We start from the raw sequence: 144,179 nt of genomic DNA, 5'->3' as shown, positions 1-144,179 counted from the left end.
ATATACACATATACATGTATATACTAAGGAAATATTGATTATATTATCTCCTAATATAAATTTAGTAGAAGTATCTAAAAAGAGTGAACCCATATGTAGGAAGTTTAATTCCGAAAATTGTGTTTTAAAGTAACTTGAATGTAAATAAGTGTTTTAAAGTAACTTGAATGTAAATAAGTGTTTTAAAGTAACTTGAATGTAAATAAGTGTTTTAAAGTAACTTGAATATAATCAATATTTCTTTAGCAAATAAATTATTATTATCTTACTTTGCAGCTATTGCGCAAGTATTAGAAAAACTTGTTTTCGACCTAAGTGAATTTAAGATCATATACATGAATGTACACTGGTGTGCAAAAATTAAGGACGAGACGGTTTTTTCAATATAACTTTGTACAAAAGCTTTCCAAATCAACACATTTAATACCGTAGGATCCCCAATACGTAAGGACATGAGTAATGTAAGCAACACTTACTAAAAGAGAAATCAGAGGGATAAAAAGAAGCTTTATTGAAAAAGGAGCATGGAGCGCAATGCGACTGAAGGCCGAAACATCCCTGTGATGGGTGTCCAGCAAGAAACATCCGGTCTTCAATAGGGGATATGATCTCCCCTGACTGCTAGGCAGGTTTCACAGCGTCTGCCCATGCTGTGAATGAGGGTGTCAATGAGTTGTTGAGGCATTGCTGCCCATTCGTCTTGCAGCGCCAATCGAAGCTCCGGAATCGTTACTGGTGGTAAGGTACAAGCTGCCAAGCGTCTGCCTAGAAAATCCCATACATGCTCGATGGGATTGAGATCCGGAGATCGTGCCGACCAATCCATACGTTCAATATCCTCACTCTCTAAGAGCTGTTCGGCAGCTACTGTGCGATGACATGGTGCATTGTCGTCCATGAAAAGGAACTGCGGACCTATAGCGCCTCTAAAAGGACGCACATATGGAAGAAGAATCTCGTTACAATAACGGGTCCCGTTGACTGAACCTGTGTCGAAGATGTGAAGGTCTGTACGACTACCAAGCATGATGCCTCCCCAAACGAGAACACCGCCACCTCCATACCTGTCCCTTTCAATGATGTTCGAGGGATGATTGCGGCTTCCCCGCTCTCTCCAGATGAGTATGCGATGAGAATCGCTACTCAGACTGAATCTGCTCTCATCTGTAAAGAGTACTCGTCCCCATTCATTGTCTCTCCAATTCCGGTGTTCCCGGCACCACAGAGAACGCCTTCTCCGATGGGCAGGCGTTAGAGGTACACACCGTACAGGGTGTCGTGCAAACAGACCACCACCGTGCAGTCTTCTGGCCACCGTAAAACGCGATATCGGTCGTCCAGTCGCCTGTGTCGTGTGTCTAGCGATTTCTCCCGCTGTCTGCCGCCTGTTTCTTCTAGCCTGTAAGGCAATATACCGGTCATCTGCGGGTGTGGTTCCTCGTGGACGACCACTACTAAAGCTCCGGATAGCTGTTCCTGTAGTTTGAAATTGTCTCCAAAGTCGTGAAACGATGCTGTGAGCAACACGTCTGCAGCCACACTTGTCACACTGCGGCCTTCCTCCAACTTCCCAATGATTCGACCTCGGCTAAAAGCATCCAGATCTCGTCTAACAGATTGATTATTCGCCATTTCTCGCTGAGGCAGCAACTCGGTGTGATTTTAACTGCTATATGGCGTGCAATCTCTTTGCCAGAAATACTGATCTTACACCGACAACATGCTTTATACTACTCAGACACTCCCCCATTACGTCTACCTGCGCATATGCTACCGTACATCACCTTACTTAATCTCCTGATTGGTCTTTCTGTCCGCTCTGACTCTTCGTTTAGCTGATATGCTAATTTTTCGACTTCGTACTTAATTTTTGCACACCAGTGTATATATAAAAATGAAGCACCATGAAGGAAGTGGTTGTTTATGATGAAATTGAATATGTGTATAGCTATATGTTATATACACAGATAATAAAATGATTAAAAAATCAAGGTCATAGTACCTGTTCACGACTCACAATCACCCATTGAGTGTTCAAATTAGTAGTAGGTCGAAACGCCCCTGGCGGCAATGTATGCTTGAATTCGTCGAGACAAGGAGTGGTAGAGGTTCCTAATGTCATTCTGCGACCCATTCCACCAGGCAATCATCAGTTGTCGCTCCAGATCTGCGATATTTTGTGGTGCCCAATCTGGCGACCTACCATGCCCCAGACATGCTCGATTGGTGAAAGGTCTGGTGACCTTGCTGGCCAAGGAAGAGTATCAACCGCACAGAGAAAGTCCAGAGATATGTGAGCTGTATGTGGCCTGGCATCCTGTTGGAAAATGGCCCTGGGATGACGTGCTATGAAGGGTAATGCAACCGGCCGTAGGATGGTATCAAAATATCGCTGAGCTGTTAAAGATGCACGGGAGATGACTAAAGATGATCTGCTGTCACAAGAAATAGCGCCCCACACCATCACACCAGGGATTATGGTTGTATGCCTTTGTAAGACAAAGGCTGATTGGGATCGCTGGCCCCGTCCTCTCCAGACACGAACACGGTGGTCATCTGCTTCAAGAGTGAAGCGTGATTCATCGCTGAACACTATATGATGCCAGTCTGATGGCAGCCATGATAATCGGCAGCGACACCATGCTAGACAACTCTGCCGATGTTGTGGGGTTAAAGGCAAATGCCTCTGTGAGCGTAACCCCGCCTCAGACAAGCGCCGTGAGATGGTGGACGGTACCACGGGAGGTATAGACGTGGCTGTAGTGCGTTGAATAGTCGACGATAATACAGTTGGGGCGTTCGGGTCTGGCGAAAAATCATCCTATCTTGCCTCGCATTTGTGCTCCTTGGCCTTCCAGAGCCTTCATTTCGTCGGTAATTTCCTTGTAGCAACCATTGCTGCCAACATCTTTGCACAGCAGTGTCTGTACGTTGCAGGTGGTGGCATATTGCTCGGTATGACCACCAAGCTTCACGCAACCCTACAATGCGACCACGTTGGAAGTCGTTTAGTTGTCTGTAAGGTCTTCGATATCGTCGTAATGGCATCTTTAGTTGCTTCTGTACGGAATTACAATGGCAGCAACAAAAAAAGATAAATATTCCGCCTCTGTTGCTGGTTTTATACTTTGTGAATTGTACACTAGAAATGCACGCTATGATCGCAATTCCTGTTCATTTGCATGTTCGATCAAGATGTTTTTGCATACCAACTTTCGTCACGATCGCAAAAGTTCTTGGTGCTTCGATTTTTTTTTTTTGCAAAAGAGTTTATTATGACTAATATAGACATTCATTGCTGAATCGTGCGCCATGCTTGCAGAACTCATGAATTAAATCTTTGAAACTAAATTTACAACTAACGCTTAATAAATCTGTTTCGGCCGTCCAGCCAGTACAGTGGTTAGCGTAGCTGACTCCCGAGCCGAACGGCTCGGGTTCAAATCCCGGAGAAGGCATGGATGTTTGTAAATGTATAGCGTCGGTGCTGCATGGCGGCGCTCTAAATTTGCGGCGAACCGAAAGTCCTCTCGTGAGGTTTGGTGGAAGGGGAGAGGTTCGGGAAACCGTCGGAGCCGTCCTCCTGGGGGTTGCTCTCCATCAAAATTGGGGGCGGAACTGAGCTAAATCACACTGTCACCTGAATGGTGCTCAAGGATGATGGGCGTATTCTAGCGCTCCCTTGCCACGAGGAATTTCGTAGGCTTGGGCTGACTACGTCAAGCAAGTGAGTCGTAAGCAACAACATGAATGATTTCTATTAACGAATTTTGGATATTTCGATGAATGCACGTAGGGCAAGTCCATTCAATCGAGATTCAGATGTTATATTTCTCAATTATGACTATGACAGTCTCTCTCCCCTTTCAAATACAGTACTGGCTTCATTCGTGAAAAGATCTGAAATGGTAAATATTTTTCGATTAATTCTTTTTTTTAAATTAAAAAATTGTTCGCTTCCTTACATTTCGAAAGAGGCCAAGACCCAGTCGGCCCCCACTATGTAACCCCTTTGGGAAGGCCACTAGTGAAGATTGATTGAACACCGCGAAATAGGAAGACACCAATCAAAAGTAATCTATAAGCAATTTGCAAACTAAAAGTTAACTAAATTTTCGAGTAAGAAACTTGAATAATCACTGGGTAAATCGACAGCTTTGTCCGAATTATATATATGTGTGTGTGTGTGTGATATTTTAGCAGTCGTGGACATGAATGACGAAGCTTGGCATCAAAGTCCGGGCATTGCTGTGGCTGAGTGTAAAGGCAGCAGAATGATGACGCAGAAGGATTTTGCTTTTAACTGCATTCAATTCCAATGGCAGATAAGCTTTCTTTTGGATGAAATTCTCCTAATTACATAGCTAATAGTGTTTCAAACGAAATACCATGAAATCTAGGCTTTTGACGTCATAACTATTCTAACAAAGGGAAGAAAGATGAGAAGCGCCGCACAGATCTTAGCAGCAGAGGGAGAAAAGAGCTTCTGACGCAAAATGGCCCGAATTCTCTATTTATAGAATTCTATTTACGTAATAAGCTCGAATGTTCTGGAAAGAACTGGTCTAGGGGGAAGATCCTTAATTGCAGAAAGTTAATTAAAAGTTGCTGATTCGCATAGAGCAAAGCCGTCCTATTTTTTATTATATTTTACATATATACATAGATATATATATAATGTTAAGGATAGTCAAAAGAACAAGAATTTTCATTGGGAATATTAAAGAGCAGTGTACAGAACTGCTAAAAAACTTTACAAATCGAAGGGAAAAAAATGAAATTAAAATTATGAGGAAACGATTTAATTCAGAATAAAACTATTAGAAATAAATTTAAATAAGATTTTGAAATAAAAGTTTCCGAATTGGTGAATAAAAATGGAAGGGCTTATTTTATTTATGTATCTTTCTAATTATATAAATTTAAAAGTTTGAGTAGCAAAGTAAAATGCAAGAATTTTACAGCTTTTACTTAACCAGTTTTCTATATAGGGTATTTTCTCCCTTCTTTCTGAATGCCTTCGTGGTGTAACAATAGCACACTCGACGCGTATTCGAGAGGTCCAGGTTCGTGTTCCGGCGAGGGCGTTGCTCATTTTTCAAATTTCTAGCATAAAAAAATCCTAATAACTCTACAGTAGCGCCAGAACTAAAAAAGAAGTGGTGGATAATGATTCTTCAGCACGAGGATTGGGTCCTCTAATTCCCCAGTCTCCCTTTAAAAGGAGGAGTATATAAGGTAGTTTCTCCTTCCTTTCTGCATGCCTTCGTGGTGTAACGGTAGCCCACTCGGCAGGTATTCGAGAGGTCCAGAGTCGAGTCCCGATGAGGACATTACTCATTTTTCATGTTTCCCCACTTGAAAAAAAAAAAAAAAAAAAAAAAAAAACTAATGACTCTACACTTATGTTATCGCATGCTTGATCAAGGGATCTTTAAAGAAATTTCGTTCAGTTTTTCCATAAATACAAATAAAAATAAAATTATACAGAAGTAAAAAAATGCATACTCCTTAAGTATATTAGTACTCCGAAACATTCAGGATATATTTGGGAATAAAGAATAATTGGATACTTAAACTCTTAATAACTTTTACAAATGAAGCATAGTTACTAAAATACATTATAATATTGAATAAAACGAATATATCTCTAATATGCAAATAAATCGCCATATCAACAACAATTCTTGTAATCGTCTGTGTTGGTTATCCACACTATCTAGCTTGAATCAGAAGTCTTCATCAAATGTTAAATGCCTCTGAAGTCCCATTTCTCACTCATGTGTCTGCATCTGAGGTCAGACAAAGGTCGTGGGCTCGAACGGAAGTGAATGCGTCAGAAAATCGGGAGGAGATTATTTCTCGCTTCTTTGAATGAGGATTTAAGGCGGGCTGAAACATAAGAATCTCGGTGGTTTTCTAGATTCTGTATCACATGGAGCTCCACCTTTGTTTCAATTGAATGTAATAAATAAATAAATAAATAAATGGTTAGTCAAAGAAAGAAAAGAAATGAAAAGAGAAAGAAAAGACGAGGGAAACTGAACAGGAAAAGCCACTTTGTAATACAAAGGAATACACGTTTGTAACTTAATGGAGAAAGAAAAGCACAACCTGGCCAGGCCTTTGGATTCACTCATGATAAGTTATATTGAAGAAAATTTATTGCTTAATTTTGTATAATTTCACATTTTACGCTTTGTTTTTATAATTTTCAGTGCATTAGGATGACATTTAAATCACTAAAGCAAATAAGAGAGCAAAATACATTGAATAACAATGTAATATGTACAAAGCGGCAGCAAATGTAATGACTAGATACGAGTAAGAGCTGTTAAGCGGTTGCGAAAGCCAAGCAAAGTATGAAAAAAGGCGCTTATTCTTATCATAAGTTATAGAGTATTAGTCACTATATAAGGTATTTCTCCCACCTTCTTGGCGTGCCTTCGTGGTGTAGTGGTCAGCACACTGAACCGGTATTTCAGAGGTCAGTGGTTCAATTCCCGGCGAAGGTGTTGCTAATTTTTCAATCTCTCTTGCTTCCAAAAAAATCCTAATGTCTCTACAGTGGCGCCCGAACTAAAAGGGTGTTGGATGATGATTCTCCTCACCCAGGATTTGGCGATTGGGTCCCCTAAAAACCTCAGTCGCCCTTTAAAAAGGGGGAGTATATAACATATTTCTTCCACCTTCAGAGGTCCGCGGTTCGATTCCCGGCGAAGGGGTTGCTAATTTTTCAATCTCTCTTGCTTCCAAAAAAAAAAAAAAAAAAAAAAAAAATCCTAATGTCTCTACAGCTAAAGGACTAACGATACGGCAAGGCAAAGAGATTCTTAGAATAATTCTTTCATTCAGCTGTATGTGTAGCTTCATTCTGCCCTAATGGATAAATAAGAAAGGGAGGAAAAAAATCGGCCCACCAGCGATTGATCGCTAAATTCGCTGAATACTGGTAATTTTGGTCGCTGTTGGAATACCCGACGAATGGGCTGGCTGCAGAGGTATTTTCGCGGTTTTTCCCTTGTGTAATGCCCGTTTCTCTTAGAAAATCCTCCACGAAGACATCGCTCCCATTAGGCAGATAGCCCTCGGTTGATTTGCCATAATCAAATAAACCAAACCAAGAAGGGGGAAATTAATAGCTTTAGAAAAGCTAAGCAAAATCCTTGCGTTTGCTTTATAAACCAGCACACAGTTGTAGTGTCTTAATCCTTAAAACTCAGTAAGTTTAAAACGCTAGTACGGTCTGCTTTTGGCGGCAAATCATCATTCATGCAAAACTTAACTAACTTTTAATATAGAAATATAAAATAATATCTAATTAGAACAACTGAAATATGTATTAGCATCTATAATCGTAGACATTTGCAGAAATTAAGCAAAAGCTAAAGGTATCCTTAAGATATCATCCGAAGTTTTGTCTTTTCCTAGAGAGAAACTGTTGGTAAAAAACTTCCAAAGGACTTCCGATTTCATGATGCATGTAACTCCGATGGGACCTGGAAATGTTTCAGGGTAAAAAATCATTACTGTAGAAAGCAAAGGCGCATGCTCGGATGAAATCAAATATTTTTTAGAAATGTCTGTATAAGGTATTTCTCTCGCCTTCTTAGCGTGCCTTCGTGGTGTAGTAGTCTGCACGCTGGGCGAGTATTCCAGTGGTCCGTGGTTCGATTCCCGGCGAAGGCATTGCTCATTTTTCAAGCCTCCTAATCCTTTAAGTCGAAGAAAATAAAAAGGAAAGCTGCGTTGTTAGATCATAAAGTTATCCTGAAACGCAAAAATTTAACTCTTCACTGCAAAAATCGCATTGATTGTAGAACCCACTTGCCAAGGAAATATTTTGCTTTTGAAACGGAATTAGATAAAAGAAAAATAGCTCTTCTTATGGATTTTAATAAAGCTGCATCTGATATCACTACATCTAATGACATTATTAAAGCAATTCACTTGATACCGCAGTTCTCTTGATGAACAAATCATGAACGTAGTTCAAGGAAAGCATAAGAGGGTGTTTCTTAGTATTTCTGCGTGTGCTCTCACTAACGAAGAAGTGAAACTATTTCCTCTAGATCACGTTCCTGAAAATGATTCTTTCAGGTGATTTGTCTGGTTTCGTAAGTTTTAACAATCAGTTAGAAGCGTTTGGAGTTATAACGTACAGTGAAATTCTAAGAAACGAAAATACGAAACCAGATGGAAGTAATAGGCGTGATGATACCCCCTAGGGTATTTAAGTATTTTCACCTACATAAATGACTAATGAATATGTCATTTTAAAACGTCTTTTAGAATATAAAAATATTGTGGACTTCACTGTGTACTATAGGCTGGAAACTGAGGAAATAAATTTACTAAACTCTGAAAAAAATATCTAAAATAACTGATTATTATGCCGAGCTATAAATATTAAACCCCTTTATATCACTGTGTGTACAAAATTGTAAATTATCAATTAAATAATTAAATTTTTATTATAAAGCTTCATTTAACAAGGTTGTAAGGTATATTTTAATTTTCTAATAGATATTTTTAATTTCAAAGTGCTTTCCTATCGATTCTTGTTTCCACTAACAACTCCCTACTAGAACAAGTTTTTAGAATCGTGTTGAATGCAAATGAGTTAGAAGAAATACTTAAGGAAGGTTCAACTTACTTCGTTGAGAGAGAGCCGGGAATCCTGAGTAACGCGTAATTAATTATCTTCAGGCTAAGTCTTTCTTGAAGCTGTTACGCACTGCCAATTTAAATTAAATGACAACTACGTTAGATAATTCCGTTTAGCTTCGACTAAGTCTCGTTTAGTTCTTATTCTGAGTTAAAGCCCGAATAGGCGCTTTCCTGTCTCTTATTGTTTCTTTCTTTGGTTCCCTCTGTTAAATATATGTATATTAGTAATGATTTAAATTTAAACAAATTTAAATTTAAATTTTAACAAACATGTATAAAAGTAAAAAAGCAAATTTAAAGCCAAAATAATTTTAAAAAAAAATTTTTTTTTTTAATGTGTAAACATATAAAAGATTTAATTCTTGAACTAATCTACAATATCATTTAAATTCAGAAGCATAAGCAAATCAAGTGCAAAATCAATCCATGAAAATAAATTCACTAATTTTGCAAATTAAAATTAAAATTAAACTAAATAATTTTTTAAAATGCATAAGTGAATGACTGTTGAGTAGGCAGGAGACAGATTTATCAAGGGGAAGTTGCTTCCAAACCTACTCTCCAATCATTCAATTCGTGTTTCGTCATTCGTGCAGGCAAGGGTAAAAGTCAAAACCAAAAGTAAAAAGAAATACCAATAAAGTGGTACCCTTAGAAATTAACATTTAAGAATTAAAGTTCTAAAAGGAAAATACTAATGAAGTCTTTTGAGAAACAAGCAAGTAAAGTCAAGTATTAAATTAAACTTTTTTTAATTAAATTTTTTAAAAAATTAATTTTTTATAAAAAATAAAAAACAATCTAGAAACCAATGTATTTTAGAAACCTTTGTCTACAGAAACCTCCCCGAAACGAATATGCATATCAATAACAAGAAAGTAAAAAAAAACTAGACATAATCCATATAAACCAATAAGAAACAAAAAGAACTAATTCACAATTTTTAAAAAACAAATATATATTTAAAAATATAATTTCATATTTAGAAAATACTTAAATACTAAATAAAAAATTTTAAAAAATACTTAAAGCAAGTAACTAGTAAGTTTTAATTCTAACTTACCTACTATATGAGTGTTGGGGTCTGCAAAAGTGTTGTTAAAGAGAAGTAAGTGTGTTCTTCAAATTATATAGATGGCGCTAATGTAGGTAAAGTTGAGTGTCAAGCTGCTATCTTTGTTATGTTAAAAATTTTTTGTAAACATTAATATTAAAATTAAATTAAATTAAAAATTAAAAATCCTAAAGGTAGTAATTATCAATTATTTAGGGAGTTAAGCCAATCAAGAGATGTAAGTTTGCTTGAAGGAAAATAAAGTTAAGTAGAATTGTGAATTAAAACATGTAAACTGTATGTAATGTGAAATGTGTGTTCTGTTGAAAAATTGTGTATTTGTGTAAAGGTATGGCAGTGTTTCATAATATTTCGTTCATGAGAAAATAAATTAATGAAAACTTACATTCATGAAAGAAAATCCTAATATAAGAAATTAAGAAATAGACTATACAGGGTGATTCTAAATTACTTTTACAGATTAAGAGGGGTGATAGTACTCATCCAGATGAGCAATTATTACCATAGAACATAGGGTTGCATTCCAATCTGAGAGGCAGAAAAGAAGAATAATAGAATTCAAATCTGAACTTACAACCGTGTTGGAAGAGCGAATGAACGAGATTAAATGTTGCACAATCAGTTTAGTGACAAACTCACAGAGTGCACAAAACGGATAAAACCGAAAACTTCGCGTTCGAGTGTTAATTCGAGCTCAGACTTTGATGGCAAACACTCAAATGCACATTTTTGGTTGGCAAGGTCTCAACCTCGCAAACATGGTAACAAGTTAATTATGTAATCAAGGGATGAATATTATCAACTAACTCCAACGTCCGCTGCTTGCCGAGATTATCATGAAAAGCTCATGCTGCTTTCCGGCTGTCCGAACTTCGTGTCCCATAGAAGGGAGCTTCAAGTAGATTAAGAGCAGCAGAGTAAGTCCAGGAAGACAGGATAGAAGATGGCTACCTTGATACTTGATATCAAGGTAGTTTCCCCCCCCTAATAGATAATTTCCCTTTAATAATTTAGATAATTAGCTTGTTGCAATCATTTGAGAGGTTGAGACCTTGCCAACCAAAGATGTGCATTTGAGTGTTAGCCATTAGTCAGCTCTAATTAACACTCGAACACCAAGTTTTCGGTTTTATCTGTTTTGTGTATTCTCTGTGAGTTTGTCACTAAATTGATTGTGCAACATTTGGTTTCGTTCATTCGCTCTCCCAATACTGTAGTAAGTTCAGATTAGAATTCTAATATTCTTCTTTTCTGCCTCTCAGTGTGTAATGCGACCCTATGTTCTATGGTAATTATTGCTCATCTGGATGAGTACTATCACCTCACTTAATTTGTAAAAGTAATTTAGAATCACCCTGTATATGAAACTGAATGGTGAATTAAGTTGGAACTGAACTAAGTTCGAAAAGTGTTTTAACATTATGCGCTAGAAATAAAAGCATATTGATAAAACAAAGTTTCAGGAAAAGAAATGGTAACTAATAGGTAAAATCATTGAACGCAGGGTAATTCACTTCACCCCTCTGCTTCAATACCGGAAATTTTTATTTTAGGAATTTCTTTTATACATGTAGCGTAAATAATCGTTAATTTCGCATGAAAGCTGTTCATGAAGGCAGATATATCCGCAGTCCAAGGAAAAGATAATAAAGTAAAAATTTACCTAGTCCGGAAGTTTAAAGTTTAAAATTAATGGTATGGAATATAGTCAATTAGCAAAAGATACCGAATTAAAAGGTATTAAGCGTTCATCATAATAAGAAAGATTTCAGTATGAGTACATGAAACAGTGAATATGGTTCTAAGATTATAGATGAAAATTGAGATTTCATTCTAAAAATTCGGAATCTATCAAGGTAGCTTAATGAGAATCGAGGTTCAAAACTGAATATTGGTAACACTGAAGAGCTTAAATGCATGCATTCAGATATAAATGATGTAAAAGCTTTAAGGAAATACCAGAATATGCAAGAAATGTTAAAGTTTGAAAATTTGAATGAAGTTAATAATGAAGTAAAATAGTAGAATTATTCATGGTAAAACTACTACAGAATGATAAATTGTAGAATTGGCAAATTAAAATAGTAATATTAAATACACTCATGTCCATAAATTAAGGAAAATTCGGAGTCACGCGGAAATCGAACTCTAAAATAAATATATCACCTGTGAAATCACTACACACATCTCCAAGAATCATATGCAAATTTCAGGAAGTAACCAGATGACACCTATGGTACGTCAGAATGACGAGAGTGTAAGAGAGTGATATACAAGGAATACAGGCAAAGAAGTAAAATTGTTCGCAGGCGCTTTATAAGCGTTTCAGTGCAATAACCGAATAATTATGACACAAAGGACGCATTTGGATGATTTTTTACGTGGTAGAATTATCGGCCGTCTGGAATGTGGGCGTACCCAACTGGAAGTATCAGACGAACTTGGAATTGCCCAGAGTGTCATCTCCTGGCTTTGGCAACGATTCCAAGATGACGGTAATGTGAGTAGACGTTACAGCACAGGTCGCCCCAGAGTTACAACGCCGAATGAGGACCGGTATTTGGCAGTTACTGCCAAAAGAAACAGGCGGAGCACAGCCTCAGACCTGTCTCGTCAGCTCTCTTCAGCCACTGGTACGACAATTTCAAGGCAGACCGTGTACAGACGCTTAGGGTAAATTGGTCTATATGCTCGTAGACCTGTCAGATGCGTTCCACTTACTGCAACTCACTGTCGCCTGAGGTTAGGCTGGAGTAGTGAGCATGCATTGTGGACACCGCAAAAGTGGGCTTGTGTGATGTTTTTCGACGAGTCCAGGTTTAGCTTGCAGTTTGATTCTCGCCAGACTTTTCATATGGAGAGCTCCAGGTACCCGTTACCACCAAGAAAATATCATTGAACGACACCGTTACGGTGGTGCAGGAGTGCTCGTTTGGGGTGGAATTATTCTGCATTCCAGAACTGACCTGCATGTTCAAATTGGAACCATGACAAGCCAAATCTATCGCGACGTCATTCTGGAACAACATGTACGTTTGTTTCGGGGCGCCATGGGCGCACAATTTGTGTTTATGGATGACAGCGCCCGTCCTCACCGTGCAAACATCGTAAGCAAATGCCTTCAATCGGAGGATATCACCCGTATGGACTGGCCAGCATTCTCACCGGACTTGAATCCAGTAGAGCACGTGTGGGACATACTTGGCCGACGAGTTGCAGCCCGTCAACCTCCTCCTGCATGTCTACCGGAACTTCGGAGAGCATTGCTTTTTGAGTGGTGTAATATCCCCCAAGATCAGATCGATAATTTGATACTCAGCATGCCTAGGCATTGTACGGATTGTATTGCATCGTATGGAAGACATACAATGTATTAACAATCATACCAACCATGTAATATTGGTTTTTTTGTAAATAGTGTTTTTTTTTTTTTTTTTTTTTTTTTTTTTTTGTAATTTGCTCCAGGGAGAAAAAATCGCTAATTTTTTTAATAATATCAAACATATAGCATCTTTTTTTTTTGCTCTTTACCTTTTGTTTAATAAATAAGCTTTACAAATAAGTCAAATTTGTTTTGCTTCTAACTCTTCCTTTGCCTGATTTTGCATTATCCTTAATTTATGGACATGGGTGTATAATCGCTGAATAATAATACTATTATTCAGCGAATTGGATATGAATAGTAGTTAAAGGTTATAAAATAAAATGTTTAATTAAAAAGTATCTACATATTTAGGAAATTTAGACATGTAAATTTAGTTGAAATAGTAAAATCAAAAGCGTGATTGCATTCGAAAATTATATACACTCATGTCCATAAATTAAGGATAATGCAAAATCAGGCTAAGGAAGAGTTAGAAGCAAAACAAATGTGACTTATTTGTAAAGCTTATTTATTAAACAAAAGGCAAAGAGCAAAAAAAGATACTATATGTTTGATATTATTAAAAAAAAAATAGGGATTTATTCTCCCTGGAGCAAGTTACAAAAAAAAACCTATTTACAAAAAACCAATATTACATGGTTGGTATGATTGTTAATACATTGTATGTCTCCCAGATGATGCAATACAGTCCGTACAACGCCTAGGCATGCTGAGTATCAAATTATCGATCTGATCTTGGGTGATATTATACCACTCAAATAGCAATGCTCTCCGAAGTTCCGGTAGACATGTAGGAGGAGGTTGACGGGCTGCAACTCGTCGGCCAAGCATGTCCCACACGTGCTCTACTGGATTAAAGTCCGGTGAGAATGCTGGCCAGTCCATACGGGTGATATCCTCCGATTGAAGGCATTCGCTTACGATGTTTGCACGGTGAGGAAGGGCGTTGTCATCCATAAACACAAATTGTGCGCCCATGACGGCCCGAAACAAACGTACATGTTGTTCCAGAATGACGTCCCGATAGATATGGCTTGTAATGGTTCCAATTTGAACATGCAGGTCAGTTCTGGAACCCAGAATAATTCCACCCCAAACCAGCACTCCTGCACCACCGTAACGGTGTCGTTCAATGATGTTTTCTTGGTGGTAACGGGTACCTGGAGCTCTCCATATGAAAGTCCGGCGAGAATCAGACTGCAAGCTAAACCTGGACTCGTCGGAAAACATCACAGAAGCCCACTGTTGCGGTGTCCACAATGCATGTTCTCTACTCCAGGGTAACCGCAGGCGACAGTGAGTTGCAGTAAGTGGAATGCATCTGACAGGTCTACGAGCATATAGACCAATCTGCCTTAAGCGTCTGTACACAGTCTGCCTTGAAATTGTCGTACCAGTGGCTAAAGAGAGCTGACGAGATAGGTGTGAGGCTGTGCTCCGCCTGTTTCTTTTGGCAGTAACTGCCGAATACCGGTCCTCATTCGGCGTTATAACTCTGGGGCGACATGTGCTGTAACGTCTACTCGCATTACCATCATCTTGGAATCGTTGCCAAAGCCAGGAGATGACACTCTGGGCAATTCCAAGTTCGTCTGATACTTCCAGTTGGGTACGCCCACATTCCAGACGGCCGATAATTCTACCACATAAAAAATCATCCAAATGCGTCCTTTGTGTCATAATTATTCGGTTATTGCACTGAAACGCTTATAAAGCGCCTGCGAACAATTTTACTTCTTTGCCGGTATTCCTTGTATATCACTCTCTTACACTCTCGTCATTGTGACGTACCATCAGTGTCATCTGGTTACTTCCTGAAATTTGCATATGATTCTTGAAGATGTGTGTAGTGATTTTACAGGTGATATATTTATTTCAGAGTTCGATTTCCGCGTGACTCCGAATTATCCTTAATTTATGAACATGAGTGTATATATATATATATATATATATATATAAAGAGTTAAAATTTAGAGTATGTCGGAAACTAGAAAGAAAAAAGTGTAAAAATTACATCTAAAAATTAATTGGATTGGATTATTTAATTATGGCAAAGCACACTAGGGCTATCTGCCTAACGGAGGGATGCCTTCATGAAGGACATTCTAAGGGAAACTGGCTTGTATACATGCTACACATGGGGGAAACCACCCATGCAGCCAGCCCGTTCGCGGGATTCGAACCTCGGACCGAACTACAAATGTTCAGCGTCCTTACCGCTCGGCCGCTGCTGGGCCTAAGTTCGTGTATATGGTAGGAGAATTTAATAAACAAGTTCAAAATTAGAGTACAAGTAACCCTCGTATAACACGGTAGATAAAATCCTAGAAAATACCGTGTTGTGTGAGACCCAGAGCCAGTATAAAAGGGGGTTCACCTTTCGAAAACTTATCAAAAACAAATATTTTGTTTTAACTCTACATAAAACACTTAATTTTTATTAAACATATATATTTATGTACAACACAAAACGAAAAACTTTACATAATTTAATTTAATGCAACTTTTGTTTAATAAATTTCTTCGTAGTTACTGCTCAGTATGATTAACCGAGAATGTTTTTTCGGTAGAATGAAATCGCTTTCACTTTCAGAATTTCTTTCTTCATTTTAAGTTCTGACATTTTCTTCTCCTCTTTAAAAAATCTGTGATATTACTTTGCTTACTAGTTCTGACCGGGTCAATGTAAATTTCTCGATATGGAGCTAGACAGTTTTGCAACTCCCTTTTGAATTTTCGGTTTGTTTCAGCGAAAGGGTCTGTAGTCAAGAAAAATGATTCGAGATTTTCAATTAAGCTTAGGCCTTCTTTTAATTTTATTTTAATGTTAAATTATTAACTGCGCAATCTTCATTAGTACTAGTGTCCTCAGAATCGATTTGATTTATGGCTTCGGATATCATATCCATCAAATCCGCTTTGTCAATTTCTTCTTCCGCTAATAAATCTTGAACGCCCTCAATAAACATGTCGACAAAACCTTCGTCTCCGATTGATTTAGCAAGTTCTAATAAGCCACCAATTCCATTTTCTGACGATTAACACACGTTTTCTTTTTCAAATGAAGAGGGCCATACCTTCTTCTAACATGCATTTAACGTTGATGCTTTTGGCTCTTTCAGAGACAAAGGTACGATGTCGATACAGTGCTCTTCTGTATGTCTTCCAAGCTTCCATTAGATTAATTGATTTTGAATCGGTTACGTCTAAAATCCACTGTAATGCTCTTCTTATGTAATATGTTTTAAATGTATAAATATCTTGATCGAATGGTTGGAGTAACGAAGTAGTGTTAGGTGGTAGGAACAGTATTTTGACACTGGAATGATTCAAATCTTGTGGGTAACATGAAGCATTATATAATAGTAATAGCGCTTTGAAGCTGAAATTTGTCTGCCTTAAATAACCGCTAAGCGTCTGGCACAAAACAATTTAAAAGCCAATCTTTAGCTTCATAATCAACGCCCTAGCAGTTTCATAATCAGCCGATGCAGATTCTCCTTGAATTTCTTATGCTATAAATTGCAGGAAGCTTTTTGAAATTTTTGAACAACCTTTACTTGCCACAAAATCTGGGTTGACAGAGGATTCTCCGTGTTCTTTAAAGTGTTTGAAAATTTTGAGTGCTTTTTGTTTAATGATGTTAACATCCAACGGAATTCGTTTTAGGCAGTTATCATCAATCCAAATGCTGAATGCCTTTTCCATCCAGGGGCGTAGCTAGACGGGGGCAAGGAGGGCATCTGTCCCCGGTCGCAGAATACAAGGGGCGCCCAACTGATGTTAGGACATTTTAGAATTAAATGTTTTCCATCCTTGGCAAGCAGTAGGGGGCGCGAAATCTTCAGTTGACCCTGGGCGCTGAAAACCCTAGCTACGACTCTGTTTCCATCTTCTCAATTATTGGCGCCCGGAGGCGAACTGCATGTTTTGCGGATGTCGAAGATCCTGCAGCAACTGCACTGCTTATTTCTTTTTCATTTTTCTCAATAGTCCGGTCTGTTGCTTCATTCAAATTAAAAGTTTTCCAACGTGAGACGCCTTTTCTCCTTAAAAGACGGTCCAAAATGTGCATCTTTACTTCTAAAGAAATGAAATTCCTCTTAAACTTTGTTGTTTTATCTTTATTGGACATGTTCTGGGACTGAAACTTAATGTCTTAAAGACGAAAACGTTATTCTTTGTCACACCGTGGCTAGACGCAGACCGCCGACCTGACTGACTGACTGACTAATAACTTATAGCCAGAATACCACTGAGATCAGTAGTTTATCTGGCTCAATCAAATTTATGCCAGATGGGCACAATAACATAGAACTATCTTTACATAATGTCCGCCGTAAGGAGGAGCAAAGACGGATAAAGAATAGGAAGACCAGCAACGCAAGAGCTCACTAGCAAGTAACCGGCCCAGTAAAGGCGTGACTAAGTGGGAGTCATAAAATGAGTGTAGAATGTGAATAAAACTAGTGAATTTAAGAAATACACAGTACAATAAATGAGTAAGCTACAAAATTAAAAATGCTAATAAACACATTAGGTATACATTATTTACAGGTGGGCACTAGGTGGGAAAGTTCGGGTCCTTGATAAGGTGGGCCGCAAGTGGGCGCAGTTTGGCGTCCTCATTCAATATTTCGTAGATAAAGATATCAAAATTTCTCATATGGTCACAGTTCAGAGCTTTCGTGAAGAATTTCCTGTTGATCTTATTCAGGTGCTCTTCTAGAGTGTCCAGCTTTAACTCACAGTGCAGTGTAGCATTGCTCACAAAAAAAGTGAGCATGGGTGATAATCCTTAAGACTTTGTTTTGCATGATTTGAAGTCTTTTTATATCCTCCTTGGTAGCCGTGCACCAGGCCTCATCAATGGCCTAATTCCCGTGATATATACTAGCCTCTTTTTCCTGAGGTCTAAGCTAGAATAATTACCCAATATAGGGATGAGACTATTTACGACAGTGAAAATATTTCTTCTGACCTCTGTTATATGATCTCCACATTTTAATCTTTCATTTAGCATTTACTCCTAAATATTTCGCCTTACTAACTCTAGGATTCTCTTCAGAGAAGAGTTTGCTATTAATAATCAACTGTGTATTTTCCCTCCTTATCATTAATAATTGCGACTTGCTGGCATTAATAGCAATCCTCCAAGTCTTACACCACTTTTCTACCACTGGTAGAAGCTCCTGTAACTTCTTGATTGCATGGTGTGCGTTTGCGGACTTTACGGCTAATACCGTATCGTCCGCATAGCACCCAAGAAAGTGATTTCTGCCAATGTGAGCCCTAGGGAAGTCATGAACATAAAATAAATACAGGACGGGTCCTAAAATGGACTCCTGTGGGACGCCTGCATTCATGGTGCGTAAACTGGAGATGTCCTTTCCAATAGCCACAGTGAATTTCCTATTAGTGATGAAAGACATAATTAGCTGAATCAGTTCTCTATCCATAGGGAGATTTATAAGTTTATAAATAAGCACCTCATGCCAGACGCGGTCGAATGCCTTCGCCACGTCTAGCATGAGTAATGCGAGATTTTGTAGACTGCCGACCAGCACAACTTGAGACACTTTTGTTTTCAGGCCGCAGAGATGAGGATTCAAATTTTGGAAACAGAACGTGCAGATTGTGCGTTTTAGAGCACTTAATTGTGACCTCATGTTGTTTAACTTCTGCTCTGCGATAGTGAGGTTTCTTCTTTGTTATCTGGTGATTGTGCTTTCTTGAGACTGAGTATTGTTTCTGTTATGCTATTGGGCTCTAAATGTCATGGAAAGAAACGATTTTCCTCCGTTACCAATTAAGAATTCAACCGTCGCTCTCCACCACGTGGTTCATCTCCCTGAGGATATTTGTTCTTACGGGTACCGGAATCTTAGAAGACAACTGGCAGAACTTACGAAACAAGGATTCTTATGTGTTAAATTACTATATGGGTGCTTTGCTCAAAAATATGGAAAATCTTCGTGCGGAGTTCGTTAAATTTCTTCGGATTACTTGGGCAATTTTCTTATCGTGTTAGAGAGAAACCGTGTTAGAAGAAAACCGTGCTGTAGGAGGGTTCTCGCAATTTATGAATCGTGTTATAGCGAAACCGTGTTGTAGGAGGGTTGCCTGTACTTTAAAAATTATGAAGGTTTGAAATGTATGAAACAGGTTAAAAATCTACATCTAAAATTAAAGTCAGGTATATGATCTGAAAATATAGGAATTATGTTAAAATTATGACTATAATGGAAATTATGACGGTTAAAATGCATGAAAGAAATCAAATAAAAGTCAGGTATATACACTTATCAGGTTCAATATTCCGCCTTACTTGCTTTGGGAGCATTCAAGAACCTGACTCGGAACAGGGAGCTTACTAAAGCTATGTTCAATAAATGTGGGAAGTAGACAAGATACACAGGAAGGGTATACGAAACCCTTTATTTTTCACTCTTTACAATGGTTTCCGGACTTCGGAATACAGAGACCAACCACTTGTGGTCTGAACGTAAGAATATAAAAATATTAACTAAACTCTAACTTAACTTTGGAATAATAAACAAGGGCCTACGTGGAAGATTGGCCGTATATTAACAGGAAGCCGTATGTAGTACAGAGAACTGTTAACACTACAATACGTTTAAAATTATTAAGAGGATTACACCTCTGGCCTGGAAGGCAACCAGCAACCGAGTAATAACTGCTAAGGCAAGCGTCCTGCTTCTACTAACTCCTTCCTCTCTCTTGCTTGGCAAAAAGCCACAACTTAAGTACTTGGCGTTCGCCAGATAAATTTGCATAAATAAGTTAAAGCTTTTAATTCTGGCCGGAAGTATAAAATAAGAAGTGATAGTAAAGATTTAAAATAAAATAAACGTTAATAAAACTTAAGATCCTTACATACTTCCCGCCAGAGTTAATTAGTTTGAAACTGAGGTCTAAAACGACCTTGTTGAAAACTTTTAGCTCTAGAATCTAACGCGAGGCCAATCTTTTACAAACATTCCTCACTAGAAACTAGAAATTTTAAAAAAAAATTGCTTTTACATTATCAGCTCCACGGACAATTACTTTTCATCTGTACTGCATCTAAACAGGAGCTTTTAGTTGAAATCTGGTTCCTTCGAGAGATCTGGAAGGAAAACTAGTTTAATGAAATGTTACACAGTTAAATGGCAAGTAACATGAATATTTATATTTCTCTTAACATTCTTATTTCATTCATGACTTTATTTTAATTATCTCTCCCCGTGCTCTCTGACGATGTGTTGTAAAAGAAAACACCGAACACGAATGTGTTTATGTACCAGTGTTCAACACTACCGTCTACAATCAAAACACTAACGTGTTAAAATTCAACATAACAAGACCTTGTAACACACCTTATCTTCATCTCTAAACCCTGAGGTACTATTCTGAAAGTGGCTAACTCTGAAGTGTAGCGTCAGAGAGCCTAACTACATTCATTCAACCTTTAACACATATTCACAATAATTTGGTCTTTTTACAGTCACACGAATAAGTTTAAAATTTTTGGCATTACTTTCACTTTTACCATATCACAGTATTTCTTAACATTTAAAATAACAGTTCACATTGCATATAAGGACATATTAACATGCCGTTAATTTTACGCAATTTAAAACATACATTAGTAGTACATTGTTAACTTCTATTCTTTTCCAAGCAAGTGCCAATTCTTCTACATTGAAATACTACATTTCAAAAGTCTTTCAGACTAAAACTTCTTTCTTGCCAGAATCTTTTAAATAAAATTTTATACAATAACTTTTACAATATTCAAGTATTTACACATTCCTATTATACATTAATTTTTAGTTTTACTCGCGAATAATTGAAAAACATAATACCAAAATAGGTAACAACTCATTTCTCGCCTTTTGGCGATAAAGGTAGACCTCACATGAGGTAAAACGTCTTGAAATCTGCCACTTGCAGTAAGAATGAAAGATTAACTTAAGTTTGCAAAGTAACATATAGTTTTACTTATCTTTGTGATATTCGGACATTCTTTTCTCTGCCCAGTCCTGGAAGGTAGCGAAGATTCGTGTTTGATTTATCCTCCTTCTTGTGCGGGCTCGCCCTTCAGTTCCTTCCTCTAGGAGTTTTCTTTTCCCTCCAGTTCGGTCACCTTTGAATACCTTCTTTTTCGCCTCTGCCTGTGGTCTTGGCCGTTTGATGGCAGCTGGTCTTGGCGGAACCGGGACACTTCTCTCTCGTTCCTGCTTGGATCTCGTTGCTGGCCGTTCAAATTTTCCTTGTATCTTCTCCTCCGCCGCTGGTGTACCTTCCGCAATTCGGCGACATTTGCTGCGTAGAGGCCTGTCCGATGAGTAGATCTTCCGTTTGGGAGCCGGGTTATAGTTGCCGTTATTTCTCCTGGCTCTCTTTGCATTCGTCGTACTTCTCCCTTGTTCATTCTGGGGGTGGTCGTGCGCTCTCTTTTCTGGTCGATGGAACGGCTTCTTTTTCTTGTTACCTTCAATTTTCCAATGGGGAAACTTTCTTTTCAATTGCTCCTGCCTCCTATTGGCTTGCCCTTGTACTTGTCGTAGTTCCACCTCTGGAGCTTGTGCCTGCAGTCCTGCAAAAGATCTTTAAATATTTGCATTTTATTACGGTCATAGTATGGTTTTATTTGGTCAATGTTTGCGCAGCATGTTTCACCATTCCTGGTTTTTAACACCACTACAGCGTGAGTTATTTTTTCTATGACATATGGTCCTTCAAATCGTGGAAAAAATTTGGCGGTTTTATCTTGTGGTGAATGCTTAATTTTTAATACTTCATCTCCTACTTTATAAGTTACTCCCCGTCGTTTCATATCATAATAGAGCTTCTGTTTTCTTTGTGCTACTTCAGTGTTCTTTTTTGCTTCTTTAATTAATTTTTCTATATCACCCATTTTAAATTCTGGGGCTCTTTGTTGAACATAAAATAATTTATCTAACGGCGTTATAATCTTTCTGCATAAAAATAACACAGCAGGAGTTTTGCCCGTTGTATCATGTTTTGGGGTCCTAAGGGCGAAAGCAAATTCATTGACATAGTTATCCCAGCTTTTATGAAAATTTTTAACATAACTACGGATAATTTTCACTATATTTCTATTGACCCGTTCCGCTATATTTGATTGCGGCCGATACGGGACCATTTTTAAATGACGTATGCCCAGTTTTTGGCACATGTCTTCAAATATATTACTTACAAATTGAGGACCATTATCCGATATAACTTTTAGGGGCGCCCGTATTTTAAAATATATTTATTTAAAATAGAATCAGTAACTAATTTCGCGGAAGCTCGTTTTAAGGGAACAATTTCGGTCCACTTACTAAAATGATCAACCATAACAAGGAGATGGCGACTTTTATTTAACTGACTTTTTGGGAAAGGGCCCAATAAATCGATGCCAATTATTTCATTTGGAAAATCGAATTTAATACTATTTAGAAACCCGGCCGGGCGGAAATTAATATAATTAACTGCTTGACATGTTGGGCAGGACTGGACATACGCCCTTGTTAACTTTTGCAGTTCAGGAAAATAGACTGCCTCGCGTACGCGTTGGATAGTTTTCCGAATACCAGCATGAGAAGCTAAAGGGCTGTCATGTAACTCCTGCAGGATATTTAATCTAAGACTAGCTGGGATAACAGGTCGAAATTCGTTGTTGGAATTTGTAGTTTTTGTATAAAATAATAGAGCATCTATTAGTTCGTAATGGGCCGCCCTATTTTTTATCGCCACAATATCTTGGTGGCTAAAATTTTCAGGATCCTTTAAATACTCATAAATGTTTCCAAACTCAGGATCCTTACCCAGTTCGGTTATTACAGTTTCTCGGGAATTTATTGTACATGCTGTGAGCATTGCCACCTTTACAGTATTACCTTCTTCATCTATTTTTATTCTGGATAGGGCATCTGCTACGATATTTTCCTTTCCGGGGGTATGGTTGATTACCAGATTATATTCTTGTAGCTTGAGTGCCCATCTTATTAACCTTGGGGATAAGTTTTTCCCTGAGTACAATCTAGTTACCGCCGCATGATCAGAATACACTGTTATTGGCGCCCTTCCAAAATAGACTCGGAACTTTTGCACTGCTAACAGAACTGCAAGTGCCTCTCTCTCGGTCGCGGAATAATTTCTTTGTGTTTGATTTAAAGTTCGACTAAAAAATGCCACGGGCTGCTGATTTTGCGAAAGTACCGCTTCTACCGCATAATCCGAAGCATCCGCTGAAATTTCTAAATTCTCATCCTTTTCAGGAAATTTCAACACAGGGGCTTGCGTGAATGCTTGCTTTAATTTTTCGAAAGCACTATTGGCTTCGGCTGTCCACGAGAATCTTGCCTTTTTCCTTTTTAATTTTAACAATGGTTCAGCAATAGCTGCAAAATCTTTGATAAAGGACCTATAATATGAACAAAGTCCTAGAAAAGAAGAGAGCTTCTTCGCCGTATTTGGCGGCGGATACTTTTGCACAGCGATTATTTTTGATTCGTCTGTCTCGATTCCTTTCTGAGATATTTTGTAACCTAAGTATTTTAATTCAGGGGCTGCAAATTTGAACTTTTCGACATTAACTTTTACACCGGCCTCATTTAATAATGAAAACACCTGTCTTAAATCCTGTACATGTTGGTCCAGATTATCACTAGTAATAATGATATCGTCTAAATAGATAAATGTGGACTTTCCAAGAACAGGCCTTAGCACAATGTCCATACATCGCTGAAATGTTGCCGGTGCCCCTGAAAGGCCAAACGGCATACGCAGGAATGCATAAGTGCCAGACTTGGTTATAAAATCAGTCTTAGGCACGTCCTCCGGTCTAACCCCTATTTGAAAATAACCAGTCGTTAAGTCTAAAGTCGTCATGTATTTGGTAGACGTTATGTTCCTTAGAATTTCTTCAATAATAGGTAACGGATATACCGGATATTTAGTCATGGAGATTAATTTACGATAGTCGATCGTAAAACGCCACCTTTTTGGATGTGTTAATGGATAGTCATTGTTTTTCTTACATAAAACCACCGGGCTAGCATAACTACTTGAGATGGGCGTTATGATCTTTTTCCGTAACATATCTCTAATGTGCCATTCTATAATTTTTTCTTTATTCTTATCATACCGGTATGCTTTGTGGCGAACTGGCAGTGAATCTCCGGTGTCGATACTATGGTTAGTAACTTGAGTAAATCCTGGAATATCACTAAATAACGAAGCAAATTCACTTACCACTTGTTGGATTCTTTGTTGCTGTTCCTTAGGCAGGTGGTCAAGGTTTAACATTGGCGGTTCCGTCTTTTCTTCTCGAACTGGTTTCATCGTCAGCTTAAGGGACGCTTCGTTAAAATCCAGCGTTGCTTCTGCCTCTGAAAGAAAATCTATCCCTAAGATGATATACGCTTGCAAATTCTTTACTATAAAAAACATATTCTTTACTTGTTCGTCCTTGATACGAACGTATAGCGGTAATTTACCTATACACTTGCATCTTTCTCCCTGCGCAGCTAACACTGTCGTATTATCCGAATTATATATGCGGTATTTCCGAAAATACTTCCTAAAAAAATCTTCTGCCACACAGGAACACTGCGCGCCTGTATCCAGGAGTGCGGTGGCTGGGATATTATTCACCAACACTTCAATCTTTGGAAGAGTCAAATTTTTCACCATCACTGTATTTAACTTGAAGGAAGAGGGGTTTTCTTGGCCTTCGGATTTTTTTCCTGGATTACTATTGAACTGTCGACGTTCGCCGGTTGTTTTTTGATACTCGGGTTTCCTTGCCCACTGATTCGCTTTGCTTCCGTAGAGGTGTGCTTGACTTTGCTGTGGTCTTGGCTCACCAAATTGGTTTGTTGATATTGGCGTCTTCTTTCAATGTCCGCCGTTCTTCTACTTTCAAACTGGATTGCTAGCTCAAATAACTTTTCCAGTGTAGTCGGATTCCTTAATTCAATAAAGTCTTGTACTTGGGGAAGTAACCTCGGCAAAATCACTTCAATTATCTCAGGATCCGGACGGTTTCCATACAAGAGTTTGAAGACGTGAATTTTTCTTAAAATAAAGGTGGAAAGATTTTCGATTGGTTTCTGGTATATGCTGAAAAGTTCCGCTTCTAATTTCGCACGATCCCTTACGACAGGGAAGGCTTTTACTAAGGCAGTCTTGAAATTTTCGTAAGTATAGGTGGGACTTCCCGCTTGACCCAAGAGACTTCTGCCTATGCATTTGAATCAATTAAGCGCTGGTAGGTAAGGTGACTTTTTGGAACTCATGCACGGGATACATCATGAAGTGGTCATCTAGATTTTCGAAAAAACTGGTTACCGGTGAGTTTCCATTAAATGTTGCTTCTGGTTTCATCGCTGCACGCACGGTCTGGACGATGTAACCAAATCCTTCCAGGGCGGCAGGTGACAGGTGACGGAGGACGGGGACGCCTGGCGTCTAACAGAGGTAAACAGGCATATGTCCCACACCCTCCCCTATCCAGACGCAACAACTCCCTGTGGCCACATAAGGACGCACCGGGAGTTTATCGATACTTCAACATAAATTACTACTTACTCATAAATTACTTCCTAGTGATAACATATAAATTCTGCTTTTTCGTAAATTATCGCATACACATAAGTTACTGCTTGTGCTTGTACCTGAATTACTGCTTACACATGAAATACTGCTTACATTAATATGACTACATTAATATGATGCTCAGTTACATATACATGCTACATTACACGTTTATTTGATACATAATTACACATTATTATGATACAAATACTGAAAAATACTGCTTACACATTAATATGATACACAATTGCATAATACATTGTACATATGGCAACATTCAGATCGCAGTTCACTCATATTGGGTTATTCAGTGCGGAGTATGAAACAAAATGCTGTTTCAGTTAAAGAATATACTACATAGTTGCAATGCACCGTTGCGTTACACACATATACTGTTGCACTATACATAACTGCTACTTTACACATAAGTTACTGCCTGCTGATGACACATTATTACTTATATAAGTTACTGCTTACACTTAAAATTCTGGTTACACATTAATATGATACATTATTACATATAGCATTGTACATATGGCAACATTCGGATCACAGTTTACACGTATTTGGTTATTCAGTGCGGAGTATGAAACAGCATGCTGTTTCAGTCAGGGATTATATTACATAGCTGCATTGTGCATAGTTGCGTTATACCATTGCATTACATACATATTCTGTTGCATTGTACATAAATTACTACGTACTCATGAATTGCGGCCTACTGATGATACATAAGTTCCTGCTTACACATAAGTTACTGTTTAGAGACTAGTATGATACATAAATACTCATAAATTACTCCTTACACATAGGCATTTCTGGATTCTGAGCCGCTTCTGCAGGCAGCACAGGTTCTTCTCGAAACACGGCCATGGTTATTCTTCTTCGTTGGGCGCCACTATCAGGTTCAATATTCCGCCTTACTTGCTTTGGGAGCATTCAAGAACCTGACTCGGAACAGGGAGCTTACTAAAGCTATTTTCAATAAATGTGGGAAGTAGACAAGATACACAGGAAGGGTATACGAAACCCTTTATTTTTCACTCTTTACAATGGTTTCCGGACTTCGGAATACAGAGACCAACCACTTGTGGTCTGAACGTAAGAATATAAAAATATTAACTAAACTCTAACTTAACTTTGGAATAATAAACAAGGGCCTACGTGGAAGATTGGCCGTATATTAACAGGAAGCCGTATGTAGTACAGAGAACTGTTAACACTACAATACGTTTAAAATTATTAAGAGGATTAAACCTCTGGCCTGGAAGGCAACCAGCAACCGAGTAATAACTGCTAAGGCAAGCGGCCTGCTTCTACTATCTCCTTCGTCTCTCTTGCTTGGCAAAAAGCCACAACTTAAGTACTTGGCGTTCGCCAGACAAATTTGCATAAATAAGTTAAAGCTTTTAATTCTGGCCGGAAGTATAAAATAAGAAGTGATAGTAAAGATTTAAAATAAAATAAACGTTAGTAAAACTTAAGATCCTTACGCACTCATGTCCATAAATTAAGGATAATACGGAGTCACGCGGAAATCGAACTCTAAAATAAATATATCAGCTGTAAAATCACTACACACATCTTCAAGAATGATATGCAAATTTCAGAAAGTAACCAGACAACACCGATGGTACGTCACAATGATGAGAGTGTAAGATAGTGATATATAAGGAATACAGGCAAAGAAGTAAAATTGTTCGCAGGCACTTTATAAGCATTTCAGTGCAATAACTGAATAGTTATGACACAAAGGACGCATTTGGATGATTTTTTACGTGATAGAATTATCAGCCGTCTGGAATGTGGGTGTACCCAACTGGAAGTATCAGACGAACTTGGAATTGCCCAAAGTGTCATCTCCTGGCTTTGGCAACGATTCCAAGATGACGGTAATGTGAGTAGACGTTACAGCACAGGTCGCCCCAGAGTTACAACGCTTAATGAGGACCGGTATTGGGCAGTTACTGCCAAAAGAAACAGGCGGAGCACAGCCTCAGACCTGTCTCGTCAGCTCACTTCAGCCACTGGTACGACAATTTCAAGGCAGACCGTGTACAGACGCTTAGGGCAAATTGGTCTATATGCTCGGAGACCTGTCAGATGCGTTCCACTTACTGCAACTCACTGTCGCCTAAGGTTAGGCTGGAGTAGAAAATACGCATTGTGGACACCGCAAAAGTGGGCTTGTGTGATGTTTTTCGACGAGTCCAGGTTTAGCTTGCAGTTTGATTCTCGCCAGACTTTTCATATGGAGAGCTCCAGGTACCCGTTACCACCAAGAAAACAACATTGAACGACACCGTTACGGTGGTGCAGGAGTGTTCGTTTGGGGTGGAATTATTCTGGATTCCAGAACTGACCTGCATGTTCAAATTGGAACCATGACAAGCCAAATCTATCGGGACATCATTCTGGAACATGTACGTTTGTTTCGGGGCGCCATGGGCGCACAATTTGTGTTTATGGATGACAGCGCACGTCCTCACCGTGCAAGCATCGTAAGCGAATGCCTTCAATCGGAGGATATCACCCGTATGGACTGGCCAGCATTCTCACCGGACTTGAATCCAGTAGAGCACGTGTGGGACATATTTGGCCGATGAGTTGCAGCCCGTCAACCTCCTCCTACATGTCTACCGGAACTTCGGAGAGCATTGCGTTTTGAGTGGTGTAATATCCCCCAAGATCAGATCGATAATTTGATACTCAGCATGCCTAGGCGTTGTACGGACTGTGTTGCATCATCTGAGAGACATACAATGCATTAACAATCATACCAACCATGTAATATTGGTTTTTTGTAAATAGTTTTTTTTTTTTTTTTGTAATTTGCTCCAGGGAGAAAAAAATTGCTAATTTTTTTAATAATATCAAACATATAGCATCTTTATTTGCTCTTTACCTTTTGTTTAATAAATAAGCTTTACAAATAAGTCAAATTTGTTTTGCTTCTAACTCTTCCTTTGCCAGATTTTGCATTATCCTTAATTTATGGATATGAGTGTAGTATAAAAATATAGTACATTAAATATTTATAATAGTAAATATTATGAAGGTTAAAATGCACAAAACAAGCTAAACATTTTACATCTAAACTTAAGTAAAGGTTAGCTACATGATTAGAAAACATAAGAAATAAGTTAAAATACAAAATATGTTGAAGAACACAAACGTTAACAAGTACGAAAAAAGTTAAAAATTACATCTAAGCTTAAATAATATAATAAACAAAAACGCTTATTTTAGTAACTGCACCCGTAAAATATAGCAAGTAAGTTAAAATATTTGCTAGCAAGTACGAAAAAAATTTTGGGTAAAATGAATTTAGTAATAAAAATGAGTAATGTAATTAAGATCATGAAAAGTAAATGTGGTATTATGAACAGAAGATTTAAGAAATAAGGTAAAATTCTCTGAGTAAATAATAAGGCTCAAAATATTCGGAAACATAAAAAATTTACATCTAAAATTAAAGCCTCCTGAATTAATCGTTAAATTCGAAAATAAGCGCAGTTAAGGGTTACCTAGGAAATAACCATCATATATGTAGTAAAATAGTTGGAATACGAAGAAAAAATACTAAGGTTAAAAACTGATTAACAAAAACCTCCGGTAAGTGAATAAAAGATAATCTCTTATCAAATTGTGACGTCATCTTATCAATTAAATGAAGAATCATAAAAAAAAATATTTCCATATTTCAATTCCACTACTCAAATTATGCCAAACTACTAAGTTTTGTAAAAATCGCACAAGTAGGTTTTAAAAATCTAGCTCTCAAAATTTTAGCTCCTCAATGTTAATTGAGTTTGTATATATTTATTAATCTCTTTTTTTTATTAAACTGATTTGATTCTTCCTTTCACATTTCGAAATTCATGTTCATTCCAAATAAAATTCACCCATTTTTAATAATTTATTTTAAAAATTTGTATTTTTAAATAAGTTTTATAAATTTTTCAAAACCATTTTGAGTTACAATCTATAATATTTTTACCATCATCTTAAAGTAGACGTATTTCTAAGCATACCTGCAAAAAATTACAATTTTTTATTCAAAATATCCGAAGATATACATGAATTTATATATTGGCGAGTTTTGAAATTTGGCATATTTGTTGAAAGCGATAAAACTTCAAATGTGTTTTAGACACTTTGCTAAAATTACTTGAAAGTAGGAACGATGGGACTTTTTTCCCCGTTTATGTACAATGTAAAAAGGTAGGAAAGAAGTGCCTTTTTTCTCGCTGCGGAATAATGGAAGGAAAAGAAAAATTGGTTGCCATATATATATTAAGAAGTTTGCCAAGTGAATTATTCTTGGCGCGAACTGAAAAAAATTGCACAAAGATAAATTTTTGAATTTTTCCGTAAATTTCACACCAAATTTGACAAAATTTAATATCTAGGCATAATTTGCCCCCCCTTTTTTTGCGCAGTGTACAGTGTGATGTGTCTCGTAAAGTGTCATATGGATAAATACAGTGTTGTGTGTAATAAATACTGACAGATGGATAAAAGGTGGCGACGAATATGAGATATTTTTTAGAAGAATAAAAGTGTTTTCGCGCAATCCGGATACATGTGGATTAGGGGATTCTCCGAAGACGGCCCAAGGTAACACTTTTATAATTATTTTATTCGGAGGAATTAACCATGAAGCAGCTAGTAACTGAGCTCATAAAACAGAATAAAGCTCTAATGGAGAGACTTACTTCAGTTCTAACTTCACCAACAGATAATTGTAAACTTTCTGTTCAGTTTGAAAAATATAATGAACACGAAGAACAGTTTGATACATTCTTAGAAAGATTCAAAAGTTATTTAGTTATACAAACTGTTTCACAGGACAAGCGTGGGAAAATTGTCATTTCCAGTTTGTCCAGAAAAAACGTATAGTCTCTTAAAAAACTTGCTGGCTCCTGATAATCCTTCCGATAAAGATTATGATGTGTTAAAAACAACATTGAAAAATTATTTAAATCCTAAGCCACTTATAATTCCTAGCAGGCATATATTTTTAAATCAAAAGCAGCACGAGGGGCAAACAATCAGTATGTACATGGCAGAGTTAAGGTCACTTGCCATACCTTATGCTTACGATCAGAACACGTTAAATGCGATGTTGCGAGACGTATTTGTGAGTGGTCTAAGACATACGGCTATTCTGGATGGAATTTTTGAGCAGGATAATATCAGTTTAGATGAGACGTTAAAAATGGCTTTGGCAATGGAAAAAGCTTTAAAAGGTGCAAACGAAATAATTGGTAAACCAGTAGAAATTAAGGAATTTAATGCCGAGTATAAATGTCAATCTAAGTCAATCGCTCTAAAACAAAAGATTGAAAAACTAAACTTCTCAGCTAAGACTGCTAGAGGTCTGTGTTCGCGATGTACGGGGACTGACCATAATAGAAATCCTTATAAATTTAAGACAAGTATCTGCAGATTTTGTAAGAAAATCGGGCACATTTGAAAGAGCATCCTTTAGCGCTAAAAATGTTGAAAGAAAGAAAGCCAAGCAAAAGCAACTAGATGTGGAAAATGAAAATACAGTTCCTTTTAAACAGCATAAAAAATTTAACAGAAGTGAAAATAAGAAACCGCCCATAATAGTCCCAAGTGAACATAGAAGGAAAACCGGTTGCTATGGAATTGGATACAGGAGGCGCAGTATCGGTAATGAATTTAAAAATTTTCTGGCAAATTTTGAAAAAGAAAATTAAAAATACAAGTCTGGTATTTAAAACATATACCGGTGAAAACCTTTAGGATTTACTGCAGTTAATGTATAATATAAAGGTCAAAATAAAAACTTAAATTTCTACATTGTTAAAGAAAACCTTGATACAATATTTGGTCGAGAATGGCTTCCAGAGATAAATTTAGATTGGACCTCAAAAGTCAATTTCTGTCTCTCAAAAATGTAGTTTGAATAAATTATTGGAACAATATAAGGAGATTTTTTACGGAAAATTAGGGGAGATAAAAAATTATGAGGTTTAGCTTGAATTAAAGCCAAATGTTTCACAAAAGTTTTGTAGAGCTAGACGGGTACCATTTGCGTTAAAAGGTCGGATAGATGAAGAAATTCGTCGCTTGGAAAAGGAGGGCATAATTGAAGAGTTTGAAACATCAGAATGCGCAGCCTAACCTAACCTGAAAATAAAAGGCCTAACTGGCACAACCGGCAAATTAAAACAAACCAAATAATGAAAGACTGGAACAAAAACTACAGATGAGGACTACTCGTTCTTCCACTTGCCCTCCGAGGAAGATGTGTCGGATCGCCAACAGGGTCGTCTCGACCTTTATTCAGAATAATACATACATATAAAAGAAATGCAATTAAAACTACAATGTAAACAATTATATTCAATTACAGATAGCAACCCTGCTAAAAATGCCCCATAGAAACCAGTAAAACATTTTATGGGTACCCATAAGATCTTATGGGTTTCTATTGACTTTACTGGTTTCTGTTGGGTCTCTGTGAGTTTTTCTTACTGGTTTCAAAATAACCCATAGAAACCAGTAAAACTCTCTACTGGTACCTATAGAATTTTTGATGGTCTCTACTGACTTTTACTGGTTTCTATTGATCTCTCTGGGTTTTTCTTACTGGTATCAATTGACACCCACACAACCAACTTTTTTTTTTCAATGGCAGAACTTTGTACTGGTTTGTATAGGTTTATATTGACTTTTACTGGTTTTCTTACTGGTATATACACAGTCCAGTCACATTAATGTGACCATCTGTCAAAAGCCAGAATAACCACCTTTCGCAGAGCGGACTGCTGCGAGACGTGCAGGAAGAGAGTCACATAGGTCCCTGAAGGTGTTCTCTGGGATGTTGAGCCATGCCGACTCTAATGCCGTGGCCAGCTGCGCTAGATTACGCGGTTGAGGATCCATGGCACGAACAACTCGATCGAGATGGTCCCACAGATGCTCGATTGGGTTTAAGTCAGGTGAGTTTGCTGGCCAGGGGAGGACGGTAAACTCATCCTGGTGCTCTTCGAACCACGCACGTACACTGGCAACTGTATGGCACCTCGCATTGTCCTGCTGGAAGATGCCATCATCCTGAGGAAAAACAATGCGCATGTAGGGGTGAACATGGTCCGCAAGGACAGATGCGTACTTGTATTGATCCATTGTGCCTTCCACAAAGATCAGTGACCCTAGAGAATGCCAGGAAAACATTCCCCAGACCATAATGCTCCCGCCTCCAGCTTGGACCGTTCCGGAAATGGTTGCAGGGTGGTTCCTTTCAGAGGTTTCACGCCTTATACGCCAACGTCCATCTGTCCGATGGAGCATAAAACGCGATTCATCCGAAAACGCAACCTGTCGCCACTCAGTGGACGTCCAGCTGCTGTACTGGCGTGCAAATTCTAGCCTTCGCCGTTGATGAACAGCAGGCAGCATAGGTGCACGAACCAGGCGTCTGCTTCGGAGGCCCAGACGCAGCAATGTTCGCTGAATAGTACTTTGGGAGACACTTTTGGTAACCCCTTGGTTCATTTTGGTGGTCAGTTGCTCAACGGTAGCCCGTCTATCTGCCCGAACGCATCTCCGCAACCGTCGTTCGCCTCTGTCATCTATGGCCCGTGGTGCACCACATTTGCCATGTCGCTGATTTTGGACAGTCCCATTTTGCCATGCACGGTACACTTTTACCACGGCGGCACGCGAACAGTTCACAAACTCACCCGTTTCGGAAATGCTTCCACCCTTGGCCCGAAAGCCAATGATCATGCCCTTTTGGAAGTCGGATAAATCGCTTCGTTTCTGCATTACGCCAACGATTGAAATGTTTTCCGAAGCCCTCACACACCCTTTATATACGCTCAACTGCACTGTGCTGCCACCTGCCTTCTGTGATTGGTTATTTAACTCTGACATGGAAAGTACGTGGTGGTCACATTAATGTGACTGGACTGTGTATATAATAATAAATCTTCTGTTGGTTTATATGGGTTTATGCTATTTTTTTATCTGACGTTATAAAATTAACAGAATGAAAATATGATCTCTTTAAGTGTGTGTGTGTGATTATGGCAAAGCCTCGAGGGCTATCTGCCTAAGAGAAGGAATGCCTTCGTGGAGGACTTTCTAAGGGAAACTTGCTCGTATACACGTTACACATGATCTCTTTAAGACCATCAGATTAACCTGGAAACGCAGGTCGTCGTTTTAGAGAGGGTTTTTACTAAATGTGCTTATTTATTTGGTTTAATTTTTTTTTCGGAAACAATAACAGCAATCATATACACCACCCACAACGAGGTCTCTCTAAGGCGACCAGCCGCAAATAAAAATTCATCTTTGCAACTGGTCGCCTTAGAGAGGTGATCGTCTTAGGGAGATTGCATCTACAGAATGAATCTAAGGCGACCAGACACACTTGCAGAATTTTCTTTGTTAATGGTCGCCTTACAGAGGGAATATTCAATACCAAAGTATACTTATGTTTTCAGAAATACTGGTCTTTTTCAGAGGCGGTCGTCTTAGGGAGGTGGTTTTTGCTACGAGTTGGTTCTCTGAATACACATACATGAGCACTTACATTTCTGATATTACAAATAAACACCGGTATCAACCAACATCTCTTTAACGCGAACAAGTTCATTCACAATCGCAAAACTTTTCTCCCTGTTAGCGCTGACGTGAGGACAAAAATTCCCCTCCCTCCCCCACTCTCAGAAGTTTCCCAAACAAGCAATATGGCGCCGCTCTTGTTATTGTTCTGCGATGGTGGTGCTATTTTCTTCGTGGTTGTAGTAATGCAATATATTATTTACTAGGATTTACTGTTTAGAAATTAGTAATAAATAATAAAGTACCAGCACTGACTATGAATATACAATAAAGCCAAGCACGTGTAATCGTGTCTAATGTTTGAGAGAACGTTGCTGATAACTGACTAGCTGTGAAATGGAGTTTCTGAGCGTGAAATTGATTTTCCGTCTTTACTATTAACCTCAAAAACAATGTGCTTAAAGACTGAAAAGTGATAATTTGGTTCAGTGTGCAGATGCAGAAATATAGTTTTTGCATTCTACTGAAACTGTATTTTGGAACATTTATTTTTTTGAATACAGTTTAGAAATACTTTTTTAAAGCTTGTTCATGTAGATGCTTTATCATTTGAATATTATGTACTAATAAATTTGAGCATACCTTACTTAAAAATGATCTTGCATGATTCAATTTTCAATTTTTCGACTAATGTGATGTGGCCGAGCAAAAAGAATGTTTTTTTATGTTTTAAAAAATGTACTAATTATATTTCGTGAGCAAAAACGGTAAGTTTTATTAATGAAATAAACACTGAAATATTTAATGTGTTTATTACTTATTGAATGGGGTAGACAAGACATACAAGCTTAAGGAATCTTTTTTCCACTACAAAAATTATGTGAAAATTTAGATGATCATAGTAGCTTACATTGTTTTTTCTTTTTGGTCTATTTTTCTTTACAAGTATGAGACTAGAACCACATTTTTACATTAAATATTTTGTGCTATTTTGTTAAAACACATATAATAATTTTTATGCATACTTTAATTTTCATTATTATTAGTTTGAGGAAGAAAATTTCAAATGTGTTTTTTATAAATTGCTTTTGAAATAGAAATAGATTTGTGAATAAGATTTATGTAATATTAAATGTACTAGTCTTGGGAGTATAAAAAGTGAATTATTTATTTGAAAAAAATTACATTAAGTTGAAACCTCATATAGTGGTTATTTTCTTAAATGACCACCTCTGATAATGGCGCATTTGTCAGGACAATAATTAAATAACAGGACTTAAAAAAATCACTCGTAGTTTTGTCAGGCTACAGGAAACTGGAAGTATCTTGAATTGTGGAGTTGATTGTTTTAGGAACATTTTTTGCTGTATAATCAATTGACTTCGGTGTAGTAATTTTTACGTGGGTATGAATTTTGCAGAAGTAATTGAAAGTTTTTACGACACAATTAAAACCAAAGCTTTTCGGATCTTGAGTCTTATAAGGGCACTGTTATAGCATTGCTTTCAAATATAGTTAGAGTAATATTTAAACATTATTTTCGGAAGCACTTCCACAGAGAATCCGGTTGTTCTCTGCGGATGAAAACCCATATAAATAAATCTTCTGTACAGCCTTATACAAATGCAGTTAAAATTACTGTCATTACAATTAAGTGAATATAGCTACATTTGTTTACAAAAAGTTATTGCTAAATACTGCACTATATAAATTTCATTTGGCATTGTAATTTCAGAAAATGCTCAGCATGAGGTATTTTTATATTATATAATCTACTGTCAAAAGCAATAGCTACCTTTTCAGTACTTTAAATTTTACTATTTAGAATTTTTAGGGTTCAAAATAATATTTCTATACATTTTCTAAAGTATTCTTTCTACAATAGAAATCTAAATAACTTACACCTAAAACACTGACTCAAATTTATTCCAATAATGCATCGTTTTAATTAAATTTATGTTCCTTTGAGATGATATATGAAAAACCTTGTGTAATAATAAATTATTAATATATATAGGTAAATGGTATTTTTATATATTTTTTCGGGTAAAGTGCAGATTCGCCCACTTATTTATTTGGCACTTTTTACAAAAGTAAAAGGAATTGGATTTTTGTCAATTTTCTTTTGACTTTTTAAGTGAAAATAGGTCGATGTGTACACGAATAAAGGAGTGCACAATGGCATTTTTGTGCAATTCTGGGATTTTTTTTTTAAGTGAAAATAGGTCGATGTGTACATGGATACCGATTATGTGCAATTCTTGAAAACACGCCAAGCAGTGGACGATTCTACACTTTCCCCATTTTTCTATAGGAATTTAGTTTCATTAAATTAGTTATTTAGTATAATTATGTGTATATGAGTGCATTCATACTTATTCACATAGATGGAATTTTTACAGTATGAACGTTGATCTTTTTTACGTCAAGAACTACATAATACATAACTAAAATACCCATTATGTTATAGATTTTATTGATATAAAATCTGTGGAAGATTATATAGCACTAAAAGTGAGATACGGAATAAAACATTATACGCTATGATATATTTCCTTAATTCCCGAACTGTGCGTTGAGAATTGGTATTTGTTGAAACTTGTAAATTTTTTAAAATTCATTTTGTTACAATATAATTTATTGTATTTTGGGTATTATTAAGTTTATCATATGTCATCTTCCTGTTTCATTTATCTTTTGATAGATACCATTAACATTCAAAGTATTGTAATAAGGGGTCGACACAGTGTTTGTATATTATTATTTCTTAACTACATTATATTCTAGGATTCATCCTTTCTTCCATGCAAAACATCTACGTGTATGCGTGTCATAATAAGTTGCAGGGTGTTACTATCATTGGTAAGCGAGCTTTAAGGGGATAGCAACTATACTAAATTTGAACTGTTATGTTAAGTTTCTAATTTGCAAGTCCCGTATTCTTTTTGCTTGCTTGTTAATAATGTTTCTCTTCCTGAAAATTTGGGTTTCTTCTAGTTTTGTTTTTTAATTTGGTTTAGTGCATTGTAGGTAACTTAAAATTTAAGCAGATGCTAGAAAATACCATCCTTTGGCAATACATTTCTCATTAGGTATCAAATTGTTAAACAAGCTGATGTGATTAAATACAATTGTTTAATTTCCCAATTAAAGAACTGAAATACAAATATATGCAGTGAGGTACAGTACTATATGTATATATTTATAATGAAATCAATAATATATAGACAGTCAAAGTAATGATTCGCAATCATCAAATGAAATGATATTATATATATGTGTAATAGATTTTGTAGTCGAATACAAGCAGCTGAATCCGTAATGAACAGCAAGAATTTTGATGGCTTAGAGATGTTGAAACTCCAATCCACAATGAATAAGAAATTTGGCAGTCTAGGTAGATTTAATTCAACTTTTCTTTCAGCAAATATGTTGCAGCCACAAACAAGTTGGCATATTATTTATGCCTATTCCAAAAATTAACATTTTTGATAAATGTGTAGTAAGAAACAAGGAGCAGACAGACTGCAATCCAGCTAGGCCAAAGCGTAAAAAGCAAAAGTGTTATGTTAAGGGTGAAATCTTAATTCAGACAGAGTTAATTTTGGTTCTTGATGCATTTTTACTCGTATTTGATAGTTAATACTGCTGTAAAATTATTATTGGCTGTTTGAGTTTCAGTTTCTTTTACAACATCAAATTATGTAAGAGTCATATGACATGAATTAATCTCGAAATGATGCAGTGCAGAAAGATTACCGTTTTTAGGATAGAGAAGGAAAATTAATTTTACGCTGCTAATTTAATCTTTTGCATATTCCTTATTTTTCTTACATATATATATGTACATATATCATTCGATGGTTTTGAATCATGACTTTGGTTATTATCTTTCTATTCATTTTATTTTCAGAATTATATAAAGGTAGTTTAAAATTTTGTAAAGAGAATTTATAAATATTTTCTAATATGTTTATAGATATTGACGTGCATTAAGAAGGACAGGGGCTCGTAGGCTTCTAGATATTATAAAATTTGTATTTATTCTCATTGAGTTTTATTTAAAATTACTTTACATGCTTTCTCCGCCATTTAGTTCTGTACATTTCATCAGTGCTAATTATGTACTTCTGCTGGTTTATGTTTTTATAGAAATTTGATTTACAGTTCTATTTTTGTGTATTGTTTTTTATAGGGATTTTGTATATATATATACCTGTTCTATGTACGTTTCTATGTATGGATATTCCACTATGGTATAATGCTATTGGTTCCGTTTATGGGTTTTTGTTTACTGTTTTGTCCAGCGATTTTCCCAAGAGATACCTCTATTGGTCTGTGGATTTTTGTGTAGTGGTTTTTACAGGATTTGACGTATGGGTGCCTGTATAGGTGTACATGCTTTTTTTTTTTTACTGGTTTTTACAAGGCATATGCAATATGCATTTTGTTAATGGAAATATGGCCAATGGATATGCATGTAAAGTTCTGATTTTTGGCTATGGGTTTTTACTGGGATTTTATTTATAGTGCCTACAGTTCTACAGAGATTTGTTTATTTTCCTTAATAATATCAGTAATTTTTTTAATCGCCATCACTGTGTCTCTGCCTGTAGTAAATCCAACTGGATTTTTGTGCAATAGATTTTCATTACAAAGGAAATATACGAATCTAATTATTAATTTACTTGTCCATAACCTCTATTATAATTAACAGAGAAATACAGTAAGCAACCTATTTTTATTTTTAGGCAATTTAAATTAGTAAAGATATTCATTTGGCTATGTAAATTAAGTCTGCATTGAAAAAAATACAAATTTTTCCATCTATTCCATTTTCCCACAAAAACTTCACTTTTTTAGACAGGTTAAAAAGTTATACAGCTATGGTAACTCGGGAATTGATGGTAATGGCAATAAAAATTTCAATTAAGAACCTGCAGTTGAAATTCAGCAAAGAACAATAATATAGCAGTTCCAATAGAAATATCATGACAAATCTGAAGATAAATTTACAAATAATGCATTTTATAGGCTTCTGGATGCTGCATACACTTCATTAACTGAACACTTCAAGGAGAAATGCACAATAATAATTTTTATTTCCTTCATAATTTGCCAAGCACTAATAATAAATATTTATAAAAATGTTCTCATGAATGCAGTCTTTTTGAAGATGGTTTAAAAAAGATATTGGAAGTTGAGAATCAATTATGAGTGAATCAGAAATGTCTTTGATTAGGATAAATTAAAAACTCAACCTTATGGATGCTTCACTTAACCTTATCTGATAAATTACCATTTTCTAAAAACAATTTGTTTTCAGTTTTAATTTTACTCATTGATGTCAACCATTGAATGAGCATTATTGAAATCAAAATTAGTATTTAAAAATTAATTTAAATATACAACTACATCACTAACACTATCCCCTAAACTTTTTTATAGTATACCCGTACTCCCAAAAAGAAAATCTGAAAGGATTTAGATTTTACCATTGCACAGAGGATGTGTTACAAAGTTTTTCATGCTCTGACTGAGCCAGCAGTTTACTAATCTGCTCTTAGACTAATTTTTGCTAACACAACATTTTTTTTTTTTTTTGTCTATTTAATTAAAAACTGCTTTCTGCACATTTATGTCCCATAAAATTCAATAGCAAAATCACAAACTTTGACTTTTTAACTCACTTTCTTTGCATTACAGAAAAAGTACAAAATATTTAAAAACCGCTTCTATTTGATTCCCAATAGAGTTTTTCCATACATTTTTTTATATTTGATTGTTTCTTTTTTAAATAATACATGGTGATAACATTTGGTAGAAACATCCCCTTATTTGAAAAATGATATGGACGCAAAAGTCAGGATGGAGACTAAGAAAAAAGTAATAAGGTTTCTTTATTGAACTCACAGGCCAGTACCAAACACCCTAGCATTGCTCTTGTTGCTCACTTTTGTCAACAATCTGTATTTCAAAAAACTATCAGCAGTTTTAACACAGTGATGATACTTATTTTCGTTGAAAAGTCACATGACTGACCCGAGAAACAGCCTACATACGACTGTTTTTATTTTTAAATACTCAGTAAATTCTTAATTATTCTCACATTTTACAGGCGAAACACAATTATATTTAACTGATCAGGAATGGCCAAAGGAGAAAGAAGTGCTTCTCCTGTTACAGGTTCATGTTGCTGGGCCACAACCGAGTGCTGCTTTTTTATTTTTCTTGCTGCTTTGCAAATTTTTTGTTTTGAACTGTGGTAATGAAAGAAAATACAATCAATGTCATTCTCTAAGCAAACAAATTGTAAACAGCTATAAATAAAATTTTCCGTGTGAAAAATTGGCAAATAATTCCATGTATCCTGTGCATTTCTTCAAGGAAAGGTAAGGAGAAAGATGTTCTTATCATATAGTGTTTGATGCTGGAGGTAAAAATAAGAAAATACAACCTTAGAAACCACAAAACCCTCAGTCATGCACACTCCAAAAGCATAATTTCATTACTGCCATTAAGCACAAAGAAATTTACAGTTTATTATCACTGCTTGTATTTGAATATACTGTAATAAAATTTCCATAATATTTAAAAGAAAGAAATGTTAATTTTAAAGAAAATGGTTTTAATAAAAATGTTATTTATATATACTACACATGGCCAAACTGCGGCTCGCGAGCTACTCATGGTCCTTTGCCATCTGAAATGGGACTTGTTTTGAATAAATATAGTTTAAATTTTTAATACAAATGGAATTTGAAATAGAAATCATGCAGTGCCACGTTTCTTTATTAATAGCTAATTTCAGATATTATATTATGTATATTAAAATTTGTTAGATTTCAAGCTGTCCAGAGCTGGCTTATTGTCAGAGCAACAAATACTTAAAATTACAAATAATTCCATTTCTGGTTATGTTACTTTTGAATAGGTAATGGTCATCGGAATACACTATTACGAACTTAATCTGAAACACAATGATAAGATATTTAATTATTCTCCCTAATAATTTTTCTCTCAAGTTAATTTTACTTCAGGCACTATCTGCTTACATTCCTGTGTGATCCCATTGTTCACATTAGTTCTGATCCACCTGAAAGATTCGCTATTCATTGTAGGATACTACTTTTATTCAGTCCAAGAATGGCATGGAGTAACTGCTGAAGAAACCTGCTTCGCTTAATATGTGGAAGAATATTACAAGGATTTTATTTTCGGTGGAGTGAACATTCAGCTTCTTACTTGGTTAAGAGAACTGTCTTAATTTTATGCAGAACTCCTTCAAAATTAATTTCCTATCTCAGCAAGTCAAGTGTTTTTACGCAATTGCTTAAAAAATGTTGCAAACATTCACAATAATATGTTGAATGAACAGTTTTTCTACATGAAACTCAATCTTTCATAATAATTCCTTGGCAATATTAGGCAGATCATAATTTATTTCACCAATGGTTTTGCATGCTGAAATATTTATAGTCATGGGGAAAATCACTGGTTTGTCAATGATTTAAATTTTAGTGAAAATGTTTAATTCTCATTCATGAAATATTGTTATTCCAGATAGATTTTTCACTTTAATCATCAAATCTTCATATCAATAAACGTTGCATCAAGAAATGAGGGATCAATAGAACACAAACGTCTCGCTTCAACAAAGTTTCTGTCAAAATGGGCATATTGATATAAGTGAATCTCTTTAGCTTGTGATATTTTCTCACATTTTTTGATTTCTTGTTTGTTGACCATCTTCCTTTCTATCTAACACTAGGTTAGAGGGATTTTGCTGCCCAGCATATCTAAAATTTTTCACCTATTAGTACTCCAGCTCTGCAGCTGCACCTGTCGAAATAGCTCTTTACACTTCTTTTTATCCATTGATATTTTTCGTCTTCCTAATTTTCGATCATGTATAACTGACACATCATTTATGAAAGCTTAGTAACAAAACAAAGAGTTGAACAATGACCCACTGCTTGATTACTATAAATTTTAGGCAATAATGTGAAATTTTGCTCCTGTAAATGTTTATTTTTAAAGTCTTGTAGAGTGAATAGGACTTTTTGGAAACAGAAGTTGTTAAAAATGTGCAATGCCTCTGGACTTCTCGAACGTGCACCGAGTGTGCTACTGTCACACCATGAAGGCATGCAGAAAGCAGGGAGAAAATACCTTATACACTCTCCCTTTTAAAGGGCGATTGGGGATTACGGGACCCAGTCGCCAAATCCTGGTGGTGAAGAATCATCATCCACCACCCTTTCAGTTCGGGCACCACTGTGGAGACATCAGGTTTGTTTGATGCAGGAGATGTGAAAAATGAACAATGCCCTTGCTGAGACTCCAATCTGGACCTCTCGAATATGCACCAAGTGTGCTAAAAGCAAGAGAAAATTCCTTGTAGTCTGATCTTTAATTTTCTACAGTATCCTCTGCCTACAGACTACATTTGAGATTTATTCTCTGTAAACAGGTTACGTAACCCAATGGAAAGTTATACCATGTAATCATTGACAATAATTTATTTTAAACTTTCTTCTGAGTTATTTTACTTTGAAATTTAAGATCAGATGGTAAGTCATTTGACCACAGTTATAGGTCTAACAATTGGAATATGGTGGATCTGTACACCTCTTTGGCAAGAACTTAGGAACTAAAATATTGTACAGATGTCTGCCATGCTACAAAAGTCCTCCATATTGAACATCTGTGCATGTCCATGGAAATATAAAGAGTTATATGTTCATGGTATATCTGTGTTTGCGAAATAAATTCCTTACGTTAGTGACAAGTATGTTTTCTCTCTGCAACATTAGTTTTGATTTGCCATGTATTTTTAAAAAGAGCTAAAAATAAAACAGCTAGGCTGAAGAGTTCGGCTGGTAGGCTGATGGAATATGTGCTAGAACGTAACATTTATATATAGCCTGGCATGAACCATGATTTATTAGCAATAGGTTATGTACGTCCAGAATTATCCTAACGATTCAAGATGTGGTTTTGAGAATTTTCAATGATGCACATGAATTTCATTATCTGTGTTCAAAATTATCAAGACAATTCAAGAGACACTTTCAAGAATTTTCAATGCTGCACATGAACTTTGTTATCTAGGTCCAAAATTATTGGGATGATTTGAGAATTTTCAATAACGCGCAGGAACTTTGTTATCTCTGTTCAAAATTATCCATATGATTCAAGAGATAGTTCGAGAATTTTCAATAATGCAGTGTAGTGATTACTAAAAAATTCTGACAGATTCCATTGGATGCCACACTGAAATACTAATTATTTAAACACCATTGAAATTGCAATTTTTTTCTTTCTTGGTGAATTCTTCTACACTGAGCATCAGTAAAAGTAGTTATTCCAAAGTTTTGGGGAAAGATGTTTAACTACTCCTCAGGTTAGGATGCAAAGATTTAAATGATCCCAGTATGTTGGTCCTTATATTAATTCTATGGAGAAACAAAATTACTTTTTAAGCAAAAGCCTAAACAAGTTAATGCCTTATTTTTAAATAAATACGCTTTCTTGAATAACAGTTTTTCTGCAGCGTGCATTGGTGTGTATCAATTAATTTATCCTTTCTAAAAGACTGATCATGAGTAAAAAAAAAAAAAAAAAAAAAAAAAAAAAAAAAAAAAAAAAAAAAAAAAAAACACTCAATTTTCTTTTAAATAATGATTTGTAATTTACTCAAATAACATTTTTTATGTAATCGTAAACCAATGACTATGCTACTGATTCATTTTACTTCAACTAAAATAACATAACAATAATTATAAACAGAGAGGTATAAAGGAAATTGGAACAAAATTCTCGGTTTCTCTACCTGAAGAAAAAAAAAAAACACCTAGTTTCCCAGTATAAAAGTTAGAAAGTTTATTTTCTTGGGAATTAAAATCTATCATGCAGTTCCTATTGTCTTGAAGTTTAGTCACCCCTGATATACACTGTCAGGGGGGGAAAAAAAAAGGACACTTTAAAAATTTGGACACATTAGCAAAACTTTGGTATGTTCAAACAAAATATAATGAAATTACTTGCATATTAGCATCTAGTTATCTACCTGGTGATAGTTAAGCAGCTTTTTAATGAATATAAAAATTGACATGTCAATCCCTCCCAACAAAGTACATAAAAGGCAAACATTTTTATAAACTTACATATGGGTATTCAAAATATAGATAAAATATTAGGAAATGGAATGTAACAAAATGTAAATGTTGCAAATTAATAAATTATAAGTTGAAATTCTTCTGATCCAGCCAAAATAGCGAAACCAAAATGGCTCTTTGATGGTCAAAGCTCTACGGAACATTATTAAAAAACATAATAAACTTCAACCCCAATCTAGTGTTTTTTAAGAACTTAAATGAAACATTCCGATTTTAAATCACACTAGTGTGATCATGGGACTTAAGACTCGGAATAGCTGATCACATATATGATACTATGGGCCCTAAAGGGAGAATTGTGTGATCACGGTCCTAAACAGGTTACCAAGAACTATAAAAATTATAGTTCTTAGTAACCTTTTTACCTTAAATATGCCATGATTTTTAAATTTGTGTATATATTCTGTCATAAAAGAAAAAACATAAAATTCCTGATAAGCAGCATAATTAACATTAACATAAATTACATTAACTGCTGTGTGAAAGAATCAAAGAAATGCAAGAAAATTTCAATATTCTGCAATTAGTTTACACACCAAGTAAAACAGAATATATAAATTTTTATGTATTTAATTATAGCAAAAGTTACAGAATAAACATGATACAAAATTTAACATGGATCATAAAACAACTAAGCAAAGGCTTAACCAATTACAGAATTTTATCTGGTTATTTAATCAGTTACTTTATCTGGTGCAATATGGCCACAATCTCCAACTCTTTTGATTCTGACTATACCATCACCATGAATTTCCACCCAACTTATGCTGGCATGAGGCAAGGAAAGCCTTTTTCCTGCACCAGGTTTAATCTGCAATAGACTAAAAGTAAAATAACTGTTAAAAGCATAATACTTAATCAAATAAAACCTGTGTGGGCATACACATTAATACACATTAGGTATACCTGCATATGTGAATGCATGAACCCTTTTAATTTAATTTCTTTTTCCAATTGAAATTTGTTATTCATGATTTAATTCAAGTCCCCATAAAACATTTTTAACAATTTACATTCAAGTTATTTTAAAACAATTTACGGAATTAAACTTAATACCTATGGGTTCACTCTCTTTACATACTAAAATTAATATTAGATCATATAATCAATATTTCTTTAGTAAAATTATTATTATCTATTGTACAAGTATTAGAAAGCTATTGTACAAGCAGCTATTGTACAAGTATTAGAAAAACTTGATTTCAAACTAAGTGAATTTAAAATCGCACAACATATATATATATATATATATATATATACAGCATGGGTTCGTAACAACATGGACAGTTACTCAACACTCATATTTAGCCAATAATACACTTAGCCGACAGGTCATTTAGCTGAAAACACTCACATATAGACAAAAAAAAAAAAAAAAAAAAAAAAAAAAAAAAAAAAAAAAAAAAAGGACGGGCAATGTTTTAAGAAAAATTTGTCCATATTTATCTGACTAAAGGCCAGCTCCAGGGAGCACAGCAAGAAGTTATATGGACAAGTATCCCATTTTTGTCTTAATATAATGTTACATAATGTTAAAAAGACTATAAATATTCTAAAATTAGCAGAAAAACATTTCAGCTCAGATTTTGAAATCAATTTTGAGAGTAACCAGCCATACATCTCTCTATTTCTGAAGAGGGAAAGGAAATTGTGGCAGTCAGAAGAGCAAAAAGCTTTCACATGGAAAGAAATGAATGATGAAACGTGCAAAACACATGTAACGTGATCTGTAGAAGAAAATGATAATGAAAAGTGAAAAACCTAAGGTATTGGAATCATGAAAACGTTGAAAAATTAAAGCCATTTATTAAAGAAGAAACTTTTACTAATGTGATGTGAAGAGTTCAAAGAAATCTAATTAACTAACTCAAGAAGCTCTATGGATAATTTTTGTAAATCAAAATTCAAAATTATGATTAAGTGTCCAATTGACATTTGCTATCAATTTTTTTTTTAAATTTCTCCTTTCAAAAACATGTATAATTCATATTCCTGGACCAGAAATTTCAATACTATCCAGTTTGGCTATTATATGTCTATAAAATAAAATTATAAATTTTATATTTTTGGTTTGCTAGAAGGCTGGTAGCTGCAAAAAAGGAAGCTATTTAGTTATTTACTTTTAATTGCTCTGTTTTAGCAGTAAAAGTAATGGATATAATAACAAAGTAAAAGAACTCCTTTTCTTTAAAATACCCACAAATATCGTATGAAATTTAGTGTTAAAAATCCTGTTTCATAGTATTTGCTATATATGGTGTGTCATATTTTAAATTTATAGTACATGCCTCATATTACATTAAAATGTTTATATTACATAAAAACCTACATACAAACATAGGAACATAACACTTCATCAGTTTATAGGCACATTTTGATCTCAGAAATATGGTCATCATTTACTAGATGGGTTTCATTTATGAGAAATGCAGAAATCGCAAATTGATCCTGCAATTTTTCATATATTGATCAAAATACTTGATCTAGAACTGAAATTTTTATCATAATATTTTTCTGTTCATTGGCTTCATTCAAAATGATGTTTTTCTGCTAACTTAAAAATATCCATTACACACTATATTACTACAGTCGAATACCGAAAATCCGCCAACCCGAAATCCATGTTGCCTCTTAAAATATAAACATTCAGTTTATTGGTTCCGGAAACTGCAACATTGAGTACGAAGTATTGAAGAAAAAATACTTACCGAATAATGACGTCATGATTACCGAATAATAACGGAAATACAAAATTATCGTCATTATGATAAAAGTTTTTTTTTCCCTCTCTAAACTGCATCGAAGTAAAAAAGCAGACGATTCACTCAACTCTTCTTTCAAGTTCACAATACACATTGTTGTGTTTTCTGAGCTTATTTATTTCACGGGATTATTTAGTGCTGCCTTTTTTTTAATCCGGATGTTTTGTGGATAAATTAAGAATATTTTAAATTTCAGCCCTTTTCAATACAATTACAGATAAGGAATGCACTCATGATTTTACTGCTTGCAACGTTGAAAAACGTAAACACGTTGCATTGACAGCAATGCAAAAAGTGCAAAAGCTGGAGACAGGTGCTACTCCTCGGTTTATGGCAGAATCGTATAGAAAAGCTGTTGAAATTTTACAGCAACAGTGATTCTAACACTGGAATCCGAAATCTTTGCACAAGGCGAAATCGGCAAACCTCGATGCTGTGTATATATAATACAATGAATAATATATAGTCAATTTATATATATATAATAATAATTTAATGCATATAATAAGTTATTGCAATAATGTGTATAATAATTTAATTAAATGCCTTATTTATCTTGCACTTTTAGTCTGAAAATTATTATTTATCTTTTCTGTCCTGAAATCTGTAAAATCCTAAAATCCCCACAACCTCTGGTCCCAAGCTTTGCGGATTTCTGGACTTCTACTATATTATATACGTTATGCTCTTAAATTTTCTTTTCAGAATACTTGTTTTCTGATAAACTAATTATATCAAATCAGTACCATTGATAGAGGAACTTCTGCCACTGATAGGGATGAAGCCTTTCAAAAATATTCTTCTTGCTGTCATAAAAACTTTCAGCTATTAAAAATAATCTTAACAATCTTATCATAACATTTTTATCTCTCAATCTGTTACAAAATTGTTTGGATTCTCCACAAATTCAATTTTCAGGTTATTTTTGCAACCTTCACTAAAATTTCATAGTTCAATTCTTAAAAGATTCCATCTCTGATTTTAATTCTTGTGTAATTTTGGATTATCAGGTCAGTATGCTTTGACATATATCAGCCAAATTGAAAATGCCTTGAAATCTTACAAAACTTTTATAACTAATCATAACTGGGCACTTAACCTTAATTTTGAACAAGGAAAAATTATTCATAAAGCTTATTCAGTTAGTCAATTAGATTTCTTTGAACCCTTCCACATTTACAAAAATATTTCTTCTTTAATTAATGACGATAATTTTTCAATGCTTTCCAATTTTTGATATAGTTTTATGTTTCATTATCATTTGCCTTCATTAATCATGTTACATTCGTTTTTGCTTTGCTGCACTTATTTCCTTCTACATAAATTCTCTCCTCTCATTCCTAGAAATTTTCTTTCTCCCTTCTGAAATAGAAAGACCTTTGTCTGATTGCTCTCGAAACTGATTTCAAAATTAGGTTGCTTTTATGATTAATTTTAAAATCTATAGTCTCTTTAGCATCACAAATAAAGTGAAAATGTGGTATTTATCCCATAAACCTTCCCACTGCATATCCTGGAAATAGCCTTTTAACAGACAAACATGAGCAAATTTTACCAAAATATTGTGGCGCTTTTTTTTCTTTAGGGACTGCATGTAGACATTGTCGGCTAAATGTCCATGTCTGATAACTACTGTCGTCAGCTAAATGTCTGCAAACGATGCAGCGTAGATGTACATACACACCCTCATTCTCAGGGAACCCAAATATTTTCACTTTTTCTCATACAGAAAAGCAAATATTCACCATTGAAAAATGAGTGATGAAATTTAAAAATCTGTTTATCAATTTTCGCTTGAAATTCAAAGAAAGAAGAAAATCGATGTTTGATTTCAGATAATGAATGAGGACCATCTGCATATGTTAGAAGCTGCTGTGCTTAATCGTATTACAAAATACACAATGTAATATTTCATATCAACCAGTTCCCTATGACAACACTTCTAAAAATAGCCACTATTTCTAAGAAAACAATTAAGCGTTGATAGTAAGAATTACAAGAACTAAGATTTAAAAACATGGCCGAACTGGAAACCATGGAAAATAAATGGAGTTTGCGCAAAGACTCGATCATATGCTCAGCTGACAACACACTGGGATATGTGGAAAAACCCAAACCAAGGGATTTGTTTGATAATGAATGCTTCCTTGTAACACAGGCAAAAAGATCTGCTTATAAAAATATGGTCCAAAAGCGACATTCAAGACTCTCTATTGAGGAATATAAGAGATCTAGAAAACAGAAGATCTATCGACTTAAGAAAAGACTTTTTCACAACGACCTATTTAAGGATGTTGAACATATGAGGGGGTCAAGTGAAAGCCGTGCTTTCTATTGTGAAATTAATCTTGGCTGCAAATATTTTAAGCCTAGAACTACTGCCTGATGATGAACTACTGCCTAGAGACAAAAACAACATCATCCTAAATGATAGGAAAGAGGTACTCTATAGGTGGAATGAGCACTTTAGTAAGTTGTTGAATGACCATATGCGGGATGGGCCTTCAATCTATCCAACTACCTCTGTAAACACCGATAGTATCCCACCACTATCTTTGTCAGAAGTTAAAGAAGGAATTAAAAAGCTAAAAAATAACAAGGCACCAAGCCCTGACTCGATTACTTTACCCGAAGATTGGAAACTGAGCATCATCTGTCCTATACACACACACACAAAAAAAAGACATTTTGGAATGTACCGACTACAGAGGAATCAGTCTCCTTTGTGTTTTCTACACACTATTTTCCAACATACGTTTTAGTAGACTAGTAACTCATACAGAAAATATTGTAGGTGATTATCAATGAAGTTTCCGCAAAGGAAGATCTACAGCAGAACCTTAGGCAAATTTTGGAAAAAACTAACGAATATGACACTGCAATGCACCACTATTTTGTTGATTTTAAGACTACCTACGATTCAGGAAAAGAGAAAATATTTAATTAAAGCTATGAGAGAATTTGCAATACCTGAAAAAGTTATAAATTTGGTCACCATTACTATTACTGAGACAAAACTTAGGACCAGAATATCTTTCTGAGCCTATTGTTGTTTCAAATGGGCTCAGACAGGATGATGCACTGGCCTGCTTGCTTTTTAACCTTCCCTCCAAAAAATCATAAAAGACTCCAACATTAATACTCTTGGAACTATCTTTACAAAGTCTGTTCAGATTTTTGTGTTTGCTGACGATATTGACACGCATTACCGAGTCAGTTAGAGAGACTTTTACATCTCTAGAGGCTGCAGCCAGCAAAATGCATTTAGTAATCAACCAAAATAAAACTAAATACATGCCACGTGGTAATAACAGCAGCCGCTATTTTGAAATTGGGAATTACAAATTTGAAACTGTAAGCAAATTTAAATATTTAGGATCAGAAGTTAATACTCTCAATGATTTAATGCCTGAGATCCGTAGTAGAGTCACAGATGCTAACCGATTTTTTTTCGGTCCCAAAAAAATACTTAAAAAAATACTGCAGAAAAATGAAGATTTTAATTTACAAAAGCTTAATTAGAACCATTCTTACATACTCTGCTGAGACCTGGGCAATGACAGTAAAAGCTAAAAGTATCATTTCTGTCTTTGAAAGAAAAATTTTGAGAAGTATTTTTGGTGGCATAAAATCTAACAATATTTGGAGAAGAAGAACTAACCCTGAACTCTATAAATCATTTAAAGAAATAGACACAGTAAAATATATAAGGATTCAGAGAATTAAATGGACAGGACACCTTTGCAGAATGGATGAAAATCGAGTAACTAAAAAGATCTCGACCAGACCATTCGGCACCCAAAAAAGAGGGAGACGTAGACTTAGGTGGCTGGACTGTTTGGAAAGACTAAAGAATTTTAAAAATAACCAATTGGATGTTCATGGTCTGGAATAGAAGAGCTTGGAATTCAATTCTGAGGAAGGCAAGGGCCATCCTGGGCTGTCTGGCGATTGAAGAAGTAAGAATTACAGTATTATTCTTTAATATGACCACTTCTTAAGACAAACAAGACCCTCAAATACGCATTAAAGCAACTGCCTGCATGAATAATTTTTATGCAATAATGTCACAGTTTACAACAATTATAACAGCACAACTATGTTTATGGATAATAGTTAATAATTTCTGAATAATTTTGTTTTCCCAGTATGATACAATTTGTTGCATTTCACTGATTCTTCAAATGATACAACCTGCTTTAAATGATTCATCATCTTTCTAAACTTAATTTTTCCTTTCCTAATATTTTTTCACATTGTGTATGCATAGTTAGTAACTATTTTGAAGTTGAAAGTTCAGAATACAACATGCATTAAACAGTTCAATATCTTCCTAAACTGCAATTAATTTTTTTCCTCTACCACATGTGCTATGCACAAAATATAACTTGAAAACATTTAAATAAGGAGCAGATTTATTATAAACTTTTAATCTTAGTTTCATATAACATTCTTTGAGCTCAAAGAAAGAGCAAATAAAGTGAACCAATGCACTTGTACTGCGACTCCTTTTGTAAGTGTTGTTTCATGCTAAGGGTCAGATGAAGGAAGCTGTAAACATATAAGAAGAGAATTTTTTGTATTTTCCGGTCAATTAAAATTAGTAGTTTCGATAAAGAAGTTTTAGGCCTCCGCAAGAGTAAAGGGGCCTGTCACAAAAATTCTTTGTTTGGAAGCAAACAAAAGACATATTTTTCTCAAGATGAAGATTGTCTTTTCGTGGGAGTTCTTGGTAATTCAACTGCTCAGGCTTAAACAAAAATTTTCTACACGAGTCATTAACAAAATGGGAGGCGGGGTGGAGATCTCAAGTTCTCCCATGGGTGTTACAAAAGAACGGAGTGACAGCTTTTCATGCGAAAGTTTAGGCAATATGTAATAAAAAAAGGGGTCATTCAAACTTGAACCATTGTTACCATCAGTTTGCTTGTTTAATAAAAATATTTTTATTTTGAAAACTATCAGTAAGAACTCGTCGATTTGCCACGAAATTTCTTCGAGATCACAACTTTTTCTTCATTAACGTATAAGACTGTACAGCCTTCCCTCATGTTCCTGTGTTTGATACTAACGGTCACAAACAGAAAAAATAAACGCCATCAAATGCAAATGCTCAGAAGCTAAATGTAACAAACTTGTGACAGGCAGCAACAAATGCAAAAAATGTACAAGAATAATCGCATACAGATCCAACACAATAGCATAAAATTCTTGTGATTTGAAAGAACTAAGAATAAAATGGCATTTTAAAAAATGAAACTGAGAACAAAAATTAGATTAAAATAAGAAAAAAATATTAAAAATGTAATTTAAATGGAACTAGATAAACAACTGAAATAGAAATATAGAGAAAAACTGAAGGAACTATTATTTTAAGAAATAAAAATCAAAATTAATGAAAAATAATGGAAAATATGGCTAACACAAGTTTGGTCTCTCTGTAAAGCGATGCAAGGGAAACATTGCAGTGCCTCGGGCAAAAGTGGTGCACATTTTGTCTACACCCCTGCAGAACTTCCAGATTCATTGCAAGCAGTGAGGGAATGCAGACCTTTTTTTTTTAAAGTCTGAAGATATGTTTTCACCACAGTAGGTCAAGGCATGGCTGTAAGATCAAGGTTGAAGTCCAAGAAATGCTTTTCAATAAAGACATTACTTTTAATGGTCATATTTGCTTTGAAAGGTAAGGCAAACAATCAATCAGGCACTAGGTGTGGTGGTGTATTTAATTATGGCAAAGCACACTAGGGCTATCTGCCTAAGGGGAGGGATGCCTTCGTGGAGGACTTTCTAAGGGAAACTGGCTCGTATACACGTTACACATGGGGAAAACCACGAAAACAACCATGCAGCCAGCCCGTTCCCGGGATTCGAACCTCGGACCGAACTACCAGTGTTCAGCGACTTTACCGCTCGGCCGCTGGTGGGCCAATCAGGCACTAGGAAACACTCATGCTGGGATGACCAATTGCTTCTCTTTGTTTATACCAGTTTGCAATTTATGATTGGTGAGATTTAAATTTTATATTCATCCAATTAACATTCCAGAATGGCAGTTACAGGAACGGAACAGATGTCAAATGAGAAGAATCTGGGACCATTTACAAATTCTGACCAAAATTAAGAATTTTAAGGATCAAAAACTGTTTAAAAAGAACCTAAGAATTTTTACAGGTCCTATGAACCCTGTTCCCAACATGGGAATGATATCAGCATCTTTAAAGTAAAGCATTTGAAAATTAATACTGATATCAAGAAAGCACGATTTGAATTTTTCAGAAAAGCAAAACTGCCCACAGCTTACATACATGAAATTCCTACTTCTCAAAATACGGCAGAAAAATTTATGAAAATACTTTCAAAAATAAGGCCATGAAGTTTCAATAAACGCACAATTTAACTTCCTGTAGTGCCACCTCTGAGCATAAAATATTCATTTACTTTTATCAAGTTAAATACAAAATATTATTAACTCTTATCACATTTCAGTCCAAATTTCTGATAGAAATTACATACTTCCCAAAAGTTACACAGCAACTATAAAACAAATTTGCTTCTTTGGCGATTACAAATTCTTTATTGGGTGAAAGAATTTTAATTATTGAACTTGCAGGTTTAGTTACCAATATTTCTGCAAATTTTTCAAGCAAATGTTTTACATTAGGCCTTCCTGTTTAACTCTACACTTCATTCTAAATTCAAAAGAAAAAGATGAAAAATGAATATGTCGTTTATCAAAAAATGTATTTTGATGTTGTACAATATTTTCATAACAATTTATATTAAAAGGAGATCATTCTGAGCTTTATAATAAAATATACATGTTGTTAGACACTATTTAGAAAAATGCATTTTTGTATGGTTTTTCTCAGTTTTGATCACATTACAATTATTACAAATACATATCACTTGATATCAAATGTGATAGTACAACAGGTATTTTAGTCTTACTTGCAGATGAAGTATCGAATGACAGCAGCATGTGTAACCATTATTTCATAGCTATCAGATGTAGCAGATGAAGAAGGTCTATGGAAGAATTTCTTGAAAGCAAAATTGAGTCGTTTTTCAGGAATGGGACACTCCTAAAAATGTATCACTCTTGAGATTTTATAGTTAAAATTGGTAAACTAGATTTTACATGCAAATTTTTTATATGTGAAAAAAGATATAATTCTTTGAAGAAATACCGTATTTGACGGCATATAAGACACACTTTTTTTTCCTAAATTTGGTCTCAAAAAAGTTACCTGCGTCTTATATGTGAAGGACGCAGGTTAACTTTCAATACTGAATGCTATTTTTAGCCCGGATAAAGGTCTAGACACACATAACTTTTTCTACATCTACATGTGTGTGGCCTTCTAAATAACGGTGCGTCTTATATGCCGTCAAATACGGTAAATATTGTTAACTACGAAGGTAAATTTTCTACTATACCCAAAAACTCATGCTGTCCTAAAGAGGAGCCTCATTGGAAGCATTTCTGAATAAAACTATTTTGTATTTATAAAATTATCAAAATTTAATGCAAAATACTCATTCCATTTCTGCAAATCAAATTGCGACTGAATGAACATTATTCAAAAGTCTTATATAATCTATTGCAGCACACAAGTACTTCCAACAGCAAAATGAAATTCATATAAAATACTACCACACATAATACACTGCCTGACAAAGAAAATGTCACACCATAAAAGAATGATTAAAAAAAAAAAGACCTAACTTTGTGCATAGACAATGAAGCACTTAAATGTTTTGATTTTCAAAGTTGTACAACAATAACCCATTTCCTGCAATATAGTCTTGATCATGTCATTGCATCGAACCAATAAGTATATGGATCATACTTGTAATATCATTTATCACGTACTGTTCAGGTGGCCTCACAATCCATCTTTGTTTCATAGAAGAGAGTACTTACCCAAAGCTCAACCATGTCCCATATATGCTTGATTGGCAAAAGATCGGCATGGCCAAAAACGCACTTACAGGCCTTTCAGCACATTCATGGTCAGTAGAACAGTATAAGGCCATGGTAAAAATATATTTAAGGGTGCCCCTTGGCGAAAACTGGCAATTAACCAGCAAGGCACAATTTCAAGATGGTTGCTTCACAAAACCAAAATAACAAGTCAAAGAATGGCACAAACTCGGTGTCCATGAACACATCAATCTGTTTGCACTTAAAAAAACATCAGAGAATTGCATAAACTCGGCACTGCGCACTGACTTGACTTTGTCCATGGACACATCACCCCATTTTCACTTAAAATTCGAAGGAGCACCCAATTCTACACTAGAGCCAAACAAATATATATTCTCAATAAAATGCATTTTAAATCAAACAATGAAATAACATAAAAGGGAAATACATCTTATCGCATCTACACACTACACAAAGGAAATATCCACTTACCTTATTTAGAAATTTCTGTGTCTTCAGTCCGTGGTACGCAAAATTCCTTAACAGCATCCAAAAATCTTTCCTCAAACCATGTTCCCTTTCAAATGGAATGCTTTATTTGGTGAACATTTGAACCTTTCTTGCGACAAAGCCATCTGAACGATCTGTTCGACCATACAAATTTCATTCGTACAAACAGGACACTTATAATTCCCATGAATTACATCCAACAAAGTTCCTTTTCTTCTGTCCTCAACCCCTCCCAAAAAAAAAAAAAAAAAAAAAAAAAAAAAATTCTGGTCCTGTTATTAACATAACACAAAGTAAAACTGGTCACAGTAAAACATAACAGTAAAACTGGTCAATCCGGTGTCTCGGTCCATACTATCAAACACCCAGTTTACCACTAGCAGCCATTTTACAATGCAAAGCACACAATACGCAACGTACTTCCTAACTGATATCCAATGCAGAAATAAGCCCTTACAAAAATTTTCCCATCAGTCAAATTCACCGCAATAACGCAACCAATCACATCATGATATGGTTTCCATAACATTCAATTACTCAGGTTACCATAAATGAAAAAAAAAACTTGGCAATAATCCACAGACCACCCTAAAATATAGGCTAACTGAGGCCTATATTTTAGTCATGTTGAAAAATTACATTTTCAATGTCCTCAGAATACTGAAGAAGATGCAGCTGCACTGTGTTATCAGTACAGCAGCTACTTGTTAATGTGACTGTAATGCATAATACATACTAGAGCTAAAACACTCTTTACAAATTGTTATTTCATATTAACTGGCCTTGTGTTTCTCGAAAATGGTTCAGTCATCTAGACAGTGAGCATGCAGTGCTCAAAGACACAGACACTGAACATCATTTGTGAGGCAAAAGCAAGATTCATCATTGAAGATCACATTGCCCCATTCAACATTCCAAGTAACTATGATAAGATTACCATTGCAAACGTTCATGACAATAGTTCAGTATAAATGGAAGCTCTCCTAAAGGACAACTAAGATATCAAACCTGCATCAAACAGTCACTGTGAAGCAGCCCATGTTGAAATTAGAGAAACAGAAACATCTTACACACAACACAAAATATCTCCAGTTGTGGGCTATAAGTCAGATATAGCATGATGGATAAGGCAATTACAGAGCTCAGATTTGTATCTGTGCTATACACCCCATATGGCACTGCACCTTTCTTCACTGGGTACACTTTTGCCAAATCTGGAACATCTTTGGCATCAATCTACAGTATGGAGGTCTAATATGGAAGCTCTTGTGAAGTTGCTCATTTGTGATGTTTTAATGGTATGACCTTTACTGATTCCTTTACCATATTTAGAAGCAGCAGTAGCTGGGATGCTACCAAAATTTGTGTGTATTGTTTGGGTGCTTATCCTGTATGTTAATCATCTGATTGGCATAAAAATGTAATCATTTGCATAACTTGCACATATGCACTCCTAAACAAATTTGCATTTGCTTTTTTATGGTGTGGCTTTTTCCTTGACAGACACCATGCATAAAATACAGAAAAGAGAAAAGAAATATTGGATTTTAATGAAAGTTTCCCACTGCTGCAAATATCACCTGCACAAACAGTTAGTGATCGTGTGTTTAATCATGTTTTGTCAAATGATTTTTGGCATTTGAAAGAAAGAAAATTGCTTTAGAACACTGTGTAGTGAAACTAGTAAATAAATACCATTATCATTAAGTACGAGGTGTCTAAATGGAACTATCATGCTATCAGATTAGAAGTATCATTTACTTCCAGTTCTATTGCAAAAACTCAGGTACAGAATGTCACCAAATCATGTGTACAGTTTTAGGTACTAATGTTGTATCATATGATACATTGCAAAGATTTGGCACCGGAAGTTCAAAAACAAGGACTATGACATTCAAGAAGCACAGCACTCTGGACAGCCGACTGATGTGGATGAGGCCCACCAGCAAGAACTTGTGGAAGATCAGAATACAACCACTCAAGAGCTTGCCAAGTAGTTAGACATCAGTGCCATGCCCATTTGTCGCTATGCATCACATGAACTTGACATACAAGTTCAATTACTGGCTGCTGCATGCGCTGACTCAAGCAGATTAGGACAGACGTGTTCAGGCCTGCACTAATCTGCTCAATTACTAATGCAAGGACAAAATTCTGGACTGGATTGTCACTTATGATGAAAAGTGGATTTATGAGGAATAATACAAGACCATATGTGTTTGCATTTACCAGCTGAACTCTCTATGGACTCGAATGGGACCTTTAGCCATACTCACCATTTAGAGTCCACATTGCTCCTTCGAACTTCAACCTTTTTTTCACACCTGCAGCTACATCTTGCTGGTGCTATCATCCATTGTGCACAGGATGTCCAAAATAACTGGACTCTTGGCCATCAATTTCCAGGCCGAAGGCTTTCAAAAACTATGAAAACTTTGGCAGAAAATCTTCGATTTGGGTGGTGATTACTACCGCATTAAAGGTATTTCATGTTTTTTCTTTCCTTAACTTTATTAAGAACGATTTTTGGCAGAAAACTTTCGTTACAGCCAGATATTTTTATAAGCTGTGTAAAAAAATTTTCAGTTGCTATCATGAAAATTTGTATATATTAGATAATAATCAAACTACTTTCAGTCATTTCCAAGATAGAAGAGTGCAACATGTAAGTACTAGTTTGACCATACATAATACAGAGGAAACATTCAATTACAGCAGTATATTTGAAATACATGTCTTTATAATCACTGCTTATGGTCAGTATCATGCTATATCTACAAAAAATACAAAAAGCTTACTCCAAAAAATTTACCGATACAAAAGAAAAAAACTATTATATGAATGTTGAATTATCCTAAGTAGTAGGATGATATTACTACACCGAAATAACAGTACTTGTCAGTGGCAGAGCATATTATTGGTCAATTAGGATGTAACTGATGAAGTGAAATTTTTGTCCATTTTAAAATACAGCAGTCTTTCATTTGGCAGGGATATGCAATCCTTAAAACATTCATGTTAAACGCAGCTACTCAGTACAACTACTGACAAAACATGCAATGAATTCACGTGCACTTTTGAAAATTTTGACTGAAGTTTATAAGTTCAGTGGCCGGTTTACACTTCTCCGAGTGACATTCTGCGAGCCCCTTGTCTGAGCGTCTCAAACCAAGTGAGCGAATGGACCTGCAATTTGATAAGATTAATTACACCAATGAGAGCCAGACTGACAACTTGTCTCCGTTTGTCTGCAAAATGGATACCAACATGCAAGTTGCTGTGCTTGAAGTTTGCGAAGCAGTTTCCAATGAATTAATTTTTGTTCTGGGAGGGGGGGAATGTAAAGGAAATGTAAACGTGACTGGGTAGCTCACCGTGATGAATTGGGAGCATTAAATCCACTTTTAAATGAAATTTGGAGTGAGGATATCCAAAGTTACAAAAACTTCATCAGTATGGGTGAAGGATAATTTGAAACTTTATTGGAAATGCTCATTCTGCTTATTCAGCTGGGAAAAAAAAGATACGTTCTTTCGAGATGCTTTGCCAGCAATATTAAAATGCAGATAGTGCTTCTGTTTCTAGGGATGGGAGACTCCTACAGGTCTCTGCAATATTTATTTCGAGTGCCAAAATGCACAATTAGCATATTTATTCCAGAAGTGCTTGAGGCCATTTTCTGTGTATGAGGCTCAGCGAAAATTATTAAGCTTGAACTCTCCAACACCCTCAAATTTTAACACATTAGTAATAGGCTCATATGTCAGCAATTTTTATTTCAAACTTCCGACTGATCGTTTGTAAATAAAATCTAATTTGTTATTCAATTACAAAGGAAAGTCTATAAACGAAATTTCAAAATATATTAGGTGAAATTGGCCATGAGTAAAACTGGTTTTTGAAATTTATATCAACAAAATCAAATGTTTGCTCTTTCATTAATTTTTTAATGAAAAACTGTATTTTATTGGGTAGTTGAATAATATATAATTTAATTGTTTTTTGATTAAAGAAAATTTAAAAACAAATATGTTTAAAATAAATATTTTGCATTCGATACCCTAATTTAATTTTCTTCTCTGTTTTTTCTACATTATCAAAAAACCTAAATCCATTCTCATCAGTAGTTATATCCACGTTATGTTTATGTATTAGTAAACAATTGTTGTAACATTCAGGTAGTGAAGTATCCCATAATACTTCAAAAGATGCAATTAAATTATCGCTCCATTTCAGCATTTTTGATATGACGGAAAAAGTTGGGCACGACATCTCTGCGACCACGACTTGGGTTACTGCCCGGATAGATTTTCAACTGGGTCAAAGTAGAAATGGAATGGCCAACTTATCTCTCCTAAGTTTCTATTTGGATGAAGTGAGTGTTTACATTCTTGAAGTCGTAGCAAGAGGCTAGCTGCACGCTACTTGGACAGGTGTAAACTGGCCTTAAGTTGCTTCAACTGCATATAAAGTTCTTTGAAACTTGAAAATTTATTTATTTTTATTTTAGTAATTTTCGTCAATGTCATTATTCAAAGATCAAGTTGCTCACCGAGACCACCAACACTATCACAAATTTTTTTTATGATGTATTTTCAGTACTTCAATTATATTAACTTAGCCCACCTCATAGAAGTTTAACGGAGAGAATTTCAGTAAATATCATGACAGAATTATACTGAACAAGATAACAAAAACAAGAAGTTCTAACATTCAATAAAGTAGTCACATTATTTGTGCAATGTTAAATGAAATTCAAACACTTGTTAAATAGTTACAAGTTGAAAGATAAGTAAAACAGAACCATGGTCAACAAGGATTTATCAGCTCAGATCTCAAGTATACAGGAAAACCTTCCAGAATAGTGGCTTCCATAGAGAATTTTTCAACAGAAAATAGCTGATGTTTAAAGACTAAAATGTCATTGAATTAGCGATATACAGTGTTACACAAATGTTACATCTGTTGTGTCTATGCCAGCTTTGTTTTTTTCACGTACATGACATAGCAACATAAGTTTCTCTTGTATGCATTAGGAACATCAGCTTTGTTATATTTGAAGAAAAAGTCAACCATGAAACAGCTGACGGTCTGCAAGTTTAAATAAAATAATTGGATTAAAAGATGGAGTCATTTAACTAAATACAGATTTACATGAAACATAACATTGTGGAGAATCCAGAAGTGATTTGTGATCTCAGTTGAAAGGTCAGTTACGCCTTTTTATTTATGTTTAAAATTTAGAAAAGTTCTTTCATTTCTGCTTGCTCAGAATTGTATGACGAATGTTCTACACTGCTGGCCATTAAATGTGCAACACCATGAAGGAAATCAAACACAAAAAAGATATTTATTGTGTGTAAACAGAAGGGTATGAAAATAAAATGATTAAATTTGTAAGCATTTTGGAGGTTTACAGGGCTGCAGAATTAGTAGAAACAGCTGCCACCAATGGCAGCTAAAACGGCCCTTACCCCATTAGGCATGGATTCAAACTGGGCTTAGATGACAGAAATGGGCAACTCATTAAATGCTGCTTCAAGTCTATGCCACACTTCATCAACCGTATTAGCTGGAGACAGGTGGTGGGCCAGTCTCATAGCAACCCATGACCAGATGTTTTCAATGGGTGACAGATCTGGACACTGTGCAGCCCAGGGCAGCAATCTAATACTCTGTGCATCGAGGAAGGTCACAACACAACATGCAATATGCCGCCTTGCATTATATTGTTGGAACATGGCGTTTGGGGGCCTCGAAGATAGGACACAACTACTGGACATAAAATGTCAGAAATGTACCCCTCAGCATTTAAATTACCCTAGATCCAAACTAGAGATGTGTGTGTTGTGTACCCAATGGCTACCCACACTATCACACACCTGGTGCAAGGCCCATATACTGATATCAAATGCAAGCAGGCAATGTACGATCTCCTCGGACACTTAAGGCAAATATACAGCCATCAGAATACTGCACGTAGAACTCGGACTCGTTTGAAAAGGCAGCATATGGCCACTCCTGTACCCAGCTTTGTCGTTTGGCGCATTAGAATCGCCATCTCTCTATGTTGCATTGACAAGGGAAGCCAAAGTAATGGTTTACCTGCTGACAGTCCACGCTGCTGCGAAGGTCGACACACCTTAAGAACTGATACTGGGCATGCTGCAAACATGCTCATTTCCTGACTAATGGTCCGTGATTTGGTTGTACGGTTTTGCAGGGCTAACCTCACAACATATCTGTCCTCTTGGGCAACAGTCATGGAAGAGTGTTGAGATCCTGCATGCCGTTCAGTGACCGTCAACAATTCATTGATTCCACATTTGCACAACAGCGGTTGGATGTTGACTAGTGCAACCAGCAATATCATGCAAAGATAATCTACACTTTCGATAGGCAATGATCTTGCCTCTATCGAATTTCAAAGCTTGTTAAGCATTTCCTCTTAGTCGAGGGATAACACGATATTCTCAGCAACTCCAACCTTACAAAGCACTTTCCGAATCAGAAATTTGCTACACAACTTTACTTTCATGTAGTGCTCCAGATGTCATTTTTCCCTCCTGCGCCGTCTAAATACGCTGAAGTATTAATCATTTGCATATCCCAGCTTCTTTTCCGTCGTTTCATTTCATTTTTACATTCATCAGATCATTCCTTCCTGGTGCTGCAATTTTAATGGCCAGCAGAGTAATTAAGAAGAATTAAGGAAAAAAAAAGGGCAAACTTTATGAAACTATATCAGAGCATAAAAACAATACTTGAAGGTAGTGATATAATTATTAATGCAGAAGCAAAATCTTCATCTTTTTAAAGGGCATGGATATAAGAAAATTGGAAGCTTGTTATACAATACAAAGTCCGAAATCTGGATGTCTAATATCCGGAATGATGTAAACTCCAGACCTCAAAGCCATCAACAACCTCCTTTTTTAGAAATTTTTTTTAATATCATTTACACGTGCGCATTTGATTTTCTTTTCTGCATGATAAAACGTTGAGGGTCCCTATTCCTAATTTCACATCGGCACTAAACGAAACACCTGGTTTCTGAAGAAACAATCATTTTATCATAAATTTGTGTGATAAATAATTTGACTTGCTAGATGCGTATCTGCTTAGCCTACAACTCAAACCGAAATATTTTACATAGAATTATCATTCAGTTTAAACCTTCTAATATATTATACCCTGATGCCAACTAGCGAATCATTATTTGTTATATTTTGCTTTCATCACCATATCCAACACATGACAATTTGAGTAATGACACATGCAGCGATGGCAAAACAATATTTTTCATATTAGTAGTTGAATAACAGAGTATGGTAACCTTTTGACAATACCATTGTCGATGATTACATATTTAAGTTAAATGCATGAAGAAATGCTCAAGAGGAAAAATTTAACAAAATTTTCTTTCCATATGCTAAAAATAGATTTTGTTAATGATATTCATACGCCAAAAGATTACATTTAGAATAACCAATTTGTTATTCACATGAACTGAGAACCAGCATCAGAGCTCGTATAGCCGCACCGGCAGCAGAATTTAGGGAAGACAAACTTTTTATTTAATTTAGAGAAGCACCGAGCAACAACATTAAGGAATGAAAAATTTTTTAGACTTTAGGGAAAGCACTCGGACCCAAAATTTAGAACTTGGGGAGGCGCTTGGAAGCAGAATTTAGGACCCGCAGAGACTGCAACAGGTGGTAAGCTATCTAGAACCGACCCTTGATAAGTCTTAAGTATAAGTGGGAATTTATATATTACATAGACTCCAACCTTCAGCAAACCTTGTCAGTAGTCAACGCGCGAACGACATTTTTACAACTTTGAAAATGTGTGCGTAGCGTATGTTGTAATTAACCATTCATTAATTTTAAATTAATAATTAATTGTAATCAATTTTATTACATTTAAAATCCATATACATATAAAACTGAATAATTAAAAATATACCTTGTAAATTATATGCACATTTAATTAGAAATTTTCTTTTAACTCCTCAAGCATTCACTAATAAAAAGTACTTCAAATCACTACTAATCATAGAAAAAATCAGAAGCTATAAATCATATCTTTATTCTGGATATGATTTCTACAGGGAAATAAAATTTAAATAACCAAGAATGATACATATAAGTATTAAACAAAATACGCATAATTTATGAATGCAAAGATTTATATGTAGCATGCTTAGCAAGCTTAAGTTCTGATTTTGAGAATGTTTTTTTATAACACAGTTCTTCATTTGCCTGCATATTTATTTTTTCAATCAAAACTGCTTCAAGAGTTTTAAGACCTAAATTTGGTCGAAATTCCGTCTGATTTTTTTTAACAATAGAAAAAATTCTTTCGCAAGCTGCATTTGAATGAGGTATTATTAAGACAGCAAGCATTACAGAAGGCAATACTTTGTATTTAATACACCCATTCATATTTTTTAATTTGGCAATTTCTCCCCATGCTATATCAATACGCAAATCTACAATTTCTTTCAAATCATCTACTTGATACATGGAAAATTCAATTTCTACTTGATTAAGACATTTTTCATCAATAATGGATGGAAAAGTATTCATCAAGTAAAGAACAGATGAAAATGAGACTTCAGTTCTCAAGTTGATGTCAGCAACTTCAGCATGTTTTAGAAATGGATCACTCAGTGGAAATTTATCAATTATATATGAACATGCAGTTACAAAAAAAGCTCGCACAGAATTGAAAAATGATTTCACTTCACTTTCATTCAACTTGGCATTTTTTAAATATAGTCTTGTTTCCGCACCAATTACTAAATTTTCATTTTCTTTTTGTTTACTATACTTCTGAAATGGAATAGACGTTAGAGTAACATCTTCATTTTCTTTAGAAATTACTGATGGTTTTACAAATCTAACAAATAAATTCATTAAAAGTTCAAAAAGTTCTCTTCTCAATTTATGTATATAAGGAGCTTGTTGTTGCAAATTAATATTTACTGTTATAAACAAAGGCAAAGTATTTTTCAAAAATAACAAGTACAATTTGGTGGTCGGTGACTGTAAAATTTTTTTAATGTTTCGCAATCTCTTTCCTTCATTCTCACTGTTATCTGGTTTATCTCCAAAAAAATTTATCACAGCATCCCACTGTTCCAAAATCCTTGTTATAGATTCTAAAAGAGACAACCATCTTGTACTGCAATATTTCAAAATTTTATGAGATTTTGCATTCTGTCCCAAAATTTGTTGAGCAACTTTGAAGCTATGCTTCCGTTTCGAACTTTTCTCCAAGTAAAAATATATAACTATTATCAACATTTCAATTTCTGAGCCAATTAATTTTTCAGTAGCTTTTTTTGCAGCTATATGCAAGAGGTGGCACGGACAACCTCGGGTGATTATACTTGGTTGATGCATTTTGATAAATGATGCTACACCTTTAAACTTTCCAATCATATTACTAGCATTATCTGAAGAAAATGATAAGCAATTTTTCCATTCTAAACCTTTGTTTTTAAAGTTTTCATTTATACAATTAAAAATACCTTCTCCTGTATTATTCGTGCATTCTAAAATAGAAATGAATGAAGTAATTATCACTCCCTTTTCTTTACTGTAGTATGTTATAACCAATGGGTACAGTTTGTTATCATTGTTATCATTACTTCCATCAGTACTTAGAGAAAATGATATACTGCACACTGATTTTATAATATCAGCAACAGTATTTTCTGCAAGCGTTTTCACAATAGCAGCAGTTTTGGTATGACCGCAGCTAAAATTTTTTGCTATGGCAGAATCCGGAAACATTGCTTTGAAAAGCTCTTTGGAATGATCCGAAACAGAAAGCGGTAGATTATGTTCAATTAAAAAATGAACAAAATAGCATTCGGCTTTTATAGGATCTGTTTCATCATCTTTTATTAAGAAATTTGTTATTTCTTTAGATTTTACGGTGCCAAGTTCTATATGCTTTTGAGAAAACACATGCCGTTTACAGTCATCTTTTCCGCCATGAGCAACTGAGAAGTCTTTGTTGTATACACTGCAGTGTGCGTGATTCACAGAAATTTCGGACGCTTTAATGCATGGAAATTCTGAAAAATATGAATCTTTAAACTTCTTTGATAATTTTGGCTTCTTCGTTCGAGGCAGCATTATGATTAAAAATCTTTCACCTGATTCACAGTTCACAAGACACACGCTAAGCTCTTGCCGTAAACTACAGAATGCAGCCGAATGCAGCCTAAACACGCATCAGCGAGGAACCTGGGAGACAGACAATTGGGTGGAACTATTGATAAGTTGTTAACGGTTGGAGTTACTGATCTACGATTGGCTAATTCTTCAAAACTAGGAACGCACTCAACACGTGATATATGATAACACGAGTATTCAGCCAATCATCAGATGAATTAGTTGGTTCCGTTTTGTGTACTGGTTCTCCTGCTCTTGTTTCTGTAAAATCCGTAGTTTTTTCCATACTTTTCGTAGCTCGTAGTTTTTCATGAATTTCCGTAGAAACTACGGAGAATCCGTAGTAGTTGGAGTCTATGTATATTATTCAGTATTTAGATAAGCCTTAAGCACCTGCAAGAACTAGACGTAAATATATTAAACAACTAAACTAATACAATTCAGGCTTAATTGTCTCTGCAATAGAAGCAAGACAAAATTTAGCGGAACAACTTGTCTTTTATTGCCAATCTCATGAAACATACCCAATAGTGTATAGTAGATGCTATTAAGCCAGACTAAAATTATACTTTACTGATTCCAAGGAAGTTCAGTAAATATAGCAGATAGTGCTCTTCTTTAACCTTTTTGATTTGATCCAGCTTATTTTTTGTTGGCTGTTATTATTTGAACTTTCGATTATGTTTAAAAGAGTTTCTAATTTTGGAGCTGCAGCAGGATCTACAAAGTGAAAGCATGTTTCGATGTCCATTACACAAAAAGTGGAACTGCTGCAAAAAATGGATATAGGTATACCCATCTCAAAATTATGTAAAGAGTATGGCATTAGAAAGTCAACTGCATATGACATAACAGAAGAAGGAATTTATGCATTTTTTGTGGTCACCAACACCCCAATGGCCTCTGACATCATAACGATTAACAGGAAATTTATTCGCTATGCTAAAGGTGACGATCATGACAAAGTGATGATTGAATGGGTCAGACAGCATCACAGCAAGGATGTGCCATTAATGGGTTCAATGCTAATGGCTCGAGCTAAAATATTTCATGAAGAAATGAACTTAAAAACTGAGTGCATATATCTAAAAGGTTGGTTAACCAAATTTAAAAATTGCCATGGTATAAAGCAACTAAACATTTCATGTGAAAAAGCATCAGCTGATAACAATTATTTGCAGATGAATTCCTTGAACTCACTCATAGTGAAAAGTTATCTCCAGAAAAAATTTACACCGCTGATGAAACAGGTCTTTTCTGGCAATATGTACTCCAAAATAACTTGGCAACCTCTACAGAAAAGGATCCAACTGGCATCAAAGATTCCAAAGAGAGACTAACAGATTTAGCATGTGCAAATGATGCAGGAATGCACAAGTGTAAACTTTTCATAATCAGAAAAAAAAAAAAAAAAAAAAAAAAAAGCTGATCTCAAGCATTTAAAGGGTTAAAGAATTTCCCCATTACATATCGTGCAAATAAAACAGCAGGGATGGTGTACGGGTTAATGAACGACTGGTTTGAAAATTGTTTCATACCCAGGCTCGGCAACATTTGAATACCGTTGGTATGCATATAGTGATGGACTGTCGCCAATAGTGCGATAAACTGTATGAACTGAAAACCCTGAAAAAGAGTTAATTGTGTAACACACTTACTTTTCTTACTCCTTCAGGAAAGGACAGTCATATGACACTCTCTATAATATAACTCCCTTTTTTCAATGTATATATTTGGAATACTAACGAATTTTTTATCTATTTTCATGTATTAATAAAGAATGTCTTTTGTGATCTTACAATTTCCGTCTACACCTATTTTGGATTACAAGTTAATAAGGTATGATCTCGCTTGATGCTGCGCTGGATACAAGGTAAGAAGAATCATTTTGTTCTTTATCTTTATTAATTTGTTGTGAAATTTCGAGGCTATAAAATGTTTTACAACAGGTTTTTCCAATAACGCAAACATCGGTCTGATTGTAGACAACTGTATGGTTCATACTTCACTTAAAGTTTTAGTGAAAGATAATGGATCCATATTAGTCTTTCCTCCAAATTGTACGTCCATCATTTAGCCTAAGGATATTGAAAGAAAGCACGCACTGAAATGCAGATATAAAGTAGCATTTTTGAGGTCTATGTTAAATTTCTTGAATAGCTGTAAGATTATTCAAGAATTTAAAAATAATTTTAGCATAAAATCTGTCATGGGATGCATCGTATGTTTCAGATACTTTAAAAAATGCTTAGCATAATTTATGGCCACCTACCATATTTCATAGTGAGGATGACGAATATGATAGCCGTGAATTTGAAGGTGTTTGGATATCGCAAAACAAAGGTGAAATTTTCGAATTAATGCATGTTATAAAAAAATGCAGAGAAGTGGTAATAAATGAAGATGATGTAACTGAAGTTTTTCATTGCGATTTCAATGCTCCAATCATCAATCAATGGACGGTGAAATCTGTAGTACGGTTTTAGACCTACAAAAAACTGATACCGATAGTGAAGAAAATGACAGAGAGGTTATTGAAAAAACAAAAACAAAAACAAAAAAAAATTTGATTAACAAATTATTCATAATTCTTGAAACAGCAAATACAGGACCTTGAAGAATCACCCATGTGCTAGGCTAAAAATATAATACCAGTCTTATGAAGGCATGGATTCAGTGCATCGGGTTGGAACTGTATGGTGCCATGGTGATAGTTCACATCATTTTCTCTTGGCAATGTTTGAAACCTTTGGAATCCTCACTGCATCGAATATATAGTACATAGATCTGAAAGGTGAGCACATGCATCCCTTTATACTTTTTCTGCTATTCGTACTGAAATGCAGTAGCAGGACATTTTCCCCTGTAACAAATACCAGTTAGCTATTATTCACTAAATACCTTTGGGATACAGTAGAAAAAGACATGTAAGCCTGCAGTTCACAACCAGCATCCTTAAGCAATTTATGGGGGGTTGTAGAGGACGTTTGGCAAGCTATATGCTCTGGAACATTTCTGTCAATTTGTTGAATGGCAGCTGTTATCAAGGGCAAAGGAGCAGCAGCTCATTACAAATAAGGTATCCTTAATTCAATGGCACTTCAATGTACTGCATATATAGAGAGAAACACTGAAGAAATAAAAGAGCGCCTGTTTACAATAACAAACAGAGACACAATGCAGAGAACCAGCAAATCAATATCACTTTTGCATAAACGTAAATGTGCATTATTTGCTAAGCCATGCAAGAAGTTTATTAGAGATCATAATATTTATGATAAGCTCACATGAAAAACGGAGAAATGGGTGAATAAGGATGTCTTTCTGCAGATAACCATGTACAATATTACTTGTTTTTTCACATCAACAAAGCAAATCATATTAAAATACAGTTGATATGTAAAAGTAAATTAATTGACAAGAGATTAAAATAATGCAATATACCACTAAGCTCATGGAAAGGACTAAAAATACCTTGCTTAAACATCTAGGAACATACAGGGTAATAATACAATATATTTCTCCTTTTTCTCTTAAAAGAAATTTAAGTATATAATAAAAGAATTGAAATCAAAGTTCACGAATTACATGTTTCATACAAGATTAATGCAACAGAACACACAAATTTATTTCAATTCTATTTTAATATTTATATATTTAGTCATTTCAAGGAAAAAATTACATTTAATGATGTAATAAAATTTCCATCTAAGAATTTATTAAGCACACAATTACATGACTGCTGAAAACAGTGCCAAATGTTAACATTATCTTACAAAAGAAAAAACAGAAATCTTGTAACAGAAAAGTAACAAGATATATTACCTCTTGAATATATTGAAGTGATGGTATAAAAGGTCCTGATGGTGGATCCCCATCATCCAATAATGTTGTAACTGCCACAGGTACACTGGTAAAAAAAGGTTCAATACTTGCCGATGTCTCTTCTGCTCTATAAAGACGGGAGTGGTAGATTTTTGAGAAGTTTAAGTCGAGATCTCGTAAACGTTTACCTGTACAAGCAGCTTGATATTCTCCTGTAAATAAATTATGCAGTTCTTTTAGTCCCAAATACTCAGCTTCAGCAATGGTATTATAATAGTAAATTAATAAAAATAGAAATAATTACATGAAATGTTCACTTTTCTACAACAGATAATGCTAACACACATGTAATGTTGCTAACATACATATATAATGTGGCTTGAAACTGACAGAATTAATTTATTTGGAGATGAAGTGGGACTTCATCTCCAAATGAAAACTTTGATAATTTTTTCTTTTTTAAATTTAATGTTGCAGTACCATCTGCAACTGCTCTTTGCTTTAAAATTATTCATATATAATTATTCATATAAGCTCTTTAAAATTATTCATATATTTCATCTTAGTTCAGTTAAAACCTGTTGGGTAAAGGCGACCAAACGGTTTTTTTTTTTTTTCTTATTCGCATGCGTATTAATTATGATGGTGCAGTTGTCTCTTCTCCCGACACATCCGTCATTCGAGCATATAGAGATGGTGAGACGTTAATTGCTGTGTGATGGTCAATATGATTTCCTGTGTGATCTTTTTATTCATTATTCTTGTAAATAAAGTGTGCTGTCCTACGATGGCTTCTTTACTCTAAATATTGGCCTCTGAACAACAAACGGTAGCAGCTCCGTGGTTTTGTCAAGAAGAATTGGATATAAAATACTAAGTCGAAAGCGAAACTGTCTTAGTGGAAGCCAAAAATGGAGAAGAGAAAGGTTCCCGAATTAACTGGAGAGAACTATTTTATTTGGGCATTGAAAATTAAAGCTGCCTTATCACTGAAAAGACTTGACTCGGTAATTTCAACAGTAAAACCAGAAAACTTAGACGAGAAATATGAAAGATTGTGGAATGAGAAAAACGCTGACACCGTAGCATATATAAAACTTTCACTATCGGATCAACAGGCGCTTCAGTTCTCCACAGAAGAGAATGCAAAAATTCTTTGGGAAAAAAATAAAGTCAACATTAAGACTTCTTTTGGTTTCAGAATGTTACACCAGAGGTGATTTACCAGGCAGGTAAACATTCTAAAATATATTCAGAAGGTATTGGTACTGTTAAAGCAAAAGCTATAAATACAAAGAATTCTAGTTTTATTAATTTAACTATTAGTAATGTTAGTTATATTCCTGATTTAAGAAATAACTTATTGTCACTCAGGGCCTTAAGGGCCCTATCACTTCTATGGACGCGCGCGCTTACCAGGGACAATTCCGAGAAACGAGATTCTAGTAGCACGGCAGGCTTCCGAGAAATGTTTCGTCTAGCTAGGAGGAACCTGTCCCGGCTACAAGCAACATTTTAAAATTAATCCGAAAATGTTCCATCTGGAGGCCTGCTCCTCGAACGTTCAACCAATCAGACGAAAGTTCTGCTTCTGAAGGATCACGGGGAACTTTCAATATGGCGATGGCTCTCACTGTGAAGTGATGGACGGTGGAAATAGAGGCCGATTTAATTATTGCTGTTTTGTTGTAATACAACTGCCTGATTCATTTTTTAAATGTGTATATATATTCATTAAATATATAATCGTGGAAATTCCAGAGTTGACAGTATTTTACGACGTTCTTGCAGTTCGGATTTGTTTACAAATTGTTCGTCGCCAAAAGTTCGCCAAATTTGTCGGATTTCGTGCTGATCGTGTATTATCACTGTTATATAATAGAATTTTATTTCTTAAATTTAAGTTGAATAATTTTTTTAAATCCGTTTGTATATGCGCGGCTTTTCTCCTAATTACTTATCTTTTAAATTGTTAATTGCATAATCAGTGACACATTTTAAACAACGTAAAAGATGCATAAAAAAGAAAAGCATAGCTTATGTAATAATGAGAATACTTATTTAATTTGTCTATTATTTTCATGTTATTAATGAAATACTTTTTGGATTATAAATACATTTGAAACTATACTTTTATTGTAAATGCTACATATGGAAACATTGGAAATTTATGGATTTATTATTATTCATGATGAAAAATATTTGCATATACATTCATTAATATAAATCTTATTCATTACATTAATACAAATAAATATATATTAACAACTTTTAAATCATCGCTATCTCTCTATCTGTATGTAAATATATGACTTATTAGATGTGTATATATATATTTTTGTATGTATCAATACAAAAATGAACATTGCCAAGAAGTTTATTTGAAGTTGCTTTTAATTCAGATAACGATTATGTAATTGGCAGCAACTATACTTATCAGTTCTTTGCAAATTATTATGGGTATGAAATAATCAGTTGAAAAATAATTGATGAGTATTTGAGTACTAAAGAGTGTACACATTTTGTTATTGGGTTAATTCATAATTATATCATACGTATGATCTACGTAATAAAAACATGACTACTAAATAATAAGAAATGTAACAGCTGTGCATTTATAACATTTGATTACTTAAAACAGTGCACAACTGATTATCACTTTCATGTCTGTTTACATAATGAATTGCACTTTCCAATTAAGTGCACGGGCCTACTAGTGGCCGAAGCGTCGTTGAACACTGGTAGTTCTGTCTCAGGTTAGAATGCTGCGAATGGGGTGGCTACATGACGTTTCCTTGGTTTACCCCATTTGTAACTGTTATACGAGCCAGTTTTAAAAAATCTTCTACAAAGGGATCCCTCCTGTTGTTATCCCTCGAGGCTTTGTGTTAATCACACAAAACAAACTGAGTGTGCTTTGCTGTAATCTCAATAAACCAAACCATAAAACAAACTCATGATGTGAACACCTAATTTCTAGAGTTGGTATAATTAATGTGTTTTAGGTATATTACCAAGTTTCTATGGGACAGTAAACAACTCGCATATGTTTGATTGCCATGTATTCATATGCTTTATTTGATCTTCATTTTGCTGAATAGTATCTGCTGGGTGTGAGGAGGTAAATATCATCCATATAGATTTTTTGTTATAGAAGGTCTTTCTTTCTTTCTTTCTTTTTTTTTTTTTTTTTTTGTTGTTGTTTTTTTGTTTGTTTGAATGGACGGAACAGTAATTATGAGCCATAAAGTTAGTCAGAAAATGCTTTCACCAAGTCACAAATTTTCCAGTGAGCCATCAAATTTTCATTGAAATGCAGACAACAGAAAATACACATAAGCGATGTGTGATAAATAGACTTATCCAGCACATGTTTTTAAACTATTCTTAGTGTATACAGAATTTGGCTATTACTGATGTAATTGATTGCTATAACCAGAAGTGCGTTCATCTGTTACATGAAGTGCCAGAGTGGAGATCAAAGTGATTAACTTGATAGCAATCACCTTTCTATTATCTTCTATTACTAACAATAAAGTTTAAAACAAAAAGCGTGTGAGCGATACAAAGCGTGTGAGCGTGTGAGCTCAAAAAGCGTGTGAGCATTTTGTAAATTTAAAGCTAAGTATGAAAATTTAACTGGTAAAAGAATTAAACGTTTGAGAACAGACAATGGTTTAGAATTTGTAAATCAACAATTAGATAATTATCTTGCTAATTCAGGTATTTTTCATGAAAAAACAATTCCATATAACAGTGAGAATAATGGGAAAGCTGAACGGGCAAACAGAGTTCTTTTAGAAAGAGCTAGGACATTACTACATGAGAGTGAGCTTCCGGTAAAATTCTGGGCAGAAGCAATTAATTTTAGTACTCAAGTATCAAATTTAACACCCCAGAAAGGAAAAGAAAAAATTCCTTTAGAAATTTGGACTGGTAAAAAACCCAAATTGAACTATCTAAAAATGTTTGGATGTGCGGCACACTTTCACATTCCGAAAGTAATGCGAAACAAATTTGACATACCAGGGAAAAGAGGGATAATGTTAGGATATGCTAGAGAAAGAAAAGGATATCATATTTATGATATAGCAAGTAATAAAATAATTGAAGAATGATCAGTTAAATTTAACGAATCATTAAAAGGTAGTAATTATATGGGGAAAAATTAAACCTTAGAAACTTGGGATATTGAAGAATTGAAAGGAAGGGGAAACGAAGTAGATCAAAAACCACATCTCGAATTGGTTGTTACGGAAAACACTCAAGCAAGCGAATATGATGACTCATTGAATTTCGAAATCGCCGACATAAGCCGTTGTAGCGGGGGTGATGACAGGGGGAATAAAGTCCAAACATCTGATAGCTATGAAAAAAGTAATAAATATGGAAATGAAATACCATTAAGACGATCCGAGAGGCTCAAATCAAAACAACTAGCGTCAAATATAATCAGTAATGTTCCGAATGATTTTTCAGAAGCAAAACAAAGTGCTAATTGGTATGACTGGAAATCCGCAATGGAAAATGAATTAGATTCATTACATAAACACAAAGTGTGGGAAATAGTAGATAGGCCTAAAAAAACAAAATTTGTAAAAAGTAAGTGGGTGTATACTTTGAAGGAAAGAGACTCTGGGGAAGTAAAATAAAAAGCGCGATTAGTAGCGGCTGGGTTTAATCAAATAAAAAATAAGGATTTTAATAAATCATATTCACCAGTAGTTAACATTGAATGTTTTAGATTATTGCTTGCACTTTCAGCTAAATTAAACTTGACTGTTAAATTTTATGATGTAAAAACAGCATACTTATACAATGACTTAAACGAGGATGTGTATATGACTCCTCCACCTGGTTATGAAAAACTGATTGGAGAAGGAAAAGTATGTAAATTGAAGAAAAGTATTTATGGGTTGCCTCAATCGAGTAGAAATTGGTATATGAAAATAAAAACTGAATTAGAAAAACTTGGACTGGTACAGTTAGCATCTGATAATTGTATATTCATTTATAATGATACCAAAAACATTTTTATATTGTGTTTGTATGTTTAAGATTTAGCTGTATTCTGTAATAATAAAGGAATGCTTGAAAATATTGTTTCTAAAATTAAAAATGTATTTGAGTTACATGAAAATACTAATTCAAAATTTTTGGGGATGCAAATAGAAAAACTTGAAAATGGTATATGTTTGTCTCAAACAAAATATATTGAATCTTTATTGACTAAACACAATAAGGAAAATTGTAAAGCAGTAAAAATGGCAATCGTTAAAGGGGCAGATAAAGGTTTTTCATGTACCAATGATGCAATTTTGTACAGTCAAAAGTCGTTAATCCGGACTCGTCGGGACTTCGGCGACTCCGGATTATTGATCATCAGTTTAAATCTGGTAAGATAGCATGCAGAAATTACAAAATTAAAAATATGAAACCGTAATTTATGAAATAAAGAACAAATATGATCTAAAGGGTATCAAAATTTACAAAAAGAAAAAGCTTAATATTTATTTGTTTACTTTATTAAACATTTCTTTCAATGTAAGTTGCTTCGTTTCATGTGATAATACTTTCTTTTTAATTCTATTAAACAGACATAATTTCTTGTTTAGTTACAAAGCTCCGCTGTTCAAGTCCTATAATTGCTGTGTTGAGAATACCGACTAATTTGTCAATCGAAATGTTTTCGTTTTCAATAACCTCTGGGTCACTTTCTTCACTATCGGAAGCGAATTATAATGACGAGGAATTTGATTTAAATCATATCAAAGACGGAGTACATTGAGATGAAATACTACACTTAGTAATGAATTATAAGGCAAATAAAATAAAAACATTTGCCCTGAAGATAAGGATAGTGCTGACAGATCAACTTCCAATCCGCAGCGTGAAATTGATAAACAGATTTCGGATTTCAAAACATACTTTCGCTTTGTAGATACAAATTACATATTAGTAAATATATATCGGAAATTCTATTTGACATAATGGAAAGTTCAAGCTTACTTTTATGAAATTGCTCTAACAGTCTGCAAAAAATAATATGCCGGATCCAATTTGAAGATTAAGGAACAACGCTATCTGCCACATTAACTGAATTAGATAATTTTAGCTTTTAATTTACAGTCCGTTACACATTAAACTAGCATGCGCACAAACATATTCGCAGCCGTAAAGGTCTTACGCGCACTTGTAAACGCCTGTGCGCATGCGTGAACGCAACGCATGCACAGAAAGTTTGTAGCTTTGAGGTCCGGATTATGGGTGTCCGAATTAACGACTTTTGACTGTATCAGGAATTAATTGGGGAGCTTTTATATTTAGCGAATAGAACGCGTCCTGGTATATCATTTGTAACAACTTATTTGTCACAATTTAATCATGTACCAAAAAAAAAAAAAAAAAAAAAAAGGGCATTATCTTTTGGCTAAAAGGGTATTAAGGTATTTGAAAGGTACAAAAAATAAAAAACTTTTCTATAGCAATGATTTTGGAGTTTTAAATGCATATGCTGATGCTAGCTGGGGAAATGCAGAAAATGGTATGTCATTTTTTGGTGGTACTATTTTATTAGGTGATTCATTGATTTCTTGGAAATGTCGTAAGCAGAGAAGTATTAGTCTGTCTACTTGTGAAGCAGAATTATTTTCTATTTCTGAAATTTGTAAGGATATTATTTGAACTGTAAATTTATTATCAGAATTAAAATATAAACAATTTTTGAATGAAGCAGTGGTCTTGAATACAGACAGTCAAGCTGCCATCCAGTGGATCAACTGTGCCAGATCTACGAAATCCAGACACATGAACTTATGTTTCCATATAATGAAGGACTTAACAAAGGACAATGTCATTAAATTGGAATATTCACAAACCGATAACATGATTGCAGATTTTCTTACTAAGAGTGTCAGTGAAGAAAAATTAATGTATACATTGAAAATAATTTCCTTAATTTCTTAATGTAATGTGTTATATATTGTTTGTATTTCATTTTTGTATTGAAAAAATGTTGCTCGCAGGAGGGGTGTGTTGGGTAGAGGCGAGCAAATTTTTTTTTTTTTTTCCTCATGTGCATGTGTATTAATTATGATGGCGCAGTTGTCTCTTCTCCCGACACATTCGTCATTCGAGCGTATGGAGATGGTGAAACGTTAATTGCTGTGTAATGGTCAATATGATTTCCTGTGTGATCTTTTTATTCATTATTCGCGTAAATAAAGTCCTACGATGGCTTCTTTACTCTAAATATTGGCCTCTGAACAAAACCAGTTTACTTCTAAAAAAAAAAAAAAAAAAGAATTGAACTCATTATACTTGGGTTGCCAGATAAATTCATTTTTTTTTTTTTCAGGAGTTTTTAAAGTACCATAAGGTATTACAGTACAAAGTCCGAAATCCAGACGTCCATTATCCGGACCTCAAAGCCACAAACATTATTATTATTTTTTTAATTAATGCTTTACACATGTTCATTTGATTTTTCCTTCCACAATAAAACATGTGGAGATTTTCATTTAAAAATTCTGATTCTTAATTTCACTTAGGCATTAAATAAAATACTGCATTATAGAAAAACAATCACGTAAGCATAAATTTCCGAGATTAATAATTTGGCTCCGTAGCTGAGTGGCATACATCTCAAACAGAAACATTCACTTATTTTATACCCCCGACGTTTACCTGGCTAGATTATATTTTGCTTTCATCACCGTATGCTCATCAATATATGACAGCTTCAGCTGTGATGTCTAAACTTTTTTATATTAGTAACTGAATAACAAGAGTATGGCAACCTTTTATGCTAACATTACGCTTGGTGATGAATATAGATTTTTAAATGTTCTAAGAAATGTTGACAAGAAAAAATTCAAAAAACAAATTTCTTTTTGTATGCTAAAAATAGATTTTGTTAATGAAACTCATAGGCCAATAAGAATAACTGATATGTTATTCACCATAAACCCACAAGTGGCGGCAGAATATGTCGTCACCGGACGGCAGAATTTAGGGAAGATGAAATTTTTGGAATTTGGGGAAGCTCCGAGCATCAAAATTAAGGGATAAGAAGTTTTTATGATTTAGAGAAAGCACTGTGATCCAAAGTCTAGGCACGGTGAAAAATTTAGAACTTAGGAAACCGCTTTGTAGCAGAATTTAGGACCCGTACAAACTGCACCAGGCGGTATCAAGTGCCGGCCTTAACTATATGTGGGAGTTTATTTATTCAGGACTCAGATTAGTTTGAAGCATGTGCAAGAAATAAACGTAGGTATTGTTATATTTTGTTATTTGTCAAATAACTATACAGTCAAAAGTCCGTAATCCAGACTCTTCTGGACTTCGGCAATTCCAGATTATCGATTTTTCTGGATTATAGATCATCAGTTTAAATCTGGTAAGATGGCATGCAGAAATTATAAAATTAAAAATATGAAACCGTAATTTATGAAATAAAGAAGTATTTATGATCTAAACAATATCAAAATTTACAAAGGAAAAACTTAATATTTGTTTACTTTTTATTAAACATTTCTTTCAATGTAAGTTGTTTAAGTTGCTTCGCTTTTTATGTGATAATACATTCTCTTTAATTCTATAAACAAACATAATTTCTTGTTCATTTACAAAGTTCCGCTGTTCAAGTCCTACAATTGCTGTGTCGAGAACACCAACTAATTTCTCAATCGAAATTTTTTCGTTTTCAATAACCTCTGTCACTTTCTTCGCTATCAGAAGCGAATTATAATGACAAGGACTTTGATTTAAATCATATCAAAGACGGAGTACATCGAGATGAAATACTACATTTAGTAAGGAATTATAAGTCAAATAAAATAAAAACATCTGCCCTGAAGATAAGGATAGTGCTGACAGATCAACTTCCAATTCATTGCGCGCCACTGCGTTAAAGATAAACAAAGTTTAGATACACAAACGTTAAAGTTTGGATAAACAAAGGATATGCCTTTATCCATTTTTTGCAGAAATTCCACTTTTTGCTTAATGGGCTTCGAAACATACTTTCCCTTTGTAGATCCTTTACATATTAGTAAATATATATCAGAACTTCTATTTGACATAATCGAAAGTTCAAGCTTACTTTTATAAAATTTCTCTAACAGTCTGCAAAAGATAATAAGCCGAATCCAATTCGAAGATTAAGGAACATTGCAATCTGCAACATTAACTGAATTAGATAATTTTAGCTTATCTTATACCGTCCGTTATACATTAAACGCGCATTCGTAAACATATTTTGCGCACGCGCGTATTTGCAGCCGTAAAGGTCAACACGACGCATGCACAGAAAGTTTGTAGCTTTGAGGTCCGAATTAACGACTTTTGACTGTATTTATTGTTGAAGTGGCAACGCAATATTTGTATGATGTAACCGTTGCTCAGCAACATAAGAAATTGTTTTGAGATTAGTATTCTTAATTTTGACCAGCTAGTAGATGTATGAAAATTTTGCTACTTAAGAAACGTATACAAATTTATCTCCGTAAACTAAAAATAAAATTTATGTTTTACTAAGTTGTTTATCTGTTTTGTCAATTACTGCAAAATACATTACAGTCTTATTAAATTGGAGGTTCTGCCGAGATACTGGAAATTAGGAGTGCAATTATCAATTTCGATGGTGCTGGTCTCCTAATTCCAGGAAGTTGCTGAAATTTTGAGAACATGTTTGCAAGTATCAGTTGTCGAATTTGTTCATTTCAAGGAGAAATGGATGTCAGAAGTCTGCCGTATTTAAGCCAGATTTTGGAGCGGATCATTGAACGGTTATCTTCTGTGCTTCTATAACTTGCGTCCGAGCAAAGAATTGTCAGGACAGGATATTGCTGATCTCCGAGGATAAGATTAACTTTTGGTTTAATAAAAAAAGTGTTTATTGAATTTAAGTATTTCATTTCAGAATTATATTTAAATAGTGTAATTTTTTGTGTGAAATAACTGATACTAAAAAAAGCAGGAGTAATTTATAATTGATATTTGTGGTAAAGAAGTATTTAAAAAAAATTATTATTTAGTCTTTACTGTTATTTCTTTTAAATTTCTTTGTTGATAATTGATATATGTAAGCCATCCCGGCATTTAAAAAAAAAAAAAAATTAATTAAAAAAAAATAAAAGAACTGCTAGCTGAGTTTTTTAATTTGTTGCCAAACAGGCACATGGAAAATAAGTAGTAATGTCAAACTGACGTAGTATGATTTGATTATACTGCAGAACTAGCAAAAGTCTTTTCTTAGTTCTCGCCATCCAGGCATGTGGTAGATAGTAATGTCATCACGACATATTACAGATTATATATTCTAAAAGTTGTACAGTCAAAAGTCGTTAATCCGGACGCCCATAATCTGGAATGATCTATAATCCGGACCTCAAAGCTACGAACTTTCTGCATGTACGCATGTGCATATGCGTTTATGCATGCGTGTTTAATGTATAACGGACAGTATAAACTAAGCTAAAATTATCTAATTCAGTTAATGTTGCAGATTGCATTGTTCCTTAATCTTCGAATTGGATCTGGCTTATTATTTTTTGCAGACTGTTAGAGCAATTTTATAAAAGTAAATTGAACTTTCGATTATGTCAAATAGAATTTCCGATGCTCGAGCTGCCAAAGGATCTACAAAGCGAAAGCATGTTTCAATGTCCATAAAAAAAAAAAAAAAAAAAAAAAAAAAAAAAAAAAAAGTGGAATTGCTGCAAAAAATGGATAAAGGCTCCTTTGTTTCTCTAACCATTCCGAAATCTGTTTATCAATTTCCCGCTGCTCTGCGGGGGAAGGGAACGTCGCGGTGCACAATGAACTGGAAGTTGATCTGATAGCACTATCCTTATCTTCAGGGCAGATGTTTTTATTTTATTCGGCTTATAATTTATTACTAAATGTAGTATTTCATCTCAATGTACTCTGTCTTTGATATGATTTAAATCAAATTCATTATAAATATCACGAATACACATCAAATAGTTTTCTGGTTGCAATTTTCTAATTTCGACTATGCATAATGTATGCTTTACGCATGCGCGCGTTGAAAGAAATATTTAATAAAATAAACAAATAAATATTAAGCTTTTTTTTTTTGTAAATTTTGATACCCTTTGTTGGAAAATATAACTTGTTGTAAACCTTTTACTGCATCATCTCTCCTCTTTGAAATGTTTATTAGGCTTAGTTCTTATTTTAATGTAATATAGTAGTTACTTCTACTTCTTTTTCCTTACTGCCACTGTTTTGCGTTGAGAACAGACTGTTTCAACCTAATTGAGATGCAAAAATGAAACGTGATGTTACGTCATCTGGAAAGCCGATTCGTGCCGATAGCTGATTGGTTGCCGTGAGATGACGTCATGCCTACTTCTGCTATAAGTATCTCGCGTCGCTCTGGCTGAGTCCCCCTTCTAGTTCCTGCTTTCCTGGCACTTGGGTGTGCGGTTTCCAGCCCCTTCAGAAGGATGCGTGCAGTCCGGTGAATAAGTTCCTTGGTTCCTGTATACAAGATGATTGTTCCAGAATAAGTTCCTTGGTTCCTGTATACAAGATGATTGTTCAAGAATAAGTTCCTTGGTTCCTGTATACAAGATGATTGTTCAAGAATAAGTTCCTTGGTTCCAGAGGCTACCATGTGAGTGACTGCCATGGGCGGCATCCACGTTCTTCATGAAGGTGGCATTTAAAATATGTTAATGGCGATTCCTCGTGTTCAACTAATGTAAACGGAGTTAGGCCGGTTTTAAGTGCTTTTCAAGAACTTGATTTAAATTTCAGGTGTTTTCTTGACCATTGATCATGGACTTATTGAATGTGTAGCCAATTTCATTTGAGGCCGCATAATTACTGTTTAGGACATTTTGTTTGTATTGAATGCCAGTGTTTTTGGAGACCAGGTAAAAATATTATTTGATAAATGATGGTTATATTATATTTTTCCTAAGACTCTGATATTGTTTAAATTTATTTTCTGTGTTTTTATTCTTTATTATATTGTTAATAAATTGGTTAAGTTTGAAACCTTTTTATTGTCTTCAATGTCTGCACAACATATTATCTCAGGGAGCTTTTATTGCTACTATTGCTAAATGTTTAATTTTATAAACTTTGCTTTAGCATCATTTTGGTTATGGGCCACAGCCCCCGAGTTATTTTTAGTGCAGACTTTTGAAGTTTAAAGTTAATTTAGGACTTAAGAGATGGGGGGGGGCGGTTTCTGTTAAAATTCAAATATGGCTACTGTTAATGTTATGCATAAGATTGCTAAACTTGAGGCATGTAATTTACTTTACATGGTCCAAAGATATAAAGTTTGTTTTAAATGAAAAAAATGTGTGGCTTTTGGTCAAGGGTATTGAAAAATGTCCTGATTTAAATGATGTTAAGAGTATTACAAAAGAAATTATTGCCAACTATCAAAATAGAAGTCGATTGGCATTATCTTTAATTTATATGAATGTAAGCCCTGAATATAGGAGCTTGATAAGTGAAATTGATGAACTGGTAGTGGCATGGAATACGCTTGCCAAATACTTTCAGCCAGATTATCGATCAAGACATATGTCCCTGTTTTCAGAGTTCTTAAATTGTAAAATTAAGCCAAATGAATGTATTAGTTTCTTTTCTTCTAGATTAAAACACGTAACTGAACAGTTAGTTAGCTGATATTAATCAGGCTGTAAGAGATGTATATATATGTTTCCAGTTTCTTAGGTTCCTTCCAGATAAATTTGATCAAGTAGTTCAGAATGTTTTGAGGTGGCCAGATGAAAAGTTCATTTTTAAAAATGTTGAACTTGAAATACTAGCAGAGGAAACGTGTCTTGGTTTAAGAGAGATAGATAGGGAAAATTCCAATAAGACTATAGAAGTCCAAAGTACTAACTGTGAACACAAATTTAAGCAGATTAAAGGGCTCAAGTGTTATAAATGTGGCCGTCCAGGTCATATTCAAAAATACTGTAGAATGAAAGGTAATTTTTCCAGATCACCCTCACCTGCCTCTTCTGTTTCCTCAGCTGTATCTAGTAGTAATAAAGCATCTCCTAAGTGTAAAAATAAACCCAAGTTGAGTAAAGGTAAAAATAATTCCCATGCTGTGTCCCATTTTATAGCTCAAGCTAATGTTAACAATTTGGAGGAAAATGATGATAATTGGATTTTTGATACTGCTGCATCTGATCATTTTTGTAAAAATCGTGAATTGTTCGATACTTTTTCTCCTGTGAAAAATGAGAATATGCTAGTAGCTATTGATGGGGTAACTTTTCCAATTCATGGGAAGGGTACTGTTAAAATGAAATTTGGGAATACAGTTATTTTGCTTAAGGATGTTTTATACTCATCTGAACTGAGACGAAATTTAATATCTGGACCTAGGGTGGATATCAATGGAGCAAGATTTTATGGTAAAAATGGGCAAATTAAAGTTACTGATGATGAAAATGAAACTTTGTACAAAGCTAAGTTGATAGGAAGTAACTATCATGTATTCCCGAAAATAGTGAAAAAGGGGGGCAAATCTGTAAAATTTGAGGCATCCACAGTTCAGCATAACAATAGTGAATTATGGCATGGTCAGTTTGGTCATATAAATTATGGTGCTATTGTCAGGACTAGTAAGAGACATTCAGTTCGAGGTCTTCCTGTGTTAAAGCACTCACCTAATTTGTTTTGTGAACACTGCCAAATCAATAAGCAAAGACGAATTTCCTATAGACACTTACAAGGTATTCAAGTAAAGAGGCCGCTTGAAAGGGTTTTTTCTGATGTATGGGGACCTATTAACATTCCAGGTAGGAATAGTGAACGTTATTTCGTTTCCTTTATTGACGAATATTCTCGTTATGTGGTAGTGTACCCCATTGTGGAGAAAAGTCAGGTGTTTGAAGTATTTGAAAGGCATATAGCACGTGCGGAAAGATCTTTGAACCTTAAGTTGAAATACTTTAGGACTGACAATGGGCGAGAATATGATAATGATCAATTCAGGTCATATTGTAATAAAAATGGTGTAGAGCACAAATTTACAGATGTATATACTCCAGAACAGAATGGAGTTTGTGAGAGATTTAATCAAACAGCTCTCAACAATGTACGTGCAATCTTACATGATAGTGGAATGAGTTCTGAATTTTGGTCAGATGCAGTAATGTATTTTGCATATTCATTTAATAGAATTTGTCATAAGGGCCAAGATAGAACCCCATTCAAATTGTACACTAAGCGGAAACCATCAGTACGTCACCTTAAGGCATTTGGAACAATTGCCTATGTGGGAATTCCAAAGGCTAAAAGAAATTCTAAGCTTGATCCAAAGGCAATGAAGGGCCAATTGATTGGGTACAGTGTACGAACGAAAGGGTACAAGATTTGGTTAGAAAATGAGCAAAAGGTAGTAGAAACCCTAAATGCTACTTTTAAAGAGTCAATTGGAATGCAGAAAAGTGGCAGTGGAGCTGCACTGGGCAACCTTCCTGATTTGGAATCTGAAGAAAGGATAGAGTTCCAATCTACTGATACTCCAGTTGGCTATTTTCCTGAAATAGAGGAAAGAACCGATACCAATGTACCTTCTTCTACAATTGGCACTGACACTCAATCTACATTGAGACAAGTAACTTGGCTTCGTAAACCTGTTCCAAGGCCAGACGGCACTCGTACGGATGTGTATTATTTTGAGAGGGGGTCTAATCAAAGACTACGATCACCAAATGATGTAGAAAGGTATTGCACTGAACATAATATTCAGTATGATCCTACCTTGTTTGATTTCAAGGGAAGCAATACTTATAGTGGTGAAATCGACCCAACTGGTTACTCCTTCAACGTCATATACCCGAGATAGCTGACTAGAGGTTTCAATTTCAAACACTTATAACCAGGCAATGAAATCCACAGAAAAGCTTAAATGGATAGAGGCAATGGAAGAGGAAATGGCCAACATGCGAAAGCATAACGTATGGCATCTTGTTCCACTTCCTAAAGACAAGACTCCACTAGGTTGCAGGTGGATTTTCAACATTAAACGTGACGAATTTGGAAACATTGTTCGTTTTAAAGCTCGTTTAGTGGCTCAGGGTTATAGGCAAATTAAATACGATACCTATGATGAAACCTACTCTTCTGTAGTTAACTTTTCAGTAAGAAGGCTCTTTTTCTCACTTTTAGTTGCACACCTTGGATGGGCAAATATACAATGTGACGTAAAAAGTGCCTATCTCTACGCTCTTTATCAGAGGAAATTTATATGTCCCAACCTCAGGGTTTTGTAGAGCGAGATAAAGAAACTTGTGTGTCGTTTAGATAGAGCCTTGTATGGTTTGCATCAGAGTGGGCGATTATGGTACTACGAGTTGGATAGAACACTATGTAACCTAGAGTTTATCAAGTTTGAGTGGTGTAATTGTGTCTATCGTTTTAAAGATTTTGTCATTCTGTTGGTTTATGTTGATGATATCGTTATGTTTGGAAAAAGTGAAGTTCAGGCCAAAAGAATATTAAAAGTCCTGAATTCACATTTTGATTTGAAAATTTTAGGTAAAACAAGAAAGCTTTTGGGTGTGGAATTTGAATATGAGAACAATAGTGTTTTAATTCATCAGCAATTATATATAGAAGACATAGTTGATCGATTTAAATATTTTAAAATACAAATTACTTCCCTTCCAATAGTAAAAGGTGTGAAATACTCAAAGTCTCAAAGTCCCAGTACACGAGAAGAAACGACTGAAATGATGAACTATCCTTATAGAAATGTTTTGGGATGTCTCTCGTTTCTTTGCAATCGCACTCTTCCGGATATAGCTTATGCTGTTAATATATTTTCTCAGTTCCAAAGCAATCCTGGTAAGTTTCACTGGGAAGGATTACTTAAACTTTTAGGATACGTTTCCAATACCAGACAGCATACACTTAAACTGGTATGCAAGGAACTAAAGCTCAATATATATTCAGATTCGGATTTTGCTTCAAGCAAGGATGATATGGTGTCTATTGGTGGACAAATAGCTTTGTTGGGAGAATCACCTGTATCTTGGCGTACATTTAAAGAAAGGGGAGTGAGTTTGTCTACTATGGAGGCTGAATTTATCTCCATGACTGAATCAGCAAAAGAATTAGTTTGGTTTAGAAATATTTTAGATGAATGCATTCAGTTTAAGATTGCAAGTAACTATGTTTCGAAGCCAATTTTGTTTGCTGATAACATGGCTGCTATATGTTTTACAAAATCACCAATTGAAAACTCAAGGACTAAACATATAGATGTGAAACTATTTTTCATTCGTGATCTATTGAACAGGGAAATTTTTGATTTAAAATATGTTCCAAGTATAGATAATCTGGCTGATCCCATGACAAAACCACTGACTAAGCATAACCTGATAAGATTTTGTGGAACAATTTTCTTATGAAATTTGTTTTTGTGTGTATTTAAATTAAGAGTTTTGTTTATTTGAAAATAATGTTCTAAGTCATATTATGATGGATATTAGGTTAATGTAAAACTGTACAGTGTAGAATGTTGTATGAGTGACCAGGGCCCTGGGTAAAAGTATTGAGTGTGTGATCATATATATGTCTTTGTATTGTTTTGTAACATGTTGGACTTTCTTGTTATGGTAAATTTTTTTAATAATGGAATAAGATGTTCCCAAAGGAAAATTTTTCTTGAAAATTCCTGAATTGAATGAAATTGTGATATTTATTTATTCTTGTTTTGAATTTTGTAAAGATACTGGCATTTAGTTTTTATTTCAGGTCGGAAATGATGATGTGGGGGGCATTTGTTGGAAAATATAACTTATTGTAAACCTTTTACAGCATCATCTCTCCTCCTTGAAATGTTTATTAGAATGTTTATTATTTATATTATATTGAAATGTTTATTACTATCGGAAGCGAATTATAATGACGAGGAACTTGTTTTAAATCATATCAAAGACGGAGCATATCGAGATGAAATACTACATTTGGTAAGGAATTATAAGCCAAATAAAATAAAAACATCTGCACTGAAGATAAGGATAGTGCTGACAGATCAACTTCCAATTCAATGCGCACTGCGGCGTTCCCCCCGCCGAGCAGCACGAAATTGATAAACAGATTTCGGATTTCGAAACGTACTTTCGCTTTAGATCCTTTACATATTAACAAATATATATCGGAAATTCTATTCGATATAATCGAAAGTTTAAGCTTACTTTTATAAAATTGCTCTAACAGTCTGCAAAAAATAATAAGCCGGATCCAATTCGAAGATTAAGGAACAACACAATCTGCAACATTAACTGAATTAGATAATTTTAGCTTAGCTTACACCGTCCGTTATACATTAAACGCGCATGCGTAAACGTATTATGAGCATGCGCACAAGCATATTCGCAGCCATAAAGGTCTTACGCGCGCACGTATACGCCTATGTGCATGCGTCGCGCAGAAAGTTTGTAGCTTTGAGGTCCGGATTATGGGTGTCCAAATTAACGACTTTTGACTGTGTTACACATTGTAGTCGGGATACGTAAAATTACGTTTTTTGCTAACTGTGCGTAGAGGGCGGATAACGTACTAATACATTTTTTATGGACTGGTGATAGAATGTGGGAAACGTAGCTAAGATGAGTTACTATATGTGTGTATATTTGTTATGCCGTTTATTTATACATAGGTATAAACATTCCCCCCAATAGATTAGGTACAGGTATAAACATTCCCATAATACACACAGGTATAAACATTCCCACAATACACACAGGTATAAACATTCACACAATAGATTAGGTATGGGACGGTAAGGTGATAAATAATAGCAATAAATGGGCTCATCACAACACATTATACCTGCAAATTTATGAATTTTGAGTCATTTTATATTTTTAGTGAATTCGGGTAGTTATCAGTGTTTAGACGTCTCCTTAGGAAGAATGGTATTTTCCACATTGCAAACCTATATTATTTTCAAAAATCACGATTTTTTTTCATGTTATTTTGTATTTTTTATAATTATCTTGAGTTGAATTTGTTATCGAACTCTTTCAATAACTGTTATTCCTGTGAAAGTGGAATTCGCAAGGATATTTCAAAAATTCGCCCGCACCCGCCGCAAAGCGCTCGATAACAATGTGTTAATAGACTAGCAGGTACATAAAAATGAATATTTTTGACATTCGATCCTCTTTGCTTTGGGGAAAGGTTCAAATCAGCTAGAAGGTGCTAAAGATGTCTATAATGTGTATAGAGAAAGTTCTGCTATTGTGAGACTTGCACTGAAATGATTTTAATGCTTATGATAGGGCAATTTGATCATGTACGCTGTTCGCATTCAGGCTAATTTGTTGAGCTAAGTGAAGATGTTTAAAAACAGGACATCAATATCCTGAATGACAGAAGTAAGACAAAATTAGCAGAAAAGCATGTTTTTATGCTAATCTCATGATATAACGCCAATACTGTATAATGGATGTTCGATAAGCTTTATGACAATAGCTGCAAATTAGAAGGTTTTCAGACATCACAAACAAAAGAGAAATTTTTCCAATTAATGGAATTTGTGGTGAAGTAATATTTGAAGATGATATAACATGATTTTTCACAGCGATGTTCCAGTCATCAATCAACTAAAGAATGGTGAAATCTGTAGTGCGATTGTAAAGCCATAATTCTAAATACGGGAATTACAGGACTTGAACAATGGAACTTTGTAAATGAACAAGAAACTACATCTGTCATTAGATTTAAAGATAATTTACTAGCCTAAAAAACAAAACAATTTACTTTGTAAGAAATGTTCAAGAAGGTAAACAAATAAATACAGAGCATTTTTTTTTTTTTCTTTATTGGTATAACTTGATTCCGTCAAGGTCATAAATGCTTCGTTATTTCAGAAACCACAAACATACTTTTAATTTCATAATTTATCATGCCATCTTGATAGATAGTCTTAAATTGATGACCTAATATCCAGAAAATTTTTTAATTCGAAATCCTCAAAGTCCCAAAGAGTCTGGATCTCAGACTTTCCATTGTAGAAGCAAAGACTGAATTAGGCAATCTAGCTGAACTGGCTTGGCCAGCGAAATAGCATGCTTCAACAACATTGCAGCATTTACACTCATATCACAAGTTTGATGAAAGTTGTTACTCACAAGCTCTGTTGGGAATATCTACTGAACCCACACTACCGTTCTGGTCTACTGCTTTCGGACTATGACCTTTTGCAGTCTAATTGTCTGACATACATTTTATTCAACAAAAATGCATCTGCGAAAGTGTGGCTTGATGGTTCTTTGTATCAACACAGCATGATACTTGTTTTAAGGCACTGCTATGTTACTAGAAGAGGTGATAAGAACTGAGCAGTGAAGGACAATACACTGCTGACCGATTCTTTAACATTATCATTAAAAATAATGATTAAATAAATCATGGATAAAATGAACAGTTATCTGGCAACACAATATTTAATGAATCAAGAAATAAATTATACAAATAATATGCATAATTTATTAGATAAATAATACAGTCAAAAGTCGTTAATTCGGACACCCATAATCCGGACCTCAAAGCTACAAACTTTCGACGCATGCGCAGAACTTTATGGCGCAGACTTTTACGGCTGCGAATATGCGTGTGCGCATGCGCGTAATACGTTTACGCTTGCGCGTTTAATGTATAATGGACGGTATAAGCTAAGCTAAAACTATCTAATTCAGTTAATCCGGGTTATTATTTTTTGCAGATCTGGCTTTAGAGCAATGATGAATGTTGTCACTCACTGTAATGAGGATTTCTGGTACAGTCAAAAGTCGTTAATCCGGACCTCAAAACTACAAACTTTCTGTGCATGCGTCAAAGCAAAATACGTTCACGCATGCACATAGGCGTTTGCGTGTGCGCAAAATATGTTTACGAATGTGCATTTAATGTATAACGGACGGTATAAGCTAAGCTAAAATTATCTAATTCAGTTAATGTTGCAGATTGCGTTGTTCCTTAATCTTCGAATTGGATCCGGCTTATTACTTTTTGTAGACTGTTAGAGCACTTTTATAACAGTAAGCTTGAACTTTCGATTATGTCAAATAGAATTTCTGATATATATTTACTAACAAGTAAAGGATCTACAAAGCGAAAGTATGTCTCGAAGTGCATTAAACAAAAAGTGGATTTGTTTATCTAACCATTCCGAAATCTGTTTATCAATTTCACGCTGTTCTGCGTGGGGTGGGGGACGTCGCGGCACGCAATGAACTGGAAGTTGATCTGTCAGCACTATCCTCATCTTCAGAGCAGATGTTTTTATTTTATTTGACTTATAATTCCTTACTAAATGTAGTATTTCATCTCGATGTACTCCGTCTTTGATATGATTTAAATCAAATTCCTCGTCATTACAATTCGTTTCTTCGATTGACAAATTAGTCGGTATTCTTGACACAGCAATTATAGGACTTGAACAGCGGAACTTTGTAACTGAACAAGAAATTATGTCTGTTTATAGAATTAAAGAGAAAGTATTATCACATAAAACGAAGCAACTCAAACAACTTACATTGAAAGAAATGTTTAATAAAGTAAACAAATAAGTATTAATCTTTTTTTTTTTTTTTTTTGTAAATTTTGATACCCATTAGATCATAATTGTCCTTTATTTCATAAATTAAGGTTTCATATTTTTAATTTTATAATTTCTGCATGCCATCTTGCCAGATTTAAACTGATGATCTATAATCCGGAATCGCCGAAGTCCCGACGAGTACGGATTAAAGACTTTTGACTGTAGTTTGTATAGTTAATATTAAATGTGTTTAATAATAAAAGTAAGTTTAAACATTCAAGATGAAATTTTAAAAACTTTGTTGACATACCTAAATTTACAGCAAATTTCTACACTTAATAAAAGTTTTAAATGAAACAGTTTTAATACTGTTACATGTTACCTTAACTTCAGAAATGCATAGCCAAAGAAAATATCCGATGTAAGTAAACAGTTACAGTAGTTACTTGATGATTTATTTAGAATCCTTTTTCAACACCCAATAAAATTTTAAGAGATAGAAGCATTGAAATTTTGGAGCATATTTAAATGCAAATTGCAAAATGTTTAGCAAATATTTTTCCTTTTCCAAGAGTTACCCTTTTTCTTTTTTCTCTGCCTCACTTTCTCTTTTTAAATTTTTAGAGAGACAAATCATGCTTAATATGAAGATATCACAAAAGATATTTAACAGATAACGTCAGCTACTTTTTATAGAAACACGGTTTTGCACAATCCAAAGCACTTTCCTATTTATAAAGAAAGAAAAATAATTTATAGGAAGGCAGTTTAGTGTTCAACTACTAAATGCTGGTTCACTAATTGACAGATCTGTACTATGAAAAATAACTTTAACATAATGAAGAAACCTACAAAGAAAATTCTATAGTAGTATTCTAAGGATTAGAAATGGTAACTACACTAAATGGTAATTGATTAGTAACTAAGCCATCGGAAAGAGGTTTATGTAGGGAGGAGTTCCAAAAAGCTTTGGTACAGTACAAAGTCTGAAATCCAAATTACTACTTTTCAGGCCTCCCGGGAAAAATTTCAAAGTCTACGAATGGAGAATATAATACTCAAGAAAAAGTAGGCATGCCATATAAAGCAATTTTCCCCCTGACTAACTGAGATTCCTGTATGTGACTTTGAATGACAGTGTTGATAATGACAAAATGACAACTCACTAACTGACTTAGTCACGACAGTACTTTCAGACCTGAGCTGTTGTGGGTGGTTAATATTTTCCTGTCTTACTTAAAATAATAAGGGAAAGCCCCAAAACATTTTTTTTTTTGAGTAAGATGTTACTCATACTGTTTTTTTTTTTTTTTTTCGGGGGAAGGTGATATAGTAGCAGTGAAGGGCGAAAGAAGAATGAGATCCCAAGGAACTTCAGGTGACATAGCAAATTGCATACTTCATTAATTTTTTGATTTCATCAAGTTTATTATTTTTTGTGGGCTTTTATTATTCCAGTAAAAAAAGTTTAATTCTGGAACTACAGGAGGCTCTGCAAAGCGAAAGCATGCTTCAATTTCAGTCAAGGAAAAAAATTGGTAAAGGTATATCCAGCTTAAATTATGTGGGTATGGCATCAGAAAAAGAAACTTTATGGTTTTTGTAGTATTCCGAGTCTCCACTTGTAAAGTATAACAGGAAAACCATTCATTACACTAAAAATGGTGACTATGACAAAGTAATCATTGAATGAGCGAGACAATATTACAGTAAGGGTATGTTATCTAATGCTAATGGTCTAAGCCAAAATATTTCCAAACAAAATCAATATAAGAACTGAGTGCACATATTCATTAACCAAATTTGAAAATCGTCAAAATTTCAGGCTCAAAAGCTTCAACGCATACTGAAACAACTGAACATTTTGCAAAGAAATTCATTAAACTCATTAACCCTTTGGCTACACATCCCGCAATTTCCATGGCCAACTCAAATGTAGCAAAATTTGCTCATCTCGCGATTTCCGCGGGCATATGTTTTTCTTCTTTAATGAGCAGCGCATCCCGTTTTCCCCCTGTTTAACCATTGAAATAAATTATATACAGCATTAGGCATTTAGTTTACGTTTCGGCCAACAGATATCGTTAGTTGTCCACTAAATTGCGGCATTTGAAGACACATGGTATTAGCGCTCAAACTTCACTTTTTGCCACTTTTTTCTTACAGAAATGGCTGTTAGAAAACGTTCAGCAATTATCTTGATTATTTAATTAAATTATTGAATTATTAATTAGATTTATTGAATCTGGTGTAAAGACTGTGAAGGTGGACTTTGCCTTGAACCCTATTTTGAACTTTATTATAACAAACTGCATTTCTAAGGTATTTTTCCCTCAGCGCTTTAAATTTTCTTAAATTTTATACATTTTACTTTTTTATATTATGCAATAAATAGAAATTAACTGTAATTCAACTGAAATTTATTTTATTTTATTTTATTTTTTATTTTTTTATTTTATTTTTTTTTTTTTTTGTGATATCTGAAATCGGTTTTTCGGACAACTTAGTTTCTGATGATAAAAATCTATATAAAAAATATTTTCTAGAAAGAAAAAAGTACATTAATTATCCAATATATATATATATTTAAAGTATGCAAAAATAAAATTAAAAAAAAATTTTTTTTGGGGGGGGGGGAAGTGGTTTTGGTCCACAAATTGAGCAGTCAGAGGGTTAATAGTGAAAACATGCCTCCAGAATAAATTTATAATGCTGAAGTTGTCTCCTTTTTCCTGGCAATATGTGCCATGAAATACCTTCCTAAGTTCTGCAGTAAAAGCTCAATTAATATCAAGTGATCCAAAAGTGAGCCTTATCGACGACAGAGTTCATAGCAGCAGTTGATGCCACATAAGACCTGATGTCTCATTGCCTATCCTATAAATTGATAATCAGAGTACTATCAAGTACATCAAAAATCCAATGTTTCACTCATGCACAAAGCACATTGACCAAAGGTACACATTTGTGCAAGATGAGTTCTCGAAGAGACATTTTCAATTAGGTTATACCAGAAGTAATGAACAACGAGCAGACATTCTGACAAAGGCACTTCCAGCACCTCATTTTCATTTTCAGAAGAGGTTGATTAGTGTAAAAACAGTCAATAAGTAAAGGTTAATCTATATAAACAATGACTATTTTCATGCTCGAAGGAGGCTGTTGAGAATCGAGCATTTAATTGATGTTATGTGCAGTTTCATTGGCATCATTGTTTTGTTGTAGTATTATGTTTTATGCGTCTGGCATCACTATTATTCCTGTCATTCTAAAAGTTTTTATGTAAACAATAAGACGTACGCAAGTCCTCTTTACCTTTTTGTTATCAAAGTCCGAAATTCATTTAGCCATCACTCTGTTTTGTTAATTTTATAACAATAATGAAAATAAATAAATAAATAAATAAGCTGGATTAAATTAGATCATGATCTTATGGTGATGGAATGTTTCCTGAATATGATATTTTCCTATGCACTTGCAATCCTGACGGTAGTCTTCTATGACATCTTCATAGCACAGAATTATATTTTGTTCATGATCAGTTTTGATCCTAGCTTATCAGAGTAAACTGTAGATCAACAACTCGCAGGTATGTACCCGGATGAGAAAGCCTATCATGAAGAACCTATCTGTATTATTATATACCACACACTTGTAATGGCATAAAATGTAAATAATTAGTTTTGAAAGTAACTCACAAATACTTTAATAATTATAAATGTTTACTTTGCATATTATTGTATTATTGTTTTAGGCAACAGTTTTTTTATCTTTAGAATTTGTTTCTAAAAACAGAACATGAGTTTTTGACTACTGAGTTGGTGAATAAAATTATATTTGGTGTTGATACGGGAATCTTCATTTTTAGCAGTCCAGTCAAACATTGTTGCAATAGTAAATTTCGTGTGCATCTTATTATGTTGTATCAACTGAGGATTCATAACAGGTGTACTTATATTTGGTGACCCAGCAGCAGTCGACTTGTTTATTTAACATGACTATGGAAAACATAACAGAAGCCACTATGTTAACAGATGCCAAAGTGAATAAAGTTATAAGGTATTTCTTCCGCCTTCTTTGCGTGCCTTCGTGGTGTAGTGGTTCTGCATACTGGGCCGATATTCCAGAGGTCCGTGGTTCGATTCCCGGCAAAGGCGATTGCTCATTTTTCATCTCGCCTGCTTCCAAAAAATACTTAATGCCTCTAGTAAGCAATAAAATTCCGACATTTTAGCGTGAAAAACCTGACATTTGGTTTTTCCAAGCAAAAGCCCAATTTCAAATAAATAAAGTCGCAACTGAAGAGACTAGAATAAATTATTTGATATCTCAGCTTGAACTGAAGTATGTTGAAAACATACGAGACATTATTAAAGACATTAAGGCTAATAAATATTCTATGGCCGAAGAAAGATTTTTAAATGTATTCAAAGAAAGTGAAAATAAGCGAATTAAGCATCTGTTTACTGGATTAGATGACCTCAGACATTATAAATCAAGTCAACTTTTGCAGCATGTGAAAAGTCTACCTGCAGACGATTTTCCGGAAAAAGTGCCAAAATCATTATGGTTGGATAAGATGCCCGATTTTATAAAGAATATTCTTTTTGTCAGTGAAGAATAATTAGAGAACCTGGCCACAATGGCTGACAAAATTCTTGAGATGAAATCTGAAAAAGAAATTTATGCTGTTTCTCCAAACGTTAATGACGCTTTATTTGCAAGAACAGCTGCCTTAGAACAAAAAATTGATTCAAAGCAAATAAATGATTGCTCTAGACCAAGCTTTAGATAGCATCATTAAAATACACCTGAGTCGTAGCCATTCGACAAGGAGATTTAATATGAAAGGTAAATATTGTTTTTTCATTTTAATTTTTGTAACCATAGTCGACCTGAGAAATATTATTCACCATCTGCTTGACGAGAGAAGTCAGAAAACTTCATAGTGCAACAGATGAGCGGCTACTACTGTTGCTGGCACAGTCAAAAGTCGTTAAATCGGACACCCATAATCCAGAATGATCTATAATCTGGACCTCAAGTGGTTATAACTTCTGACATCTCAGCAGGAAAAAATTTTATTGTCATAAACTCTAAACTTGGAATAATGAAATGAACAGTAAACTTATCAAGCAAATCAGTAACTTATCAAAATAAAACAGTAAACTTATCAAACAAGTAACAAACAGTAATCCTTCAGTTAACTAAGTTTTTTCTAGTCATTCAAGCTTTATTCTTTATTTAACTAGTCATAGAATGTGATGTAAAATTATGATAACAAATTAAGCACTTACCTGATTTGTCATCACTACACTAAAGGTGGAAAAAGTCAGAAAATTATAATATGATTATAGTTACGGCAAAGCACTCGAGGGCTAAGTGCCTAAGGGAAAAGATGCCTTTGTGGAGGATTTACGGGAAACTAGCATGTATTCACGTCACACCACAGGGAAAATAAAAACACCTGTATAGCAAGCCAGTTTCACTAGGTTCGAATCCAGGGTCAACAAGCAGCACTCAGCAGTCTTAACTACCTAATCAATGGTTGAGTACTTTTACAGACTTTGCATGTAATGTAATGTCTTTTAGACCACACATAAATGAACAAAGAACCATCTTCACCAGAATAAAATCTGAAGATTGCAGACAGACCATTCAGAGTACTACTAAAAAGTTTCCAGGAAAAAGGCATAGAGAGTCATTAACTTTTTCATTGCTTTAACACCTGAATAAGAAATGCAAGAGACAAAGGCTTTAAAAAATTCTTCAAGATATCTATGGAGAAAGTAATTTAATGCTGAAAGTTCAAAAAATATTGTTTAAACACAATGAGGAATTTGAGATAAAATAGTTCACTTGTGTTTGTCGATGATCAGTTATTAGAAAATAAAATGCATAGTCACCATTCTGAATATCGTCCATATTAGAAAATTTGTTTTCACCAATTTGTATTTAATTGCAGTAAGAGACATATACTCATAATAGAAACATGAATAATACACATCTTCATACTTTAAACTACTAGATGTATTAAATTTAAAATAAATGACATACAGTTAAATTAAATCCGGATATCTTCCTTTTTTCTATACATTAAATTAAAAAAGGTACAAAAAGCAGGCATATAAATGGAACTGTATCATACATATTTGCAAAATTCTTTACATCCATAATTTCCAATACAAAATGATTTCAGTTTCATTTAAGTTTTCAATCAACTGGGTTAGTCTTGGCCAACATTACCATGAATAATTGGGTTCTGCTATACTTTGCTAAAGAATTCATTGTAATAATTTATAATAATTTAGTTATTCAAAAATACATTGTGTTAGAAAATATATGTGTTAATTTGACATTATAATTGAAATTAAACAGATTAGATCAAAATTCTTGCATACAACTTGTCTATATTAAGTGCAAACTTACTTAGTCATTATCATATTTTTCTCAATAAAATTTAAGATGCCATAAAATCTTTAATATTACATTTCAGGTTTCAATAATACAATACAATGTATTTTTTAAAACTTGTAAAGAAAACTCAGTCAAATATTTGTAAAAACCTAAGTAAGTTACTAAATGTAATTTTTACTAAATACTGAAAATTATAATACATCTTTACATACTAGCCCCATATGTATAGCAACATTTACATTATCACTTTGGTATACCATAGTTTTGGATTTTTTGCACGGTGAAATAATACTAAAATCACAACATATAGTCCATCACTTTGCCAACTGAAAAATCATATTAAAATGCTGTCAAATCAGGTTAAGTAAAAACCAAAGAGAGCAGAGGGGGGGATCTATGTGTAATCGAAAATTTGACTGACCAAAAGTTTCGGTACACTGTGCCTGAAAAAGACCTGACTATAATAGCAAGTTCAAGAATGGGTTGCACAGAACGTAATAATTAATTTGATACAAAAAATATTTTCAAATAATTAAAATCAAAATACAGTCAAAAGTCGTTCATTCGGACACCCATAATCCGGAATGATCTATAATGCGGACCTCAAAGCTACAAACTTTCCGCATGTTGCGTCAACCTTGACGCAGGCGCGTAAGACTTTTACGGCTGCGAATATGTGTGTGAGCATGCGCGTAATACGTTTACGCTTTTGCGTTTAATGTATAACGGACAGTATAAGCTAAGCTAAAATTATCTAATTCAGTTAATGTTGCAGATTGCGTTGTTCCTTAATCTTCGAATTGGATCCGGCTTATTATTTTTTGCAGACTGTTAGAGCAATTTTATAAAAGTAAGCTTGAACTTTCGATTATGTCAAATAGAATTTCCGATATATGTTTACTAATATGTAAAGGATCTACAAAGCGAAAGTATGTTTAGAAGTCCATTAAACAAAAAGTGGAATTGCTGCAAAAAATGGATAAAGGCATAACCTTCTTTTCTCAAACAATTCCGAAATCTGTTTATCAATTTCACGCTGCTCTGCGGCCCGGGGAGGGGGGGGAGGGAAACGCTGCAGCGTGCAATGAATTGGAAGTTAATCTGTCAGCACTATCCTTATCTTCAGGGCAGATGTTTTTATTTTATTTGGCTTATAATTCCTTACTAAATGTAGCATTTCATCTCGATGTATTCCGTCTTTGATACGATTTAAATCAAATTCCTCGTCATTATAATTCGCTTCCGATAAAGAAGAAAGTGAGACAGAGGTTATTGAAAATGAAAAAATGTCGATTGACAAATTAGTTGGTATTCTCGACACAGCAATTATAGGACTTGAACAGCGGAACTTTCTAACTGAACAAGAAATTATGTCTGTTTATAAAATTAAAGAGAAAGTATTATCACATAAAACGAAGCAACTTAAACAACTTACATTGAAAGAAATGTTTAATAAAGTAAACAAATAAATATTAAGCTTCTTTTTGTAAATTTTGATACCGTTTAGATCATAATTGTTCTTTATTTCATAAATTACGGTTTCATATTTTTAATTTTATAATTTCTGCATGCCATCTTACCAGATTTAAACTAATGATCTATTATCCGGAATCGCCAAAGTCCCGACGAGTCCAGATTAACGACTTTTGACTGTATTCAAATTTTTAATAATATATTTAAATCAGGGGGGAAACTGCTTAGAGTAGCTTAAAAGCAGTTCATTATGACATAGAATTAGTATACATTCATTTGAAAATCAGTGAAAATAAAATATTCAATTTGCAATTGGTAATCTCAGCCTCTCATTTGTATAACTCACTCAGTTATACAATTTTTCTATCTAGCAGAAAAAGAATAAAAATAATGCTTCAGTTACCACATTCATATGCCACAAATTTCAAGTATACTCAATTATGCATAGCAAAAATAGTATTAGCTCAGATTTAAAAAAAAAAAAAAAAAAAAAAAAAAAAAAACTTTCTTCTACTAAATTATATTACACTTATCAGGAACTGCACAAGCCAAGAAAGTAGTTTTTTAAGCACACCCCTACAAAATCCTCTGGATCTTAATTTTCAAAGGTTATCCTAGTACCCCATTTCCCTTACTAAATTTAAAACAAGCATTCCATTTCTTTTCTAGTAAAATGTTATGCTGCTTTTTTAAAAATATGCACATGTTAAATGTATATATAGAAAGATTTTTTCCCTTATATTTTGGATTCCTTATATGCTTATATTTGGATTTTAGAACAATGAGGAGAAAGGAAATTTTCATTTATTTATTTTTCATTAAAGACAGAAGTCAATCAAGCAGCAAAGTACCAATGACATAAATAATCTGTAATCAAAAATGTTTAAAAAAAAGGAAAAGAAAGATTTCATCATAAAATTATAAAGAAACAGTGCGCAGTATTCAAATAACTGATCTTGATTTCAGAATGGAAAATCTGAGATTTTGGAATCAAATACTAGAATCAAGCTTACCCACTAGCAATGAGTTAAAGGGGGGGAATCATTTATTTTGGCTCAAAACTAACAAATGGAAGCTTTTCAGCCTCTTAGGGATGTCTGGAAAAACCAAACAGAAAGTGAATATATATATATATAATCATTGTCTGAATCAACAAAGCATAGGAGTTGAACGTTCAAGTATTATAATCTTGACAGATCTCCCAAAATTAATCATTCATTATGAAATGAAAGGCAACTTGTTTATGATCAAATTAGCTTATTTTCAGAAAACAAAAAAAAGAAGATTTGCAATACAGACGGGAATAAGAAACTATCACCTCTAGTTACGCTGAAAACCATACTGCTTCAATGATTTATCAATAACAACCTTCTCAGTATGGTGGTTAAAAAAACTGACATATTGTTGGGCCTTGCTTTGAGTTTCAAAGAAGGTATGCGTGTTTGTAAATGTACACTGCCTCTGCAGCATAAGTGTGATTTTGAACCTAAGTCTCCTACAATAGTTAAAGGCAAGGAAGGGATAAGAGAACCTTAGAATCCATCTCCTACGGTGCTCTGGAATAAAATTGGGATGGAGATGGGTCAATTCAAATCATACTCTCACATGTAAGGATCAAGTTTTACACTTATTCTAAATGTTTGACATAATCTGAATGAAGATAATAACTATCACAAAAATGAAAATGCATGAAAAAATGTGATTATTTAAAGAAAGGCTTGTGGCTAATTTTTAAAATTAGTCAAATTTTAATTCTACTTCTGATTGCAGGTTAAAATTTGTTAACACTTGCATACAAAAATATTGAATTACAAGAATAATTTGCAATGCTGCTAATAGATATATCATTCATTTTTTACTTAATTTCAAGTAAAACATATGGTACATAATCGAAATAAGCTATAAAGTGAACTATTTCCCATCGTTTTTTTTTGCTACACTTTTATAAAAATGCTCCTTTTAAAACTTAATAAAGATAGCAAAAGCCTATTAAAAGTGATTATTTGAAACACATATATTTAACAAACTTCATAATGGTTTTATACATTTTATCAATGTATTTTTATTTAATATTGTATCGTAATGATTTACATTAAACATTGCAAATACAGAATTAACCATACAATTAAATTATGTTCTCAGTACACTATCAGAAACAGAATTTCAGCACAAATTTTTAGTTACTGTATCAACTGGAAAGTTCAGTAGTTTTTCAAATCGAAGCATGTTTTCATCTAACTATTTTCTCACTGCTTATATGGAATGATCTTGATTAAAGTAGATGTTTAAACAGTCTTTTCTGTTCATATTACATATTCTAGCAAATGCGTGGCATCATTTTTGTTTGGTGCAGTGCTAAGAAAGAAAAACCTAGAAGTTCATCTTCATCATATTAGGCTCTCTTTTTTAAAAAAAAAAAAGAAAAAAATACTAATCAGACCGCCTGTAAAACTCACTCTATATGTGGACAAAGTGCTGTTTCCAATGACATAATTCAAAGGTGGTTTCAGAAGTTTAAGCACAAAAATTTCAGCTACGAAGATGAGGCCTGTTCTGGACCACATCCTCTGCAAACAGTAATAAATAAAATGACGCTATCACTGCACAGTTCAGGAACTATCAGACAGAATAAATTTTTAAAAAAGTACAGTATATGATCGTTTGAAGAAGATTACCTACGAAAGCTGCTATATGTATACCCATAATATCATAACAAAGTATGCTGGCACAAATTTAAGCATATTATTTTTGCTATAAGGAAATAAAAAAAAGCTCCTTTTTAAAACAGCTCACTATTGGAGATGAAAAGTGGATACTATGCAGAAATGCTGGAAAAAAATGGAGTACACCAAAACATTCTTTAGTAACACTAGGAGGCAGGCTTGAAAAAGTAAAGCTTTGTGTATGATGGAACTACAAAGTAATTATATAACATGAATTGTTGCCATCAGCTTAGACAATAAATTTGGATAAATACTTATTCTTAAATGGAAGTTTTAAAAGAAGAGCTCGAAGCAAAACACCCAGAACCGACTAATCATTAAGGCAGTCTTCCATCATGACTGTTTTAACACAAGATCTAACTTCGTATAATATACAATTTATTTCACTTTAAAAACACATACAGATAAATGCAACTATTTACATGTAGAGTTTAGTATAATGGTCAAACGATCCATACATCTTAATGATGAAAAACATTCAGCATCTCAGTAATGTAACTTAACTGCTGCTTACTTAATGGCTTAGAACGGGAGTTTTTCCGATCACAACATTCAAAAACAAAAGTGGTTGCAAGATTCATTTATCAGACAAAATTGCAAAACGAACTATTAAATAGTAAGAAACATGAAATGCTTAATAGGAGTCGCAACAATGACAATACCTAACCCAACATTTTAATAAATGCCAACCACGTATTGAAAGTACCTGGGATGTTTTGTGACCCTCCCACATACAATAGACCTTGCCTTCACTTCAAATTGCTTCAAAGTTCCCTGAATGACCTGGGGTTCACTTGTTTGGCAACTGTCAAACAGCAACCTGATAAATACTTTAAAAATAAACCCAATTATTTTCTTAAAAAGGGAATTTTTCAGTTTTTAGAGAAATAATGAAAGTCATAGAATGGAATTATGCTTATGTGATTCAATGAAATTTTCTTATGCTTGTGTACTGCTTCATTTATACGTCATTGTCAAGAAACTGCAGAACTTTCCAGAAGACCAAATACATCAGAAAACCTGTCATAAATATTGCCTGGAGGAAAAATTGCTCACCTAAAGGAGTTAAAAACTTGACTATTTTAGATACACGATATTTAGGATAAGTAGTGTCCCAATGAGCAGTACGGATCAGGAATATATTGCGAGTAAATGTCGATGGAGATTTCTTTTCTGCCACGGAAGGACTAAATGTTTCATACAGAAAGGTTATTTAAATAAAATGAACAAACATGAAAATTCAAAAAGTATACATTAGACAAATATTAATATATAAAAGCATAAATGGGATAAAAATAATATTAACTTAAAAGAAGCTCTGAAAGAGTAAAAAAGCCTGATCTGTATTTTTAAAATGTCATTTATTATTAATGGTTTATTTATGACAATGCAATAATCCACTCATTTTTGATGCAAATAAAGAAAAATTTAATTTTTAGAAAATTCAGTGATAAATTTAATGGAAACTGTTTCTTATATGTGCAAACAAACCTATTAGTAGAAATGTATACAAAGTCCGAGATCCAGAATTGCGACTTTGGCAACTCTGTGTTTAGGAGATTTAACTAGTAAGTACAGTTCATCAATTTAAACTAATAAGATGACATATAGACAGTGCAACATTGAGGCTTCAATTACTGTTGTTTAGGTCGTATAAAAAAAATGCCCTTCCGCAGAGTCGGTGCCAGAAGAGGTAGAACAGATGCGGCTGCACTAGGTGGCCTAGCTTACGAATACTGAAAATTTTAGAATTTAGGAAAGTATTGGGCAACAGAATTTAAGACTCACCTCAGATTCAAGTGGCAAAAAGCGTAATGCAGACATTGAGGCTCAACCACTCAAATGCCAAAACTATGGCCCTAACATTAATATAACACCAATCAGTACACTGTTATTGATCTTGGTGAGACTTCCCTAAGCCAGCAAATGTTTGAAAGTAACAGGCAAGAATGCCAGTTAGCCCAGAGATAACTTAATCTGTAGTAGTAATAATTTTAATATTAATTATTTTTATTAACTATATCAGATTGGCTGCTTTCCCGACTTTCAAAATTGCATTTGATAGTCTGGTAAGTTGCTAAACTAGCACTGCATCACTAAATCCCATTAATTTTTGCAGTTTTTAACTTGCCTTTTGCCTAAATCTTGCGTTGCTATGTATTTTAAGACGAGTAGAGCTATTTATATTGTTTTGAAAAAAACTGACAGTTCAAGACTGGGAGGCCCTTTCTATCAAAAAGATCTGATATATAACCTGCACAATTTTCTAACCAGTACAATCTTTGGTCTTAAGGTGTGCAGATTATTGGAATTTTATTGAATTGCATAATGTTTATTTAATGCACAGATATTAATACATTTTCTAGAAATACTTTAATGATAAATAAATCTATTTAAAATTTAATGTGAAATCCAATAATATACATTACTTGTAAATAGAATTTTAAAAACTAAACACTGAGAAATAATTTACTTGTCCCAATCATAATTCCATGGTTTTGATTTTTTCCAAATATACATATCTTTCCTATACATAATGAATGATCTGCAAAATAAAAAATAATAATACTTAAAATAATGTAGTTTGCTTTTAATGCAAAACACTATAATTTTGTCATATTCATTGACGCATAAATGAAATTCTAAACAAAGAAGCCATAAAAATATGACAGATGGAAAAAAATATTTATTATGGCAAAAATTCTGAATATTTCAACGACACACATTCTTTTCTATTAAAATATGATCAAAGAAATACATACACCTGTATGACATATTATACTGTCGACTGTGAAAGTTGGCTACAATCAAACCATGAAATTTGATGGAGATCCCATCAAAGATGCATCAATCATTCCTGCACAATTATCAAGAAACTGACAATTTTTTTTATTTAATAAACAATCAGTATTTGATTCCTTTCATTTTTGTGCTTCACAAACAGGTTTTGTTAACTTTTTGTTAGCCCTCCGATTTTACCAAAAGCTCTGTTAGGAATGCTACAAGTACACATTTCCTGCAGATAAATGTGTCAATCTATTGTTTTGTTGGCAATATCATATCTTGTTCATCAATACACACTTTTTTAAGGTAGTAGTCCATAACTCTGAAAATAATCCACTGCTTACAATTGTATAGATGCAGATCTCGAATTTTAATCTTCTTCCAAAATTCATGAAAAATGTCCAGCAATAACAGTTAGTTTACATCCCTGTTCCTAAAAACAAACCACGGCTTATCGGGAATCAATCGGGTTAACAGAAGTGCAGATGATATGAGGGTGTTGTTACATCATGTTTATTCATAACTAGCTCAAAATTCACTACTTGGTGACAGCTTAGTAGCTATTAGAATAATTAAACAACTACCAGATATAGATTATTATGTATCAATGTTTTTCAATCTTTTTATCCAATATTTCCCTTACACTGTGTCATATAATCATTCTCTCTCAAAGATTCTTTATTTCAAAAAGTGCACTGAAAATGTTAGGCTTAATAAATACGAAAAATTAATTTCTATTTAATTGCCACAAAACATTGTGGGACAGACAAAACAGAAAGTGCAAGTATGATGCAATAATAATTATAAAACTACCATAATTTCTGGAAGACACGCCACGGCGTTTACATGTTTTCAGCAAGTGCGGCATTTCTACCCATGTGGCGCTTAGGTGCACTTAAAAAAAATACACTTCCTATGATGTCATTGTACTTAGTTTGCCGCTGTTCCCACACAAAAGACCACTCATTGTTGTGATTTATATCACCTGTCTGATGGTAATATCAGAACAACCCCATGAAATTCATTGTGGCAAGGAGAGCAAGATTGCGCCTGTCATTGGTAAGAGCACCATACATATTGCCTTAAGCACCATACAGTTGACAGTACCCCTTCGCTCCATTCTGCTTCCAATTTTTATGGACAGCATCCTGAGCAGGAGCGGTCTCCCACCCCTCTTCCCCTACCTCTTGAGAGGACTTTCGGCTCGCCATAGACCACTCGGTTGCTTTCTGTGAACTTTGTTTTGTTTACATTCTTTCCCTTGAACGGACCTACGTGCCTTATTCACCCTAAATAGAATCTCATAACAATAACATTCTTCCCTCTTTCAAATCAGCATTCTCATCAGTTTGAATGGTCTATTCTCTGCCATTGGATGAATCTTCCAGGAACCATTTTCTCCTCTTCCCTGCCTTTCCCACTGTAAATCTATTGCGATTCTGTTTTCAAAGGTGGACACGACTCCACCTGTGTTGCAATAACGAACTTCAGCTTATTTTCCCCTTCAGCACAAATCGATTTTTTTTAGATTGTTTTTAACCCGGGAGCACAAGCAAGTACACTGGGTCCGAAAGACCCGATTTGTGTTTTTTGAAGAAAAAATTATAAATCTTCAGAAAAAGTGTTACATCTATGCAAATAATAAATTTTTTGATGAAACTTTAAAAAAAATGCAGATTAAAATTTTTAATTTCTCCAAATGCTTTAATGAAATAAATTTTCTTAAAGGATTAGAAAATTGCATTATATATTAGCATAGGGGGGAAATACATTGATTCTTTATTTTCTTTGTTAGCACTGCAGACACAGAGAAAAAAATGCAACAACAAATGTCAGCAGCACATTGAACAGAGTGTACAAATGTTAGCAGCACATTGAACAATGCGTTGTGCGTTACAAATACATATATTTTTCACATTCCGCACACTACTTTTAATTTTTCAGTGCTTTTCCACTGGGCAAACACTGCATTTTTTTTTTTTTTATCGTTTTTGATAATTTTTTTTTTTTTTTCCAATAAAGCAATTTGTGTCATGTTCACTTTCATTTCGGAATGTATATCAGTTTCTGAGAAAGAATATCATGTGAAGTAACAATGCACAAGCACTTCCATCCTCATTTTCTTCAATACATTCATCACCAGTTTGATGCATCTAATAACTTTTGCAACATTTCTTTATGGTAAGACAAATTACATGGCATCTTTGCCACTGTCTGTACTGTTACAAATCAACTATGTAATAGTAATATGAATAGGCACGCTGGGTACAAAAGACCCGATTCAGTCAAAACCAAGACACCAAATCAAAGCCCCAGCGAAAAAAATTCAGAAGCATAAAGAGGTCGATCTCAAATATGACTACACTGGACCTCAACAATTTGCATAAAACAGACATGCTTTGAGAAAGATTTGTTTAATTGTGCAAGTCCACTGGACCCAGTGACAAAAGGGTTGTTGATAATGGATTCCATGCATTTTGAGTTACTTGAGTCAACGAAAACCAGATGTCAAAAACTGCCTACGACCTGAGCAATAATTCCTGGTGGTTTGACAAAAATCTTGCAACCATTAGATTTGTCAGTTAATAAATCCTTCAAAGCTGAAGTCCGAATTTATTTTTGAGTTATGGTTTCATTTGGAGCATTTTTCTTAACTGATGTATCATATATCAGGACATAGGTCAAGATTTTGCGTCCATGACGATTTCATGTGCAATTTAATTTATTGCGCCGTTTCTGCGTAATTTTAGTTTTTTTCAGCCATTTTTCTCGAGTGTGGCATTTATACTGATGTGGCCTTTTTTCAGGAAATTATGGTAAATAGAACAGAAAGTGACCTATTCTATTTAAACATAATTAAAGAATCATAGACTATGCTAGTTGACAAGAGCTACATATGCGCCAGTGATTTTCAACCAATCAGGAGTACAAACTATAACCAAGAGCTAAAAGCAAAGACTGGTTATGATGGAATTGAAATCCCATGCAAGAATGGATGAAAAATTTAAACCCAGCCACAATTAAGCCCAATACACTAATAAAAATGCATCCCTATTTATATTAATTAAATATATTAACTTACAGAATAATAAATTACATGGATTTGTCAAACATAAAAATAAAATTGCAGTGCTTGGAGAGGAATGAAAAATCTGATATGTGATGAGGGAGGCATGCAGTGAAAAGACTGAAAACCACCAATACATAAATAATACATAATAATGTATAATTAAATTATATGATATATATTAATATACATTTGCCTTTCATTTCTTATGCAACGCAACCTAAACATTTCAAAGCATAAAGTGAAAGGTCAAATAAGTAACCTAAAGGTAAATTTCTAGTTTTCATTATTATTGTTACAAGAGTCCATATTTGCAAGATTATTATTTCCATAGAAGTTCATCTGCATATTAAACGCTTCTGTCCACCTAAGCCCTGTAAACGACATATTAAATTACTACATAATATTCAGAATGTTACCCTCTTCTCAGTATTCACTAATACTTAAATCATGTTTTCAATGAGAAAGTTTATATTAAAGTAAAATTATTATGTGTTTATATAAAGAACTAGTCATTATTCAAATTATTATTAAGGAAAGTTATTACACTTCCTGAAAATGCCAATAAACTTTCAGGGGTAGACAAAACAATAGGTGCAAAGTACAGCATTGCACAATTATTACCACATTGCTTAAGCAGACTATTTTAAACTCAGAAGTCGTAACAGTACATCTCTGACACTGTATGATACAGTGTATACCTTCATTGGTAACATATGTAAGAAATATCAATGACTGTGTTGCTTGAGAAGTATGATATAAAGCGCAGGCTTTTCAATAATTAACAATTAATGCTGAAGAGAAATGCAGTGTGCAATAAGAAAAATGTCTCATAGTCCTCATTTTATGATTTAAACATTTGTGATCACATATTGACAAACACATTGCACAGGTAAGGCTTAGCCTCTGTTGAACATGTTGAAATCGAATACCAAAGGAGCAATATCATGTAGAAAGGACAGGCACTGAAGCTCAGTGGTTAATCCCGAGATACTGAGGTTTGATGAATCAGCATCAGAATGTAGCATGGCAGGTCGCCCAGAATGCAATAGGGCAACCAGTTCTAATTCCCAAGAAACCCCTCCAGTGAAAAACGGGGGGGGGAGGAATTTGTGAATCCTCAGTAAACAATATGCACAGTGTTTATAAGAGCATAAAGTTTGCACAAATGCTTTCGCATATAAATGCATTACATGCTTGTGGTGTGTGAATCATTTCCATAGAATTCACTTTCATGAAAGTTTGTATTGCCTTCTCTTACTGCATTGCCATGCCATACAGAAATATATACTGGCTTCCAAAAGTTGAGCACAGAATACGAATTAGTAGTTTTCAAAAGCGTAGTTCAATTAGAGTGGTTAAAAATCACTATGGATGCAGATGGCAGTATGACGTTTATGAGAAAAATAGTTCACAGTAAAAGGCTGAATATCTGGCATTTAACTAACCAAAAAGCTCAAGTAATGGGAATATTTTCAAATTTTGGAAACTTTTTTTAACATAAAATTAAGCAAATTTGTACTTTTGCCATAAAGCCCAAATAGGACTATGATTTGAATTAAACAAAAACTGTCACCAAACAGTATGATTTAGCACTAATAATGGACAAGCTTGATGAACGTTGTGGCTTCATATGTAAACCCAATCAATTCTTGATAAGTTGGTTTAAATTTTGTTTCACCAAGTTGTATCACAAATGCTTTCGCATATAAATGCATTACATGCTTGTGGTGTGTGAATCATTTCCATAGAATTCACTTTCATGAAAGTTTGTATTGCCTTCTCTTACTGCATTGCCATGCCATACAGAAATATATACTGGCTTCCAAAAGTTGAGCACAGAATACGAATTAGTAGTTTTCAAAAGCGTAGTTCAATTAGAGTGGTTAAAAATCACTATGGATGCAGATGGCAGTATGACGTTTATGAGAAAAATAGTTCACAGTAAAAGGCTGAATATCTGGCATTTAACTAACCAAAAAGCTCAAGTAATGGGAATATTTTCAAATTTTGGAAACTTTTTTTAACATAAAATTAAGCAAATTTGTACTTTTGCCATAAAGCCCAAATAGGACTATGATTTGAATTAAACAAAAACTGTCACCAAACAGTATGATTTAGCACTAATAATGGACAAGCTTGATGAACGTTGTGGCTTCATATGTAAACCCAATCAATTCTTGATAAGTTGGTTTAAATTTTGTTTCACCAAGTTGTATCACAAATGCTTTCGCATATAAATGCATTACATGCTTGTGGTGTGTGAATCATTTCCATAGAATTCACTTTCATGAAAGTTTGTATTGCCTTCTCTTACTGCATTGCCATGCCATACAGAAATATATACTGGCTTCCAAAAGTTGAGCACAGAATACGAATTAGTAGTTTTCAAAAGCGTAGTTCAATTAGAGTGGTTAAAAACCACTATGGATGCAGATGGCAGTATGACGTTTATGAGAAAAATAGTTCACAGTAAAAGGCTGAATATCTGGCATTTAACTAACCAAAAAGCTCAAGTAATGGGAATATTTTCAAATTTTGGAAACTTTTTTTAACATAAAATTAAGCAAATTTGTACTTTTGCCATAAAGCCCAAATAGGACTATGATTTGAATTAAACAAAAACTGTCACCAAACAGTATGATTTAGCACTAATAATGGACAAGCTTGATGAATGTTGTGGCTTCATATGTAAACCCAATCAATTCTTGATAAGTTGGTTTAAATTTTGTAAAAAATGATACTCCCTCTGTCCCATAATAATAGTAGCAAGTGACTATTTAAACTTGAATTATTGACAAATGCAGATGTAAGTTATGTTGTTATTGGTGAATGTGATGCAAGTTATGTAAATAGCGAAGCCCTAAATTAAAACCAATGTTTCATGGCATCTGTCATTTGTTCTGACACAGCTTTCAATTTTAAAGTTCCCCCCCTCCCAATGGCAGATTGTGAACAGTTAACAGTGTAACCCAGTCCATTAATTTATACAAGGCCAGATGTAGTGGCCTCTTTATTATGGAGGCACCTACTAGGTGGGTCACCATCACCTCCTGTGTAATATTTAATAATTTGTAAATGGCAACATTTAATATTTAGTAACTTGTAATCGGCAATACTTTGGATACATATATGAAAATAGAACTATGCTGGTATTGCAGTTCTCTGTAATACAATACATTCTATAATTAAATGGTTCCTAAAAACTAAAGGTGTACCTACATTATTTTATATGGTATCAGGAGTATTTTGCTTTCAAAATGGAAAAATGGATAGACTTTAAGGTACCCCTTGTATTATCGCGAAGTTGTTGTTTCATTTATCGCCAAGTTGTTTCGTTTTTCACCAAGTTGTATCATTTATGGTAACCTGAGTAGCTGAACATTATGGAAACCCTATTATGACATAATCGTTTGCATTATTCTGGGAAATTTTGAATCATGGGATGTTTTGCAAAGGCTTTTGTGGTGTGTGTTGCTTAGGAAGTACATTGCTTGTTTCATTGTTTAGACGGTACAATGGCTGAATGTAGTAGAATTATTTTATTGTTTAGTTTAAAATGTAGCTTATTGAGATTATGTATTTTTTGTTTGCCTCTACTGTAGAATTGGGTGCTCCTTTGACTTTTTAAGTGAAAATATATCGATGTGTACATGGACAAACTCATGAGAATGCGTAAACCATAGTTTGTGCAATTTGGGGATTTTTTTTTTTAAGTGAAAATAGGTCGATGTGTACATGGATAAATTCAAGGGAGTGCACAATATTATTTTTGTGCAATTCGGAGATTTTTTTGAAAGTGGAAATAGGTCGATGAGTACATGGATACCGAGTTTGTGCAATGCTTTGACTTGTTATTTTGGCTTGCAAAACGGCAATTTTTTCGCCTAAAATCGCCGCTACACAGGCCAAAATAACAAGTCAAAGAATTGCACAAACTTGGTATCCATGTACCACCAAAAATTGCCAAGCTTCACCTAGGAGTACCCTAAAATATACTTTTACTGGAACGTTTAAAATCCACCAGAGCCGATGAAATTAGATGGAAATCTTGCTTCAAATTGGCAAAGATGGCTGCAGTCATTCAAAATATATGAAGTAGCTAGTGGTTTACATAATAAAGAAGAGAAGGTAAGAGTTAATACTTTTCTTCCTGTAATAGGAATTTGTGGTCTTGAAATATATACAGTCAAAAGTCTTTAATCCGGACTCATCAGGACTTCAGCGATTCCGGATTATAGATCATCAGTTTAAATCTGGTAAGATGGCATGCAGAAATTACAAAATTAAAAATATGAAACTGTAATTTATGAAATAAAGAGCAATTATGACCTAATGGGTATCAAAATTTACAAAAAAAAAAAAAAAAAAAAAAAAAAAAAAGCTTAATATTTATTTGTTTACTTTATTAAACATTTCTTTCAACATGCGCATGCCTAAAGCATACATTACGCATAGTCGAAATTAGAAAATTGCAGCCAGAAAACTATTTGATTTGTATTTGTGATATTTATAATGACGAGGAATTTCATTTAAATCATATCAAAGACGGAGTACATCGAGATGAAATACTACATTTAGTAAGGAATTATAAGCCGAATAAAATAAAAACATCTGCACTGAAGATAAGGATAGTGCTGACAGATCAACTTCCAGTTCATTGCGCTCTGCGACGTGCCCCCCCCCCCCTGCGCAGAGCAGTGTAAAATTGAGAAACAGATTTCGGAATGGTTAGAGAAACAAAGGAGCCTTTATCCATTTTTTGCAGCAATTCCACTTTTTGTTTGATGGACATTGAAACAGGCTTTCCCTTTGTCCTTCTGCAGCTCCAGCATCGGAAATTCTATTTTACATAATCGAAAGTTCCGACTTACTTTTATAAAATTGCTCTAACAGTCTGCAAAAAAAATAATAAGTCAGATCCAATTCGAAGATTAAGGAACAACGCAATCTGCAACATTAAATGAAATAGATAATAAGATAATTTTAGCATAGCTTATAACGTCTGTTACACATTAAATGCTTATGCGTAAAGGTATTGCGCGCATGCGTCAACGTATAGCAGAAAGTTTGTAGCTTTGAAGTCCGGATTATAGGTGTCCGGATTAACGACTTTTGACTGTAATACATTTCCTATAGAAGAAGGTAAAGATATTAAATTAAATGAAATTAAGACAAAATTTACGGAAGATTGTATTCCTAAGAAAAACATTAGGTTAATCTTTGGATTACGGTAACTAGGCGATTCTTTGGCGAATATTTGGCAATCAACTTTGTTACAGCAACCTGCTAGTTTTTGTTTGGATGCCATTTTGTTTTCACAAAGTACAGGCATGTATTTTTTTTTTTTTTTTATCAACATTTTTTTCCAACAATCTGCTAGCCGAATTACGCATACGCTAGAACTTTTATAGAACAAAAGTGCTTAATCATGACGAAGATTAGGTGCGAAATTGGGAGAAAGTGCAGAATCGCAAACTGCTTGCCGCGTTTTTAAGAATTGCACATACACGGTATACATGTACACGTCGATCTATTTTCACTTAAAAAAACATCCCAGAATTGCACAAAAACGGCATTGCGCACACTCTTGACTTTATCCATGTACACTGCTAAAGTCCCAGCTAGTAACCTTCATCGCCTTACCAAAATATCGCCAAGCTACCTGTTACCATATTCCAAAGATTAGCCAAACATTACATATGAAAGACATTTATTCTTTACTAGAAATCAAACCGCGTCAGAAACCATAGATGAATATGCAACTGACCTTCGAAATAAAGCTCGAACATGTGCGTTTGCACAATTAACGGATAGTTTAATAAAGGATAAAATTGTTTGCGGTATTAAAGATGATGTTGTGAGAGCAAGATTGTTACATGAAACAGAATTAACATTAGAAAAAGCTCTTGATATATGCAGATCTACTGAAATAAGTGCACATCAAATGAAAATCATAAAAGATGAAGATACTGTTGCAAACTTAGTGAAAAAGAAAACAAGTAAACATAATAAAAATACCTACAAAGAGGTAAATACCAAGAAACAAAACACGAAAGTTTGTTCTAAATGTGGAACATCTCATGAATATCAAAAGTGTCCAGCATATGGAAAAATCTGTCATAATTGTAAAAAGGTAAATCATTTTGTGAATTATTGTAAAAGCTATATAATAAAAAAATGAAGCAGTCAAGGAAAAAAAAAAAAAAATAGAGAAATTAATAAATCATGACTTTGAGAAAGAGTTAGAATTTTATGTAGGCACATTAAACCTTAGTTCAGATAACAAGGAAGAGAAATGGACTGTTGATGTTAATGCAAATAAAAGTAAATTAAATTTGCAGTTAGACACGGGAGCAATGTGCAATGTTATTTCTAAAACCAAAGTGAAATTGCTAAATGTTCCTATACAGAAGTCTGAAATTAAAAGATTAGTCACATTCTCTGGGAAAAAAATGGATACTTTAGGAAAAGTAGTGCAGTCAAAAGTCTTTAATCCGGACTCGTCAGGACTCCGGCGATTCTGGATTATAGATCATCAGTTTAAATCTGCTAAGATGGCATGCAGAAATTACAAAAATATGAAACTGTAATTTATGAAATAAAGAGCAATTATGATCTAAAGGGTATAAAAATTTACAAAAAAAAAAAAAAAAAAAAAAAAAAAAAGCTTAATATTTATTTGTTTACTTTATTAAACATTTCTTTCAACGCACGCATGCGTAAAGCATACATTATGCATAGTCGAAATTAGAAAATTGCAACTAGAAAACTATTTGATGTGTATTCATGACGACGAATTTGATTTAAATCATATCAAAGACGGAGTACATCTAGATGAAATACTACATTTAATAAGGAATTATAAGCCGAATAAAATAAAAACATCTGCCCTCAAGATAAGGATAGTGCTGACAGATCAACTTCCAGTTCATTGCGCACTGCGACGTTTCCCCCCCTCCTGCCTCGCAGAGCAGCGTGAAATTGATAAACAGATTTTGGAATGGTTAGAGAAACAAAGGATATGTCTTTATCCATTTTTTGCAGCAATTCCACTTTTTGTTTGATGGACATCGAAACATGCTTTCGCTTTGTAGATCTTTTGGCAGCTCCAGAACTGGAAATTCTATTTGACATAATCGAATGTTCAAGCTTACTTTTATAAAATTGCTCTAACAGTCCGCAAAAAATAATAAGCCGGATCCAATTCGAAGATTAAGGAACAACGCAAACTGCAACATTAACTGAATTAGATAATTTTAGCTTAGCTTATACCGTCCGTTATACATTAAACGCACATGCGTAAATGTATTGTGCACAGAAAGTACGTACTCTGCACAGATTTGACTGTTTGAGCAGAAAGTTTGTAGCTTTGAGATCATTCCGGATTATGGAGGTCTGAATTAAAGACTTTTGACTGTACTTAACTGCCAATATGGAAAAAATAGTCCTGTTGTGGAATTCCAAGTTATTGACAAAGAAGTACCTTCTATATTAGGATTAAAATCATGTTTGCAACTAGGTTTGATTCAAAACGTAATGTCTGTTTACATTGAAGACTTACTGGAGAAATGCAAAGATGTATTTGAAGGCTTATGTTATTTCAATGGAGAATATAAAGTCCAGTTAAAACAAGATGCAATGCTAGTAATTCATCCTCCAAGAAAAATACCCATAGCTGAGAAAAAGTGAAGAAAGAATTAGAAAGAATGGAAAATTTAAATGTTATTGAGAAAGTGAGAGAACGGCTGATCTTTGGAATTATGGTAACAGGTAGTTTGGCAACATTTCGGAGGCGATAAAGGTTACTACCTAAGACTTTGGTAATAATGTGAGAAGTACTCAGTTCCGATTACACATTATTTTTTGTGAGGGAAATGAGAGATCATGAGATATGTCATGTGACATTAATGGACGAATTACAGTTCTTTAATCGTAAAAGGGGTAAATGGAAAAATATCTGTAGTACTATATTATTTTGTATTAAGCTTCATTGTGTGTTGCGTGAAATAGTGTTGATTAATTTTCGGATTGCATGGCGCTATCTAAAGTGAATTCTAAATTTTTAATGCATTTATCTGATAATTCAAAAGAATTGGTTGAATGGTGTACGAGTGTAGGTTTAATTGCGGATAAGAATGAATGTCCAAAATGTGGGAATGAAATGAGATTGTGTGAAAGGAAGGATATTACAGATAAGTTTGAATGGCGGTGCAAGAAATCTGGTGAAAATGGACATTCTGTGAAACAGTGTAAGGAAGGGTACGTGGTTTGCTGAAAGTAGTTTGAGTATGGGTGAAATTTTATTAATTTCTTATTACTGGGTGAATAGACTGCCAGTTGACTACTGGATTTCGGATTTAGAAATTAGCAGTGGTATTGCAGCCGATTGGAACTCTTTCTGTAGGGAAGTGTGCGTGCCACGTAATGAAGATTCTGAAGAAGATTAGGTAAGTTAGTATTTTTAATCATTTGAGGATATTATTTTTATGCATTGTTCTAAATGTAAGGAGTAAATAAATTAATATGGTATTATTGGAAAATTGTTATTAGCAATGATTTAGTTTAAAGTAATTGGGATTGTAATCTAATTTTTATTAATATTTTAAGTAGTGTTTTTTAATTTAATTATATTTTAATTTAATGATCGTGATTTTGTGAGTTATATGTTTGTAGTATTTTGGAATACGTTTGAGTAGTATACGTTGAGTATTTTCATGCATTTTCGTGAAATTTTTCTAATTTATGAGAAAAAAGCAGTGTACATGGATATAGTGAAGAGAGTGCGCAATGCCATTTTTGTGCAATTCTGGGATGTTTTTTTTAAGTAAAAAGAAGTCGACGTGTATATGGTTTAGTAACATTTTAATTAAATGATAGTTATTTTGTGAATTTTATGTTTGTAGCAATTTGGTATACGTATCAGTTGAAGTAAACGTGTATGGAAATAATTTAAATATTTGACACTAAGTAGTTGTAACTATTTTTAATGTTTGCGGTATAAATTCGTTGGTGACGTTTATAATATAATAAATAATTTAGAGGTAAAAGTTTTTGGATATTTTATTTATTTTATACGTGGAAATGTTCATCCTTGAAAAGGGTACATACTTTTTCGCGATCAGGTAATTTCATGTATGTGCTTTTTACCGAGTTTAAAGATTCACAAAATTTTCCTGCATTTTCGTGCAAATTTTTGTAATTTATGAGAAAATAGCAGTGTAGATGGATAAAGTTAAGAGTGTGCGCAATGCCATTTTTGTGCAATTCTGGGATTTTTAAGTAAAAATAAATTGACGCGTAAATGGTTTATGTGTATATGCTATTCTGAAAAACGTGCAAGGAGTTTGCAATTGTGCACTTTTTCCCAATTTTGCAGTTAATATTTGTCATGATTAAGCAGTTTTGTTACATACAATTTCTAGCATAAATGTAATTCGGCTAGTAGATTGTTGGAAAAAGTGTTGAGTAAATAAAAAGAAAAGAAACATGTCTTTACTTCGTGAAGACAAAATGGCGGCGGAAAAAAAAAAAATAGAGGGTTGCTGTAGCAGAGTTGGTCACCAAATTTTCGCCAAAAAATCGCCAAGTTACCATAATCCAAAGATCAACCGAGAGAACCAACTGAATCGGTAAATTCAATGGCCACAGTTGTCAAACTGAACAAAATAAGAATATGTTTAGATCCTAGAGGTTTAAAAAAAGCTATAAAACGAAAACATTATCCTATGTTAACCATTGACGAAGTTGTCACTAGATTGCCAAATGCAAAATATTTTCTGTTTTAGATGCTAATAGTGCCTTTTGGCAAATCCAGCTTGATAAAGAAAGTAGTAATTTGTGTACATTCAATACACCTTTTGGCAGATACAAATTTAAAAGATTTCCTTTTGGCATATGTTCAGCTCCAGAAATTTGCCAAAGAAAATTAAGCCAAATAATAGAAGGTCTAGAAGGCATTGAATGTATTATAGATGATCTTTTAATATGGGGATCTAATGAAAAGGAACATGAGCTAAGACTTAAAAAAGTACTCCAGAGAGCACGAGAAAATAATTTGAAGTTCAATAAGGCTAAATGTAAAATAAAAGTGAATCATGTGAATTACATAGGGCATGAGTTAAGTGAAAATGGACTAAAACCTGATTTTTCTAAAGTGGGAGCAATTGTTAAAATGCCAGAACCTACAGATGGGTCTTCTCTAGAACGACTTTTGGGAATTATTTATTTAGCCTAATTTATTCCTAACTTAATTACTATTACTGCAACATTAAGACAGTTACTTGAGAAAAATGTTCTCTGGTACTGGAAAGCTTTCAAAACATTTAAAGAATTGATTGCAAAAGCTTCCGTATTAAAATTCTATGATGTTAATACGGATGTAACTCTTTCAGTAGATGCAAGTTCTGAAGGATTAGGTGCTATTTTACTACAAGAAAATCAACAATTACTTATGCTTCCAGAGCTCTAACGAAAAGTCAGAAAAATTATGCTCAGATAGAAAAAGAGCTTTTAGCTATTACTTTTGGATGTTCCAAATTTCATCAATATATATATATATATGAAGATACAAAAATTTGCACACTAATTCCAGCATCTGATGACAAAATTTATGAACTGAAGAAAGAAAGTGAATGTGATGCTACACTACAGTACTTAAAGAAATATGCTCTGAGAGACTGGCCAGAAAGGAAACATCAGGTAGAACCTCAAGTCAAAGTATTTTGGGACTACAGAGATAAGTTGACAATGGAAAATGACATTTTTCAAAGGAGGAATGGTAATTGTTCCTTTATCTATACAAAAAGAGATGTTAAATTTAATTCACGAGGGTCATTTTAGTATAGAAAAATGTAAGAAAAGAGCTAGAGATGTTTTGTTTTGGCCACTTATGAACAAGCAGATAGATAAAATTTCAAAATGTCCTATATGTAATGAATACCAGAATAAAAAGATAAGAGAGCCTATGCCCAATTTACCTTGGTATAAAGTTGCAACAGATTTATTTGAGATTAACAAAGATGTATACTTATTAATTGTAGATTACTATTCCAACTTTTTTGATATCTCCAAACTACCTGATACTCGAAGTCAGACAGTGATCAGTTACATGAAAATTCATTTTACAAGATACGGTATACTATTGACAGTGATATCTGATAATGGACCTCAATTTGCAAGTAAAACATTTGCAGAATTTGCAAAGAAATACCAATTTAAACATATAACAAGCAGTCCATACTATCCACAGTCGAACGGATTAGCAGACCGTTCGGTACAAGCGGCCAAGAACTTGTTAAAGAAAGCTCAAGCAGATCATGCTGATCCTTATTTAGCATTGTTAGCTCATAGGAACACTCCAATTAATGAGATGTTAGGATCACCAGCTCAACGACTTATAAGTAGAAGAACAAGAACGATTCATCCTACATCCGAAGAATTACTAAAACCTCATGTTTAAAAAATTTAAAACAAAAAATCAACCAAGAAAGAACTAAGCAGAAGTCATATTATGGTCATCATACAAAAACATTACCATCGCTAAATAAAGGAGACTGTGTTAGTGTATATCAAGATAATCGCTGGAAACCAGCAGTTGTAGAAGAAGTATATGAGACGCCCAGAGGTACAATTCTGATACAGTCAAAAGTCGTTAATTCGGACACCCATAATCCGGACCTCAAAGCTACAAACTTTCTGTGCATGCGTCGCGTTCATGCATGAGCATAGGCGTTTACGCGTGCGTGTAAGACCTTTACGGCTGCGAATATGCGTGTGCGCAAGCACATAATACGTTTACGCTCGCGCGTTTAATGTATAACGGACGGTATAAGCTAAGCTAAAATTATCTAATTCAGTTAACGTTGCAGATTGCGTTGTTCCTTAATCTTCGAATTGGATCCGGCTTATTATTTTTTGCAGACTGTTAGAGCAATTTTATAAAAGTAAGCTTGAACTTTCGATCATGTCAAATAGAATTTCCGATATAGATTTACTAATACGTAAAGGATCTACAAAGCAAAATCTGTTTATCAATTTCACGCTGCTCTGCGGCAGTGGGGGAGAAACGCCACGGCGCGCAATGAATTGGAAGTTGATCTGTCAGCACTATCCTTATCTTCAGGGCAGATGTTTTTATTTTATTTGGCTTATAATTCCTTACTAAATGTAGTATTTCATCTCGATGTACTCCGTCTTTGATATGATTTAAATCAAGTTCCTCGTCATTATAATTCGCTTCCGATAGTGAAGAAAGTGGCACAGTGGTTATCGAAAACGAAAAAATTTCGATTGACAAATTAGTCAGTATTCTCGACACAGCAATTATAAGACTTGAACAGTGGAACCTTGTAACTAAACAAGAAATTATGTCTGTTTAATAGAATTAAAGAGAAAGTATTATCACATGAAACGAAGTAACTTAAACAACTTACATTGAAAGAAATGTTTAATAAAGTAAACAAATAAATATTAAGCTTTTTCTTTTGTAAATTTTCATACCCTTTAGATCATAATTATTCTTTATTTCATAAATTACGGTTTCATATTTTTAATTTTGTAATTTCTGCATGCCATCTTACTCGATTTAAACTGATGATCTATAATCCGGAATCGCCGAAGTCCCGACGTGTCCGGATTAACGACTTTTGACTGTATACGCCCTAATTTCACCAAATGTGGCGATATGTGTTCTGCGCTGGTTTTTGGCGCGATTGCATGTTGTATGGCAACCCCATTGACGATGAAAAATCTTTCACTGGAGTTCGTTGATTCGCGTCATGCTCTGTGTCTGAGAAGCTAAAATGGTGGAAGTTATTGAATTGAAGTTGGACAAAAGGAAATATCGTCGTGACCATCCTGTTGAGGGGCAGTGGGTGTTTGGAGGTGTGGAAAGAGAATTTGGGAGATTATTTTTAGCGGCTGTGCATGATAGAAATAGGGATTTGTGATTATTTGTTATTTTATTTATTTGTGAACCATAGATGAATTTTCTGGATAGTGTGTCTGGCTGTCACATAAATACGATAGTGATTACGTGGCGACATGTTTAAGGCGGTATGAAATTGTATTTCTGCTGTTCGAAAAAACATTGATTCATGATAAGTGCATTTTATTTTATTCTTGTTCTTATTTTATAGAATGTTTTATGTTCATTGTTTTTTTAGTATGAATTTCTGTCTTTATTGCTGTTTTTTTTTTAACTGTTTGAAATTTATTTTAGTAATTTTGTTAATTAGTGCATACTGTCTAAATTGTGCAATTCGTAGATGTTTTTTAAAGTTGAAACAGGATGCTGTGTACATGGTATTCTTTGAAATTTATTGTTGTTATGTTAATTTATTAAAGTGAGGTGTGCGTAGTTCGTCGATTTGTTTGTTGCCTAAATTGTGCAATTCGTAGATTTTTTTTTAAAGTTTAAACAGGATGCTGTGTTCTTTGAAATTTATTGTTATGTTAATTTATTAAAGCGGCGTGTGCGTAGTTCATAGATTGGTTTGTTGCCTAGATTGTGCCACTCGTAGATTTTTTTTAAGTTAAAACATATTGCCGTGTACATGGACTCTTGTCAAATAATTTTGGTTAGAAACTTTAGTTTTGTTTTCTAAATTTTTTGTTTTTGTTTCGGATTTTTAGCTTAAATTGTGTGTTCAAAACGTGGTTTTTGCATTCGTGAAAACCGTGTTTTTGGAGACATTTTAGGCTTAAAGTTCGAAATGTAGACAAAAAATTTAGATAGCAATATGGCAGCATGGAGTTTCTTGCCAAAAATGTTTGTTGAGAAATTTGGAGACTTGAGGGCGCATATCAGAGTAGTTCCCGCCTAGATCATATATGAGATTAGGTGGATCAGTATTGAGAAGAAATAGAAAAGACATTAGAGAAACAGTTCAGCTGTTGAAGAGAATATCAGAGGAACAGCACAAGGAGTTAATGCACAGGAAACAGAAGTAAAAGGACATGATTCCAGGTATTCCCATGGACAAAGTTTAGAAGATCAACTACCAAACTCTGCTAACTCAGAAACAAGGAATGGTGAGCAAAGAACTAGAAGTGGGAGAGTGATCACTCCCAGATTCTTCAAATGGAAAATTCCAAGCACATCACGTAAGGAACTTTTTAAAAACTCATGAGGATGAAATGGACAAATTCCTTATAAAAGCTGAATGCCTTCTGGGTATTAGGATTAGAGGTACAACATCAGTTAATTTCCAGAAACATTAGACACAATTCATAAATGAATTTTTGCATAATGCTTGAAGACAATCCACTACTAATGACTTTTTTCATAGTTAAAATGCTGTGAAACTAAGTATTTATGTGCTTCTACTTATATTTATATTAAATTAGTTAAATTCTATTGTTTATCTGAGGGATATATTTGCTCATTTAACATTATCATTCAATTAATGCTATCAAAATAGCTGTGGACAAACATTATCACATTACTATAAAAACATAGAGGGGAATTATGATACGATATAGCATGAACAAAAAAAACATACAGATTTGTATTCCTGAAGTAAATGAAATTCGTGAAATGACAGATGTAAAACTTAATAAACAGAAATTCTCATCAGCTATACTCCAGAGAAATAAATTGAAGTTAAATAAAATATTAGAATTTATTATTTTCTATAAGTAAAAAAATTATAATAAAAAAATACACGAATAACAAGCACGGATTAGAGGCGGAAATAAGCAAGAAATAATAATTATTTTTCCCTCCAGATGCTGGATTCATAAAACAGACTATAGATAAATATGCTTACTTCGGGATTACGATTTGGTTTTACTCACTTTATCGGTGTAGAACAAATCAAAGATTTGTGAACATAATATTAATAAAAGAAACTTGCAAATAAAAACTAAAGAAAGACAACTGCTAATATTATGGATAAATCCCTTTAAAATTATTAAAAACTTACAGAGTAAAACCAAAATTTGTACATGGCGACTAAGAAGAATCTTATTAATAGGCTAATAAATAAAAACTCATTATCCACATATTTAAAAAATAACAGTACTTTTAAAAATTACAGTTTTGAAAATTATACCTAGTTAATCCTCCAGTTAAAATGAAATTTACTGTCAATTCGCAGCATCGAAGGAAATAACGTTGAAGTTTCGCGCGACCACCTGCTTTGTCAGAGACACTAGGTACTATGACGACCACTTTTCTCTAAAATAAGTCTAAAATAGTCCACCTTGTGTCGCTTTATTTATAGAGGGCACTGCAGGTAATATTGATAATATTGGTAGGTAATATTGATTTAATATATATTTTGATTACGATCGGTGACTAGCATTTTTTTTTTCAGAAAGACGTGTCACTGCAACATTTTTTAAAAAAATTTTGAAGTATGTTGTAGGAGACGCCTGCTGCAGTGTGTGACAGACGATTACGTAACGGCTGGGCAAAGTCAAGGTGGGCGAAGTCGACACAAGGAGCACCGCCTTTTGATTCAAGGAGGTTAGAATAGAAGGAGGGAAAATTCAACTTAAACGTTGAAGCGTGGCGGCCATCTTCCTGTTATCACCGTGACTTGTGCAAGGAAGTCTGTCATTGCAAAATTTTTTTCTTTTCTTTTTGAAGCATGTCAGCTTGTGTTGCATATGGATGCACAAATAGATTCTCGAAAAAAATTCCGGGCATTACTTTTCACACGTAAGTATTGATTTTCTTTTTTTATGTAATATGGCAACTATGTTAAAAAATATCACAATGTCATGTTTTCTTTCCAGATGCGAAAAAAAAGGAATTAAATAATCACAACATGTTATGTAATATAACTACAATTAAAAAATGTTAAATATATTTTAATGTTTCTGTTTAGAGCTTGTATCTCCGTTCCTTAAGATACAATGATATATGGTAGGATTTAAATTGTATAATTTGAATGTTTTAGGTAATTCCTTTTATAACTTTCATGAAAAGTAAGAAATCAATTGTTACTATTTTTATTAATTGTAAAGGTGTTAAGTAAAGCAATGCTTTTCTTTATATATTAATTATTATTCATTTTTTTTAAGTTAAGATAAACTGTTCTGTTGTTAAAAATTTTTTGCATAAACTTACAAATTTCTGAGCAGTATAGTGATAAAATTAAGTAAAATATTTATTGAACATGTGGAACAATTGAACATGTGGAAAGATGTATCCAAAAACTTGTATAGGTATATTTCTGTAATTCAGCTTAATTAAAGGCAGTTTCTTTGAGATTAATAAATATGAAATGCGCATAAACTGAAATCATTGAATTCACATAAATCTGTTTTATTTTATTAAGTTGCGAAAAGGATCTTCTATTTAAAAGTTTCATTTAAAAAAAATGCAACCTGTGACTATTTTTTTAGATAATTATCTGCTATTAATTTTAGGTTTCCTAAAAATGCAGAAAGAAGAGCAGCTTGGATACGAGCTGTTCGAAGAGAGAATTGGATGCCAACTTCCTATTCACGACTTTGTTCGGATCATTTTTCTGAGGATCAGATTGACAGAACTTCATTATGCTGTGTAAGACTGAGAGAAAATGCTGTGCCTAATATCTTCAAAGCATTTCCACTTCACCTGCAGAAGGTACATTATTCTGTTATTATTACATAGAATAAGGAATTAAATAAGAATTTGTGTACATGTTTATCTCTGAAATGATATTTGCAAAAGATCAAATACTTCTAGTAGCCTGATTTCAGTAAAAACTACTAAAATGATATTGGTCTAATGAAACTTGCAATGGCATAGCATGCAAACTTATCATATGTGGTTATATGTGTCATTGTGGTAGTGATTTCCAAAATATCTTTCATTCAGAGTTAATGAATGCGTGTGCTCTCACTAACGAAGAAGTGAAACTATTTCCTCTAGATCACGTTCCTGAAAATGATTCTTTCAGGTGATTTGTCTGGTTTCGTAAGTTTTAACAATCAGTTAGAAGCGTTTGGAGTTATAACGTACAGTGAAATTCTAAGAAACGAAAATACGAAACCAGATGGAAGTAATAGGCGTGATGATACCCCCTAGGGTATTTAAGTATTTTCACCTACATAAATGACTAATGAATATGTCATTTTAAAACGTCTTTTAGAATATAAAAATATTGTGGTCTTCACTGTGTACTATAGGCTGGAAACTGAGGAAATAAATTTTCTAAACTCTGAAAAAAATATCTAAAATAACTGATTATTATGCCGAGCTATAAATATTAAACCTCTTTATATCACTGTGTGTACAAAATTGTAAATTATCAATTAAATAATTAAATTTTTATTATAAAGCTTCATTTAACAAGGTTGTAAGGTATATTTTAATTTTGTAATAGATATTTTTAATTTCAAAGTGCTTTCCTATCGATTCTTGTTTCCACTAACAACTCCCTACTAGAACAAGTTTTTAGAATCGTGTTGAATGCAAATGAGTTAGAAGAAATACTTAAGGAAGGTTCAACTTACTTCGTTGAGAGAGAGCCGGGAATCCTGAGTAACGCGTAATTAATTATCTTCAGGCTAAGTCTTTCTTGAAGCTGTTACGCACTGCCAATTTAAATTAAATGACAACTACGTTAGATAATTCCGTTTAGCTTCGACTAAGTCTCGTTTAGTTCTTATTCTGAGTTAAAGCCCGAATAGGCGCTTTCCTGTCTCTTATTGTTTCTTTCTTTGGTTCCCTCTGTTAAATATATGTATATTAGTAATGATTTAAATTTAAACAAATTTAAATTTAAATTTTAACAAACATGTATAAAAGTAAAAAAGCAAATTTAAAGCCAATATAATTAAAAAAAAATTTTTTTTAATGTGTAAACATATAAAAGATTTAATTCTTGAACTAATCTACAATATCATTTAAATTCAGAAGCATAAGCAAATCAAGTGCAAAATCAATCCATGAAAATAAATTCACTAATTTTGCAAATTAAAATTAAAATTAAACTAAATAATTTTTTTAAATGCATAAGTGAATGACTGTTGAGTAGGCAGGAGACAGATTTATCAAGGGGAAGTTGCTTCCAAACCTACTCTCCAATCATTCAATTCGTGTTTCGTGTTTCGTCATTCGTGCAGGCAAGGGTAAAAGTCAAAACCAAAAGTAAAAAGAAATACCAATAAAGTGGTACCCTTAGAAATTAACATTTAAGAATTAAAGTTCTAAAAGGAAAATACTAATGAAGTCTTTTGAGAAACAAGCAAGTAAAGTCAAGTATTAAATTAAACTTTTTTTAATTAAATTTTTTAAAAAATTAATTTTTTATAAAAAATAAAAAACAATCTAGAAACCAATGTATTTTAGAAACCTTTGTCTACAGAAACCTCCCCGAAACGAATATGCATATCAATAACAAGAAAGTAAAAAAAAACTAGACATAATCCATATAAACCAATAAGAAACAAAAAGAACTAATTCACAATTTTTAAAAAACAAATATATATTTAAAAATATAATTTCATATTTAGAAAATACTTAAATACTAAATAAAAAATTTTAAAAAATACTTAAAGCAAGTAACTAGTAAGTTTTAATTCTAACTTACCTACTATATGAGTGTTGGGGTCTGCAAAAGTGTTGTTAAAGAGAAGTAAGTGTGTTCTTCAAATTATATAGATGGCGCTAATGTAGGTAAAGTTGAGTGTCAAGCTGCTATCTTTGTTATGTTAAAAATTTTTTGTAAACATTAATATTAAAATTAAATTAAATTAAAAATTAAAAATCCTAAAGGTAGTAATTATCAATTATTTAGGGAGTTAAGCCAATCAAGAGATGTAAGTTTGCTTGAAGGAAAATAAAGTTAAGTGGAATTGTGAATTAAAACATGTAAACTGTATGTAACGTGAAATGTGTGTTCTGTTGAAAAATTGTGTATTTGTGTAAAGGTATGGCAGTGTTTCATAATATTTCGTTCATGAGAAAATAAATTAATGAAAACTTACATTCATGAAAGAAAATCCTAATATAAGAAATTAAGAAATAGACTATACAGGGTGATTCTAAATTACTTTTACAGATTAAGAGGGGTGATAGTACTCATCCAGATGAGCAATTATTACCATAGAACATAGGGTTGCATTCCAATCTGAGAGGCAGAAAAGAAGAATAATAGAATTCAAATCTGAACTTACAACAGTGTTGGAAGAGCGAATGAACGAGATTAAATGTTGCACAATCAGTTTAGTGACAAACTCACAGAGTGCACAAAACGGATAAAACCGAAAACTTCGCGTTCGAGTGTTAATTCGAGCTCAGACTTTGATGGCAAACACTCAAATGCACATTTTTGGTTGGCAAGGTCTCAACCTCGCAAACATGGTAACAAGTTAATTATGTAATCAAGGGATGAATATTATCAACTAACTCCAACGTCCGCTGCTTGCCGAGATTATCATGAAAAGCTCATCCTGCTTTCCGGCTGTCAGAACTTCGTGTCCCATAGAAGAGAGCTTCAAGTAGATTAAGAGCAGCAGAGTAAGTCCAGGAAGACAGGATAGAAGATGGCTACCTTGATACTTGATATCAAGGTAGTTTCCCCCCCCCCTCTAATAGATAATTTCCCTTTAATAATTTAGATAATTAGCTTGTTGCAATCATTTGAGAGGTTGAGACCTTGCCAACCAAAGATGTGCATTTGAGTGTTAGCCATTAGTCAGCTCTAATTAACACTCGAACACCAAGTTTTCGGTTTTATCTGTTTTGTGTATTCTCTGTGAGTTTGTCACTAAATTGATTGTGCAACATTTGGTTTCGTTCATTCGCTCTCCCAATACTGTAGTAAGTTCAGATTAGAATTCTAATATTCTTCTTTTCTGCCTCTCAGTGTGTAATGCGACCCTATGTTCTATGGTAATTATTGCTCATCTGGATGAGTACTATCACCTCACTTAATTTGTAAAAGTAATTTAGAATCACCCTGTATATGAAACTGAATGATGAATTAAGTTGGAACTGAACTAAGTTCGAAAAGTGTTTTAACATTATGAGCTAGAAATAAAAGCATATTGATAAAACAAAGTTTCAGGAAAAGAAATGGTAACTAATAGGTAAAATCATTGAACGCAGGGTAATTCACTTCACCCCTCTGCTTCAATACCGGAAATTTTTATTTTAGGAATTTCTTTTATACATGTAGCGTAAATAATCGTTAATTTCGCATGAAAGCTGTTCATGAAGGCAGATATATCCGCAGTTCAAGTAAAAGATAATAAAGTAAAAATTTACCTAGTCCGGAAGTTTAAAGTTTAAAATTAATGGTATGGAATATAGTCAATTAGCAAAAGATACCGAATTAAAAGGTATTAAGCGTTCATCATAATAAGAAAGATTTCAGTATGAGTACATGAAACAGTGAATATGGTTCTAAGATTATAGATGAAAATTGAGATTTCATTCTAAAAATTCGGAATCTATCAAGGTAGCTTAATGAGAATCGAGGTTCAAAACTGAATATTGGTAACACTGAAGAGCTTAAATGCATGCATTCAGATATAAATGATGTAAAAGCTTTAAGGAAATACCAGAATATGCAAGAAATGTTAAAGTTTGAAAATTTGAATGAAGTTAATAATGAAGTAAAATAGTAGAATTATTCATGGTAAAACTACTACAGAATGATAAATTGTAGAATTGGCAAATTAAAATAGTAATATTAAATACACTCACGTCCATAAATTAAGGAAAATTCGGAGTCACGCGGAAATCGAACTCTAAAATAAATATATCACCTGTGAAATCACTACACACATCTCCAAGAATCATATGCAAATTTCAGGAAGTAACCAGATGACACCGATGGTACGTCACAATGACGAGAGTGTAAGAGAGGAATATACAAGGAATACAGGCAAAGAAGTAAAATTGTTCGCAGGCGCTTTATAAGCGTTTCAGTGCAATAACCGAATAATTATGACACAAAGGACGCATTTGGATGATTTTTTACGTGGTAGAATTATCGGCCGTCTGGAATGTGGGTGTACCCAACTGGAAGTATCAGACGAACTTGGAATTGCCCAGTGTCATCTCCTGGCTTTGGCAACGATTCCAAGATGACGGTAATGTGAGTAGACGTTACAGCACAGGTCGCCCCAGAGTTACAACGCCGAATGAGGACCGGTATTTGGCAGTTACTGCCAAAAGAAACAGGCGGAGCACAGCCTCAGACCTGTCTCGTCAGCTCTCTTCAGCCACTGGTACGACAATTTCAAGGCAGACCGTGTACAGACGCTTAGGGTAAATTGGTCTATATGCTCGTAGACCTGTCAGATGCGTTCCACTTACTGCAACTCACTGTCGCCTGAGGTTAGGCTGGAGTAGAGAGCATGCATTGTGGACACCGCAAAAGTGGGCTTGTGTGATGTTTTTCGACGAGTCCAAATTTAGCTTGCAGTTTGATTCTCGCCAGACTTTTCATATGGAGAGCTCCAGGTACCCGTTACCACCAAGAAAATATCATTGAACGACACCGTTACGGTGGTGCAGGAGTGCTCGTTTGGGGTGGAATTATTCTGCATTCCAGAACTGACCTGCATGTTCAAATTGGAACCATGACAAGCCAAATCTATCGGGACGTCATTCTGGAACAACATGTACGTTTGTTTCGGGGCGCCATGGGCGCACAATTTGTGTTTATGGATGACAGCGCCCGTCCTCACCGTGCAAACATCGTAAGCAAATGCCTTCAATCCGAGGATATCACCCGTATGGACTGGCCAGCATTCTCACCGGACTTGAATCCAGTAGAGCACGTGTGGTACATACTTGGCCGACGAGTTGCAGCCCGTCAACCTCCTCCTGCATGTCTACCGGAACTTCGGAGAGCATTGCTTTGTGAGTGGTGTAATATCCCCCAAGATCAGATCGATAATTTGATACTCAGCATGCCTAGGCATTGTACGGATTGTATGGCATCGTATGGAAGACATACAATGTATTAACAATCATACCAACCATGTAATATTGGTTTTTTGTAAATAGTTTTTTTTTTATAGCATCTTTTTTTTTTTTTTTTTTTTTTTTGCTCTTTACCTTTTCTTTAATAAATAAGCTTTACAAATAAGCCAAATTTGTTTTGCTTCTAACTCTTCCTTTGCCTGATTTTGCATTATCCTTAATTTATGGACATGGGTGTATAATCGCTGAATAATAATACTGTTATTCAGCGAATTGGATATGAATAGTAGTTAAAGGTTATAAAATAAAATGTTTAATTAAAAAGTATCTACATATTTAGGAAATTTAGACATGTAAATTTAGTTGAAATAGTAAAATCAAAAGCGTGATTGCATTCGAAAATTATATACACTCATGTCCATAAATTAAGGATAATGCAAAATCAGGCTAAGGAAGAGTTAGAAACAAAACAAATGTGACTTATTTGTAAAGCTTATTTATTAAACAAAAGGCAAAGAGCAAAAAAAGATACTATATGTTTGATATTATTAAAAAAATAGGGATTTTTTCTCCCTGGAGCAAGTTACAAAAAAAACCTATTTACAAAAAACCAATATTACATGGTTGGTATGATTGTTAATACATTGTATGTCTCCCAGACGATGCAATACAGTCCGTACAACGCCTAGGCATGCTGAGTATCAAATTATCGATCTGATCTTGGGTGATATTATACCACTCAAATAGCAATGCTCTCCGAAGTTCCGGTAGACGTGTAGGAGGAGGTTGACGGGCTGCAACTCGTCGGCCAAGCATGTCCCACACGTGCTCTACTGGATTAAAGTCCGGTGAGAATGCTGGCCAGTCCATACGGGTGATATCCTCCGATTGAAGGCATTCGCTTACGATGTTTGCACGGTGAGGAAGGGCGTTGTCATCCATAAACACAAATTGTGCGCCCATGACGGCCCGAAACAAACGTACATGTTGTTCCAGAATGACGTCCCGATAGATATGGCTTGTAATGGTTCAAAATTTAACATGCAGGTCAGTTCTGGAACCCAGAATAATTCCACCCCAAACCAGCACTCCTGCACCACCGTAACGGTGTCGTTCAATGATGTTTTCTTGGTGGTAACGGGTACCTGGAGCTCTCCATATGAAAGTCCGGCGAGAATCAGACTGCAAGCTAAACCTGGACTCGTCGGAAAACATCACAGAAGCCCACTGTTGCGGTGTCCACAATGCATGTTCTCTACTCCAGGGTAACCGCAGGCGACAGTGAGTTGCAGTAAGTGGAATGCATCTGACAGGTCTACGAGCATATAGACCAATCTGCCTTAAGCGTCTGTACACAGTCTGCCTTGAAATTGTCGTACCAGTGGCTGAAGAGAGCTGACGAGATAGGTGTGAGGCTGTGCTCCGCCTGTTTCTTTTGGCAGTAACTGCCGAATACCGGTCCTCATTCGGCGTTATAACTCTGGGGCGACATGTGCTGTAACGTCTACTCGCATTACCATCATCTTGGAATCGTTGCCAAAGCCAGGAGATGACACTCTGGGCAATTCCAAGTTCGTCTGATACTTCCAGTTGGGTACGCCCACATTCCAGACGGCCGATAATTCTACCACGTAAAAAATCATCCAAATGCGTCCTTTGTGTCATAATTATTCGGTTATTGCACTGAAACGCTTATAAAGCGCCTGCGAACAATTTTACTTCTTTGCCTGTATTCCTTGTATATCACTCTCTTACACTCTCGTCATTGTGACGTACCATCGGTGTCATCTGGTTACTTCCTGAAATTTGCATATGATTCTTGAAGATGTGTGTAGTGATTTCACAGGTGATATATTTATTTTAGAGTTCGATTTCCGCGTGACTCCGAATTATCCTTAATTTATGAACATGAGTGTATATATATATATATATATATAAAGAGTTTAAGTTTAGAGTATGTCGGAAACTAGAAAGAAAAAAGTGTAAAAATTACATCTAAAAATTAATTGGATTGGATTATTTAATTATGGCAAAGCACACTAGGGCTATCTGCCTAAGGGAGGGATGCCTTCATGAAGGACATTCTAAGGGAAACTGGCTTGTATACATACTACACATGGGGGAAACCACCCATGCAGCCAGCCCGTTCGCGGGATTCGAACCTCGGACCGAACTACAAATGTTCAGCGTCCTTACCGCTCGGCCGCTGCTGGGCCTAAGTTCGTGTATATGGTAGGAGAATTTAATAAACAAGTTCAAAATTAGAGTACAAGTAACCCTCGTATAACACGGTAGATAAGTTCCTAGAAAATACCGTGTTGTGTGAGACCCAGAGCCAGTATAAAAGGGGGGGTCACCTTTCGAAAACTTATCAAAAACTAATATTTTGTTTTAACTCTACATAAAACACTTAATTTTTATTAAACATATATATTTATGTACAACAAAAAACGAAAAACTTTACATAATTTAATTTAATGCAACTTTTGTTTAATAAATTTCTTCGTAGTTACTGCTCAGTATGATTAACCGAGAATGTTTTTTCGGTAGAATGAAATCGCTTTCACTTTCAGAATTTCTTTCTTCATTTTAAGTTCTGACATTTTCTTCCCCTCTTTAAAAAATCTGTGATATTACTTTGCTTACTAGTTCTGACCGGGTCAATGTAAATTTCTCGATATGGAGCTAGACAGTTTTGCAACTCCCTTTTGAATTTTCGGTTTGTTTCAGCGAAAGGGTCTGTAGTCAAGAAAAATGATTCGAGATTTTCAATTAAGCTTAGGCCTTCTTTTAATTTTATTTTAATGTTAAATTATTAACTGCGCAATCTTCATTAGTACTAGTGTCCTCAGAATCGATTTGATTTATGGCTTCGGATATCATATCCATCAAATCCGCTTTGTCAATTTCTTCTTCCGCTAATAAATCTTGAACGCCCTCAATAAACATGTCGACAAAACCTTCGTCTCCGATTGATTTAGCAAGTTCTAATAAGCCACCAATTCCATTTTCTGACGATTAACACACGTTTTCTTTTTCAAATGAAGAGGGCCATACCTTCTTCTAACATGCATTTAACGTTGATGCTTTTGGCTCTTTCAGAGACAAAGGTACGATGTCGATACAGTGCTCTTCTGTATGTCTTCCAAGCTTCCATTAGATTAATTGATTTTGAATCGGTTACGTCTAAAATCCACTGTAATGCTCTTCTTATGTAATATGTTTTAAATGTATAAATATCTTGATCGAATGGTTGGAGTAACGAAGTAGTGTTAGGTGGTAGGAACAGTATTTTGACACTGGAATGATTCAAATCTTGTGGGTAACATGAAGCATTATATAATAGTAATAGCGCTTTGAAGCTGAAATTTGTCTGCCTTAAATAACCGCTAAGCGTCTGGCACAAAACAATTTAAAAGCCAATCTTTAGCTTCATAATCAACGCCCTAGCAGTTTCATAATCAGCCGATGCAGATTCTCCTTGAATTTCTTATGCTATAAATTGCAGGAAGCTTTTTGAAATTTTTGAACAACCTTTACTTGCCACAAAATCTGGGTTGACAGAGGATTCTCCGTGTTCTTTAAAGTGTTTGAAAATTTTGAGTGCTTTTTGTTTAATGATGTTAACATCCAACGGAATTCGTTTTAGGCAGTTATCATCAATCCAAATGCTGAATGCCTTTTCCATCCAGGGGCGTAGCTAGACGGGGGCAAGGAGGGCATCTGTCCCCGGTCGCAGAATACAAGGGGCGCCCAACTGATGTTAGGACATTTTAGAATTAAATGTTTTCCATCCTTGGCAAGCAGTAGGGGGCGCGAAATCTTCAGTTGACCCTGGGCGCTGAAAACCCTAGCTACGACTCTGTTTCCATCTTCTCAATTATTGGCGCCCGGAGGCGAACTGCATGTTTTGCGGATGTCGAAGATCCTGCAGCAACTGCACTGCTTATTTCTTTTTCATTTTTCTCAATAGTCCGGTCTGTTGCTTCATTCAAATTAAAAGTTTTCCAACGTGAGACGCCTTTTCTCCTTAAAAGACGGTCCAAAATGTGCATCTTTACTTCTAAAGAAATAAAATTCCTCTTAAACTTTGTTGTTTTATCTTTATCGGACATGTTCTGGGACTGAAACTTAATGTCTTAAAGACGAAAACGTTATTCTTTGTCACACCGTGGCTAGACGCAGACCGCCGACCTGACTGACTGACTGACTAATAACTTATAGCCAGAATACCACTGAGATCAGTAGTTTATCTGGCTCAATCAAATTTATGCCAGATGGGCACAATAACATAGAACTATCTTTACATAATGTCCGCCGTAAGGAGGAGCAAAGACGGATAAAGAATAGGAAGACCAGCAACGCAAGAGCTCACTAGCAAGTAACCGGCCCAGTAAAGGCGTGACTAAGTGGGAGTCATAAAATGAGTGTAGAATGTGAATAAAACTAGTGAATTTAAGAAATACACAGTACAATAAATGAGTAAGCTACAAAATTAAAAATGCTAATAAACACATTAGGTATACATTATTTACAGGTGGGCACTAGGTGGGAAAGTTCGGGTCCCTGATAAGGTGGGCCGCAAGTGGGCGCAGTTTGGCGTCCTCATTCAATATTTCGTAGATAAAGATATCAAAATTTCTCATATGGTCACAGTTCAGAGCTTTCGTGAAGAATTTCCTGTTGATCTTATTCAGGTTCTCTTCTAGAGTGTCCAGCTTTAACTCACAGTGCAGTGTAACATTGCTCACAAAAAAAGTGAGCATGGGTGATAATCCTTAAGACTTTGTTTTGCATGATTTGAAGTCTTTTTATATCCTCCTTGGTAGCCGTGCACCAGGCCTCATCAATGGCCTAATTCCCGTGATATATACTAGCCTCTTTTTCCTGAGGTCTAAGCTAGAATAATTACCCAATATAGGGATGAGACTATTTACGACAGTGAAAATATTTCTTCTGACCTCTGTTATATGATCTCCACATTTTAATCTTTCATTTAGCATTACTCCTAAATATTTCGCCTTACTAACTCTAGGATTCTCTTCAGAGAAGAGCTTGCTATTAATAATCAACTGTGTATTTTCCCTCCTTATCATTAATAATTGCGACTTGCTGGCATTAATAGCAATCCTCCAAGTCTTACACCACTTTTCTACCACTGGTAGAAGCTCCTGTAACTTCTTGATTGCATGGTGTGCGTTTGCGGACTTTACGGCTAATACCGTATCGTCCGCATAGCACCCAAGAAAGTGATTTCTGCCAATGTGAGCCCTAGGGAAGTCATGAACATAAAATAAATACAGGACGGGTCCTAAAATGGACTCCTGTGGGACGCCTGCATTCATGGTGCGTAAACTGGAGATGTCCTTTCCAATAGCCACAGTGAATTTCCTATTAGTGATGAAAGACATAATTAGCTGAATCAGTTCTCTATCCATAGGGAGATTTATAAGTTTATAAATAAGCACCTCATGCCAGACGCGGTCGAATGCCTTCGCCACGTCTAGCATGAGTAATGCGAGATTTTGTAGACTGCCGACCAGCACAACTTGAGACACTTTTGTTTTCAGGCCGCAGAGATGAGGATTCAAATTTTGGAAACAGAACGTGCAGATTGTGCGTTTTAGAGCACTTAATTGTGACCTCATGTTGTTTAACTTCTGCTCTGCGATAGTGAGGTTTCTTCTTTGTTATCTGGTGATTGTGCTTTCTTGAGACTGAGTATTGTTTCTGTTATGCTATTGGGCTCTAAATGTCATGGAAAGAAACGATTTTCCTCCGTTACCAATTAAGAATTCAACCGTCGCTCTCCACCACGTGGTTCATCTCCCTGAGGATATTTGTTCTTACGGGTACCGGAATCTTAGAAGACAACTGGCAGAACTTACGAAACAAGGATTCTTATGTGTTAAATTACTATATGGGTGCTTTGCTCAAAAATATGGAAAATCTTCGTGCGGAGTTCGTTAAATTTCTTCGGATTACTTGGGCAATTTTCTTATCGTGTTAGAGAGAAACCGTGTTAGAAGAAAACCGTGCTGTAGGAGGGTTCTCGCAATTTATGAATCGTGTTATAGCGAAACCGTGTTGTAGGAGGGTTGCCTGTACTTTAAAAATTATGAAGGTTTGAAATGTATGAAACAGGTTAAAAATTACATCCAAAATTAAATTAGGTCCATATATGTGTCAGAAAATGTAAGAATTAAGCTAAAATTGAAAGTACGTTTGAAATTATGAAGGTTAAAACGTATGAAAGTCGCTATAAATTAAATAAAAGTCATATACATAGTGCGAAAATATAGCAAATTATAGTTAAAATTCAGAGTATGTTGGAAACTAAAAGCGTTAAAAAGTAGAAAAGAAGTTAAAATCTACATCTAAAATTAAAGTCAGGTATATGATCTGAAAATATAGGAATTATATTAAAATTATGACTATAATGGAAATTATGACGGTTAAAATGCATGAAAGAAATCAAATAAAAGTCATGTATATACACTCATCAGGTTCAATATTCCGCCTTACTTGCTTTGGGAGCATTCAAGAACCTGACTCGGAACAGGGAGCTTACTAAAGCTATGTTCAATAAATGTGGGAAGTAGACAAGATACACAGGAAGGGTATACGAAACCCTTTATTTTTCACTCTTTACAATGGTTTCCGGACTTCGGAATACAGAGACCAACCACTTGTGGTCTGAACGTAAGAATATAAAAATATTAACTAAACTCTAACTTAACTTTGGAATAATAAACAAGGCCCTACGTGGAAGATTGGCCGTATATTAACAGGAAGCCGTATGTAGTACAGAGAACTGTTAACACTACAATACGTTTAAAATTATTAAGAGGATTAAACCTCTGGCCTGGAAGGCAACCAGCAACCGAGTAATAACTGCTAAGGCAAGCGTCCTGCTTCTACTAACTCCTTCCTCTCTCTTGCTTGGCAAAAAGCCACAACTTAAGTACTTGGCGTTCGCCAGATAAATTTGCATAAATAAGTTAAAGCTTTTAATTCTGGCCGGAAGTATAAAATAAGAAGTGATAGTAAAGATTTAAAATAAAATAAACGTTAATAAAACTTAAGATCCTTACATACTTCCCGCCAGAGTTAATTAGTTTGAAACTGAGGTCTAAAACGACCTTGTTGAAAACTTTAAGCCCTAGAATCTAACGCGAGGCCAATCTTTTACAAACATATCAGGTTCAATGTTTCTTCTAACCTTCTTCGGAAACATACAATGACCTGACTAGAACAGAGAGCTTACTAAAGCTATGTTCACTAATTGTAGTAAGTAGACAGGATACAGACGAAGGGTATACAAAACCCTTTATTTTTTTCTTTATATACAATGACTTCCGTACTTCGGAATACAATGACCCTCCACTCGGGGTCTAACTTAAAAGATATCAAAATAAAACTAAACTCTAATTTAACTTTAGAATAAGATTGGCCTTATAATAACAGAAAGCGTATGTAGCACAGAGACTGTGAACACTACAATACGTTTAATTTATCAAGAGGATTAAAACCTCTGGCCTGGAAGGCAAAGTAGCAACTGCGTAACTTCTAAGGTAAGCGGCCTGCTTCGAACTCACGGCTTCCTCTCTTCTGCTTGGCAAAAAGGCCACACTTAAATACTTGGCGTTCGCCAGACAACTTTGCATAAACTCCTTCACGCTTATAATTCTGGCCGGAAGTAGAAAATAAGAAGTGATAGTAAAGATTTAAAATAAAATAAACGTTAGTAAAACTTAAGATCCTTACATACTTCCCGCCAGAGTTAATTAGTTTGAAACTGAGGTCTAAAACGACCTTGTTGAAAACTTTTAGCTCTAGAAACTAACGCGAGGCCAAACTTTTACAAACATAACTTAGCTAGAAACTAGAAAATTTTAAAAGAAAGAAATTTGTTACAATAGCAGGTCCCGGAATATACAACAATCTTTTTTCTTTTTCATCTGTACTGCATCAAAACAGGAGCTTTATTCAATTCTGGTTCCTTCCAGAGATCTGGAAGGAAAACTAGTTTAATGAAATGTTACAGAATGACATTGCAAATAACATATAGAATATACTTTTCTTAACATTCTTATTTCATTCATGACTATTTTAATTATCTCTCCCCGTGCTCTCTGACATGTGTTGTAAAAACACCAAACACGAATGTGTTTCTGTCTATGTGTTCAACACTTCCTCCTACAATCAAAACACTAACGTGTTAAAATTCAACATACGAGACCTCTTAACACACCCTAATTTCAACTCTAGACCCTGAGGTACTATTCTGAAAGTGGCTAACTCTAAAGTGTAGCGTCAGAGAGCCTAACTACATCATTCAACCTTTAACACATATTCACCATGATTTAATCTTTACAGTCACACGAATAACAAATTTTTTAACATTACTTTCACTTTTACCATATCACGTTATTTCTAAACATTCAAAATAACAGTTCACATGTATACAAGAACATATCAAGATGCCGTTAATTTTACACATTTGAAAACATACATTAGTAGTACATTGTTAACTTCTATTCTTTTCAAAGCAAGTGTCAATTCTTTCTACATTGAAATAATACTACATTTCAAAAAGTCTTTCAGACTAAAACTTCTTTCTTGTTAGAATGTTTTAAATAAAATTTATATAATAACTTTTTACAATATTTAAGTCTTTATACAACGCTATTATACATCAACTTTAGTTTTACGCGCGAGTAATTGAAAAACATAATAAGAAAATCGGTCACAACTCATTTCTCGCCCTTTTGGCGATAAAGGTAGACCTCGCATGAGGTAAAACTTCTTCAAATCTGCCACTTGCAGTAAGAATGAAAGATTAACTTAAGTTTGTAAAGTAACACAAAATTTTACTTATCTTTGTAATATTCAGACATCCTTTTCTGGGCCCAGTCTTTAAAGGTGCTGCAGACCGTTGCTTGGTTGATCCTCCTTCTTGTACGGGCTCGCCCTTCAGTGCTTTCCTCTGGAAGCTTCCGTTTTTCACCACTACGGCCACCCTTGAACATCTTCCTTCTGTCCTCTGCTTGTGGTCTTGGCCGTTTGAAGGCAGCTGGTCTTGGTGGAACCGGGAAACTTCTGTCGTGATCCTGCTTGGACCTCGTTGTTGGCCGTTCAAATTTTTCTTGTACTTTTTCCTCCGCCGCTGATGGCCCTTCCGCAGTTCGGCGACTTTTGCTGCGGAGAGTTCTGTCGGATGAGTCAATCTTCCGTTTCACAGCCGGGTTATAGTTGCCGTCCTTTCTCCCGGTCTTTTCCACATACGTCGTCCTTCTCCCTTCTTCATTCTGGGGGTGTTCGTGAACTCTGTTTTTTGGACGGTGGAACGACTTCTTTTTCTTTGTACCTTCAATTTTTCCGCGGGGCAATTTTCTTTTCACTTGCTTCTGTCTCTCATTGGCTTGCCCTTGTACTTGTCGTTTTCCCACCTCTGGAACTTGTACCTGCGGTGTCTGCCGTACCGGATCCTGCAAAAGATCTGAAAAGATTTGCATTTTATTACGGTCATAGAATGGTTTTATCTGGTCAATGTTTGCGGAACAGGTTTCGCCATTTCTTGCCTTTAATACTACAACAGCGTGAGTTATTTTTTCTATAACATATGGTCCTTCAAAGCGTGGGAAAAATTTGGCAGTTTTATCTTCTGGTGCTGAAGAAAGTGAATGCTTAATTTTTAGTACTTCATCCCCTACTTTATAAGTTACTCCCCGTCGTTTCAAATCATAATAGAGCTTCTGTTTTCTTTGTGCTACTTCCGTATTCTTCTTTGCTTCCTTAATTAGTTTTTCTATATCACCCATTTTAAATTCTGGGGCTCTTTGTTGCACATAAAATAATTTATCTAACGGTGTTATAATCTTTCTGCCTAGAAATAACTCAGCAGGAGTTTTGCCCGTTGTATCATGTTTTGCGGTCCTAAGGGCGAAAGCAAATTCATTGACATAGTTATCCCAGCTTTTATGAAAATTTTTAACATAACTACGGATAATTTTCACTATATTTCTGTTGACCCGTTCCGCTATATTTGATTGCGGCCGATACGGGACCATTTTTAAATGACGTATGCCCAGTTTTTGGCACATGTCTTCAAATATATTACTTACAAATTGAGGACCATTATCCGATATAACTTTTAGGGGCGCCCCGTATTTTAAAATATATTTATTTAAAATAGAATCGGTAACTAATTTCGCGGAGGCTCGTTTTAAGGGAACAATTTCGGTCCATTTACTAAAATGATCAACTATAACAAGGAGATAGCGACTTTTGTTTAACTGACTTTTTGGGAAAGGGCCCAATAAATCGATACCGATTATTTCATTTGGAAATTCGGATTTAATACTATTTAGAAACCCGGCCGGGCGGAAATTAATATAATTAACGGCTTGACATGTTGGGCAGGACTGGACATACGCCCTTGTTAACTTTTGCAGTTCAGGAAAGTAGACTGCCTCGCGTACGCGTTGAGTAGTTTTTCGAATACCAGCATGAGAAGCTAAAGGGCTGTCATGGAGCTCTTGCAGGATATTTAATCTAAGACTAGCTGGGATAACAGGTCGAAATTCGTTGTTGGAATTCGTAGTTTTTGTATAAAATAATAGACCATCTATTAGTTCGTAATGGGCCGCCCTATTTCTTATCGCCACAATATCTTGGTGGCTAAAATTTTCAGGATCCTTCAAATACTCATAAATACTTCCAAACTCAGGATCCTTACCCAGTTCGGTTATTACAGTTTCTCGGGAATTTATTGTACACGCTGTCAGCATTGCAACTTTTACGGTATTACCCTGTTCGTCTAATTTAATTCGTGACAGGGCATCTGCTACGATATTTTCCTTTCCGGGGGTATGCTTGATTACCAGATTATATTCTTGCAGCTTGAGTGCCCATCTTATTAACCTTGGGGATAAATTTTTTCCAGAGTACAATCTAGTTACCGCCGCATGATCAGAATATACTGTTATCGGCGCCTTTCCAAAATAGACTCGGAACTTTTGCACTGCTAACAGAACTGCAAGTGCCTCTCTCTCGGTCGCGGAATAGTTTCTTTGTGTTTGATTTAAAGTTCGGCTAAAAAATGCTACTGGCTGCTGATTTTGCGAAAGTACCGCTCCTACCGCATAATCCGAAGCATCCGCTGAAATTTCTAAATTTTCATCCTTTTCAGGAAATTTCAACACAGGGGCTTGCGTTAATGCTTGTTTTAATTTTTCGAAAGCACTATTGGCTTCGGCCGTCCACGAGAATCTTGCCTTTTTCCTTTTTAATTTTAACAATGGCTCAGCGATAGCCGCAAAATCTTTTATAAAGGACCTATAATATGAACAAAGTCCTAGAAAAGAAGAGAGCTTCTTTGCCGTGTTTGGAGTGGGATACTTTTGTACCGCGATTATTTTTGATTCATCTGTCTCGATCCCTTTTTGCGATATTTTGTAACCTAAATATTTTAATTCAGGGGCTGCAAATTTGCATTTTTCGACATTAACTTTTAGACCGGCCTCATTTAATAAAGAAAACACCTGTCTTAAATCCTGTACATGTTGGTCTAGATTATCACTAGTAATAATGATATCGTCTAAATAGATAAATGTGGACTTTCCGAGAACAGGTCTTAACACAATGTCCATGCATCGCTGAAATGTTGCTGGGGCGCCTGAAAGGCCAAACGGCATTCGCAAAAATGCATAAGTGCCAGACTTGGTTATAAAAGCAGTCTTAGGCACGTCCTCAGGCCTGATCCCTATTTGAAAATAACCATTCGTTAAGTCTAAAGTTGTCATAAATTTGGTTGATTTTATGTTCCTTAAAATTTCTTCTATAATCGGTAACGGATATACCGGATATTTCGTTATGGAATTCAATTTACGGTAATCAATAGCGAATCTCCACCTTTTTGGATGCTCCAAAGGATAATCATTATTTTTCTTACATAAAACCACCGGACTAGCATAACTACTTGAGATAGGCGTTACGATCTTTTTACGTAGCATATCGGTAATATGCCATTCTATAATTTTTTCCTTATTCTTATCATACCGGTATGGTTTTTGACGAACCGGCAATGCATCTCCGGTGTCAATACTATGGTTAGTAACCTGGGTAAATCCTGGAATATCACTAAATAAGGAAGCAAATTCACTTACCACTTGTCGGATTCTATCTTGCTCGTCATTAGGCAGGTGGTCGAGATTTACCCTTGGCGGTTCAACCTTTTCTACACGCACTGGCTTCATCGTCAGCTTAAGAGACGCTTCATTAAAATCCAGTGTAGCTTGTGCGTCTGAAAGAAAGTCTATTCCTAGTATTAAGTGTGCTTGCAAATTCTTTACTATAAAAAACATCACCTTTACTTGTTCGTCCTTGATACGGATGTACAAAGGTACTTTACCTACGCACTTACATTGTTCTCCTTGCGCCGCTAATACTGTTGTATTATCCGCATTATATATGCGGTATTTGCGAAAATACTTTCTAAAAAAGACTTCTGCCACACAGGAACACTGCGCGCCGGTATCCAGGAGTGCGGTGGCCGGGATATTATTTACCAAGACTTCAATCTTCGGAAGAGTTAAATTTTTCACCATTACTGTATTTAACTTGTAGGAAGAGGGGTTTTCGTGGCCTTCGGATTTCCGCACCCTCTCGTCAGCAGAAATCCGTTTTAGTTTAAATTATTTTTTCTTTCGGTGCTTTCCTTCTTTCTCCACTGGCCTTGAGACTTTTTTCCTGGGTTGCTATTGAACTGTCGACGTTCGCCGGCTGTTTTTGAATGCTCAGGTTTCCTTGCCCACTGATTCGCTTTTTCTCCGTAGCCATGTGCTTGAGTTTGCTGTAGTCTTGGCGTACCAAATTGGTTTCGCTGTTGATATTGGCGTCTTCTTTCGACGTCCGCCGTTCTTCTACTTTCAAACTGGATTGCTAGCTCAAATAATTTTTCCAGTGTAGTCGGATTTCTCAATTCAATAAAGTCTTGCACTTGGGGTAGTAACCTCGGCAAAATCACTTGAATTATTTCAGGATCCGGACGGTTTCCATACAAGAGCTTGAAAACGTGAATTTTTCTTAAAATAAACCTGGAGAGGTTTTCCATTCTTTGTTGATATATACTGAAAAGTTCTGTTTCTAATTTCGCACGATCCCTTACAACAGGGAAGGCTTTTAGTAGGGCAGTCTTGAAATTTTCGTAGGTATAGGTGGGACTTCCTGCTTGACCCAAGAGACTTCTGCCGATACATTTGAACCAGTTAAGCGCTTGGCCCCTCAAAGCGCTGGTAGCTAAGGTAACTTTTTGAAACTCGTGCACGGGGTAGAGCATGAAGTGGTCATCCAATTTTTCCAAAAAACTGGTTACCTGTGAGTGTCCATTAAACGTTGCTTCTGGTTTCATCGAAGCGCGCATGGTCTGGACAATATACCCAAATCCTTCCAGGGCGGCAGCTGGCATTTCTGGATTCTGAGCTGTTTCTGCAGGCAGCACAGGTTCTTCTTGAAACTCGGCCATGGTTATTCTTCGTCGGGCGCCACTATCAGGTTCAATGTTTCTTCTAACCTTCTTCGGAAACATACAATGACCTGACTAGAACAGAGAGCTTACTAAAGCTATGTTCACTAATTGTAGTAAGTAGACAGGATACAGACGAAGGGTATACAAAACCCTTTATTTTTTTCTTTATATACAATGACTTCCGTACTTCGGAATACAATGACCCTCCACTCGGGGTCTAACTTAAAAGATATCAAAATAAAACTAAACTCTAATTTAACTTTAGAATAAGATTGGCCTTATAATAACAGAAAGCGTATGTAGCACAGAGACTGTGAACACTACAATACGTTTAATTTATCAAGAGGATTAAAACCTCTGGCCTGGAAGGCAAAGTAGCAACTGCGTAACTTCTAAGGTAAGCGGCCTGCTTCGAACTCACGGCTTCCTCTCTTCTGCTTGGCAAAAAGGCCACACTTAAATACTTGGCGTTCGCCAGACAACTTTGCATAAACTCCTTCACGCTTATAATTCTGGCCGGAAGTAGAAAATAAGAAGTGATAGTAAAGATTTAAAATAAAATAAACGTTAGTAAAACTTAAGATCCTTACAAACATTCCTCACTAGAAACTAGAAATTTAAAAAAAAAAATTGTTTTTACATTATCAGCTCCATGGACAATTACTTTTCATCTGTACTGCATCTAAACAGGAGCTTTTAGTTGAAATCTGGTTCCTTCGAGAGATCTGGAAGGAAAACTAGTTTAATGAAATGTTACACAGTTAAATGGCAAGTAACATGAATATTTATATTTCTCTTAACATTCTTATTTCATTCATGACTTTATTTTAATTATCTCTCCCCGTGCTCTCTGACAATCTGTTGTAAAAGAAAACACCGAACACGAATGTGTTTATGTACCAGTGTTCAACACTACCGTCTACAATCAAAACACTAACGTGTTAAAATTCAACATAACAAGACCTTGTAACACACCTTATCTTCATCTCTAAACCCTGAGGTACTATTCTGAAAGTGGCTAACTCTGAAGTGTAGCGTCAGAGAGCCTAACTACATTCATTCAACCTTTAACACATATTCACAATAATTTGGTCATTTTACAGTCACACGAATAAGTTTAAAATTTTTGGCATTACTTTCACTTTTACCATATCACAGTATTTCTTAACATTTAAAATAACAGTTCACATTGCATATAAGGACATATTAACATGCCGTTAATTTTACGCAATTTAAAACATACATTAGTAGTACATTGTTAACTTCTATTCTTTTCCAAGCAAGTGCCAATTCTTCTACATTGAAATACTACATTTCAAAAGTCTTTCAGACTAAAACTTCTTTCTTGCCAGAATCTATTAAATAAAATTTTATACAATAACTTTTACAATATTCAAGTATTTACACATTCCTATTATACATTAATTTTTAGTTTTACTCGCGAATAATTGAAAAACATAATACCAAAATAGGTAACAACTCATTTCTCGCCTTTTGGCGATAAAGGTAGACCTCACATGAGGTAAAACGTCTTGAAATCTGCCACTTGCAGTAAGAATGAAAGATTAACTTAAGTTTGCAAAGTAACATATAGTTTTACTTATCTTTGTGATATTCGGACATTCTTTTCTCTGCCCAGTCCTGGAAGGTAGCGAAGATTCGTGTTTGATTTATCCTCCTTCTTGTGCGGGCTCGCCCTTCAGTTCCTTCCTCTAGGAGTTTTCTTTTCCCTCCAGTTCGGTCACCTTTGAATACCTTCTTTTTCGCCTCTGCCTGTGGTCTTGGCCGTTTGATGGCAGCTGGTCTTGGCGGAACCGGGACACTTCTCTCTCGTTCCTGCTTGGATCTCGTTGCTGGCCGTTCAAATTTTCCTTGTATCTTCTCCTCCGCCGCTGGTGTACCTTCCGCAATTCGGCGACATTTGCTGCGTAGAGGCCTGTCCGATGAGTAGATCTTCCGTTTGGGAGCCGGGTTATAGTTGCCGTTATTTCTCCTGGCTCTCTTTGCATTCGTCGTACTTCTCCCTTCTTCACTCTAGGGGTGGTCGT

General features: G+C 34.5%; 1 protein-coding gene across 2 annotated transcripts; it reads right to left on the bottom strand.

Annotated features, from left to right (window-relative positions):
- Positions 1-45,027: 45,027 nt before the first annotated feature.
- LOC146993096 (serine/threonine-protein phosphatase Pgam5, mitochondrial-like) lies at positions 45,028-121,932 on the bottom strand. Of its 2 annotated transcripts, XM_085806976.1 has the most exons (6): positions 121,780-121,932; positions 103,346-103,417; positions 101,929-102,059; positions 69,691-69,902; positions 54,187-54,320; positions 45,028-45,294 (listed from the first exon to the last, which is right to left on the bottom strand). In XM_085806976.1, exons 2-6 carry the CDS (start codon positions 103,405-103,407, stop codon positions 45,147-45,149), a joined length of 687 nt encoding a protein of 228 aa, XP_085663102.1. In that variant the 5' UTR covers positions 103,408-103,417; positions 121,780-121,932; the 3' UTR covers positions 45,028-45,146. The 2 variants fall into 2 exon arrangements, with proteins under 2 accessions (XP_085663102.1, XP_085663103.1); XM_085806977.1 differs by lacking the exon at positions 101,929-102,059 and having other exon boundaries at positions 121,780-121,931.
- Positions 121,933-144,179: the final 22,247 nt, after the last annotated feature.

Source organism: Stegodyphus dumicola, chromosome X1 (genome assembly GCF_044657685.1).
Source record: "Stegodyphus dumicola isolate Sdum_Otavi_A_Nest chromosome X1, ASM4465768v1".
NCBI classification, from domain to species: Eukaryota; Metazoa; Arthropoda; class Arachnida; order Araneae; family Eresidae; genus Stegodyphus; species Stegodyphus dumicola.
This window is presented reverse-complemented; position numbering and strand designations above follow the sequence as displayed.

Excerpts from the sequence above, each read along its gene's own strand:
- LOC146993096 (XM_085806976.1), bottom strand. The coding sequence starts at position 103,407 with ATGTATAGGAAAGATATGTATATTTGGAAAAAATCAAAACCATGGAAT. Across the intron at positions 102,060-103,345 it reads TGGAATTATGATTGGGACAA|TCCTTCCGTGGCAGAAAAGA; the intron begins GTAAATTATTTC and ends TGAAACATTTAG. Across the intron at positions 69,903-101,928 it reads CAAGTTTTTAACTCCTTTAG|GAGAATATCAAGCTGCTTGT; the intron begins GTGAGCAATTTT and ends ATTTATTTACAG.